Below are 129434 nucleotides of genomic sequence, written 5' to 3' on the forward strand. Positions count from 1 at the left end.
CACCATGGACATGGAACAATTTACAAAGGGATCTTAAATTGGAATCATTTATTTCAGTGGATAAATTTAAGGCAATCATAAAGAATGTGGTAAAGGAGACGTGTTTGTTTTTCTTGAGAGGCTCACTGTGTTTTTAAATAGTTGTTCTAAATCTTAATGTGTTTATTTTGTTTAATCTTTATGTATTTGTAAACTGTATTTAGCTGCTACTTTGGCCAGGTCTCTCTTGTAAAAGAGATTCTGAATCTCAGTGGGACTTCCTGGTTAAATAAAGGTCTAAAAAAAAAAAACTGTGAACAGGATTAACTTCAACTTCTGTTTTACACTAAATTTATAAATAAGAGAATTTACCAGAAGACAGCAATAAACACCCACCAGCACCTCTTCATCAGGACCGCCTTCTAGTACCGGGTCGTCCTCTTCATCAGGTCCACCTTCTAGTACCGGGTCGTCCTCTTCATCAGGACCACCTTCTAGTACCGGGTCGTCCTCTTCATCAGGACCACCTTCTAGTACCGGGTCGGACCTTTTTAATCCTGGTGTGATAGATGAAGCAGGTGGAGGAAACCTTCCTCAGAGGTTTTCTCCATATTGACATGACAGCATCACACAGTTGCTGCAGGTTTGTCGGCTGCATCCATGATGAGAATCTCCCGTTCCACCACATCCCAAAGCTGCTCTACTGGACTGAGATCTGGTGGCTGTGGAGGTCGTTGGAGTCCAGTGAACTCATCGTCATGTTCTAGAAAGCAGGTGGAGATGATCTGAGCTTTGTGACATGGTGCAATATCCTGCTGGAAGTAGCATCAGAAGATGCTCCACTGTGGTCATAAAGGGATGGACATGGTCAGCATCAATACTCAGGTAGGCTGTGCTGGTTAAACCAGGCCACGTTGGTACTAAGGGGCCCAAAGTGGACCAAGAAAATCTCCCCCCACCATTACACCAGCAGCAGCCTGAAGCGTTGATCCAAGGCAGGATGGATCCATGTTTTCATGATGTTTCCAGCAGATTCTGAGCCAAGCATCTGAATGTGGAGCTGAAATGGAGACTCATCAGACCAGCAACGTTTCTCCATCTTCTATTGTCCAGTGTTGTGAGTGTGTGTGTGTGTGTGTGTGAATTGTAGCCTCAGTTTCCTGTTCTTAGCTGGCAGGAGGCACGCGGTGTGTCTTCTGCTGCATCCTGGTCCAGACAACTGCTGCTCTGGATATTTTCTCTTCTTCAGACCATCTCTGGAAACCCTGGAGATGGTTGTAGGTGAAAATCCCAGTAAATACTCAGACCAGCAACCATGCCACGTTTATTAAAGGATTTAAAGTCTCTTAAATCTCCTTTCTTCTTCATTCTGATGATCAGTTAGGACTTCAGCAGGTCGTCTTCACCACGTCTACATGACTCCATGCTGCCATGTGATTGGCTGGTGAGATATCTGTGTTACCAGGGAGTTGAACAGGTAGAGCTGATAAAGTGGCCGGTGAGTGTCTACAATCTTTTTTTTTTTTTTTTTGTAGCAGCTGCATCATACAGTTAATTATTAACCACCACGAGTTAAACATCCACTTCTTAAAAATTCCCAATTTTTCCATTAAATTTCTGTTTTGTTTGGAAAGCTGCAGCTGAGACTCACATGTATTAATAACCGCACGTTTTCACTCTAGCAGAAGCTTTTCCATGAATGTTTATGTCCTTTACATTTACTTTGTCACCCATTCAGACCAGAGGCTTCGTTTTAAAAGTCCTCCTTAAAAACAGCCTGAGGACTTCTGGTCCTGAAGAAACTATTCTCACTCTCTGTGAGTTTAAACGTGAGCTTTTTACAGTAAACATGCATGTGCAGTGGGTCATTTCTACAGCGATGGCTTCCATTCGAATCTGTTTCTTATTTATGCTTTTCTGTTCTCTGACTTGGTTATTGTGTTTTCAGCTCTTCTTTTTATTTATTTTTCATTAGTCTGTTTAGAGATGAAAGCTTGTGTCATGGATGTGTGAGTGTTTGTGTTTTTTACATATTTGGATGGAGGATGCTGTTAATACTCGAGTGAGGGAAATATCACAGCTGCGGTTCGATGTGCAACATCAAGGTAAACCTCTATGTTCAGCTCAGTGTGTGAACATATCAGCCTCTCCAACATCTGTGTGCTTCCCTGATCCCTGTGTGGGCTAAAAGGCAGCTGACAGAGTCTGAATCTGCTCACTACCTGCTCGTCTGGCTTGGAGGTGAGTACAGCGATCACACATTCAGTTCATTCCTTTTAAGACCAAAATATTTAGCAGACGGATGTTTTCCAACAGATGACTCTGATGTGGATTTTGACTCTTCTCTGCTCTTTCACTGCTGCATCATTCGGTAAGAAAATGTGGAAAATCTCAGCTCTTTGTGTATGTGTGTATATATGTATGCATGGCTGTATGTATATATACGTAAATATGAATAAATAGGTGTATATGCAAACTTCTCAGTGATACATGCCCCATAGTCTACCAGCAACACTGTGTTGGTACTTTTTACTTTGCTTTTCACATACTTTTATTTTGTAAATCTTATTCTTAGCTCTTAATTACTATCGCTGTTGCAGGACAACGAAATTTTGTTGTAAGTTTATGACAAAGTTTCTTAATCTGTATTGATAATGTTATGATTTCCAGTCCAGCAGCTTTAACTTTGGCTAAAACCATCGTCCTCAACGGTCGGCAGAGGAAAGTCTTTTCCGTATGTACAAACCACATTTCCACAAAAGGCTGAGGAGTTTTTATTATTTTAATAATTTATTAATTCATTTCAATCTTTATCCGACATTGTAAGTTGTATAAAATCTAGTTGGAAATTTGGAGAGAACAAGGAAGTAGTTTTGATTTTGATATTGTTAGGGAAATAAAATTGGTCCACAGAGCAACTGGGCAAGTGTTTCATTGCACTTATGGCAGATGTTTTTTCTTTAGCAGAATCACGAAATCAAGTGGTTAGAAAATTTGAACAAGCGGAGGTTTAATACAAAAAATTCTATTCAGTAACTGACATTAAGATCTGGGGCCTTATTTATAAATCTGGCGCAGGAACAAAAACCAGCGTACGCCAATGTAGTCAACTTTTGGGATTTCTAAAAACCAAACTTTGTGGGAAAATGTTCCCACCTCCACGGCAACTCTGACCCAGGTGTATGCACTAAATCTGGGAAAACGGGAAACGGCGACACCAACGGTCCAGAATAAAATGAAGAAAATGATGAGGTGGAGAGTCTGCTGCCAACATTTACCAGCCAGTAAAAGAAAATGCGTAAAGTAAACTTCGGTCATTTATTCTGAGATCCAAAGTGATTGTGTCCCTCTGCACCGCCCACCCAGCTGGAACACCGCCCATCCAGCTGGAACACCGCCCATCCAGCTGGAACACCGCCCATCCAGCTGGAACACCGATTCACAAGTCCGGGTATCGAACTTCGGTCTCCTGCATGGCAGACGGATATCCAGCTGTGTATTCTGACTCCTCTGGCTTGTCTTCCCTTCTGACACTGTGATGACAGCATCTCCACCTGCTGCCTCTATTCTGCCTTTCTAAACACCAGTAATGTCCACGCCGTGTCAACCAGTTAAACATTTTAACGTTTCCAGCGTGGTCCATCAGGATCTCTGTCTCACACCCTGAAAAATTCCACTTCTTAACTCCTTTTCCCTCCCGAGCCATCATGCAAATGATGTGATGAATATGTATTACAGGCGTCCACCTGACCATTTATAGCCACCATGTAGGCGTAGGAAGGCGTTCCCTCACGTGCGCCTGCTTTAGAGTTGATTCTGATTTATGGGGCAGCGTGGATCAGAGGGTAGAGCAGTCGTCTTGTAGCCTGAGGGTTGCCGGTTCGATCCTCGGCCTCGAGTTCATATTGAGGTGTCCCTGAGGACCAAATTGCTCCTGATGGGTCGTGGTTGAGCGCCTTGCATGGCAGCTTCCGCCATCAGTGTGTGAATGAGTGTGTGTGTGTGAATGTGATGTATAATGTTAAGCGCTGTGGGTATCATTTCAGGTACAGAAAAGTGCTGTATAAATACAGACCATTTACCATTTATAAACAGGTGTAGGACATGCGTTTGCGCGCTTTTATAAATCTGAAAGTTGAAGTGCGAAGACGCTGCCTGTAGTTTGCTTTGCTATGCACAGTTTAATAAATAAGGCCTCTGGACTTTTTGCAAAACTGAATACAGGTCTATTTTACCTAATAAGAGATCTGTTGGCAGATTTACTTTACATCAATATTGTCCACGCTACAGGGCAAACTACGTTTATGAACAGATATGTTCTTTAATCACACAGTACAATAAGTTCACTACTAATATTAATCAACTTAATGAAACCTTAAAGGAAAATGTGAAGATTAACAGCCAGAATTATAAACCAGTGTTACACAGCACTTCATCATCCTTAGAGCTCTAATCATTTGGAATAAGAAAATCTTATGTGATCACTTTAACTTAGTTGCAGCTGCATAAAATTTGTGATGTTAGAGGAAATGTTCATCATTATTTTGAATTATTCTAATTTTAATTGCAACCCATGTTAAAATTATTATGGTCCCTTTTTTTCAGGGATCCACATCAAACGAAAACTTTATTTTTGTCTGTACAATAATATGTGAAAGTCAGATAAACACTTCAGTATGTGGTATTATGACTTTATTAAATTTAATAATTTATGTAGATCAAATCCCATCTCTAAAGTTCACCTTCCTCTTCACCCTCTTCTTCATCTCCTCTCTCTGAACTATCGCTTTAACTCGCCACCTGACTAAATAACACATTGATTAATGACAAGAAACAAGTTTTTGGTTTGGTGGCTGCTATTATCATCATTATTCATGACACGGTGGCAGCTGGAAAATAATCTCTTTGTGACTTAAACTTTTAACATTGACTCACTGTAAAATACCTCCTGGTGTCCTCTTTTCTTTTCGTTGTGGTACTCAATGATCAAAAGTAGAATCAGTTGATATATTTGCTTTTTTGCAAAACCTGGATAGGCTGATGTTTGGCTGCTTCAGCAAAGCCTCACAAAATGTTTTGCAGCCTACAAGTTATTACACTTAGATAAATATGAAGCACAATTGTAGGTTATGTCAACGTTGCACATGGGCAATAATCCTCTTTATAATCTACATTTTTTTATTCAGTTTTTTTTATTCAATACAAGTACTTATTGGTGTGTATCCTACCTTCACATTTATGCTCCCCCCTCATATTATCCACAGCCTCCCAAACCCTTAATAAAAAAAAAAAAAAATAATAATAATAAAACAACAATAATAATAATAATAATAATAACAAAAATAATAACAATAATAATAATAATAATAGTATTAAAGTCACTGTTAAATTTTTAGTATGTCCCGTCTCTGTCTGCTGCAGATGTTTCCTGATGTTTTACAGAGTTGAAGCTGAAGTTCTAGGCTCTAGTTGCCTTTATCTAAGACCAACTCATGTAAACTTGTGCAGGTTAGTAGCTTACTGACTGTTCCACCACGGTTCCTCTCTGACTGGGATGTGGAAGCTTGTCGAACGGTCTGAGTCTGATGGAAACATCTGTGTTGTGCTGAACGTTTATGTTGTTTGTGTACAATCTGATACATGGATCCAAACGTCTCTCACATAATGTTGCTACATAATGTTTGATTAACTGATATCTGACCTCTGAATCATCTGATTCTAAAGTCTGATTATTGGTTGAAATGAGGTGGGTGAGCTGATGAATAAAGGTGATAGAGTCAGTAGGTGATGTTACAGATGTTCCAGATGTGCCAGAGATAGGTAATATGGAGAGTTTGTTGTAGTCAGCATGCTGAAGATCTTTATGATGCAGAGTATGAGACTGAATCTGATACTTCTTTTCTGAATAATCCGATGCATAAAACAGATCTGTACACAGTGGGAGAAATTTTTGGCTTCTTGGATGAGACCTTTGGTACATGAGTGAAAGTTAAAGATTACTTTCCTGATACTGAAAAGTTTTGTTAGGACTGTTAAGTGCTTGCCAGGTTGCACGTGAAGTGACTTTTTTCTCAACCAATCAACAGATTGCAGTGTGTCAGGCTCCCCTTTTGTGGGTCGGGTCAGTTAGATTGGTACCCCAACGGAAGGGTCCCAACAAAGTAGGATGAGTCGAGTCGGATATTAGGGTACCCTTCCCAATTTTCACGTGTGGAAACACGAAAAATGCATCCTACCCCGCCCCAACCTGCACCCATGAGAAGAAACGTTTCTGGCTCAAAAAGCATGTTACAAATGTCAGAAAAAGGGTTAAAAGTAAAGAATCAAGGAAACCTAAGTTAGTGGAAGAAACACTATGATCATGCATCACAAGGTGCTCTCTTTGTTGCAGGTCTTTCTGGTGTCACTCTTCTTTCTGTCTTCCGCTGTTTTGATGCAGGGACTTCAGGTGGGCTCTCTCAACATAAATGGTGGAAAGGAGAAGAATAAGAGAGCTATGATACACCAAGTGGTGAAGCACAACAAGCATTGTGCTGCTTCGGGAGACTCACACTGATGGAAGTATCGAGTTAGACTGGTGTTCTAAGTCATGGATCTAACTGTAGTAAAGGGGGGGTTCATATTTCAGACAGAGCAAATGCAACTTTTCTATCTCATAGGGAGGTGGTGGCAGGATGACTGCTGGTTGTACTGGTGGAAATGAATGAGGTGACTTGTGTTGCCAGTGTATATGCACTTATTAGGCCCGAGCACCGAAGGCGGTGCGAAGGCCTATTGTAATTGCTCCGTTTCTTCCTTATTCTTCTTCTTCTTGTCAAAAGTAAATTGCATTTTAGGGGACCTGAACATGCGCGAAAACGCGCCTAATTTTGCGTACCCCCCCAAGGGAATGTGTAAATTTACGTATTTTGTGGTGCTCGGGACTGTTCGGGCAAAATTGAATGAGAGCGCCACCTATTTATGATGCCCTGCCACTGCACCTCATCAATCTTTATGAAAATCGCTACATGTATTCCAAATGTTTGGGCGAACAAAAAATCCTCTTGGAGTAACAGCCTAAAACCAACAGGAAGTCGGCCATTTTGGGTCAAAGTCGCCATTTTGGCGTTTTACTGACATTTTCAAAATCTATCTCCTCCCAGAGATTTCTTCGTACCGCTACCAAAATAGCTCAGGATGTCCAGAAGACATGTCTCTTTAAAAGTTATTGAAAGTTTTCTAATAGGAGAAAGGGCATGGAGGGGGTGGGGCCTCAAAGTTTGACTTCTCGCCGTGAAGAACGAAAGTGATATAACTTCCACATAAAACAATGTATCTGAACCAAAATGGCCATGTATGATGCCAGTCCGATCCTGAACACATCTACACGTCAATATTTGGGTTATGAATTGGCCACGCCCCCTGGTGACAGAAAGTCATGGTTTTTACTTGGAGACCGATTTATCTGAAGTTTTGGACACAACCAGGTCCAAACTGGGTCAGACAGCAGAAAACAAGTTGGTGATGATATCCAGTGAAAACTGTTGCTCTACGCTGCAGGGCGAGACCGTTGCGCCATGGCGAACTTCGATAAGACGCCATGACATCATAAATCACTATAAATCCCTCAATTCTGATCCAATCCCCATCAGACTTGCAGGGATTAATCAGGGTCCGGCCCTGAACAGATTCATATCACCAATTCTGGTCTAGCCCTAAGCCCCGCCCACTTTCAACAGGAAGTGCTTTTTTTCAGACGCCGGGGTCCATCCCCTCAGGAATGAAACTTACACCCTTGAAACTGCTTCACAACAGGTCAAACCCTTTCATGATACCACAATAAAAATCTCAAGTTCCTTCGCCAAACGTAACCATGGCGAATAGTGGTCCGACGCCATCAAACAGGAAGTACTTGTGACTGAACCATTGTAACGTTGATCTCCACCAAACTTGGCAGGAAGGAACGCGGTCAGGCCTTGAACATAGCCACATTGACATATGCTGGAAAAATTGCAATATGGCTCTATAGCGCCCCCTACAAATATTTAATTGATCATAACTGCCCACTACATTGACCGATATGGCTGAAATCCAGTATATTGATAGAACTTGGGAGGATGTACAAAAAAGCCTCTTGGACCTATATGATAACTTCAACAGGAAGTCGGCCATTTTGAAAAAAGTGTCATTTTTGGGGTCATTTTTGCATGTTTCTTTGCCTTGCATTTGAACGAACTCCTCCTACAGATTTCATCGTATTTACCTCAAACTCAGTCTGAACACTCCAGAGGCATGTGTGGTTAAAAGTTATTGAAAATTTTCTAATAGGAGGTGGTGTTCAGCGGCGGCGCCTCATCAAGTTTTGATGTTTCGCCATCATGCACAGAATCGATTATTTCTGACATACAACACTCAGTCTCCACCAAACTGCCCATGTTTCACTTCAGTTCCATGCCGACCACATCTACATGTCCAGATGTTGTCATCTGGACATTGCTCAACGCTGCACGGCGACACCGTGGCGCCATTACAAGCTTGGATAAGACGCCATGACATCATTAATCAGTATAAATCCCTCAATTTTCATCCAATCAATATGACACTTACAGTGATTCATCAGGGTCAGCTACTGAACAGATACATGCTACTACTTTTGGTCTTGGCCTAAGCCCCGCCCATTTGAAACAGGAAGTGCCTTTTTCAGACACCGGGGTCCCTCTTTTTAGGAATGAATCTCACACACTCTACAGTGCTTCAGATCAGGTCAAACCCTTTCATGATACTACAGAAAAAAACCTCAAGTTCCCTCGCCAAGCAAAACCATGGCGAATGGCATTCACCGCCATTAAACAGGAAGTACTTCTAACTGACCCAATGTACTCCTGATCTCCACCAAACTTGGCAGGGAGGACACTGGTCAGGCCTGGAACTGATTCAAATAGATATATGCTGGTAATATGGCTCTATAGCGCCCCCTATAAATATTTAATCTATCAGCTCCAACCACTGCTTTGAACGACATGATAAAATGTGGCATATTTATGTAACATGACAGGACAAACAAAAATGCCTCTTCATTTCCTTATGTTCTCAACACCATAGCCCCGCCCCCTGGGAAAAGGAAGTCCCACCATTTTAACCTTTATCATCTGTATAACTAGTTCTAACTCATTAATATCATCCTTCATGAACTTATGGTTGAAAATGTGACTGACTTCTTACAGCATCATGATTAAAATGGCTTTCTGTGATGGTTTAAATCATTCGCCATTATACAGGAAGTGGCACTAACCCTGCTGTCAGTTGACCAATTGAGCTAATATTTTCCTGTTCTCAATAGAGTTCCAACCTGAACATGGTCCTACATTAAAACAAATTTACCACCACCTAGTGGCCACGTGGAATTTTCCTCTTGATAAAATCATGCTCCAGTTTGTGGGAATTCAACACAGTTTGTAAGAAACAAGGTCATGAATGCTTCAGATGTCATCACTGGAAAGGCTGAGGTGCAAGCTGATCCTCTCATGAGGAAAATCACCTCTTGATGGAGATAAACTCTGGAAGAATGGGTATATGGCTGTGGGCGATAGCGGCTGTGCTGCTGGAGGGAGGTTGCGGGGTGATGGGGCGGTGCAATAGGCCGAAGCGGCGCCAGAGGTGCGAGGGCCTCCAACGCTGCTTGCAGCTTTAATTGTGTTTGTTATTTGTATTTGTAGAATTTTTTTTATTTTTACAAAAACACTGTTCACAGATGCGAAGCACGAATGTGCGTAAAAGACTCTGAAGTTGCGGTTACGAATTTTGTGCATATCTTTACACTTCTACCTGATTGGATGGTGACAAATTAAATGATCCAAACAGAGAGCAGACCTGTCCTTCCCACTGCTGCAGACTTATAGGGAGGGGAAATTTTCAGACACTTGCCTCCTCCTCAATGGTCCTCCCTCTTTCATCTTTACATCGCCACCACGAATCACCACCACCTCAGCTGTTCCGTCTCTGCATGCTTTGCTCGTGTTGATCATTTAAAAAAAAAAAAAAAAACATTCAGGTATGCCGACGTAATACACCGTTTTATTTATTTATTTATTTATTTTTGACAAACAGGCCAGTTTTGGATCCCATTAACCCCATGGGCCAGTCCGAGCCTGAAGAGGAGAGTCAGACGTTGCAAACGTTGCGCAGCAAGGGCTGCAAGTGGTTCCAAACGGAAGTACATGCCACTCGTAAACGGCAGGGGGGTTTTCTCACTTCATGTCCCCCCACACGAACCGTAGCAGGTGTCGATCTGCAGGTAGGAGCCCCACCTGGTGGAACATACCTCGTATATCGCTGCTGAAAGCCACAGCATGTTCCCTGAAGCGTAGCAGTACAGCTAGCAGCGGAGGGCCGAGAGTGGGACCTGGTAAAAGGAGCTGGTTGAGGTTATGGCCTTGGTATTGGAATGAGCAGTTGTACACTACCCGATTCTTCTCATTGTGTTGGACCATATGGTGGGGTATATACCAAGCTTCAGGGCTGCTCTCCACTTGGTAGTCCTACAACTTCTTTACATAACCAGCCTTTACAAGCTTCTCAAGCTGCAGAACAGCAGCTTGCTCTGCGGATTTGCTCAAGCGCTTCTCTGTCCCTTGCAGGAGTGGCAACACTGCTTCCGGAGTGGCTTTAAGTACAGGCATGTTCTTGACCCGAAGGAGGGGTGTGGCGTAACGCTCAGTGCCATCGACATTAACTCTTACTGTCTGTTCTTGAAGGAGTTTAACAGCTTCCTGGTCCTGTCGTGACCTGACCGCTAACTTTTCACTGCGGTAAGGGAGTACATCCATCTGCCATAACTTCTCTACACATGAAAGCAGCTCTGTGTGTGACGGTGCAGACTTGAAGAGACAGTAACTTGCGTTAGGACTGGACGTAATGGCTTGGGCTGGTCCCTGTAAGGTCCAGCCGAGGAGTGTCTTTACAGCTGCTGGCCCGCCGGGTGGTCCTAGTCTGACTGGCTCTATAGGTGTAATGAGGTGGGTGTAGTCGGCGCCAATCAGTAACATGGGACGGACTTTTTTTAGAGGTGGGAGGGGCAAACCTGACAGGTGTTTATACTTCTGCTGGAGAGAGACAACTGGATGGGAATGCTCTGCTAGACTCAGTTGCTCGGCGGTGAAGGCATGTTGGATACTGTACACCTTGTCAGGATTAGCGGCTGGAGATATGGTGAAAGACACAGTCGCCCCTTGGAGCTTCTCCACTTCCTGTCTGACTGTACGGAGAGCTAACACCTCTTTAGTTCCCTTGAGACCCAGCTGTTTGGCAGCAGACTGAAGCAGTATTGTCCGCTCAGATCCATCATCTAAAATAGCATACGTCTCTAGAGATTTGTCACCGTTTCTCAGAAACACCTTAATGATCTTCAGTAGCACTTTACAGTCATAGACTGGGCGGTCCACATACATGATTTTGTTGGCAGTGTTTACCAGGCAGTTCTCTGGTTGCGGTGGAACCGGTGCCTGTTCCCCCTCTTCCCTCTCATTCACCTCGTGCAGCACTAGCAGGTGTTTTCGACCACAGGTCTTACATGGAGCTTTAAGAGTGCACTTTGCAGCATGATGATTACGTCCGCAACGCCAGCACTTATTATTCACTTTGATCCATGTCCCCTTTTGTTCTTTAGTCAAGTCTTTGAAGTTGGAACAGTTGTTCAGAAAATGCTTATCATTGTCGCAATAGGGACAGTAGGCTGTGAACTTCTCCCCTTTCTTAGACTTGTTGGCGGGATATTCGGGTGCAGATGGTGCTGGTGCAGTGCTTGATCCTGCAGCCTTCTCGGTGCTCAGGAGGATAGTAGCAGACTTACTTGGGTGGTTAGGAGTGCGTCTGGTATCACACTTCTTGTTACATGACTCCTCTTTCTTGGGGGACTTAATGGTGTCTTCCTGAACTTCTAGCTCATATTCCAGCCAATCAGCAAAGTCAACGAGGGTAGGAATGGCCAGCCTCAGGGGGTGGATAAATCTCTTAAAGCTGGCGTTGAGATCGCAAGGGAGTTTACTTAGCAGCCGAGAAATGTGAGAGCCACGGGTTAACTCTACTTGGCCGCTCTGCCCCAATTGTTCTAACATGCCAACTAGGGACCGCACATTGAGGGCAAACAGTCTGAAGCTCTTAACATCACCACTGCGTATATTAGGACCGTCCATTAACTCTGCAATCCTTTGTACAGCAAGCTTATGTGGCTGTCCATACATCTTAGTTAGAGCCAGCATCGTATCTGTGTAGGGCTGCCAGGAGTTAGAATAGGAGTCTGCCACGAGAGAAGCTTCTTCACACTTAAGGTGATCTGTGAGGATCTGATATTTGTATCTCTCAGTAGCATCCTCTGGTAACAGATTCTCCAAAGCGATTTTCATACGTGTAAACTCTCTGGGGTTTGGTGATGTAAGGCTGGGGATGGTGGGCTTTGGCCCCCTGTATATGCTCTCTCTTCATGGCTCGTCAGAGTAGGGAGTTCGGGGAAATGAAGAGTCTCTGCCTGCATAGAACGGAGCACCCTGCTGAGGTGTGGCTGCATAATATGGATCATAGGTACGACCTCCGGAAGCCTGGGGAACTCTAGGTCGAGCTAAATCTTGTGCCGGGTTTCCTGGGGGGCTGAATGTCGGACACTGTGGCTTTTGGTAGAATAAGGAATTGGTTGGTGGTTGGGAGTGTCCATAACTGCCACCGTATACTACCTGGGGTAAAGGAGGTGGGGGCAAAGGCTGATGGGCTGCTGACTGGGTCTGTAAAGCAACCATCAGGCTCTGAAACTGTTTACGGAGCTCAGCATTCTCCTGACGCATCTCTGTAAGAGCACCATGAAACTCAGAAACTTGGCTGTTCTGCTGCCCCTTGGTGGCTTGCGTCCTAGATTGGTGAAACACCTGTTCTTGCTCCCCCACGTCCTCCAAGTTCACTGTATCGAAGCTCTGGCTGACTGGTGGTGATGGTGATCCAGTGGTTGGACGCTCTGACATTGCGGGCTCCACTGATGGTGGAAATTTACCCGGCATTCCCGGTCCACTCAGGTTGTAATCCAACAAATAGGAAGGCACTGACACGTTTCGTTTGGGTCGGGGGTACGTTGTAGCTGACTCAGGGTTCTGCATCTTCAAACAGTGAATTGACAATCCGGCTCGAAGGACCATTGAAAGATAGTAACAGTGCTGTGCTGGTTGGAGTGTTCAAATCCCTGTTGTAAGTCCGGTTAGAACTCCAAAGAATGAGTCGGCTGTACTTATGCAGGGTTTATTAAACCAACTGAGTTTTACAGTCTGTCCCTTATACACACTGGAGGTCTTGGTTGTGTGGTTCTAAAACAGAAATAACATAATATCAGCACCTAACTAATACAAACACAGGTGCAGTTGCAACATAAAGGCACAAAGTATGCAGTTTCTACATGAACACAGCTGCTTGGTAGCAAACATGGCCTGCTCATGTGAACAGCACATGGCATCAATTAAATGAGTTGAACAGGTATATTTACCAAATAAACGGCATTACTGACTTTAACATCACTTAAACAGCACTTACTTGACTTTACGCACAAACATCCAGGTGGGATTACAATAAACTGCAAACTATGACTTAAACTGTTACACCAAATGTAAGACGGCTAGAAACTTCTCTCGTCGTCTCCTCTTTCTCTCCCGTCTAGCCTGACAGGCTGCTCATGAGTAGTCTAAGTCCTGCCCCTTAAAGGGCCAGAATGTCAGTCCTTTAGGCAGCCTTTTCCACACAGACTGTTCAGTAGCTGAGATCTGGGATTTAAGAAGTGAACTCAGATTCCTCTGAAAACTAAAACAATCAGGGTCCTCCTCAGTTCATTAAGGGTGGTTGATTTGTTTTCTTCATCCTCATCCACAGCGGCGGAGGTCTGTTATGAGGAGCTGGGCTGCTTCAGTGACCTTCCTCCTTGGGGGGGCACCACACAGAGACCTGCTTCGGCTGTGCCCTGGACCCCTGAAAGGATAGGCACACTCTTCCTCCTCTTCACTCAGAAGAACAACTACTACCAGGTGAGGTGGAGTTGGAAACCACGGACATGTTTCTCGCTGGTGATGTTTGGAAATCATTGATCATACGAGTCAATCAGATCACGTCCAGACACCATTGATTATAGAAGTGATATTTTTAGAAGGTGCTGAGTGGGATGCAGGCATGAAAAAGGCCTAACACAGGAAAAAACTGGATGGAAATGTTAATTCTCTTACTTCTAATTTATCAGAGTTGTGTAGCTGGTTTAGTGGCATCAGTGTCTGACCCAATGTTGTCGGCTGCTGTTTTATTTCTAACGCAGTTTGAGTAGGAAAAAGTAGAAATATCCAACTTTTCAGGTTCCTCTCTAATCTTTGATGAGGACAAAGAAGAAAACAACTCTCAACATTTTCACCGCGGAAGCCGAAAGCGACGACTATTATTCTGATTTTATTCATTATCTCGAGATAACAAGTTAATTTTCTCATTGTTTCAAGATTACAAGGACTGTTTTCGTGATGACGAGATGATGAAGGTGAGCTCCAAAGTAAACCTGATTTCATTGACAGCGGGGAAACCAGTGCTGCTCCCAGTAGACCACAAAACACACTCAGTAAAAGCCAATATAATTAATAAATGTACATACCAAACTTTTATTTTAAGATATTTATTTTAAGATGAGATGAGATGAGATAAGAGACTTTTATTTGTCCCCAGCAGGGGAAATTCTAGAACAGGGATCACCATCATGTCGCAACACATCTGACTCACATAATGCGTCGTTGGGAGGCTGGCTCTGACCTTGACAGCAAGCTGTTGGAGAACCATTTCATTTGAACCAGGTGTGTTGTAGTAGGGACACAGTGAAAACCTGCAGGACACTGGCTCAAACGATCCAGAGTTGCTGTTCTAGAGCATCAGAAGCAAGACAGAAGGACCAGCAGTAAAAACCACAAAAGAAATTATAAATAAAACAAAATTGTTGTTGAGATATATACATAAAAGAGAAGAATTGAGAAATAAAATAAAACATTTGTTCATTATTTACAATATGTACAATAATAATTTCTTTGTCTTTTCTTGTGCATTTTGTGTTTTTTGGTCTGCTGGGAGCGGTGCTGGTTTCCAGTCTGGTGCAGGAAGAAAGGATCTGCACTAGCACTCCTTCACACATTTGGGGTGAAGAAGTCTGTCTCTGAAGTAGCTCTGCAGTGCTGTTCTGGAAGGAGTGGGAGCTGGTCTCCAACATGGATTACAGCTTATGCATCATCCACTTTTCTACCACCACCTCTACTGGGTCCAAGGGGCATCCAGTACAGAGCTGGCCTTCTTGATCAGTTTAGTTTCTTCGTCTCCACAGCTGACATGCTCTAGCAGGCGGCTCCATAAAAAATGGGTGATGCCACCACAGTATCAATATAGGTCTTCAGGAGCGCTCCCTGCACTCCAAAGACCTCAGTCTCCCCAATAGGTAAAGTTGACTCTGTCCTCTTCTGTGAAGTGCAGCAGTGTTCAGTGACAAGTCCGGTTTATTGTTCAGGTGGACACCCAGGTACTTGTAAGACCATCTCTATGTCCATTCTCTGAATGTTCACTGGTGTTTAAGGGGTGTTGGTCTGCCTGCGGAAATTCACCACCAGTTCTTTGGCTTTGATGTGTTGATGTGAACTTGGTTCCCCAGTCTACAAAATCCTGCACAAGCTCTCTGTACCCCATTTGTGATGAGGCCAGTGATAGCATAACAGCAACAAGTAGCTTTCAGGGGGAACCTGTGTGGAGTTTGCATGTTCTCCAGCTATGGATGGGTTCTCTCCCGGCTTCCTCCACAGACATGATGTTAGGCTGATCTGAGTCTCTTAATTCTCTCTAGGAGTGGCCCCACCTTTGAACGGTAAATAGTAAACAGTCTGTACTTAAATAGTGCTTTTCTGTACCTGGGATGATACCCAAAGCTCTTTACATCATACATCACATTCACACACACGGAAGCTGGCGGAAGCTGCCACACAAGGCGCTAACCACGACCCATCAGGAGCAATTTGTGGGTTTGGTGTCTGGCTCAGGGACTCCTCGACATGAGATTGACAGGCTGAGGATCGAACCGGCAACCCTCAGGCTACAAGACAGCCACTCTGAACCCACTGAGCCACACCTCTCAAAATCCCTTTTCTCGAGAAAACAACGTTTGAACACTGATGGAAGTATCGAGTTAGACTGGTGTTCTAAGTCATGGATCTAACTGTAGTAAAGGGGGGGTTCATATTTCAGACAGAGCAAATGCAACTTTTCTATCTCATAGGGAGGTGGTGGCAGGATGACTGCTGGTTGTACTGGTGGTAAAGTTTGTTTACCCGAGATAACAAGATAAAGGATCCAGTCATCACGAGAAAGCCGTGTTAAAAAACCACATATGAGCATGACCGCTTTCAGCTTCCGTATTTCACAGGTCTACAGGTGTGGAATTTTATTTTATTTTATTCTATTTATTTATTTTTTTAGCTTAAGTTTAACAACAAAAAATGAATGTTTGCAAATATTAAATTAACTCCAGATAAATGTTTTGAAGATACATCAGACAGACGGTTGTATTTATCGTTAATTCTCAGTTGATTCAGACCCCGTCTGACCAAACATGTCATAGTTTTTCACGTTTTTACTTACCTGTCATTTATGATTAGTTGTTTTTAGGTAAAAAAAATACACAACTTTCAGTTTAGGCATAGAAGTACATGTAAGGATCAGGAATGCAGTTACCCATCACACCACAGGAATGCTGCATAATAACATAAAAGGTTACCAACTCACAGTTTTTCAGTTCCTGAAGTCACACCTTTGTGAAGAGGATATCTGTGTTTTTCACTTTTTGTTTGGAGAGGAGGTTGGATGGCAGCTCTGCGCTACACTTCCAATCAGTCATGTAAAGATTCTTCATCGTCTTATAGACAATAACATCACTTGGTTAGGCCAGCAAACAGTGGAGCTTAGGGCTGAAATAAATTACTCTGGTCACATTGATAGAAAATATATTAATCTGTGGGCATGAATTACTAACATGATTTACTCATGGCCACACATTAGTTATAGAATTTATAGCTATAGTGAACATGTAAAGTAGATCATTTAGATTTAATTTTATATTACTGTTGGGATGAATTACAATGATGTAACTGCAAGAATGTCCTGACAGAAAATTTGACCCTTAACTGTACAGACATTAGAGATGAGATGTTCATGAACGAATCAGTTCTGTTGAACGGCTCTTTTAAATGAACCATTAGACCTGAGTTGCAGCTGTGAGCTGTTCATTTGCAAGACATTCTTTTTTATCTTCAAATTCTCCATGCTGCTTTTACACACGTGTGCCATCATGGGAGTATGAGATTCAACATGCTTCATTCGCATGATGCATGTGGGCAGAAAGTAAAAAATGCTGTAAGTTCTATCCAAAACATTTACTAACATTTGCACTGATGTCTTTCAGGTTTATTCTGTTTTTATTTATATTTTTCTTGTATTTCTGTATTTTTTTCAATCTTGTATAGTAGATTTTTTAGCGGTACAGTACATATTTTTATTATTCTTTAAACTCATATATTGTGAGTTTTTGCTTTAGTAAAATGTTCTTGTGTGGAAAATTTAGGAGTAAAATTATTTTGCATGAAATTTAATTGTAGCTTGCTTAGCTTTTGTTGTGCAGCAATGTCTTTTGGTAAGATAAAATCTAAAATAGTGATCTCACTGTCAAAGCATGGGAATGTGGAGCCTCCTTAGGGAATGATTACAATAAAAATGAAATTATGACCAATATTTCAGATTAATTACCACCAGGATATATTGCTGGGATCTAAAGCCATGTCAAACTGTTGAGCTTTGAGAGAAAAAAACTGATCTCAGTTAAATGTTTATGTTTGAGAAGAGATCTTGTTCTCAACATGCAATATGTAAATCTGTAAATATACAGGTTAAACTACTGTGAAAATTCTTTCCCATTTCTATTGTACATTTGACCCTGTTTTAACTGACTTTTCATAGCGTGTGATCGTACTGGCTTCACCAGCGGAACAGTTTGTTTTAAAGCAAACAGAGACCAGGTACAGCTTTTAATGGTTTTTAGTCCCCAAAAACTACAGATCCCACAAAAACAGGCAGCAGTCTGTCTACTAATCCTGGAGGGACATACGTCCTACTTAAAGTCCCAAAATGTTGAAGAACCACATGGTCTGTTCCAACGACGTCCTGAGATCTGTTGGGATCAATCAGTCAGAACTGGTCTGAGACACTTATTTCACATGTTGGAGGAGCATGGTTTGAAATGAAACACGTGGCCGTGACTTAAATATCTCATTCCCATAAGTAATCTGTTCCCATGCAATGAAATATGCTTTCTTCTGATGTTACAGGACGGACTCACAGTTGCTTTCATGACCACTAGAGGTTGCGTATTGCAGTCATGATGTATTTGCCCTGCATGGGGTCATATTTACAAAGTGGAAAATCTCATGTTAGACCTACAGAGGAAGCTTTGAAATATAAACCAAATCAATAATTAGAGCAAAACTCAATGTGAATATTCTACTTTGAACTGTATTAAAGCACAACCCTTTGATTACCTGGTGTTCTGTATCTCTGAAACCATCAGGAGATCAAACCCGACTCATCCATCGATATATCCAACTACGGCGGGAATAGAAAGACTCGGTTCGTCATTCCTGGTTATTTGGTTGAAGGAGACGAGGACTGGCCACAGAGAATGTGCAAGGTAAGAGGTGTACAATGACAACTTTCTGCAAAAAAATTCAGTGTGGAAAGTCAATGAAGTCTTTCCATTGTTCTTATACGAAGACAAACCTTAGAAATCAGTCTGAAAGGTTTGTTTTCTGCTTAGTTCTGTCTGGATTTGGGCTAACAACCAAATTCTTGTGAGTGATAAAGATGGAATCACAGCTGTGACAACAGCCGTTAAATCATGTTGATGACAGCTGCAGTTGTATTAAAATGATCAGCACTAAATCTGACAACAGTCTTGCAAAACCATCCATTTTATTTCCTTTTAACCTTGATTTGCAGATGCAATGGCCACTGATGTGTGGACACTAAAAAGTGTGTTGTGCATAAAATATATTCTGTCACACTTGCTGACTGCTTCACATTTCACAGAAATTTACAAACAGCACTAAAAAGGTGTTTAATGTTAATATGAGTCATGATGAAAGTACAAATCTAGTTCCAAAAAAGTTGGAATTCTGTGTAACACGCAGATAAAATCAGACTGATTTCCAGATCTAACCAGGCCAGTAGAAGATAAAAACAAATCAGAGGATGAAACGGAGACGTTTCACCATGTGATGAAAATATGAGCTGATAGTGAATCTGATGGAAAAAGTTGGAACAGGAGCAACAAAAGGCTGGAAAAGTACCTGGTACAAACCAGAAACACCTGGAGGAGCATTGGACAACTAACCAGGTTACCTGGCAGATTCACAATCAACTCATATTTTCCATGAAACAGAAAAATCTCAGTTTCATCTGATATGTTGTTTATGTCCCAACTTTTGTGGGAATTAGATTTTAGGTGTTTTTTCTCTCCATTTCCTCGTTGTTTGATACTGTATGTACATGTAGGAACTGAAATGTGTAGATTTGCTTTGGTTTCCCATTTTGTCCGAACTCATTCCTGAAACAGTTTTATAAATAAGAGTTTTAAACTTATTTTATTTGCTCAGACTGAATTAGGACTCATATCTAAAAAAATCTTTTTTCCAAAACTTTTTTAATGTACTTAAATTATGAAATGATCACTGAATAGGGACCAAGTATTACCTGACCATTATAAATAGTTTACACCTCATTATTAGAGTTTAAGCATGACTACACGTTTGAGCGCTTGTATGTGCGTAATGACAGTAAAAACTGAATCTGATTACATAATTAGTTCCTAACCCCTTATCAAGCGGGGTCATTTTGGCAAAAACGCCTGTAATATGACCTCCAAATTAGAATTACTGCTATTATTGAATCCTCTGGATTGTAAGTACAGGCTTGGGCTCTTTGTAAAGGTAACACTCTCTAGTTTCACCCACAGCAATCAGAATCACTGTAAGTATTACTGATAAAAAGTTATACACTTTAGAACACACAGAAAAAAATATTTTTTTGTCCTCGCCTAACCTGTACGGACAGAATGAGACCAATCTTGATGGGAAATATTGATGTTTGACCTACAGAGAGCCCTCAAAGGTAAAGAAAGTCAACATTTAAACTTTCTGCTTTTCTGTAAAAAAGGCTTTAGTGTTAGCGCTGTGGTTGTTGCATTCAAAATGGTTTATATCATCGGAAAGACGAGACTTTGAGCTTTCATTTGATGTGTATATTGTGGGCATTCATGACGGAGTTGCTTGCACACATGGCTGCAATGTTGATTAGTAGTCATGTACCTGGACCGGTATGTCTGCATCGTAAGGGGTTAACTCATTAACTTTTCTTTTAATTCTCAGTTTTTTTTCTTTTTCTAATCCTGCAGGTCTAATATATCATATTTAGCATCCTGAAAACAGAAGTGTGACACACACCACTGCTGGAAGTCAATACAAAACAACCGTGTCTGAATTTTCTGTTTACTTTGTATTGATGAACTTATTGTTTAGGCTGTGGTGAAGAAGGAGAATGTGAACTGCATTGCAGTTGAGTGGAAGGCGGGAGCAAGGGCTCGGTATGTTCAGGCTGCCAACAACGCCCGGGTGGTGGCTGCTCAGGTGGCCCACATGATCACCTTCCTCATGGTAAATGTTGCAACTCATCACCTGTTAAACAGCCCTCTGACTCCAAAAGAAGCATCTTTGTATGTGCTGTAGGTGACCAAAGAAAGGTTGCTGTAACTTGACAAAACCCATGAATCTGTTCTATATGTTCTCCAGTTTGCCCCATTAACCAAAAGAAAAACAGCTGCTAACTGGATAAAAACAGGCGAGAAAAGCCAGTTATTGAACCTTATGTGATGCAGTGATCATCTACAGAATCTAAGCTAAACCAAAACTAAAGACCCTCCAACACATTACCCCCACCTGGAAGGAGGGTTTTGATACATCTGTGATGGAGTCAGGAGGTGAAGCGACGAGAAATGACATCCTGGTTTTCATCTCAGACACCTTCCTGGTGAAATTTTATCAAACAGCAGGAGAATCACAAGGAAACATGAAAGAGAGTCGGGTTGAATTTTTATGTCCGAGGCACCGTCACACAGTCTGACACTCTGATTTTAACACAGATCAGCTGCTTCCTTCTCTTTCCCTGGAGTTTGGGTCATTTCAGAAGACAACTAGAATTCATGTTTAATTACACGAGAAATGTTTAATATTACTGCTGATCCTCATGTAAACTGGACACCGTCATTAGTGTCATTAACCAACATGTTACACGCTGCAGGACCACTTCCAGCAGACTGCTGATAAGTTCCACATTATCGGACACAGCGTGGGAGCTCACGCTGCTGGAGAGGCTGCAAGCAGAATTCCTGGTCTGGCCCGGATCTCAGGTAGACCTGCTGCAGGATTATTAGCTGCCTCACGTTCTAATCTTATTTCTATCATCTAGTTTAGGGGGGGGCAAAAACTGCTTCGTGGTTTCAAAACAAACTTCTTAAATATTCATCAGCAATCCTGAACAACATTAATTACTAGCAGCTGGTTGACGGAGTAACACTGACTCAGTAGTAGCCAAACTTTCTACCATTCTCATTAAAGTTACCGTTCAGACTTTAGATGATTTCACCCCACAGGCTGGGATGGAATCTGAATCCTGAAGAGCTTCTTGCTTGAAAGTGATCTTTTTCTGTTCAGGACTGGATCCAGCTGAGCCGTACTTCCAAGGCACTGACGCTTCTGTGCGTCTGGACACCAGCGACGCTGCCTTGGTGGATGTCATTCATACAGACAGCCGTCCCTTCGAGTCCAAACTCGGTGCGTATCACTGAGGAAGTCTTCTTACTGAGACATCATGTGACTGAACCTGTTGGATTTCTGCTTCTTCTGCTTGTCAGGTTTGGGGATGACAGAGTATGTGGGTCACATTGACTTTTACCCCAACGGAGGGGAACTGATGCCTGGTTGCTCCGCTAACACAGGCCTTTCCAATGACCTGGACTCCATTTGGGACGGTGAGATCATTTAATCAAATCACATTTTATTTTGCACTCCATTGCTTCACATCCAGTGCTGCAGAATCTTACTTTAACTAGTAAAGCGTATATAGTACTTAGAATGACAGTAATCTATAGATGATGAAGCCATGAAGACGTTTATTGAGGTCTGATAGAGGAAAACCAGCTTTTGGTTGGTAATTTGCTGAAATTGATCAGCATTGGACTGGACTCCTGTGGTCACGTCTTTCTCTAGTTTAAAGAATGGTCTAGATTTCTGACATTCTGAGAACAGAGAGAAGAAAGAGGAGCAAGCAGTCTTTGACATCTTTAAGTTAAACAGGCTGCAGCGGGACGTCTGATTAGAAAGGGAAATAAATTTGATGTCATCAGACAAACTGTGAAAGGAAATAGTTTACTTACTGAAAACTGATCCCAAAGCTGGCGTATAATGAAAACAGGGTCAAGAGTAAAAATGAAAACTCTTTAAGACCAACAACATGTTCATGTCTCCAGAAAAGATGGTTTCAAAAGCAGCAGTTGAATCCAACAATTTGAAAACAGCGGAGAAACCCGAGTTAAAGAAAACCATTTCTTACTCTGAAAAGGTAGGATTCAACCAGAATGAAACCCTTCACAAACTAACATGATGATGTCCTTGCTGTGTCTCCTGGTGAGGTGGGGGAGGAAGAGGGTGACCTCCTCACTGGAGAATCTGTAGGAAAACAGGAAGGGTGGAAGATGTCTTGGGGTTTTGAAGCTGAAGGTACCTGGATGGAAAGATACTTGAAGAAGTGAAGAAAGACAGTAAAGATAATAAATGAATGAAACACACAAACCAACCAAATTAATGAAGATGGATTTTTCTCGGAGAAATACAACAAAAAGAAAATGCAACACAGAATAACAATAATAGTAGAAAATGTTTAAAAGAGGATATAAAAATACAAATAGAGCAGTTAAATGTAACCTGAGTCTCTCTGCAGACTGTGCAAGTATAAAAGCTGCTAAGTAGCAATAATTAATGGTAATAGTAAAAAAAATAAAATAATAAAAAACAAATTATTTAGCTTACATAGTGGCTGATGTGATGGCGGGGCTATTTCAGATTGTGGAGCATGGTTGAGGGTCTATGTTTTGGTTCTCAGGCTGCAGAACCATCTGCCTGAGTTCAGCAGCCGGAACAGTTTCTGGGCTGGTAGAGTCCTGGAAGATCCAGCAGGTCTGGTGTAAAAGTCCTGCAGAGAGGGCAGGTCAGCACTCTGCTGCCTCCATGACTCTCTGTATATATAAATATTAATAAACTGAGGGATATGTGGAGTAATTTAGTGTGATGAATTTAGATGAAACTGTGGAGCAGATCTCTAAACTGGCATGTTTTCATCTTTTCGTGTGATTTATCAACTAACCCCAGTTGTTCTTGGACATTCAGATTAGGTAATGATCTGACATCTTTACATCACTTCCTCTTCCATCTTTATATTAAAAACTGTGTTGAAACAAAATTTAAAACATCATTCACACTGAAATTTTAAGTCCAACTCATCATGATCCAGAGTCAGGGGGAAATGAAATGAACTAAACATTAACATTGATGTAAGCGGATGATGTGACCTCTGATTTCCACACGGCATATCAAGTGATCTCAAGCTGACATCAGGCTTCATTGCAGTCATTACGAATACAATGACTCATATTTCCTCAACCACACGACTGAACAATGCAGAGTGAGCGCCCTGTGGAACATTGGAGTTGTCCCAATGGAAAAATCTTAAAGAAACCCCGGCCAGTTATTCCAGCTGGACCTGAGATCTTCTAAAAAGGATGACGACGGCCTTCCTCTGAAATGTGCCGCTGAGCAGCCAGGATCAAGTGGCAGCATTGGTGCCATGCCGGGGGTCTGGAGTTAAGGGGGTGGGTGGGACTGGGGTGGTCGGGTGTGAATGGGAGCCCACGCTGCATAGCTGGAGGTGTTGGAGTTCCTGGTGAATTCCCTGAACTGAAAGAGAAAACAAATGCAGCCATGAGCCTTTTTTTATGTCTTTCTTTCTCTGACTCCATCGTCACCATCAGTGTTCTTCAATGTCTTCCTGACACAAAAAGCTGATTTTCTAAAACAGTCTCCTCCCAGATATTTGGCCAAATTTTGGCCCACGTCTACAGCTTTGTTAGGTCCATTTGACCTTGACTTATGGTGCTGACTCCATGTGAGTGATGAGGCCAAAACTCAGTGACTTGACCACCACACAAAGAAAGTGCTGTAATCAGTGTTTAGGCCGGCTCCTCATATCTGGACCACATCTGGCCCACTTGCCAGGCCCGTAACTGAACCATAAGTCCCAAAAGTAGCCAGGATTAGGCCAAAATGTGCCTGCTATCTGGGCCCAACACGTCCATGCATACGCAGGACATCAAATTGATGGTACAGTGAAACATTAACATTTTAAGGCCCTCAAAGTAAATTCTGCAAAAAAGAGAATGTGTTGGAGGATGCAATCAAACATCTGATGAAATATGTTATTCTAAACAAATTACACAGTTTATGCTCATCAGCAAAAATACAAAGATTCAAATAACTAATTCAAATCTAGCTGTGAGATCTTTGTAGCTCTGCAGACCCTGAATATGACCAGAATATAAAATAACCTCTCATTACATCATCGGCTCGTCTTTATTTAAATGTGAGAATTTATTCTTTATTCAGATCTTTTGCCCTTCGTTCACACATCCTTCTCACTCCTTTTTTTATCTGTTTTCAGGTACCTCGAGGTTTGACGTCTGCAACCATGCTCGAGCCTATGAGTACTACATAGAAAGTATTAGTAAATCCGGAGGCTTTGTTGGATTCCCCTGCTCAGATAAGAAAAGCTTCGCTGATGTAAGTCTTTCTTTACTTTCCTGAACCTGCTCAGAGTGGAACCAGAAATGGTAACGGAAGGGAGGAAATCTTATTTATACAGCACCTTTCACAGAAAAAAATCACAAAGTGCTTTACAATAAGAAAAAATCCACATGCCACATACACAGTCAGAAAACCCTCGTTTAACTAAAAAACCTGTTTGAATAAAACTGTTTTCCACTGCTTTTTAAATAAACCAACAGAATGTAGACATCTCAAAGAAAGAGGCAGCCCATTCAGCAATCCGGGCGTCACTGCCTGAAAGGAACTGTAACCTCCGATCTGAAGACCACACAGCCAGACCACATGGAGCTCTAAAAGTCAGGACCAGTATTTTTAGGGTAACCAGTGGAGAGATGCCAGAAACAGAGTGATATGTGCTCTTTTCTGGGAGCAAGTTAAAATCCATGCTGCAGACTTCTGTACAGCCCGAAGATGGTCCACTGATGTGTTTCAGTTATAGGTTGTGTTCAAACTCAGTGAGAGAAAATGATCAGAAATGATTAAGAATAAAACCACTATTTCAGTGTCCTGTCTGTTTAAGTTAAAGTACATAGACAACTGAATAACTAGTATTTAAAAAAAAAGTCAGAAACTTGTTTTTGTTTTTAGAATAGATGGATTTTTGGTGGTGTGGTGGCCCTGACTACACACAGCTTCCAAAACAAGCTGGAACTGTAACACATATGGCACTTTTTATGCAGCCATTTACACGTTGTACTGAGGACACAGAGAAATAAAGAGTTTCATTCACTTTGTTCTTTCTGCAAACATGTTTTATGTGGGCGCCAGTACAGGGTTGTCATAGTCCAGTTCCGATCCGACCCTGTACCATCACAGAACCCCGATCCGACCCCGTACCATCACAGAACCCCGATTCGACCCCGTACCATCACAGAACCCCGATCCGACCCCGTACCATCACAGAACCCCGATCCGACCCCGTACCATCACAGAACCCCGATCCGACCCCGTACCATCACAGAACCCCGATTCGACCCCGTACCATCACAGAACCCCGATCCGACCCCGTACCATCACAGAACCCCGATCCGACCCCGTACCATCACAGAACCCCGATCCGACCCCGTACCATCACAGAACCCCGATCCGACCCCGTACCATCACAGAACCCCGATCCCACCCCGTACCATCACAGAACCCCGATTCGACCCCGTACCATCACAGAACCCCGATCCGACCCCGTACCATCACAGAACCCCGATTCGACCCCGTACCATCACAGAACCCCGATCCGACCCCGTACCATCACAGAACCCCGATTCGACCCCGTACCATCACAGAACCCCGATCCGACCCTGTACCATCACAGAACCCCGATCCGACCCCGTACCATCACAGAACCCCGATCCGACCCCGTACCATCACAGAACCCCGATCCGACCCCGTACCATCACAGAACCCCGATCCCACCCCGTACCATCACAGAACCCCGATCCCACCCCGTACCATCACAGAACCCCGATTCGACGCTGTACCATCACAGAACTCCAATCCGACCCCGTACCATCACAGAACCCCGATCCGACCCCGTACCATCACAGAACCCCGATCCGACCCCGTACCATCACAGAACCCCGATCCGACCCCGTACCATCACAGAACCCCGATCCCACCCCGTACCATCACAGAACCCCGATTCGACGCTGTACCATCACAGAACTCCAATCCGACCCCGTACCATCACAGAACCCCGATTCGACCCCGTACCATCACAGAACCCCGATCCGACCCCGTACCATCACAGAACCCTGATCCGACCCCGTACCATCACAAAACCGACCCCTTACATCACAGAACCCTGATCTGACCCCGTACCATCACAAAATCGACCCTGTACCATCACAGAACCCCGATCCGACCCCGTACCATTACAAAACTGACCCCTTACATCACAGAACCCTGATCCGACCCCGAATCAGTGCCATCTGATGATCACAGGCTGGCATCGTCAGCCTTTAGTCCCTGACATTCAGAATGAAACTGCTTCAGTCCAAACTTGCTTCTAGAAAGTGTTGCAGGTCTGACGAGCACCAACAAATTAAATGATGAGATAAAACACAACAGCTTTCTGTAATGCAGAAACAGTCGCTATACGAATCACAGTTTGTTCTGTTTTATCTATTTCTGTGTTTATATTTCTGTTGATTAATTTAAAAAAAATAAAGAGAAGAAAACATTAATAAATTGAAAAATAGGGGATAAAGTTAAAAAAAAAAAAAAAAAAAAAAGTAAAATTACAGTTGTATTGAAATTGTTTCTCACTAACATCATACCAAAATTTTCTAATACATTTGTTTTGGTTGTCGAGAATAGGGCTGAATTTGGACATAAAACGTTACCCAGTAAAGGTTTCTGGTGGATGGGGTTTTTAAAGTCAGCCTGGCCCCTCAGATCGGCTCAGGAAAGGCCCAGAGGGGCTCGGATGAGAAGGGGCCCACTCCTCCACCATGATGTCTCATGCCGCCACCTGTCGCTGCTGCATGACATTGATATGGCTGCAAACCATTTCTTTGCTTTTAGAAGTTGATTCAGCAAGACTGGACTTTTTGTTGTGGCACATGGAGCGCTGTGGATGGGCTTCCCTCACATCTTCCATGGAGAGCACTTGTATCTGCAGCTGTCGGCGTTAATGACAGTTTATCCCCTCTTTGGACACATGTCCCGATCAAAGGAGGCCCGGGGAGTGCCAAGAATGACCTCATGTGACTGTCCCTGCAGAAGATGACTGCGCCTCCTTGTCGCTCACCGGATAAACGCCCTCTGGTGTTATTCCTACAGCTTTTCCTGTAGCTGACAGTCAGCCTGTTCCCTCTGAGTAACTGACTTTTACACTCAGGGACATTCACCACCTTCATATTTACGTTTCAGAAGCCGTAGGTTGAAAAGTCTTCGGATATCATTTTCTAATTTATCTAAGTGACTGTTCATTGACAGGAGGAGATTTGCATTCAGTACCAGGGTGAAATCATTCCTCACATCTCATTGTGTTCTCGCCTTCACAGGGAAAGTGTTTCCCATGTGCAGACAGCCAGTGTCCCCTGATGGGCCACAATGCTGACAAGTTCCCTTTGACTGATGGCATTTCAAAGACAAAGTACTTCCTCAACACCGGTAGATCAAAGCCTTTCAGCCGTGAGTCCCCCCTTCTCCTTGTCCTGGTAAAAATATAAGTGTGACTGCTTAGATTTCACTGTGAAGGGCAACAAAAATGTCCACATTGTTCAGAAGGAACGCCCTTATTTCCAGCTGAGATGTCTTTCAGGATTTTAACTTTGGTCAAAATCAGAATTCCAAGTAATATTTTCAGTCCAGAGAAAAATTAAAATAATTTTCTGCTGAAACTTTATTAATACCACATTTTTATAGATAAAACTTTCACAATTTTCAAGTTTTAATCTAAAAATTTTAGACAGCAAGAGACTATAAAAAACATGGAAATCAAAACATATGCATGATGACTACAGACTCAGTGTTTACAAGCTGCATGTACATAAAAACAGGTTGGTTTCCAGATCTCATCAGCTCATAATTTATTCCCGGTAAAACATAAAGAACATGTCAGATGCTGAGACGCAGACATTTTACCATTTCATGACAAATGAGCTGATTTCAGTTTAATTCAATTCAGATTTAGTTCAACATCACCAATTCACAACAAGTCATCTCAAAACAAACAAACAAACAAAAAAACCACGTCAGTCCAGTTTATAATAGCTGTGTTCATAGAAACCAGTCCATAATAATCTGGCTAAGGATGGGACCAGATCTTTTTGAATCAGTCCTCCCTCGGGACCAGAACCAGGAAGGAAAACCTCCATCAGACACAGAACCAAGAAGGAAAACCTCCATCAGGACCAAAACCAGGAAGGAAAACCTCCATCAGAACCAGAACCAGGAAGGAAAACCTCCATCAGGACCAAAACTGGGAAGGAAAACCTCCTTCAGGACCAAAACCGGGAAGGAAAACCTCCATCAGAACCAGAACCAGGAAGGAAAACCTCCATCAGGACCAGAACCAGGAAGGAAAACCTCCATCACAACCAGAACCAGGAAGGAAAACCTCCATCAGAACCAGAACCAGGAAGGAAAACCTCCTTTCGGACCACAACCAGGAAGGAAAACCTCCACCAGGACCAAAACCAGGAAGGAAAACCTCCTTCAGGACCAGAACCAGGAAGGAAAACCTCCATCAGGACCAGAACCAGGAAGGAAAACCTCCATCACAACCAGAACCAGGAAGGCAAATCTTCATCAGGACTAGAACCAGGAAGGAAAATTCCATCAGAATCAGAACCAGGAAGGAAAACCTGCATCACAACCAGAACCAGGAAGGAAAACCTCCATCAGAACCAGAACCAGGAAGTAAAACCTCCATCACAACCAGAACCAGGAAGGAGGATCTTCATCAGAACCAGAACCAGGAAGGAAAACCTCCATCACAACCAGAACCAGGAAGGAAAATCTGCATCAGGAGTAGAACCAGGAAGGAAAACCTCCATCAGAACCAGAACCAGGAAGGAAAACCTCCATCAGGACCAGAATCAGGAAGGAAAACCTCCATCAGAACCAGAACTAGGAAGGAAAATCTTCATCAGGACTAGAACCAGGAAGGAAAACCTCCATCAGAACCAGAACCAGGAAGGAAAACCTCCACCAGGACCAGAACCAGGAAGAAAAACCTCCATCAGAACCTGAACCAGGAAGGAAAATCTTCATCAGGACCAGAACCAGGAAGGAAAACCTCCATCAGAACCAGAACCAGGAAGGAAAACCTCCATCAGAACCAGAACCAGGAAGGAAAACCTCCATCAGGACCAAAACCAGGAAGGAAAATCTCCTTCAGGACCAGAACCAGGAGGGAACATCTCCATCACGACCAGAACCAGGAAGGTTAAATCTTCATCAGGACTACAACCAGGAAGGAAAACCTCCATCAGGACCAAAACCAGGAAGGAAAACCTCCTTCAGGACCAGAACCAGGAAGGAACATCTCCATCAGGACCAGAACCAGGAAGGTTAAATCTTCATCAGGACTAGAACCAGGAAGGAAAACCTCCACCAGGACCAGAACCAGGAAGGAAAACCTCCTTCAGGACCAGAACCAGGAAGGAAAACCTCCATCAGGACCAGAACCAGGAAGGAAAACCTCCATCACAACCAGAACCAGGAAGGAAAATCTTCATCAGGACTAGAACCAGGAAGGAAAACTCCATCAGAATCAGAACCAGGAAGGAAAACCTCCTTCAGGACCAGAACCAGGAAGGAAAACCTCCATCAGGACCAGAACCAGGAAGGAAAACCTCCATCACAACCAGAACCAGGAAGGAAAATCTTCATCAGGACTAGAACCAGGAAGGAAAACTCCATCAGAATCAGAACCAGGAAGGAAAACCTGCATCACAACCAGAACCAGGAAGGAAAACCTCCATCATAACCAGAACCAGGAAGGAAAACCTCCATCACAACCAGAACCAGGAAGGAATACCTCCATCGGGACTAGAAACAGGAAGGAAAATCTTCATCAGGACTAGAACCAAGAAGGAAAACCTCCATCACAACCAGAACCAGGAAGGAATACCTCCATCGGGACTAGAAACAGGAAGGAAAATCTTCATCAGGACTAGAACCAGGAAGGAAAACCTCCATCAGAACCAGAACCAGGAAGGAAAACCTCCATCAGGACTAGAACCAGGAAGGAAAACCTCTATCAGAACCAGAACCAGGAAGGAAAACCTCCATCACAACCAGAACCAGGAAGGAAAATCTGCATCAGGAGTAGAACCAGGAAGGAAAACCTCCATCAGAACCAGAACCAGGAAGGAAAATCTCCATCAGCACCAGAATCAGGAAGGAAAACCTCCATCAGAACCAGAACCAGAACCATGAAGGAACACCTCCACCAGGACCAGAACCAGGAAGGAAAACCTCCATCAGGACCAGAACCAGGAAGGTAAATCTTCATCAGGACTAGAACCAGGAAGGAAAACCTCCATCAGAACCAGAACCAGGAAGGAATACTCCATGAGGACCAGAATCAGGAAGGAAAACCTTCATCAGAACCAGAACCAGAACCAGGAAGGAACAACTCCACCAGGACCAGAACCAGGAAGGAAAACCTCCATCAGAACCTGAACCAGGAAGGAAAATCTTCATCAGGACTAGAACCAGGAAGGAAAACCTCCATCAGAATCTGGACCAGGAAGGAAAATCTTCATCAGGACCAGAACCAGGAAGGAAAAACTCAATCAGAACCAGAACCAGGAAAGAAAACCTCCATCAGGACCAAAACCAGGAAGGAACCCTCCATCAGAACCAGAACCAGGAAGGAAAACCTTCATCACAACCAGAACCAGGAAGGATACCCTCCATCACAACCAGAACCAGGAAGGAAAATCTTCATCAGGACTAGAATCAGGAAGGAAAACCTCCATCAGGACCAGAACCAGAACCAGGAAGGAAAACCTCCAGCAGGACCAGAACCAGGAAGGAAAACCTCCATCAGAACCAGAACCAGAACCAGGAAGGAAAACCTCCACCAGAACCAGGAAGGAAAACCTCCATCAGAACCTGAACCAGGAAGGAAAATCTTCATCAGGACCAGAACCAGGAAGGAAAACCTCCATCAGGACTAGAACCAGGAAGGAAAACCTCCATCGGGACTAGAACCAGGAAGGAAAATCTTCATCAGGACCAGAACCAGGAAGGAAAACCTCCATCAGAACCAGAACCAGGAAGGAAAACCTCCATCACAACCCGAACCAGGAAGGAAAATCTTCATCAGGACTAGAACCAGGAAGGAATACCTCCATCAGGACTAGAAACAGGAAGGAAAATCTTCATCAGGACTAGAACCAGGAAGGAAAACCTCCATCAGAACCAGAACCAGGAAGGAAAACCTCCATCAGGACTAGAACCAGGAAGGAAAACCTCTATCAGAACCAGAACCAGGAAGGAATTCTCCATCAGCACCAGAATCAGGAAGGAAAACCTCCATCAGAACCAGAACCAGAACCATGAAGGAACACCTCCACCAGGACCAGAACCAGGAAGGAAAACCTCCATCAGGACCAGAACCAGGAAGGTAAATCTTCATCAGGACTAGAACCAGGAAGGAAAACCTCCATCACAACCAGAACCAGGAAGGAAAATCTGCATCAGGAGTAGAACCAGGAAGGAAAACCTCCATCAGAACCAGAACCAGGAAGGAATTCTCCATCAGCACCAGAATCAGGAAGGAAAACCTCCATCAGAACCAGAACCAGAACCATGAAGGAACACCTCCACCAGGACCAGAACCAGGAAGGAAAACCTCCATCAGGACCAGAACCAGGAAGGTAAATCTTCATCAGGACTAGAACCAGGAAGGAAAACCTCCATCAGAACCAGAACCAGGAAGGAATACTCCATGAGGACCAGAATCAGGAAGGAAAACCTTCATCAGAACCAGAACCAGAACCAGGAAGGAACAACTCCACCAGGACCAGAACCAGGAAGGAAAACCTCCATCAGAACCTGAACCAGGAAGGAAAATCTTCATCAGGACTAGAACCAGGAAGGAAAACCTCCATCAGAACCTGAACCAGGAAGGAAAATCTTCATCAGGACCAGAACCAGGAAGGAAAAACTCAATCAGAACCAGAACCAGGAAAGAAAACCTCCATCAGGACCAAAACCAGGAAGGAACCCTCCATCAGAACCAGAACCAGGAAGGAAAACCTTCATCACAACCAGAACCAGGAAGGATACCCTCCATCACAACCAGAACCAGGAAGGAAAATCTTCATCAGGACAAGAATCAGGAAGGAAAACCTCCATCAGGACCAGAACCAGAACCAGGAAGGAAAACCTCCAGCAGGACCAGAACCAGGAAGGAAAACCTCCATCAGAACCAGAACCAGAACCAGGGAGGAAAACCTCCACCAGAACCAGGAAGGAAAACCTCCATCAGAACCTGAACCAGGAAGGAAAATCTTCATCAGGACTAGAACCAGGAAGGAAAACCTCCATCAGGACTAGAACCAGGAAGGAAAACCTCCATCAGAACCAAAACCAGAAAGGAAAACCTCCATCAGGACCAAAACCAGGAAGGAAAACCTCCTTCAGGACCAGAACCAGGAAGGAAAACCTCCATCAGAACCAGAACCAGGAAGGAAAATCTTCATCAGGACTAGAACCAGGAAGGAAAACCTCCATCAGAACCAGAACCAGGAAGGAATACTCCATGAGGACCAGAATCAGGAAGGAAAACCTTCATCAGAACCAGAACCAGAACCAGGAAGGAACACCCCCCACCAGGACCAGAACCAGGAAGGAAAACCTCCATCAGAACCTGAACCAGGAAGGAAAATCTTCATCAGGACTAGAACCAGGAAGGAAAACCTCCATCAGAACCTGAACCAGGAAGGAAAATCTTCATCAGGACCAGAACCAGGAAGGAAAAACTCAATCAGAACCAGAACCAGGAAAGAAAACCTCCATCAGGACCAGAACCAGGAAGGAACCCTCCATCAGAACCAGAACCAGGAAGGAAAACCTTCATCACAACCAGAACCAGGAAGGATACCCTCCATCACAACCAGAACCAGGAAGGAAAATCTTCATCAGGACTAGAATCAGGAAGGATACCCTCCATCACAACCAGAACCAGGAAGGAAAACCTCCAGCAGGACCAGAACCAGGAAGGAAAACCTCCATCAGAACCAGAACCAGAACCAGGAAGGAAAACCTCCACCAGAACCAGGAAGGAAAACCTCCATCAGAACCTGAACCAGGAAGGAAAATCTTCATCAGGACCAGAACCAGGAAGGAAAACCTCCATCAGGACTAGAACCAGGAAGGAAAACCTCCATCGGGACTAGAACCAGGAAGGAAAATCTTCATCAGGACCAGAACCAGGAAGGAAAACCTCCATCAGAACCAGAACCAGGAAGGAAAACCTCCATCACAACCCGAACCAGGAAGGAAAATCTTCATCAGGACTAGAACCAGGAAGGAAAACCTCCATCAGAACCAGAACCAGGAAGGAATCCTCCATCAGGACCAGAACCAGGAAGGAAAACCTCCATCAGGACCAGAACCAGAACCAGGAAGGAAAACCTCCATCAGAACCAGAACCAGGAAGGAAAATCTTCATCAGGACTAGAACCAGGAAGGAAAACCTCCATCAGAACCAGAACCAGGAAGGAAAACCTCCATCAGGACCAGAATCAGGAAGGAAAACCTCCATCAGGACCAGAATCAGGAAGGAAAATCTCCATCGCAACCAGAACCAGGAAGGAAAATCTTCATCAGGACTAGAACCAGGAAGGAAAACCTCCATCAGAACCAGAACCAGGAAGGAAAATCTTCATCAGGACTAGAACCAGGAAGGGAAACTTCTATCAGAACCAGGAAGGAAAATCTCTGCCATGCATACAGAGATTCCTCTTAATTCTCTGAATCTGTAGATGATATTATACACTGTAGATGGTGGATCTTAAAAGTCGTCACAATTTTATGCTGAGGAACATTTTTCTGAAATTGTTCTGTTTTAGATCCAGTTTGTCTCAGATTGGTGAACTACTGTCCATCTTTCCATCTGAGAGACTCTGCCTCTCTGAAATGCTCCTTTTGTACCAGTCATGTTACTGACCTGTTGCCAAGTAACCGGATTAGTTGTCAAATGCTCCTCCAGGTGTTTCTGGTTTGTACCAGGTACTTTTCCAGCCTGTTGTTGCTCCTGTTCCAACTTTTTCCATCAGATTCACTATCAGCTCATATTTTCATCACATGGTGAAACGTCTGCGTTTCATCCTCTGATGTGTTGTTTATCTTCTACTGGGAATAAAATGTGGATTTATCAGAATTGCAGTGTAACTGAAACAAGCTGAACCATATCTATATCTGAAGTAAATCCCCATTAACATTAAGGTGTGGAAGATTTAACTACTTGTTAGATGAAACTCAGATGCTGTTAGTCTTACTACCACTTCACATTTTCTAGAAAATTCCTATTATGTTTTTGTCATAAACACAAATAGACATTTTTCTTGCTTTCAATGGAAGAGAACAAGATGCTGCAGGAACAAACTTTAAATACACTTCTTCCATAAAAACATCAACAACATGTGAATTTTTCACTCTGGCTTTGTATTGGATGATGATGCTAGATTTAATTTTCAGCTCACAGGTTTTTCCCGTTTCAGGCTACAGCTACAAAGTGTGGGTTACCTTGGATGGTCCCAGCTGGCCAAACCTCGGCTTCATGTTTGTAGCACTTGCTGGAAAAAAGGAAAGCACCAAGGAGTTCCAGCTTCATCTGTAAGAAGACTTTCTTCTGTGTGTTTGTGCGTTGTATAGAAACTCCAGCCTACGGAGGAGTTATAACAACAAACGTCCACAGAAATTCTGCATGGAAAGTTTTTCAAAAATAGATAAAAGGGAATCCCGCCTCCGGAGTTACTGCAGCGTGTTGAAACGATGTCATGATGGAGCCAATCATCCTCATGCCTTTTCTGCAGGGGAGCTCTGACTCCTGGACGGGTATACGATGTGCTGTTTGACGCTGAGGTGGATGTTGGTGAAGTGACAGAGGTGAAGTTTCGGTGGAACAACCACATCATCAACCCCCTGAAGCCTAAATATGGAGCGTCGAAGGTGGAGCTGCACAGAGGAAGAGACAACAAGATGTAAGTCTGTTTATTGTTTTCTCTGATGTAATTTGTAGAATAAAGGAGAAGGTATGGCAGTATGTCATATTCATGGATGCTATGTGAGAGAAAGAGAAAGAAAATGCAGATAAACAGTTTATCTGTAAGATTTTCTTCAAGAAGAAACGGCTGTGCTAGTTTCAGAGATTTTTATTTAAGTGGGTGAGACTTTGTTCATGTAAGAAACGAATTCTACATAAAGATGCTTCAGATGGGATCATCACAAACACGGCAGACCAGGTCTGTAGTCAGAAGCCTCCCAATCCTCTCCAGTTCACAACAATGTTATCTCAGTGCATCATGGGACGTCCCCCAGCAGAGAGGAGCCCAGTGCATCATGGGACGTCCCCCAGCAGAGAGGAGCCCAGTGCATCATGGGACGTCCCCCAGCAGAGAGGAGCCCAGTGCATCATGCGACGTCCCCCAGCAGAGAGGAGCCCAGTGCATCATGGGACGTCCCCCAGCAGAGAGGAGCTCAGTGCACCATGGGACGTCCCCCAGCAGAGAGGAGCTCAGTGCATCATGAGACGTCCCCCAGCAGAGAGGAGCCCAGTGCATCATGGGACGTCCCCCAGCAGAGAGGAGTCCAGTGCACCATGGGACGTCCCCCAGCAGAGAGGAGCCCAGTGCATCATGGGACGTCCCCCAGCAGAGAGGAGCCCAGTGCATCATGAGACGTCCCCCAGCAGCCTCGTCCTATAGCAGCAGGACTAAAGGATGGATCAGGGTCACCAAGCCAGACTTGCTATAAGATTTATCAGGGTGGTAGAGAGGGTCTGATACCTGAAGCCAGACTGGGAGCCGGTTCCACAGAGAGGGCCTGATACCTGAAGCCAGTCTGGGAACTGGTTCCACAGAGAGGGTCTGATACCTGAAGCCAGTCTGGGAGCCGGTTCCACAGAGAGGGTCTGATACCTGAAGCCAGACTGGGAACTGGTTTCACAGAGAGGGTCTGCAGTCCGAGAGTGAAGCTCTGATGGGAAAATTGGGAACTCTGAGATGTTTAAGATCCAGTGGATCTTGGTCACTAAGAACTTTATATGTGAGGAGAAGAATTTAAGTTTAATTCTGGATTTAACAGGAAACCGGGTTTTTCTGCAGCACTCTGGGACAGGATGGTCTAGGAGTTCTTATGAATTCGGACCTCGGTTCTAGTCACTGACACACAACCTGCTGTCAAGGCCTGTACAAAAGTCAGCGTTATGTTTATGGGATATTTATGAAAATCCTAATTACACCTGTAGCAGGAAAATTCTTGGTTTAAAATCTGCCGTGGGGTCTTTCTGAGAGGAGTCCTGATGTGTGCCCGCAGGGGTTTTCTAACGAGGTCCTGTTTCCTTTCAGTGACATGTATGTACTATAAATGTTATTTTATGAATTACCCTCAACATGAGTGTGAGCATGAACGGTTGTCTGCCTGCCTCTCTGCTCACTAGTCTTCTTGTTAAAGTCATGTGAAGTCATCTGTATCTTTATTGTAGAGCTGATGTTACAAATACGCCTCCTGCTGGTTCCATGGAAAATTGCAGGGGGGAGAGGGGCCTGTGTTTCTGTAAAACCCTTTTTGTTAAAAAAAAAAGCTCTGTGTACCAACCTAAAACCTGGTAAGAATAGTATCTGTTCATAACCATATCCCCTAACTATTCTTCTAAATAAGATTTAAAGAAGCTTCAGCTGATGATTCGTTGTTTGGGGGCTCGTGGTCTTCAAGCATAGCTGAGCTGTTCAGCTTCATGCTGTTGCAGAATTACAGGAGCCAGCTTTGGCCACTAGAGGGCAGCATAGTCCTGTCTGCCCTCTAGTGGTGAGAAAACAGCTGTTGTTTTTTTTTTATTTATTTATGGGTTTTTTTTACATTTTTTTAACAGTATTTATTAATGTAAATACTAGCATAGTGACACAAGTGTGCTCACACGGATTAGAAATAAAGATGTTTTTATTTAAAACATGACTTATTGTAAGCACACAGACAGTTTAATTGATCACATCCTCAACACTTTTCTCATGATTAAACCTGAGGAAAGCACTGCTGTTCAGGAACATTCACCAAAACAAAAAGAAAAAGAAAAGAAAATTGATGTTTAGATAAAAATGCATTTTCAGTGATAAGGTCTCATCATCTTTCCGCCTCCTTTCATGTCTTTTTCTTCATTTTCAGAACCATCTTCTGTGGAACAGGAAGGGTGACTGAGAATAAGATCCAGTCTGTGCTTCCATGCCAAGCCTAAGCAAAAACAGCGCTCTGGAGTTTTAATTAAAGTTTGCATTTAAATTTCTCTGGCGTCCTGTTTTAACCTGAGCGCTGTTGTGCTGGTTGCAGCTCCAACCACAATGCTCCAAAGCAAAGCAAGTTACAAGATAGAAATGAGATGAAGATACATACAGCTGATGAAATACCTCCCCTACAATATGTTTTTCCTCCGAGTTCAGGCTCATTTTTATCTGTAAAGCAGCAAATCTACAACAAATATCCAACAAACAACACAATAATGGTAGTTAAACAGTGAGGCTTATTCTGATTTCAGGCATCATTTATCCATCTGCTGTTTTTACTAAGAATTCACATAAAATCACACAAAGATAAATAAAATCCTGACAACTTACTGACCCATTACTGCAGCGCAATAACTGCTGGAAGCACCATGAAGGTTGTTTCATGCTCCAAGCTTAACTCTTACAGGTCATTTTAATTTACATCCCCCTTTCAGTCGTTCGTAGGACAAAATGTCCTCTAACAAAACCTGCTATAAAAAAATTTCAGATAGATTTTTTTACACTTTTTTTTTTTAATTTGGTGAAAAGTACTTAATAAACTTCTGTCATGATGAAAACAAGAAAGCATACTATTATTCAACTTATTTTAACCCTTAAAAAGCCAGTTTTATTACATGATTTCAGTTTTTAGGAAGAAAAAATACATTTTTTTTCCATATAACAGATTTTGGGTGACTGATGATTTCATTAACAGATGAGTCCTAAAATACTAATAATTAGTAGTTTAACTGATTTTGATGTACTGCAGTTTTTTTTTATTATTATTATTTTTGCATTGTCAATCCTCATACAATACAAACTGCAATAAATAAATTTATAGATTAATATTTTTACTTTATTTTACATTTTCCAATCAACTTTATTCCAACACAAAACTACTTAATATTAAACTATTCAAACTATTTAAACCTATTAAATACCGGTTTGATGACGTCTAATCTCAAACAGTGACAACATGTCATCAAACTGACATTTTAAAGGTTAAAGTAATGTAAACAATGACACATTCAGCCATACTGATCAGGACTGAAACTAATTTGGGGAAAAAAAATCAGTCTGTGACGTTTTGATGTGGTTTTTGGGAGGTGACTTTTTGTCCACTAATGACATTAAATGGTGCTAAATTTGTCTCCTGGACCTTTAAGTAAAACTGAAATAGGAAGTTCAAAGTTCTTCAAGAAAAACATTTTATTACCAAAAAGTCCTCACAAATGGGGAAACACAACCAGAAAGGTGGATGGAAAAATGACCTGAAAGGACGAAAACCTCCATAATTATCCACCAGGTTTAACATCCTGTTGTCTTTCTCTCACTTTACAGAGCTAACGCTTCCTCTCTGCCAAGTCCTGACAGGACAAAGAGAGGGGAAATATTATTACCCTTATTACTGCTGAAAGACATCAAATTCCATTTGTGCGTACACAAATCAACAGTAAATTACATGTTGTGATCTCTGCTTTCAACTAATCATTTGGATTTAAGTAAAAAGAGGGGAAAATGCATCTGGACCAAATCTTGTGTAATGTGTCACATATATCTGTAATTCCCAAAGTCTTTTGCATGTTTATGTGTGTATCTTGAAGGCACTTATTAATCTGTCCGTGGCCTTTCGCTGGCTTATGAAGTGCTGATTGTGTGTCATTGTTTTGGCTTCATTCATGTGAACACACACCCCATAATCACGCTCGCAAATATACGGCTTTAAAAAGGCGAGCTGCCATTTTCATCATGCCACTAACAAAGTGCATTTGGAATCAGTCTGACTTCCCTGAGCTGAGCCATCAGCACTCACACAATACCAATCAGGAGAAAAACTCTCGCTTCAAAGCTTCAAGCTTGCCTACATTAATAATATTAATAAAACAGCAAATTAAATGTGTGGGCTAAGAGTGGAGGGGGGAGGGGGTGTCTTGAAATCCTCTAAAGACATCTGTCTTTGTCAACGACTCTTGTTTCTCTTTTCATTATTGACTCGTTGAAAGTGAAGGCTAATGACAAAATAGCGTCTAATTCCTGTAATTATCTGTGTTTGTCAGAGGAAATGTGCAAATGACAGCACTGCTTCTTCTGATCTTTAAGCCAGTAGCTTTGGGGGTGGCATTGTTTCTAACAAAGCATTCAGAGACAGGTCACGAATCAGTGAGGTGCAGATGCATGTGGCAAAAGAAAAATGGCTCCCCTGAGGAATGCTTACACAACAAATGTGACCTCGAGCAGTTCGTCTGTTTCTATCAAGAACAATTCACCATCAGCACTGACGTGAGGAATTCTCAAGTATGCAGTCAGGAAAATTAAGTTATGAATGTTCAACAAAAACAGCCAAACATTTTATTACGCGCTGCCTGAATGTCCGGAAAGCGGCGAAGCTGAATGGAGACAAATTAAACTGCCAAAGGGTCTGAGGCGCCTCCACTGTTCTACGCTATTTTAAAAAAGTCACACATTTTAAGTCTATTTGACCTCCATTATGAAACAGCTTTTGAATACTACAATGCCGTCAGGATAAACGGATTCCACAGTTTATGTGAGTACACAAAGGAATCTATTATGGAGCAGGAAGGACCCTGAGAGGAGGCGGCTGCTCCACGTGGGGGTCAGATCCACGTTTTCAAAGCACACTGTTCAGCTGAACGCAGCGAAATGTTTAATTCATTTCAGCCGTTTGCTTTGTGCTGAAGAAACTCTGTTCGCATGGCATCCCATGGTCGTAGCAAAGATGCTAGACTGTTTAAGAAGGGTCAAATCAAAGCATGACGAAGAGCTGGGCGGGTCAGTCCAAATATCAATATTATCAATACCAAGGCTCTTATCGGTATCGATCGGTGCCGGCCTGATCTTCTTACACAGGGCTCTGGGGGAAAAAGCCAAGAATGTGAATGAGAGCCAACCAGCATCAGGTTTTTTTTAGCTCTTGACTTTATCTCAAACAATTGTGTAATAAAAGAAAAAAAGTTTTGTTTATTTTTTGGTACATTTTTTATGTTATTTTATATCGTTTACAAATGAAAAAAGCTTAAATTTAAAATGTTTAGTTCTGTTGTTCAGTGAAAGTTTTTATTTGACATTAATATTTATTCTGTGTTTGATTTTGATGATAAAGATCAGCAATTAAAGGCAAAGCTATAACATGATAGTGAAATTTCAAGCTTAAAGGATCGTATTGGTATTGGCGATACTTGTGTAGTGACCCTCTTTCTGGCTCGTGATGCCGTTGTGTTGCTAATTTTGTGGAAGCAGGTGAGGTTAGAAAAAAACTTTCAGGTAAAGAAGAGCTCCGGACATCAGCGTGAAGTATAAAAATTGATGGTTTATTACAAAAAATGACGTCTAAACAGATATGCATCTCTGTGAGGTCTCCGGCCATTTTTGAGATTCCCCCTGAAAACATGAGTGAGGCATCCAGCCGAAGACGTTCCTTAGTCCTAAACTCATCAATCCTGTGAAAACACATGTTTACACACATGGTGTCGTGTGCTGAGTCCGGTCTCTAAGGCGCCCAAGAGCGTTATATGGTAAAACCTCTGTGTGCCTTACGTCAGCTTGTCCATACAAGGAGTCTACAGCCCAAACCTGGTTATGATTGTTAAAGTAGATGCTCCCTTTTTTTTATTTTTTTTTTAAAAAACGCTTGCTAACCCTCTTTAGTTAAAATCTCAGCATGATGTTGATTTCTGTTATTGTCTGATTTTCTCAGAGACCAGTTTGTTCTCGAGCTGTTATCATCAGAGAAGAATAATTATCATCACTTCTGTCAGCTACAGAGACTGAGACAGGACAGAGACATCTGCTGAGGATTTAACACGAAAGCTGACCCTAAAAATTTGGAGTTCTATTAATCAAATAATATAAAAAGCTAAAATGATGTTAGGCTGCCCATCAGAGAGGACCCGGAGATCCAGGGACCGAGACGAGCAGCAGATGTTTGGAGTAAGAGACCAAACAGATCCAGAGACAGAAGAAGCAACTCCCTCCAGCGGCTCTGAACCAGAACAGCTGCCCACAAGAGTCCTGGTTGAATTGGTCCACAGAGCGGAGACCCGCGACGGGCCGCTCGGTGGTTAGATTCCTGGTTGAACCGGTCTGCAGAGCGGATACATGGGGTGTATCAAAACTTTTTTCTACCACTGAATTCAAACATTTAGCGTTTATATCCAGGAGAAGTCGGCAGGAGCATGAGGTCACAGTATGTCTAAAGTAAGTTAACAGCAACTGGAGATCATTAAAATAACTGCTCTTCATCGTTGCTTTTAACTAATTATCATGGTTTCACTACTGGCTGATAGGGGGGAACTTCAAACGTCATCTCTTGAGGGCTAAGTCCCCCCTTTCTTTATATCCTAGAGACGTCCCTGCTGACCACTACTGTAAAGACTACAAAAGTTGAGCCAGTTAAAATGAAAGCACGTCTGTCAGATTTTATATTCTGGAAACGGGTACATGTGGGACAGGTTCTCGGTCCGGAACCAGACCCCGGTCCACTTGTTAGTGACCTCTGTATTAGTGTGTGACCTTTTTTTGGATGGGCAGTGTAGCTTGGCTCATAGAAACCAGTTCATAAGATAACGACCTAGCTAAGGAAACCAACCGATTGGATCAACCCTTCTTTTTGATTCAGGCCTCTATCCTGAGCTGCACCAGGAGACAGTGCAGAGGAAAACTTCCATCAGAACCACAACCAGGAAGCAAAACCACCTGCCTGGACTGGTTTGGGGTGCTTTAAGGTTAAGTTTCTGAAACATTAAGAACTGAACATGGGTTGGTATGAAAAAAGTGGACTTTGTTCCAGATAAGGATACCAAGATGAGGATGTGTTCGTCAGATGTGACTTTAACATCACTCAGCTGTCTACAATTCCAGAAATAATGAAGCCTCCTTGTCTGAGCACCTGACATCCAGAACAGGAGAATCCGTCAGCTTCGGTCACCACTCTGGATTAGCTGTTGGTGTCGCTGACATCACACAAGAATGCTGTGTAACTTAGAGCTTGAAGACTGACAGAAACCAGGCGTGTAAGAGCAGGAGGACTGCAGCAGTTTGCATCAACACATTAATCTTCAGAGAAATCCTTTTTCAGGTCCCATAAATTATAAAGTAAATATGAAATGCTGTTATTATTATTTCTGTGCTTGCTTATAGTTTGAGGAGCTTGGTGGTCCTGCCACCACCAACAGTCATTCCCAGTCCTGAGTAACAAACATGAGCAGAATCAAACACACCCAACACCGGCTTGTCTGTATGTGTGTGTGTGGCAATGTGTGTGTGTTAAGTGGTGAGGCGTACCTTTACACCTGAACACTTGAGAAAATTTTACTAACACTGAATTCAAACAAACAAATCCTAATGATCTTACATTCCCTTTGTTTTCAACCAAGAGAAGCTTCAACAAGCACAAAGTGTGTCAAGCTCCTTGTTTCCATCCCATGATTTCATTGGTTCGTCACGTAGCTCTGAACCCCCGCCATTAGCTGGAAGAGAGCGCGCATGTGGGAGGGCAGCCGAGCTGGCAACTCCAGGGCCACTTGGAGAGTTTGGGTCCCTCCGGATTACCGTAGCAACGACTCTCCTTCATCGCAATTTGAGAGAAAACGGCCACACCTATTAAAGCCTCTCATCCTGTCTTCACAGTGCTGTTCCCCTGACCCCGACACACACAAACACACACACAAACACACATCACGTCCCAGCTAAAAACAAGCCTGCTCTGTGAGGGGTTGAGTGGCTCTCCAGCTCCACTTCTGCAAGAATAATACACTCAATGCCTAAATGTATTCTGGTTACTGAATAAGTGCCTGTGTTTAGTTTCATACTCGGGCGGTGATTCACTTGTGGGGGTGTTTGAAGGGAACGAAAAAAAAAAAGAGAGAAAAAAGGTTTAATGGAAAATTATTCCTATATGAGAGTTTTTGTGACCTAAAAAAAGACAGTTTGTTTATTTCTTTATTTTTTTCTATTCTAGAGGTTTTGAAAGTAGGTCACAAATTCAGCTGCAGCCTCGTCTGACACCAGTAAACAAACCCAAACCATGAATCTGCCCCTGACGTCCACCAAGAGCTTTTATTTGGCTCAGGTCAAAAACTGGTCCAAAGATGGAGGTCAACATTTACCCTGCACAACCTTTGTAAGTAATGAAAGAATAATTTTAGAAATAAATATTTCTGCTCTGCTCCTGAAAGCATGGGACACACTTTTTCTTTGAGTGGCTTCAAACTGTCCTATTACCTGAAATGCTCAACTTACTGCTTTAAAAAATAAATAAAAACAATAAAAAATGTTGTCCACAGACAACTAATACCAACAGAGCTGTCAGTGGACATCCAAAGATTTAATTTTCATTCAGTTTATGGTTTTCTAACCCACTGAGATTTAGTCTAATTCCATGCAAGTACAGCCTTTCCCAAATAGAGGGTCCCAGGACAATTTCAGGGGGTCCCCAGATGATTGTAAAAAAGAAAAAAAAGAAGCCTACATTTACTATGTAAAGTTGGGATTTTTATCAGGGCTGTCAAAGTGAACGAGTTAATGGACAGAGATTAATCTGTGAAATTAATGCATTCATTTCATCAACGTATTAACACAGAAACGACATTATTAATTGTGCCATATTAAAAATCTGAACTTGGGATCATCGTGGTGAGAGAATGGATGGTGAATGTTTTGTATTTATACAGCACTTTTCTGTACCTGAAACGATACTCAAAGTGCTTTACATTACACATCACATTCACCCATCACACACTGATGGAAGCTGCCATGCAAGGCGCTCACCACGACCCATCCTGAGCAATCTGGGGTTCGGTGTCTTGCTCAGGGAGACCTCGACATGAGCTCGACAGGCCGAGGATCAAACCGGCAACCCTCAACCCTACAAGAAGACCACTCTACCCACTGAGCCACGCTTCATCACAGCTGTTAACATAATCCCCCAAAAAACACTTTAACATCCTTATTATGACGATTCTGATCGTTTCCAAGCCTTCCATTTTCCATTGGCTGGTGGACGACAGTGGGGAGAAGAAACCAGATTCAGGAAAGGTGGCCATTTTCCTTAACCGGATTTGGAAACTTTGAACTCTGAGATCTTGAAGATCCAATGGAGCTCAATCCCCAGGAGCTTTACTCTGGATTTAACAGAGAGCCGATGAGGAGGAAAACTGGAGAAATGTGATCTCTGCTGCTCAGCACTTGTTTACGACATTAATGTCTGATGTGTAAACCTTTATATCAGAAATTGATTTAAATCTGCATGTTTGCATGTTCTCCCCGTGTATGCGTGGGTTCTCTTCAGGTTCTCTGGCATCCTCCCACCGTCCAAAGACATGCATGTTAGGTTAATTGGTTATTTTAAATTCTCCCTAGGAGAGAGTGTGTGTGTGGATGGTTGTTTGTCCATGTCTGCGTTGGCCCTGCGACAGACTGGTGACCTGTCCAGGGTGTACCTGCCTCTCACCTGCTAAAATGCTGGGATAGGCTCCAGCTCACCCAAAAATGGACTAAGCGGTCAAGATAATGGAAGATAATGAATTTAAAACTGCCAAATTAGCACATTTCCAGATAGAAATGTCTTCTCCTCTAACATGGTTTCATATTTCTAAGATGAAAGTTTGCATGCTCAATTTCCAAAATTGTGCATTAGGATGGCGTGCTGTCATCTTTTTTCTCTTCAATCTGTAACATGTATTCTGCTCACTGTCAATGCCAGTATGATATCCATTAATCTGAACCATCAGCAGCCATTCCTGATTGAAGCCATTTGGTGGCAGTGTTGCCTCAGAAACGATCCCTCTTCCATCCAGACTTGAGCCACTAGGTAACAGATCTTCAGTATCAGACATGGTGGTTTGTTTCTGCATGTGAATAGTGGTTTAATTGTTTGTTTGTTTTTTAAAAGACTACATGGAGCCGACATGGACCCTAGTCTATGTGGTGGACCTTGTAACAGAGTCCAAGACTTAACTGTCCTTCCACACTTCTTCAGATCATGGTGCTCTGGTTTTACTGCATCAGTGATCAGTGTGAAAAGGTTTGTAGTTGCTCCTGGATGCAGTGATGTCAGTGCCTCTTGGTGTAGTTCTGCCTCCCCGGACAAACCCATTCACCAGGCTCTGTGCCCACCATTGGTCCAGTTACATGAAGGTTATATTCCATCCAGCTAAACTTGGTACCAGCAAAAGAGATTTTTGAGTTTCTGGACTCAAACTATGACAAAAAGCCATTGTGAATTTGTCACATGGCAGCTTCTAGTCATGCAGACATGGTGAAGTTGATTTGCTGAAGCTCAAAGTGAGCACGAGTATGAGAAAGAAAGGAGATTTAAGAGACTTTGAATGTGGCATGGTTGTGTTTACTGGGATTTCCACCCACAACCATCTCTCAGGTTTCCAGAGATGGTCTGAAGAAGAGAAAATATCCAGAGCAGCAGTTGTCTGGACCAGGATGCAGCAGAAGACACACCGGGTGCCTCCTGCCAGCTAAGAACAAGAAGCTGAGGCTACAATTCACACACACTCACCAACACTGGACAATAGAAGATGGAGAAACGTTGCTGGTCTGATGAGTCTCCATTTCAGCTCCACATTCAGATGCTAGGCTTGGATTTTGGTAGAAAGATCATGTTCTCTGAAGGCTGCATGGTAGTGGGTGTATGAGTGGTGGACTGGAAAGGGAGTTTAGGCAAGTGGGGACAATAATTTTGTAGTGAGATGATGAAAATCCCCTGATGCTAAACATGGACAAGACCAGGGAGTTGGTGAATGATTTCAAGAGAAAAAGGGACAGGCCCACAGCCTCTTTGCATTCTGGGGAAGAACATTGACAAGGTGGAGAGCTACAAATAAGAATCAGATGTATTTTAATGATCCCAGACCAGGGAAACTTGGAGCATCAGTAACGGACTGGACTGGTAGGCCAACAACTTGGCTGTGTGATGACTTTATTTCCGGAGGAAGCTGGCTTTCAGTGAGTGCAGGAAGATGTTTGTTCTACCAATCTGTTCTTTACAATGGCTTTATGGGGGAGCAGCACTGGAGTCAGTAAAAAGAACAAACTTAATTAAATGATCAGGATTGCAGACACGCATGCTACACTGGACAAACAGCCAAACTCCATCTCCAGGAAAGCCATCCAACTCTGCTGTCACATTACTGAGGATCTTTTCTGCCACTGGTTTCCATCACTGCACCTTATTATTATAATACACCTTCATTCTAATTGCACATTCTTCAATCTTTATCTGGACATTTGTATGGTAGGCTTTGCATCGTATTTAATACTAAGCTTGTTTCTATATTCTTATTTTCTATTTTAATTTTAAAAAGCTGCTGTAACACCAAGTTTCCCTGGTCTGGGATCATTAAAATACATCGGATTCTGATCCAAGGGCCTCCACAGTCACATGATCTTTACCCAGTACAGCAGTGTTTCCCAAACTATTTGATCACGACCCCCAAGATATGTTGGTGTGTGTTTTTTAACCAATAACACCACCAGGCACTCATCAGCTTCTTGAAGCTGTATCAGTCTTGGATTTCATCCAACTTAACAAAAGCTGAGAAATTTTCTTTTACCTGGTTAAATAAAGGTTAAATAAAATAAAATAAATAAAAAAATGAAAACATTTAAGACATGATAAAACACTCTTTAGACCACTGTCAGATTGGTTAAGATGGGCAATTAAATATCTGGACAAACACAGATGACCCAAAGAGAAAAAAGAAACCAGATGAATTTAAAATACATGTATATTTTATTGGTGACAGTCTGACAGTTAATACATGGCATTGCTCCAAATACATCAGATACAGTGAAAACTGCAAGAAAACAGAGAAGTCAAGTTAAAACCAAAACAAAGAGAACTTGCTTGTATCAGCGATAAAAGACTGAAAGAACATGAACATAGTGCTGCTGTCCAGAGTGGCTGAGTGATCCTGATGAACAGCTCAGCCACCTTCCTTGTAGAATCTGCTGAATTATTGACTAGTTTAGCTCATGAGAAGCAGGTACTTGTACATGATGTGAGCTGGACTGCTACCTCAGTTCACCTCCACTGAACCACACATCACAGCGACTAAAAACGGGAACAGAGAACTGATGCCAGCTAAACGTGACTTCTCATCATTTAATCATAGCGCTGCTACAGAAGACTTCCCTGTGGAAGATTATACTCCACAACATACCGAGTGATCATCCAACAAGGTGTTATTAGACATCCTGGAAATCAGGGTTTATCTGTGGTCAGTACAGACATGTGAAAGGAAAAGTCATCGGGTTAGTTAGCAGTAAAACGTGAAGTCCTGATGGTCAGCAGCTGTGCCAGTCTCCACCATACTGAGGAAGACACCACCAATGCTTCATCATCATCATCACCAGTGGCTAACCTTGACTTTGTGAAGTAGTAATAAAGTTGTTTTAGCCATTCCTATGTGACACATGCAAAACGTGCATCGTAGAAAGAAGCGACAGAGACATCCGAGGGCACCGCAGCTGCTGCTGAAAGCCAGACGAGATTTGATTCACAGCTCAAATAAAGGAGATAAAAAGTAGCTTCGACGTGAGCTTCAGGACACAGAAACGTATCTGATGTGGTTCGCCAAACCAACGTTTCCCTCCTTCCATCTGGAACATTTTTCAACATGAAATGTTCCCTCCTCACTGAGAGTAAAACACATCTGCCTCCCTCGAGTTCGGCTATCATGTGTCTGTAAGAATCCACGGGTCCACATCGATTCAGTAATATATCATCCAAACCGTAAATCTGGATCAATCATGGATCCAGTGATCATCTTTCAGACATTCTTCAGAAACAATATGTGGATAAAATATCTGATTGTAATCTGATGAGGAAAATGTGGATGTCCAAAGGTGTGATGAGGTCAGACTGTACTAACCTGGTTATTATAACATTACAGACACTGCCTTCAAATACCAGCAACCTAAACAATCCTGTGTTTGCTTTACTGTAACTAGTTTATTGGAAATATATTATTTCATTATGGCATTGTATTGTTTATGGTTTTTAAAAGAGACAAAAAACATCCAACAATACAGCATATAAATAAGAGTTCATAGTAGGTTAGATAAGAAAACAAGAAAAAGCATATTAGCTTTTGTTTTTAGTGGTTTTTATTAGCAGGTAACCTGTTTTATATCTTTATGTGAACTCTAATTTACGTCCTGTATTGTTAGAACTGGATTTAACTGTAACTTAATGCTTTTTATTTGTCTGTCCAAAGCAGGGGTCTCTGTCATTCAAATGAGACTGGGCGTCTAAATAGGACCACCTGTACAAATAAAGCTTAAATAAATAAAAAATAATGCCCTGTTATTTTTTTGTGCTGCTGAAATTAGCATATTTTTGCATCAACATATGGAATGTTTGTTAATACGCACGGTCCCATCCAATTAAAAGATTTAAGCTAAACTAAGTATTAAAAATAAAGGCTGTGAAAATCAATGCAAAGAGATTAATCTGTAGAATTAATGCATTCATTTTTAACACATTATCAACAAGATTATCACTCATGCCATATTAACGGTTCGAGTTTGGCATTATCTCGGTGAGGGAAGCACAGTGGGCATGTAGGAGCTCCGTCACAGCTACCAGTTGGTGGCGGAAATGCGCCAAATCGCTGCATGCCCACCATCACAAAAACAAGACGAAGTTGAATCCACATTTTTGTCTCACTGTGGCCAGAGTGTGATGGAAGAATCCAAAAAACCTGCAGACGGTGCAGGAAGGAGTTTTAGGCCTTGTCCACACGTAGCAGGTATCTCACTAAACAAAGATATTTTCTATCAGTCATCCACACAACAACGCAGATTTACGGCATCAAAAACAAGTCTTTCAAAAACCTCCGACCCTAGTGAAGACCTGCAAATACTTTATGTGTCTGCATGGGGACATAAACAGCCAGAGTTTCCAGGTCCCAAATGTCACTGATGCTCTGACGTCACATGTGTGACCTGTGTTCACACTCAGAAAGCATGGATGCCCTCTGAACTGTGTTGGCGATGTTGATAGTCCAGACTTTTTGCTTCCTTGTATTTACAAGCTCAGGTACCGCTTCATGAAGACCACAGGTGAGGACGACATTAAAGACGGTTATTTTCTGTCACCTGGCTCTTCCACGTCTGAGGCATGTTCTTCATCATGTTTTGTGTTTTATGGAAATGACGCCAAGAGACAGAAGGTTCTTCTGATTGGAAAGGATTGGGGGATCGCGCCACCGGCTAAAGGTTTGGATGCTTATAAATGTGCTCAACGACACACTTATGCGGTTAGTTGTGGATGGATTTTTTTTTCTGAAAATGAAGTGGTGTAGACTGTAGATTTTTTTCTAGACGGAGGGGGGAGGACATGTGGTTTTGTAAAAACCCGGCTATGTGTGTACATGGCCTTAGTTTCATCGAAGCACCTCTACCTAAACGTCAAGCACGCATTTGTTGAGGTTTAACACCTAGCTGTCTGCAGACCCCAAGCTAGGTGTTAATATCCACAGCTTTCCTGGGATTAATTAGACTAAAATTTTTATGAAGTTTGCCAGCTCTGGTAAAAGCGGGAAAGTATATCCTAATTTAAAGTCTACAAATTTATTCTTTCCATTTTCTTTTCCATGATGTGAACATTAAAACATCCTGAGACCTGAGCTTTAGTTTGACTTGCGTTAGAGATTTCTTCTACCTTTTTGGGGTTAGGAGGAACCAATAAATAGAAATGCATGATTTGTGATTGTGATTTTTCTATATTTATTATATATGATGTAGATATAAATATAACATTAAATTGAAAAACAAGGTCTCTTCTGACACCACCAGACGGCAGCGTAAGTGTTCAACAGGTTCTAGTTCCACAGAGTTCAGTTTTACGGTGAAGTCCTCATACGAGGCCGCTACGACTCCAGAATGTGGATCAGTCTGATTTTGATCAGGAAGAAAATAAGAATTTTCTGACTTAATATGAATGGAAGTGATTGGAAGGAAGGAAATAATAATAATAATAAACATGAGTAAATGGAGCAAAGAATAGTAGGCAGGAAAAATTAGATGTCCTTTGTGTGGGACAAATCCAGGATTTACACACAAAGAGCTCTGGGGCACCTGTCCTCAGCTGTGTTATATCGATCCCTGGATCCTGGATCAGATCCGAACTGGATGTTGCACAGTTTGTGACGTATGCACTGAATCGATATTGTGTTGTGAATTACATCCCCATCAGCTTTGTGAGCGCTTTCAGTTTAACCCGTGTGACACATTTTACCCTTTTGTTTTGGATTTTTGTCAGGACCACACTTGTGAACATCAGGCGAGAGATTTGACTTAAATCAGACGTCGGACTCATCTGACGTCTTTTTATCCTGATCTTTTCTCACTGAGATAAACCAATAAATTTAGGGACGGAGAGAAAAAAGCTGCATGTTTTATAAAAGCACATCTCTGCTCTGAAATCTAATAAATTCAATGCAATCAGTCACGAAGACAAAGTACAGTGCACAGTGCTTCTTTTTAAATTGGACATGGATGAACTCTGCATACTCGTCTAAGAGCTATATTTACATTCACATTTCTGCAGCAAGTGCAGCAACGCAACAACTTGCAAGAACAAAGGAGTTCCTGGAGAGGGTTCAGGCAGGCGGGAACCTAACACACCGAGATATCCACACACGGAGGAAGCTGTGATATCACCGTCCTGTCTGACGTGACCTTATCCTGTTAGCAGCAAGATAAAAGCGTTTTATGGTGGACAGAAGAATCCACCGCCGCCTGCTGCATGATGAGCTCTTCATCATCATCATCAACTCAGCGTGATGTTCAGAGAAAATGTGACAAATAACTGGTGTGTGCAGTTTATCTTGACATCACTTTTTACTCATACGAGGCACTCTGATTATAAGTATGATCACTGCCTCAGCCCGTAAGACAGAAACAACATTTATAACCCACCACATTCAGTCATGATGGCGCCTGGACGCCTTCCTCTAACCAACAGCCGACCCCTTCTCTGAAATGCTTTTTAAGGACGGAGGTATTCAAGTTTCCTTAGTGATCGCAAAAGAAAAAAAAAGAACAAGGCCACACATCCCATCTGAAAACACACAAACCGCGGCCTCTCACTCATGGCTGGTGAGGAAAGAAAGAAAAAACATGAAATGCTGATGTGAAAACACACACACACACACACACACACATTCACGCCTACATTCATTCTTCTTTCTAAAGCTGCTGCAATGATGCTACAAATCTGTACAATATTTAGATACTGTATTTACAGAAATAAACATAACTCTTCATCTCATCCAGCCTGCAGCTCTACCTGCAATCACACCTGAAGTGGGCGGAGTCGGCCCTCGGTCCACAGACAGAAGCAGAAACAATTAAAGGCAACAGCTGAACATATTTGATGGCTCTTCTTGCTTTTCAGATTGAGCTCGCAGCACATTTCACATTCTTGGATTCAGACTTCACCATGGACGATGGAGAAGGACCTCACTGGTAGTTCTGCATGATTAGACAACTGGTTAAAACTCACAGGTGATCTCCTGGATGTCAGCTAAGTAAAGAAACCCGAGACCTGAAGCTTCTCCACACATCCCCTCCACACAAGTTTATCTCTAGGTGTTAGCCTACTATTATTTATTATATGTACATTGAAACTAAGAAACGGAGCTGTTTTGGGTTTCTGGTCTGGTTCAGTCTCACTGTTCTCGTCATGTTGGTTTCAACTAGCAGCAAACAGCTGGATCCAGTCAAAAGAAACCCACTCAGCTAACGAAATCAGAACATTTTGAAGCTAAATGGCCAGAAAACAGAAAAAAAAATTAATCACAGCTAAGTGATAAACAATCAACTTTATGAGTATTATCTATGATTTGGCTAAAAAATGCAGCATAGTAACCAGCTGGTCCATTTTTCTCTATCAGGACGTCTTTCACAGTACAGTATTAGTCCCTGACAGTCACTTACAACAACATTAAAAGTATGAAAATATGAAGACTAACTGCTTATGATTCTCTGGGTTAAATACTTTTAGCTAGGCAATAATTTTTTGTGGATTGTATTGTGTGACCGAAGTGATCATAAACTGGACTAATGTGTTTTTAATTGGATCTAAATGAATTGGCTTGAACTGTTTATGTCTGTAAAGTGCCTTCACTTTGACTTTTTTTGTGCACTGGCACTATACAAATAAAGCTGAACTGAATTAAAAAGGTTGAATCATGCAAAACTAATGATGTGGTCCTTAGAAGAGTAGAGAAATGGTACTGATGGTATTCCTAAAGAACATAGACAGTAACTGGATGTATTAGTGCGTCATCAGAGCTTCATTATGGCCTTAAATGTTTTCATGTGCTGCACTTTGAGCCTCAATCAGAATCAGTACCAAAATACACAGCCTGTCCAAAAACACAAACTCCCCAGTTCCCCAACCGTAACCGATGCAGTAAGCAGCTTATTGTTTCTTAAACAACCATGGCGTGGAAAAGATATGAATCTGTTTCAGACGTTTCAGATTACTGGCATCAAGCAGAGAAAACATCCAAAGAGATGCTGGAGCCACTAAAACTGGGTTAAGAACTGTCTAAAGCATTACTAAAACCTGGAAGGATAGTGGAGAACCATCGTGTTCCAGAAACATCCTGAATGATGGTGATCCGTGATCACTTAAACGTTTGGTGGAACCAGATGGAAGAAAAACAGCAGTAGAACTCAGGACCATGTTTAATAGTGAAAGTTAGAAAGTTTCCACATGAACAATGTGAAGGAACTCAAGGGACTGAACAGCTGTGGAGCCAGAAGAAAACCACTAATCATTGAGGCTAACCGGAGAAATTTGCTAAGGAGTATAAAGACTGGACTCTGCAGCCATGGAAAGAGGTCATGTGGTCTAATGAGTCCAGATTTACCCTGTTCCAGAGTGAAGGCAGCATCAGGGTAAAGGCCCATTCATGCTCAAGGGTGAACCGGATGGACAGTTTTGTCTGTCTTCTACGTCGGTTACATGCGTAATTTGGTCCATTTTCAGGGAGTTTAGCTATCCGTTGCTTGATGCAGAAGACAGAACAATACCTCCGGAAATCTTAGGGGCGGTGCTGAGCAGAATAGTTGACATGACCAGGGAAAGAAACAACCAGAGAAGGAGAAAAAGATCAGGAAGGGAACAAAAAAAGAAGAAGAATGAATTTCGTGGGTTTTTGAAGAAAGGATACGCAAATGTTTAGGCTATATTGGGCAGTTGGAAACAACTTTATGGTGATGCATTACCGCTGCTAAACAGTGTCTGTAACTGACGTCGGCTTGTGGGAGTGAACTCTGAATTCAGCACTGCCCACTAGTGGAGAAAGTGACTTAACAACCAGAGCAGTGCAAAGCACACATGGAAGTATGAGGACGGTAACATATGACAACATCTGAAAAGGACGCTGCTATTTCCATACGTAAGGGAGCATAAATGGGCCTTAAGAAGAGAGGCAGATGAAGTTATGCAGCCATGCCTAGAGCCTACTGTACAAGCCTGTGGGGGCAGTCTATGATCTGGGGTTGTTCTAGTTGTTCAGGTTATTCCATCTTCCCTGATGGCACAGCCATATTCCAAGATGACAATACCAGGATTGATGGGGATCAGATTGTGAAAGAGTGGTTCAGGGAACAGGAGATATCATTTTCACTCATGGACTGGCCACCACAGAGTCCAGACCTGAACTCTACTGAGAATCTTTGGGATGTGCTGGAGGTTGGACTCTGCCATTATCAGAGGTTGGAGAAAAATGATTGCAGCACTGGATGGAAATAAATGTGACATTGCAGAAGCTTATCAAAACAATAACACACTGAAAGCTGCCATAATCAAAGCTAAAGGAGGCACAATGAAATATTAGTGTAGGACTTTCCTTTTTTGGACAGGCTGTGTATAAAATATGTGTAATGGATGAGGAGAAACCAAAGCTTCAAACTCAACAATGCTGCAGCTTCAGGAAGGGGAAGATGGTTTTGTCTCGACATTTTGGAGTAAAAATAAACTCTGACCTAAAGCAGACTGAACTCTTCCAGCTTCCTCCTCCTGCTCCTTGCAGTAATGTGGCTTCCTAAGTCTGATGTCTAGATTTACGCTGAAGATGAAGCTGTTGATTGTGTTTACCACTACTCTTCATTAAGCCTTAAGATTTATTAACATTCACCTCTTTCCATTAAATATCCCTTACTCGTGTGTGTGTGTGTGTGTGTGTGTGTGTAAGCTGCATGTTTTCATGTGAGGTGAACTCTGTTACAGGCTACTTAATGGCTCAGGAAGTCAATGCTAGCTTTGACAGTGCGTCCAGTGGACACATCCACCGCCATGGCTCGGATCTCGGTGTCACCGAACTGCATGAGTGTCTGGATCTCGCGGCGTGGTGCCGTGCTTTCCGTCCCACTCACGTCCAAGCGAAGTGTCCCACACTTCTTCACGCCGGGCTCGCTGATGAAGGCCACGCTCTCTTTCTCTGAGCAGTAGACATGGATGACGATGACCTGTTGGGATGGCTTGGCGGGCGTGTAGCTCCGCTTTACCATCTCGCCCAGCGCCACAGACTGGTCGGCGGCTATGAAAGTGTCGAAGACGTCGGTGCACCAGCGCGTGCCGTCCTTCACCAGCAGTTTCTCTGGCGGGTGTTTACCCTCCACAAAGCGGTTGAGGACGCCTACCCCGTATGTGAGCGGAGAGCGGCGGACTTTGATGACGCTGGGGTCCAGGCCGAAGAGCACAGCGCCTTTCAGGATGGTTAGACCAACGTCATGGGGGATGATAATCCGGCTGCGGCCCTGGAGCATGTTCTGGACCGCTTGCTGAAGAAGCGCTGACTCAGCAAAACCTCCAACCAGGAACAGGAACTTGATGTCGCTGACCTCCGGCTTGTCAAAGAGCTCAGCTGGAGAAGACAAACACAAAATTATTAACAGAAACTTAAATACCCATATTTAAAAATCTCTGTTCCACCTGCAAAAACCTGAACATGATGACTGTTTACTTTGGAAATACTCTTTCATAACAGCTCCGACCCGGTGGTCCGGTCCCTTGCTTTTCGGTAAACTTTCCCATAGAAACCTGCATGTTAGTGTGTCAGAACATTCCTACACAAAGTCCAACTTGTTCTACTCCTCAGAAATGTGTGTAAATATAATCTGAGACTGACAGGTGAGAAGGTCCAGAACCAGGTCTGGACCCTTTTCTTTCAGCCCTGCTGAAGACCAACATCTCTGCCATCTCTCCGTTCATCCTAAGATCATAAACCACTCCCTCCTGGCTGGCCACATCCCATCTGCATTAAAAACTGCTGTCATCAGACAACTACTGAAAGAACCCACCCTGAGTCCAGAAGTCCTTTCCAACTACATTTGCAGCACAACTTCAGCACTACCTCAAGCACAATAACTTTTTGAGAAGTTTCAGTTTGGTTTCCGCCCTGGCCACAGCACAGAAACAGCCTTAGTCAGGGTTTCCACTGACCTGATGGCTGCAGATACAGGTTCAGCATCTCCACCTGCTGCCTCTATTCTGTCTTCCTGACACCAGTAATGTCCACACCGTGTCAACCAATTAAACAGTTTTACGTTTATCAACGTGGTCCATCAGGATCTCTGTTTCACACCCCGAAAAATTCCGCTTCTTCCCTCTCTTTCCCTCCCGAGCCATCATGGAAACGATGTGATGAATATGTATCTATCAACCTGACCATTTATAGCCACCATGTGGGCGGGGCAAGGCGTTCTCTCACCTGCACCCGCTTTAGAGTTGATTCTGCTTTATAAACGGAAACAGGTGTAGGACGTGCGTACACACGCTTTGATAAATCTGGAAGTTAAAGTGCGCCGCATTTCCTTTTTGGCCACCTGGACTGGTGCTGGGAACGTATTTCCAGAGATGGAAGTTCTGCTGGGTAATGTTCTCCTTCAGTTGCAGGTAATGATTTTTAGTGTTGAATTTGATATCAGATTTTTCTTCTCCTTATTTCTGCCAGGGATCTCTCCTCTGATCCTGAATCATTAATTTACGATTTTTGTGTAGAGTCATACTGAAAATGTATTTTTTTACACAGATCAGTGTAAAATCTTAATATTTATTTTATGTATGTTTTCATCTTGACGCCTCTCCTGACCACACGTCACTGTTGTCAGTTGTTCACCGTCCTGGTTAATTTCTGGTTCCTCTTGTTATAAATCTGTTTACATAAAGCAGCTGGTTGTCTCTGTATGTCCTGGCCCTGTTCAGTTTATTAATAATGCAATAATCAATATGCGTCATCTTTGTGATTATCGTGTGTGTGTATGTGTGTGTGTGTGACCTACATTAACTTTGCACTGTTCAATCAACAGCAGCATCTTACCAGCAAAGCGAACCTGCAGCAGGTAGAAATAAAGAACCACAACATGTCTCAGAGTGGGAGGCATCTTTAAAGAAACGTTTGTTCTAAACGTGTTGAACTGTAAACATGTTGCTCTGTAGATACCAAGACAACGTCAGAGACCACTGCTACTGGTGGTCCTCCCCCTGAAAACCGTGGGTCTGGTGGTCTGAATGAACTTTGGATGAAGCGTGCGCCCTCTGCAGGGTCACTAATAAAAGGCCAAGCCATGGTAACCAAAAAGGAACTCTGTCTCTATCTATCTGTATCTTTCTCCGTCCATCTCTTTAGACCAGCTTTCTCTCTCTCTCTTTAAACACCCTCGGCCTGTATGGACGGGGCTCAGCTGATCCCAGTTTTACTGTTAGCCAGCCAGAGGCAGTGGAGGTCGGGTTCCTAAACCTGGGGAGGGTTAATAAGGCGATAACTAGTTTTAATGAATACCATGTTCTTTTTATTTAATTTCATGTTCAGTGCATGTATAGTCGTGTTTCTTTAGTTACATGGCGCTGACAGATTTATTTATTATTCCAGACAAAGTAATGATGTGATAAGTGTTGGGTTTTGTTCTTTTTATTTATACCAGAATGAAGCGGGAGCAGCGTTGTACCAGGTGGAACTTTCTTTTGGGATTTTGTATCGGGCCTTTGAGACACAGCTAAGCTAAGCTAAATGTTAGCCTGTCCCCGAGCAGGCTAGTTCTGGTGCATCAGTTACCATGGTTACTCGGCGGGCATTCAAACAAGCCACGTTGATGGAACAGAACTCTGGCTTAAATGAGCCAGACTTATCAAGATAAGCCAGGATTTCCCTTCATCCAGCTTTGTGGAACACCCCCCATGACAAGCTGATCTGAGACAGACTGGCGAGAACTCAGTAGACTGAAAACTGGTTCTCACAACAAAACAAATAATATAAATATGACATCATCGAAACAGGAAAAAGATCATTGTTTTGTCAAATGATAAAAATTTAAAGCACTGACGTTTTACTTCATGTCTAACCCTCAGACGTTAAAGCAATCAGACAAGTGGGCATTTCCTGATGGAGCTGCTGGGAACATCGTCCAGTCTTTACTGGTCCAACACTGGTACCATCAAGTCTCTTCTCTCTGCTTGTGGATCATTTGTCAGATATTTCTTAATTAACTTCTCAGTCTAGAATCTCATCTCAATACTGCTGTAATTCATAATTAATAGGAAAATAAGAGTCTTCTGCAGGCTGTCATTAGTTCATCGTGAACTTCTGTCAGCAGATGGGACACTCTGATGGGCTGTTTTTTTTTTTTTTTTTTTTATGAGAACCAAACAAGCCCAAAACACATTTCACAATGTGAGAGAACCAGTAAAAATTCATGAGCACCAATCCATGCCGAAGTAATGTGACCTACTTTTTCCTGGTTGAGGAAGTCATGAATTATGCAGGCGGGCGGTTTTATGGGGACCAGCCCTCTGAGAGAAATAAACTCTTCCCATGCTGCAGCTGTTTTACCTTTGTTGTCTAAACCAGCTTCCACCATGTAAGAGGTGGGATCCACCATGGACAGATCACCAGTCCACCACAGGACTGGGGCAGAGGCAGGCCACAGACATTCAGAGCTACAGTTTGTTTAACCGAAACATGAAGGTTTGATCTGTCGTATGAAGTCTGAGAATCAGAGAGAAACCAGAAACCTTTGCGATGGGAGGAGACAGCACTGACCACCACACCCCCATGCAGCCCCCCCCCCCTTGACACACTGACAGCAGGTCATTATCAAAGTCAACATTACATACACACATATTCATACACACACACACACACACACACACACACATTTATATCAACAAGAAGCATCCAACACTCACCTTTTCACCACAAGCATGACCATACTAAGATTTATCACGTGGAATGTGCACGGAGCTGGGACCAGAGAGAAGAGACTAAGAAACTTTAATAGATTAAATGATCTGCAGGCAGACATTGTGTTCTTACAGGAGATTCATATGACAGAAACAGCAGTGAATGCCCTCTCTACAACAGTTTCCTCATGTTTACTCAGCCTGTTATAACTCCAGACAGAGAGGGGTAGCCATTCTGATAAATAGAAAAGTAACATTCACAGAAATCAGCGTTATCACAGATCCAGAAGGGAGATTCATCATAGTAAAATTATCTATTCAAAATATGAAGTTATGCTTAGCTAACTTATATGACCCAAATGTTGACGATCCCTCCTTCTTTCACTCTTTCTTCACATCACTTTCTGAACATGCAGATAGCACACTGATCACAGGAGGGGATTTTAACATGGTTCTTGGCTCAGCTGATAGATCTAGTAACACTGTAAATCATCGAAACTGGCAATCCACAAACACTGTAAAACAATATATGGAAGATTTTGGACTTTGCAATATATGGCGGTCTTATCAGAGAGTACACCTTCTTTTCCTCAGTTCACCATTCATACTCTAGGCTAGATTATTTTCTGGTTAGCAGCTCTTTGGTGAGTGAGATTTCAGAGACCCAGATTCACCCCATCACTATCAGCGACCATGCACCAGTTTCCTTTACTTTGAGGAACACGAGAATCACACAACCGACTAAAAGCTGGAGATTTAATACAGCGTTGCTTAAAGATCCCGACTTTATCAGCTGTTTCACAAAAGAATGGGCTATATACTTAGAAAACAACGACAAACCAGGAGTCCCAGCATGTGTTCTGTGGGAAACAGGAAAGGTGGTGATGCGAGGCAAAATCATCTCTTTTGCATCACATAAAAAAAAGAAAGAAAACTCAAAAATATTAGAATAAGAACTAAGAATTAAATCATTAGAGAACGCCTACAGTGCTTCACCAGATGAACCAACGATGAACCAAATAAGGAAGGCTAGGCTGGAATTAAATTAAATAATTAACAAGAGAACAGAGTTTCTGGTGCAAAGATTATGCTTGGAGACATTTGAACATAGTAATAAATCTGGAAGATTTTTAGCTAATCAGTTAAAAATAAATAAAGAAAAATCTACCAAATCAGCTGTTAAAGATTCAATAGGTAATATTACGCATGAGCCAGATGCAATAAACAGACATCAGACAACAATATCCATACTTGTCTTAACAATATAGATCTTCCAGGTTTACAGCAGGAACAAGTCACGGCCTTAGATTCCCCCCTCACAGTGGAGGAGCTACACGAAGCCCTTAAACATATGCCCTGTAAAAAAGCCCCAGGTCCGGATGGCTTCCCAGCAGAGTTCTATAAAGAATTCTGGTCAACACTGGCCCCTACATTCTTCAAAATGGTGTCACAAATAAAGGAAAATGGTTACTTATCCCCAAACATAAACTCTGCCACCTTTACTGTACTATTAAAACCAGGTAAAGGGCAGACATTCCTCTGTTAAAATGCGGAGACTAATTAATATAATAGATTATTCTACCATCAATAACCTGGAAACAATAATAGTTTCTTTAGTTGCAGAGAAAGCTTTTGATCGTGTTAACTGGAAATATTTACTAGCTACTTTAAACAGATTCGGCTTTGGACCATCTTTCATTAACTGGATTAAAATCTTATACAGTTCTCCTAATGCGAGTGTTAGAACAAATGACCAAACCTCTCCAAGTTTTAATCTACAAAGGGGCACCAGACAAGGTTGTCCACTATCTCCCTCACTTTTTGCTGTATTTATTGAACCGCTAGCTGCTGCAATTTGACAAAATAAAGCTATTAAAGGCATTCAGTCCAAAAATATATTTCATAAAATAAGCCTTTTTGCTGATGACGTTTTACTATTCCTCCAGAACTCACAAACCTCTCTATCTGAAACAATCTCACTAATTAATAAATTCTCATCACTGTCAGATTACTCCATTAACTGGTCTAAGAGTACAGTTCTACCCATCAACTGTAGCTTTCAAAATCTACCCAGCATCACCTTAAAATCAGGTAACATTAGATACCCGGGTGTAAATATTCCCTCTAGGCTCTCAGAACTAACAAAACTTCATCACTTTCACCTTCTTAATACTATAGAAGATGATCTTGCCTGCTGGAAATCTCTACCCATTTCACTCATGGGGAGAGTTGCCACTATAAAAATGATAGTTCTACCCAAAATCAAAATCAACTATTTGTTTTCTATGATTCCTATGAAACCCCCCTCCACCTAGTTTAAATCCCTAGAATCACACATCCCGATTCCTCTGGAAAAATAAACCTCCCCGGATCAGTTTAAAAACTTTACAGAAGCCAAAAGACAGGGGAGGATTAGACATTATGTGACAATTTGGAAATTTCTAATCTTCCTTTTTTCAGCTCAAGTATAAAAGAGCTAAAGTGCTTCAAAAATGTCAACATCAGCACTTCTCTGACAGCCTGGTGGGAATTTCTCAAAAAACCAACTCCTCAATAATACCATGTAAACTCACAGCCATCTGGAACAAACACCAAACAGACCTGGAACTTCCTCCAATGGTAGCAGATTTTATGGCCCTCTGTGCCCCAAAACTACTTTTAAAAATATACAGATTAATGTTAGAAATAGATGACTCAAATTCCCTACCTACTTCAAAATGGGAGATAGATTTATCCATCAATCCTAGTCAACCATTTTGGCTACAAATATGTCTTAATGCCTTCAATATGACAGACAGCCCAAATTTACAACTCATGGGGGCAGTAAATGGGTGAGGGTTGGTGTAAAGAGGGTTTTTTTTGGGGAGCGTAAAGGGGATATGGGGGGGGGCTGCGGACATGTTCTTGTCTCTGGGGTACCTAGCCTTGGGTTGGCGTGGCCGGTGGTGGTTTTGCCTGGGGCGGTCTGGACCTGTCGTGTTCCTGGGCGGGGCTCTGCTGGAGGGAATGGGTGGCCCTTGGGCCTGTGGGGTGCCTGCCCTCCGTGCGGCCTGCACCGCAGCGCCCAACGCCCGCAGGGCCTGCTCACTGTTGCCTGGGCTGCCCGGTGCCCCTGCCCTCTGCTCTGGTCTGAGTGGGCCGCTGCTCTGTCTGCGTTGGCCGTCCTGGGCTTGGTGCTCCGTGGACCTGCTGGGCCTTTGGGGCCTCGGGCTCCCCCGTCCCCCACTGATGCTTTGGGGTACGGCGTGATCACGGCCCCCTTGCAAGCACACATTTCTTCCTTGTTGCATGGCCACACACGCACATTCACACGTGCACGCTCACAAACGTGCTTGTCTCTCCATCTGCTTCTGACTAGATGTTTGTGTGTTGGTACGTTTCTCTGCAGGTACGTTTGATGACTGCTGTACTTTTTCATATCATCATTATCCTATTTTCTTTATGTATCATGTAGTACTGTGGTAGTTTATTTTGTTTTTTTGTGGTGTGTTTTAGGAAGCCTAGACAACTGTTATCTCCACATTTTAATCCTGTCCTTTTCTCCCTTTTTTTCCCACTTCCTCTATCTCCCTGTCAAGTTCGGCACTGACATATAAAGACTAAAGAAATTAAGATTACAATAAAAATAATAAAAATATCAAGGGCAGCCATGTATATAACATGTCTCCCTTGGTAGAGCAAATCTGTCAAGCAAAATATGGCACACAGACCACCGTTCTGTATGTTAGGATGCTGGACAGGACAGGGTAAAAAAAAAAAAAAGTCAACATTACAGACTTCATTAATAGTCACATAGAGCTTACTGAGATGTTGGATGATGTGCTGTATGGTTGGTTTAAACAGGGAATTCATGGCATCCGGACTCATCCTCAGCATCCCCTGAGATGACCATTTGACAAAGTCCACACTGTGAGAAGAAGAGAGAAGAGAAGCATGTTAATATCTTCACAACAGTGATGAAATTAATCTGTGACCGAAGCTTCAGAGAGACGAACGAATCTGAAACCAGATATTTTATTAGCAGCTGAAAAAACAGATTTCTGTTGAGTTTATTTAGGACCTGGAGTTCAGGATTTGTTCAGGATCTCACACCCTGATGGAATGATCCTACTTCATACACCACCCATCTAGAAAAAGCCCCACTCTAATATTTCATTGCATCTTTATTATCTTTGAGTCCAGCAGCTTCTCTGTGGCATGATCTCAAAAAGCTTCTAGGGAGTCACATTATTTATTTCCATCCAGAGTTGCATTCATTTTTCTCCAATATCTTGTATTGATGATTGGAAAGTTGGACCTCCAACACATCCCAAAGATTCTCAGTGGGGTTCAGGTCTGAAAATGATGTCTCCTGCTCCTCGAACCGCTCTTTCACAATCTGAGCCCCATCAATCCTGGTATTGTCATCTTGGAATATGGCCATGCCATCAGGGAAGACGGAAAAACCTGCTCATTCAATTAGTTCAGGTATCAGCTGAGCTAATTCTTTGGACACATCTCTGAACCTAGACTTGACTATTGCGGCAACCCCAGATCACAGACATCCCCCACAGGCTTGTACAGTAGCACTAGGCATGATGGCTGCATCCCTTCATCCTCCTCTCTTCTTACCCTGATGCTCCATCACTCTGGACCAGGGTAGATCTGGACGCATCAGACCATATGACCACAAGGCTCCAGAGTCCAGTCTTTATGCTCCCTAGCAACCTGAAGCCTTTTTCTTCGATTAGCCTCACTGGTTAGTGGTTTTCTTTTATTTCTGTTGATGTTTCTGAGCTGGTAAAAAGCTTCTTAGTGACAGCTTTGATGTGGCTGCTGAAAGTCAGGTCTGAGTCTATTAACATTTTAAGAGCCCGAGTCTCCAGGTGTTTACCAATGCTGACCCTCTTCTCTTTGCTACCAAACAGAATAATTTCAGTTTTGTCTTCATTTAATTGGAGAAAATTCTCCCTCATCCAGGTGTTTATTTGCTCCAGACACTGACACAATAAGTCTATTGGACTGCAGTCATCTGGTGACAGAGACACATAAAGTTGTGTATCATCTGCATAACTTTGATAATTGATGCTATAGTTCTGTAATATTTGACCCAAAAGGAGCATATACAAGTTGAACAGAAGAGGTCCAAGGACTGACCCCTGGGGGACTCCACAAGTCATGGCCACTCGCTCAGATTCATGCCGATCTTAACAAAAGAACTCCGGCTTTCTAAACAGGACCTGAACCAGTTAAGAACCGCTCCAGAAGTCCAACCCAGTTTTCCAGCCTGTGCAACAGGATTCTGTGATCTACAGTATCAAACGCAGCACTGAGATCCAACAGAACCAGGACTGATACTAGACCAGAACCAGGACTAGTACTAGACCAGAACCAGGACTGATACTTGACCAGAACCAGGACTAGTACTAGACCAGAACCAGGACTGATACTTGACCAGAATCAGTATTTAACCTAATGTCATTTAACACTTTGACCAGAGCTGTTTCAGGGCTGTGATGAGGTCGGAAGCCGGACTGAAATTTATCAAGATTTCCACTTTCATTTAAAAAGTCATTAAGCTGGTGAAATACAACTTTCTCAATAATCTTGGAAATAAAAGAGGTTAGAGACGGTCTATAGTTGTTCATTATAGAGGCGTCTAGAGTCCTTTTCTTTAGGAGGCTTAATAGCAGCTATCTTTAGTGACTTGGGAAAAATGCCTGATGCCAGCGAACTGTTAACTATCAGTAGGAGATCACTTTCTACTGAGGTGAAAACTGGTTTTAAAAAGTCGGATGATGAACAATGAACAATGAACTGTGTTGACCTAACACAACCACCCCTCTCCATAATCATCATTCAAACTACCTTCAAACTAGATTTTTTTTGGACACCATCACATCTGCCAAACGTTTATTCAGCAGTGACTAGAAGCAGATCTGATTTCCACCCTTGTCTGCGAGTGTACCTGCAGAAGAGACTCCAACTGAGGTCAAAACATGTACCTTTCTCATCTAGACGTATCTAATATGACAGATTTCCTCATGTTGAACTTAACCCTTTAACTGCCTGATCTACTGTCTCTCAGAGCAAATATTTCAGACAGTAAATATAATGAATTTTATTTAAAATCTGTGTAAATAAACCTGCCAGAGCCATCTGTTTTACTTGTTTTTTTTTTCCTTAGTGTGAACTTTAAAGGGGTAAAACTGACTCTTAAAATCAATATGAAGGTAAATAAGCTCATATTTCAGTGGCTTCCATGAACGAGATCGGAAAGTTTGCATGTTGCTTGATGAGACTCTGTTCCAGGTTTACACAGCCAGCCTTTTGTGCTTCTGGATTTTGGCCACCAGTAGCAGAGAAAAAAACTCCGTACTAAGAAGATCAATAGATGTTTTAAAAGGCTCAGTCCTGTCTCTGGAGACCAATATCTCTCATACCTGATACCATCTGTTGAATAATAGATCCTGAAATAATCCATAATATCCATCTGCTGTGATCCCACATGTGTGATGGTGTTGTCTCTTCACCAGATTTTCCGGTAAAAAGAAACATTTCCAGTCAGGAGCCCAGGAGGACTCCAGAGTCCCTCATATAAATAACATTTAATGACCTGCACTGTGAGCATCCATGCAGACATGGACTCACAGGGCTCCAGGGCTCTGATTTGTTGTCTGCTCAGGTTCTTCTGATAAATGATAGGGGCACTGATTTTCATAATTAAATTTCATCTGCTTTCCATCCCCGTCAGACAACAAGAAGCTAAGAAGCGAAGGACTCTGCCATGGATCTGCATGGCTGGCTGCACATGAGGCAGGAAAGCTAAAGGAGCCTCCATTAGCGGATGAACCACGTCTGCTCTTCCTCATCCTTCTTCATCATTATTCATTCTTCATAGTTTTTTATTGTTCTTCATCGTACTTCCTAGTTCTTGATAGTTTTTTATTGTTTTTTTTTTATCATTCTTCCTACTTCTTCATCGTTCTTCATCGTACTTCCTGTTTTCTACATTATGTGCGTACGCTATGGTCAGAGTTGCCGTGGAGATAGGAACATTTTCCCGTCAAGTTCTTTTCATAAATCCTAAAAGTTGACTATATTTGGCGTACGTTTTTGTTCCTACGCCAGCTTATTAAATGAGGCCCGTCTGTGGTTATCCACGAATGAATTAATCTTTTTCTTCTTTTACTGGTTGTTCATTATTTTTCATTTAACATTTGTAATTATGAAATAATTTTTTCCATCAAAGCCTTGTAAATAAACTCAGAAGGATGTCTCTGCTTCCTGTTTATCAGAAAACCGTTTTCCAGGTCAGGATCATCCCAACATGTCGGATCTGGTTTGGTTCCTGCTTTTCTCTTTGTACTCACTTGCTCTTGCGCAGGGCGTGCTCCACGCTGTGGCCCCTGAACTTCTTGTAGTAGTCAATGAAAGAGAAGGGCAGGTTAATATTGAGAGGGTTGGTTCTGTCGGGGGCGGCTGCTCTCTTCCGAGACTCAAACGCAATCATCAAGTCCACCCAGGCGGCTGGTCTCTTTATCTTAAACTGATCAATGAAATCCTGGCCAAAGATCTTACACAGTAACTTCTCAAATTCATAATCGATCCCGATGGAGCCGTAGGGTCCACCTGAGGAAAGAGGTGGATATGAATCAAATTAAAGCAAGCTGAAACTGGATCTGCAGGAAGAACAACGCCACACAGAGTATTTATTACCTGAGGCCTTGTAGAGCTCTTTGAGATGTCCTTCTGGAAGCCGGATCTGGTGGACCGTCAGGTCCACAGTTCCTCCACCACAGTCCACCACCACGTAACGGTCACCTGTACAGAGAAGACATGAAAGTAGAAGACGCTGTAGATGCATGGGCAGGGCATTTAAAACATGCAATCATCCAGCAGCAGCCACCTCCTCCTCCACCTCTCTGCTGCAGGAAAGGAGGATGGATGTGGCCTTTTAAACGTTCCTGGTGTTCTTCGTCTTCCCTGGCTCAACCCAGCGGTGAAGACACAAACAAGGAAGAGATGTGTGTAATGTAAAGCTGGTTGACAACCAGTCTGTCTCAAAGCAGATTTTTATACATGTTGTTCATATTTGTTGGAAGAAACAAGTGAAATTGCCTGTGTGTGTCTGACTGCAGCACCAGCAGGGTGTGTCACAGAGAAGCTGAGACAGAGGAAATGAAGCTGAGATGGTATCTGCAGCTGGTTAGAACAGGCACAAGCACAACACCATGCAGAGGTCTGATGACTCAGTCACAGGTTGTGTTTACGCTGCTGAAGGCTGTAGAGCAGATTTACTGACCCTTTATCTGATGTGCAAACTGGATCAGACGGGAAGCCATCTACACTCAACGGCCACTTTATCAGAGCTGAAGTGATCCAAGGCAGGATGGATCCATGTTTTCATGATGTTTCCAGCAGATTCTGAGCCGAGCATCTGAATGTGGAGCTGAAATGGAGACTCATCAGACCAGCAACGTTTCTCCATCTTCTATTGTCCAGTGTTGGTGAGTGTGTGTGAATTGTAGCCTCAGTTTCCTGTTCTTAGCTGGCAGGAGGCACCCGGTGTGTCTTCTGCTGCTGGAGCCCAACTGTTTGGACGTCTTGTGTGTTCAGAGGTGCTGCTCTGCAGACCTTGGCTGGAACCAGAGCGGATTTGACTTCCTGTTGTCATCTCCAACCAGTCTGTCCATTCTCCTCTGACCTCTGACATCAACCAGACATCCTGGTCCAGACAACTGCTGCTCTGGATATTTTCTCTTCTTCAGACCCATTCTCTGGAAACCCTGGAGATGGTTGTGGGTGGAAATCCCAGTAAATATCCAGTCAAGTCCCTTAAATTCCCTTTCTTTATAATTCTGATGCTTAGTTTAAGCTTCAGCAAGTCGTCTTCACCATCTCTACGTGACTAGATGCTGACATGTGATTGGCTGGTTGGATATTTGTGTTAACAGGAAGTAGAACAGGTGGATGAAGTGGCCGGTGAGTGTAGTCACACAATGAGCCTGTTCCTAAAGACTCTTCATCACTGGGCCTATCTTTATTATTAACTACTACTACTACTACTACTACTACTACCACTCATAATAATAATAATAATAATAATATTATAATTAATAATAATAATAATAATATTATAATTAATAATAATAATAATATTATAATTAATAATAGTAATGATAATAATAATACCAATAATAATAATAATATAATTAATAGTAATAATAATAATAATAATAATAAAATAATAATATTATAATTAATAATAATAATAATAATAATAATAATAATAATAATAAAAAAATAATAATAATAATACACAAAAGTCTTACACAAAAACCTCATGAGAAATACGTGTGGAAATATGTGCTTTTGGAACATTTTCATATGATTCACATGTGATTCATATGTAAGTATGATAAAAAAAAACGTGTGATAAAAATGTTTCACAACCATGTTTCCACATGTGCTCTGCATGTGGTTTTCCTGGAAGGGTGAGGTGAATAAATCGTGAAAAATTTGCAGAATAAAACCACAAGACAAGTAAAAATGACAACCTGTGACTTTCTGTGATTGTTAGTCTCTAGAAAGAGAAACATGCTGTTTTTTTCTAAAGTAAACAAACAGGGAGAAGAAGAGCAGAACAGATGAGGACAAGAAGAGAAAGACTCTACCTTCTTCCAGCTCCGACCAAAGCTCCCCTATGACATTTTCCACCAAAAAGGTGCGGCTCTGCCGGTTGCGCCGAACATGCTCCTTAGCTGCTTGTTAACAGAGAGAAAATGTTGCGTGAGTGTGGTGATGGCGTGAAGCTGTGTGGCTTACATGGAAATACAGCTGTGTGTGTGTGTGTGTGTGAGGCAAGCAGCAGGCTGAGGTGGACATGGATCCACATGGTCAGCACGTCTCGTTCCTACAAGGTTATTCAGTGTTGGAGACATGTGCAGGTTTGGACACACTTGTAAATAAGCTATGCACATAAATAAAATGAATTAGTTGTAACGGAAAATATTTTTTTCTCCATAAATTTCACATTGTTTTCTAAAAGTAAAATTCATTAAAGCTAAACATCTTGATGATGTACTTGTTCTAAAACACGGGTTAAAATGTGAAGTTTTCATTGTTTATAGGTTACTATGCTGTTATTTTACTGGTCCCCCCCCAGATTACCCTAGATGAGGCCCCTGAACTGAAATGAGTTTGACACCATAAGCCCCTCCCCCTGTTTCCTTTCTTAGTGTCTGCACATGGCCACGGTTACATTATGTTTTTTAATTTGGAATAATTATTCAGAATTAAATAATCTGGAGTTAAAGTATTCGCCTTCAAGTTTACATGGAAGTGGTAATTCCGAATTAAGGTTTACATGGAAAACACGCCTTCATTCCATTCTGCTTTAGACCTGGGGGAGGGGAAGGACTGTGACTGGACGGGGGTGGACGTGATGTATTTATGTCTACTGGAAGAAAACAAACTCCAGTTCCTGCTTCTTTTCGTTGTGTCTACAACATGGAAGAGCAAGAGTAATAAGAACTATTTACTCGCTGATTGTGATTCTAGTTTTGAAGCAGACTGCTTCACTTTGGTCAGGAGGAGGAGGAGGAGGGAGGAAGAGGACCGTATCGTCATGGTGACAGGACAAGGGAAGGAGCATGCTCAGAACATCCAGAATTAATTTAAAGCAGAATGGTGGCTGGACAGCTCAGTTGGCAGAGCATGCGATCGACTGGGGTTCGATTCCCCCAGAGGACGAGTATTATGCTTAACACTGAACACTACTGTCTGTCGCTGTAAGTCGCTTTGGATCAAAGTGTCTGTTATGGGATGAACAAATACATGATTGATTATTTAATTCACATTTAAAATCAGAATAAACCAGCTACTGGATTTAAGTTTAATTCAGAATTTTTCATTCAGAATTAGGTGTTTACAAGGTCATTTAAAGAGGATTTAATTTTTATTCTGAATTAAAGGGGAATAAAAACTCTCATGTAAACGTGGCCATTGTCACTTCCCATGCGGTTACCCTCACTCCTGTTTCTGTCCCAAGAGTCTCTCTTCTCAAAGATCTTCTGTCACACTCCTTTAATCCAGCTCCTCCATGACATCCATCACAGAAAGCCAACATCTGGCCTCTCAGATTTCCAGCTGCTGTTCAGTCAAACTCTGCTGGTTGTCCTGCACACCTGCTCCACACCCAATTCAAAAACAGCCCCTGGGTCACAGAACATGAAAGCGCCAGTTCTACTTTTCCCTTGGAGGACTAAACTCCCTCTCATGACTCTTCTCACCACAGAGCCACCGGAGCAGATCACGGCTGCTTCTTCTGCTAAACACCAGCATCGGGCCAAGCAGATGAATCTCAGTCACAGCGACACACATCTCATCCGGCAGCTCAACATCAGGTCAGAAGATTCTCACCGTGGACGTTGAGCTTCATCAGTTAGCAACAGAAACTCTCATGATGATGGAGGTGATGATGATTGATTCAGTGATTATCTGCCATTCGAATGTTACCTTTCATATGCAGCGTGGTAGTGATGTGTGATACCACTGATTTTCTTTCTGATACCTATCTGATGAAGATCTGATACCAAGTAAAATTCAAGCCAGTGTCAGCGATACCGATTGCAGGGTCTCACATAGACCAATGTGTGCCACAGATTACGCCCAGAACGGGATTTTGAAATAAAAAAATAATGCGTTGACGCGCTAACTAATCGATAAGCCCAATACAGCCGTTATTTCTCTGTCGTGTCGGCGGGACGTGGAGGTGGAACAAAATCAGCTGGCTGGATGTGGACGGATTTGAGTATAAAAAGAACGTCGACTGAACAGTCCATGGGCATCACACCCATGGAGAATTGGGTTTTAAAAAAGCAGGTATCTGCTGGTATCTCAGCCCCTCCCTGTCCTGTTGTTCCCTGACTCTCCGTGATCAGCTGGTTGGTTTTTCTGACGCTAGTTCTGTTTATTGTTCAGCAGATAAGGAAGAAGCTAGCGGTTCATTTTTCATACCGACACACATTTACCTCAAAGTATTGTTTTTGTCAGAACTCTTCTCTAACACAGTAGCAGGCTGGTGGTAGACAGGATTTATGCTTCAGATGTGCAGGGGCGGGTCTAGAGAGTGCAGATGGGGAGCCAGGCAGGACCACTGACCAGGGAAGACCTTTTTAAGGTCTCAGTTTTATAAAATATTGACCTGGTCATAACAACTAAAGTGATCATCTAATGTTAAAAAAAAGTGAAGAAAAACTAGTAAAAAAGCACCACACACTTGGACCTGGTCTGTGATCCGATAATTTGTACAAAAACCATTAAAAAATCACTTTCCAAGCAGCCTTCCTCCATCCCGCTCTGGTCACAGTCAGACGTGAAATAGATGCAACAACCTGTTCTTGTGTTCGTGTCAGAGAGCACCACCACTCACTGGTCAGGAGGGTGGACCAGAATGAACCCCTGACTGGTTCATTGTGTGATATGTCAAATGGGTCATCCTGCAGCATCCTCTAAACGTGAGGCAGGAAAACTTTCAGAATCTTCATAAATAAGAAGGATAAAGTGGTTTTTGGTTGATTCTGTTAACCCTGTGAAAAAAACCTATTTACCCAAAATCAGCTTCTCTCCCCGAGAAAATACAATATAATGACACAAGAATTTTGTTCCTGAACACTTGATGACAAATATTCTAAATGTAAGGCTTAAAAACTGCCAGAAGCTTCATAAAGTGGAGAATAAAGTTGTTTGCGGTGGGTTTACAGCTGTGAATTCTTCTGCTGAGATGCATAACAACAGTGTTGTTTATGGGTTAAAAATATGACGTAACTGTATTCCAGTTAGTGATAAACTACACATTTAACCCAAATGATTAAAATATTGATCTTTTAACATTAAAAATTCTATTCTAGAATAGAAATAAATGGTCTTGGAGATTTTAACATTTTAGTTTTGATTCGCACATCACACAACCTGGATGGCTGTGATCAGACAGCAAAGGTTGTACATGAACATTTTCCAATTTCCAGCCCAAGACTCAGCTCCCCATCCTCAGTTGCCATGGTTACCAGTCTCTTAGCTGCACACCTTTGTGGCTGGATTTGGTTTCAGAAGCCGAACGAGACAGAACGAGATAAAACAGCATGTGTAAAAGCTGCAGACTGAGTCCTGAGACACGGCTCTCAACCACTTTTCGATTTGTCTGACTGATTTGGGCTTTTCTCTGTCTTTGTGCTACAAACTCAGTGTAAGTTGATTAAAATTATTAACACCATTGAAAAATGATTCAATGACACAACTTGACAATTTCTGTCATCTGCATCCTTTCAAAAGCACCAGCATGTAAACACCAGGCCACAGCCGGGGGCCCACATACGTGGTGGTGGGTCCAGCAAACTCCTCCCTGCTAACAATGACTAAAAACGTCTTATTTTACTTCAACTTTAAGTTTATAACAGCAGTAAGCAGGTCTGTGAATCCAAGCTTTTTAGAAAAAAAAACATCATGTTTTGACTTATTTAATAACAACACTCAGGCTATTAAACATGGAGGGCAGTGGAGCCTTGTAACTGGTTAAAGCAGGAAGCGCTGACAGAAGTAAATGTCAGAGGCACATTTCCTACACAGAGGAAAGAAGACAGAAAGGAAGGACACCTCTTCTGATTCTCATTATTTGTGCAAAGGCCACGAAAAATGTCTACTGTTAACATGACATCAGCCTACATTCCTGCAACAACATCATTACAGCAGCAACACTAACCTCCTGAGACGAAGGCTCAGAGAATGCGTGTCAGTGGAAATGTTGTTCAGGTCTTAGTTTGTCCTGCAGGAGACAATAAAACGCCGACAGGAAGCCGCAATCCCTGACCAGTTCTCTTTAACTAATGTACTGTTTAAGGCTACGGATAACGGGCCTCCTTCACCAACCGCTCCTACAAACAAATTTGTTCTTAAATCCCACTTACAAACATTTTATAAAAATCATGGCATTCAGCAAAATCTTCGAATCTTTGAATTTGTTCTTAGCTGAGAACAAATCCTCCGAACACTCAGGAGAACTCTAAGGAACATCTGAAAGCTGACACTGAGCAAAATCAGCATTTATGTTGTTTTCTGTTGTTCTGTTCAGAAAAATACAATAATAAACCTACATTCATGATTATGTCACTTTTTTAAATAACGTTAGGTGAAGTACAAACATATAGATCCAAACACTCCTCAAGGGAAAATTAAACTAAATTTCATTCATTCAGGATCAAGTTGCAGTAAAGACGGATCTGATTGTATCGCTGGTCTTCGTCTAACACCAGCGGTCCAAAAGACTTCAGACATGCCAGATCCGTTCGCTCGACCACAACATCACTCCATGTCCAGGTCCCTGAGACTTCCAGATCCACCTGCTGAACGTGGTCTTTAATAATTCAAATGTAATACAACATAGGACCTCATTCACCAACATCTTCTTACAGATCTTCTTAAATTTGTTCTTAATTTGTACTTGAGACGTTTTTACCAAAACCCTCCATGAGATTCATGAACATGTTCATAGACCATCGAATTGTTCATATCTTTCCTCTTAGATTGGTGAATACCAATGAAAGGAAAAGTCGAAAGGACAGACCAGCCAGCCCTACTTTGCACAGGTAACCACCCAAAAAATGTCCATAAAAGGTCTTATAAATAAAGTTGGCTTGGTTAAACACTGAATTCTTTATGTCTACTTTTATTATTCTGGTTAGTATGAAACAGAAGAACTGGTCTGTTCAGATGTGAAAAAGAATAACAGGGACTCCAGCTGAAGGTGAAAAACTTAGAGTCATTAAACCAGAAGCCATCTGGAGGTAAACAAGACCCGCTCTGGTGTGTCTGGGATTAAAAACTTCCCATCCCTGTCACAAGGATCTGTGTGCAGGTGCACAGAAATATTCCAGCTTGTTCCACACAAGATAATAATCTGATAATAGTTTTTATATCTGCATACGGGATATTCCACTCTCTTTGGAACGATTCAGCCGAGAGGGAAGCGGCCGCGATGAGAATCAGCACCTCCATGGTTCTCAGCCGGAAACGGCTGAAGTGTTCTCACCGGGTCGGGAATGAGATCTTGAGGAGGAGTTCGAGTAGTTCAAGGTCTTGTTCAGGAGTGAGGGAAGGAAGGAGCGGCGGATCGGTGCAACGTCTGCAGTGGTGTGGACTCTGCATCGATCTGATCGATCTACATTCCTACCCTCACCGATGGTCACCAGCTGTGGGTAGTGGACTAATAAAAAATAATAATAATGACGTTCTTACTAATTCTATAAAATGAGTTATTTTTGCGCTTGAAAATAATTTCCTGTTATCTGTGTTGTTACTAGAACTTCTGCCATGTGTTCCAGCTAGACCTGAAGTTCTGCTTCAAGCCTCGGGTCGTCCATCTGTCCCTCATCTCAAATGGGTCATTACCAACTCTGTGAGTACATGAGCTTTAAAAACCATCCACAGCCATAAAACAGGAAGTATTTGCTTCCGACCAGCGACATCAGACTGTAACATCTTTTCCTCCATTTCAACATGGCCGCTCCAACCGCTATGACTGTTGACACGATGCTCACAGAACAGCTGTCATTTTCAAGCTTTGGTTTGTTATAAAGTGGCAGAAATTCTGCTGAAATAGCGAATGAACTGATGGTTGCAGCTCGTTTCTCTTTCACACACCCTTACATGACATACACACCCTGATGAACCAATAGGAGGTGATTTGATGAATTTAATAAGGAATAACCGGCTGAAGCTGAACTTATTTACTTTACATGCAAGAAAACACAAACTGTGTGGAGGAAAGATGAGGTTGCGCTGTAAAAGCACCAGACAATTCATTATTTTTGTGGTTGTGAACAAACATTTTAAACCCAAAGAGTGAAAATTTGTGGGGAATAAAAGGTGAATAAGTGCTGTTGCTGCTTCACGTGTAGTTCTGTGTAACACACTGAAATAAATCTGGAGTTTCTGCACATCATAACAGTTTATAATGAGTAATTTGTGGCTGTTAAAAACCAGATTATTTCTGTCTTCTATCCAGTCTACATGTGCATACATATCAGTGTCCTCAGTACTGTCATAACCCATCAGTGGTTTTACAGGATGCAGAGAAAAGAAGCAAAAGCAAGTTGAAATGTGAGGTTTAAAAGAAATAAAAGTCTATGTGCATCTGAACCCTCATGCAATCTGTGTGTGACTGCAAACAGTTGTTTACCTGGAGACACTGATGACACAAACAACAAACAAGAAGAAAATAAGATGGAGAAATGTTACAAGTCAAACTGACAATGACTGATGCATTCGGTAAGCTGAGTTCCAAGCAGTCGTACCTTGGCTCATCCCACTTCCCACGTTGTCAGTAGGGCTGAAACCGTTCTGGGTGGTCTGTGTGCCCAGATCCATCATCTGGTGGAGGCGGAGCTTGCGGCAATAGATGGACGCTGCCTCCGGCTCTAAGGCGATGATGAGTTGCTCTGGGTTGTCCCGGGAAACCAGACCTGACTGCAGAGACAAAATACAGCCAGGACAATGTGAGCCCTTTTCAAGTCACATCCAGTCCAGTAGAGCAGCTTTGGGATGTGGTGGAACGGGAGATTCTCATCATGGATGCAGCCGACAAACCTGCAGCAACTGTGTGATGCTGTCATGTTAATATGGAGAAAACCTCTGAGGAAGGTTTCCACCACCTGCTTCATCTATCACACCAGGATTAAAAAGGTCCGACCCGGTACTAGAAGGTGGTCCTGATGAAGAGGACGACCCGGTACTAGAAGGTGGTCCTGATGAAGAGGACGACCCGGTACTAGAAGGTGATCCTGATGAAGAGGACGACCCGGTACTAGAAAGTGGACCTGATGAAGAGGACGACCCGGTACTAGAAGGTGGACCTGATGAAGAGGACGACCCGGTACTAGAAGGCTGTCCTCATGAAGAGGACGACCCGGTACTAGAAGGCGGACCTGATGAAGAGGACGACCCGGTACTAGAAGGCTGTCCTCATGAAGAGGACGACCCGGTACTAGAAGGCGGACCTGATGAAGAGGACGACCCGGTACTAGAAGGCTGTCCTCATGAAGAGGACGACCCGGTACTAGAAGGCGGTCCTGATGAAGAGGACGACCCGGTACTAGAAGGCGGACCTGATGAAGAGGACGACCCGGTACTAGAAGGCGGTCCTGATGAAGAGGACGACCCGGTACTAGAAAGCGGACCTGATGAAGAGGACGACCCGGTACTAGAAGGCGGTCCTCATGAAGAGGATGACCCGGTACTAGAAAGCGGACCTGATGAAGAGGACGACCCTGTACTAGAAGGCGGTCCTGATGAAGAGGACGACCCGGTACTAGAAGGTGGACCTGATGAAGAGGACGACCCTGTACTAGAAGGCGGTCCTGATGAAGAGGACGACCCGGTACTAGAAGGTGGACCTGATGAAGAGGACGACCCGGTACTAGAAGGCTGTCCTCATGAAGAGGACGACCCGGTACTAGAAGGCGGACCTGATGAAGAGGACGACCCGGTACTAGAAGGCTGTCCTCATGAAGAGGACGACCCGGTACTAGAAGGCGGACCTGATGAAGAGGACGACCCGGTACTAGAAGGCTGTCCTCATGAAGAGGACGACCCGGTACTAGAAGGCGGACCTGATGAAGAGGACGACCCGGTTCTAGAAGGCGGTCCTGATGAAGAGGACTACCCGATACTAGAAAGCGGACCTGATGAAGAGGACGACCCGGTACTAGAAGGCTGTCCTCATGAAGAGGACGACCCGGTACTAGAAAGCGGACCTGATGAAGAGGACGACCCGGTACTAGAAAGCGGACCTGATGAAGAGGACGACCCGGTACTAGAAGGCGGACCTGATGAAGAGGACGACCCGGTACTAGAAGGCGGACCTGATGAAGAGGACGATCCGGTACTAGAAGGCGGTCCTGATGAAGAGGACGACCCGGTACTAGAAGGCGGACCTGATGAAGAGGACGATCCGGTACTAGAAGGCGGTCCTGATGAAGAGGACGACCCGGTACTAGAAGGCGGACCTGATGAAGAGGACGACCCGGTACTAGAAGGCGGACCTGATGAAGAGGACGACCCGGTACTAGAAGGCGGTCCTCATGAAGAGGACGACCCGGTACTAGAAGGCGGACCTGATGAAGAGGACGACCCGGTACTAGAAGGCGGTCCTCATGAAGAGGACGACCCGGTACTAGAAGGCGGACCTGATGAAGAGGACGACCCGGTACTAGAAGGCGGTCCTCATGAAGAGGACGACCCGGTACTAGAAGGCGGACCTGATGAAGAGGACGATCCGGTACTAGAAGGCGGTCCTCATGAAGAGGACGACCCGGTACTAGAAGGCGGTCCTGATGAAGAGGACGACCCGGTACTAGAAGGCGGTCCTCATGAAGAGGACGACCCGGTACTAGAAGGCGGTCCTGATGAAGAGGACGACCCGGTACTAGAAGGCTGTCCTCATGAACAGGACGACCCGGTACTAGAAGGTGGACCTGATGAAGAGGACGATCCGGTACTAGAAGGCGGTCCTGATGAAGAGGACGACCCGGTACTAGAAAGTGGACCTGATGAAGAGGACGATCCGGTACTAGAAAGTGGACCTGATGAAGAGGACGATCCGGTACTAGAAAGTGGACCTGATGAAGAGGACGATCCGGTACTAGCAAGGAGCTGCACAATTTCTACTGTATCAAGATCTGAATACCAGAAGAAATCCTCATTCCTGCTGCAGTACATGCATAACACAGGGGTGTCAAAAGTACGTCCCAGGGGCCAAAATTGGCCCAACAGAAGGTCCAATCTGGCCCGCAGGATAAGACTTGTGACCTGTCCAGGTGTACCTGCCTCTCACCTGCTAACTGCTGGGATAGGCTCCAGTTTCCCTGTGACCCTGAACTGGATTAAGCCGTACAGACTATGGATAGATGGATATTAAATAAATTAATAATAATTAAATGAAAATTAATAATATAGAATAAAAAAGCCAGAAGTAGTCTGTTGCGACTTTGCAGGAACAGGTGTACGAGGGTGTTAATGCAGAGTTTTAGGATGAGAGGAACAGAGTCTTTATCTCAGGCCCCTCTCTGGTGGAATCAGCTCCCAGCTTGAACTCAGATTACTGAGATTACTTTTAAAATTAAGCTTAAAGCTTTTATTTTTGTTAAACCTTCTAGTTAGTGCTGATTCTGAGTCTAATTATAGTACTGCTGGTCCAGACTGATTCCCCGAGCCATCTCTCTGCAGCTTTCTGCAGGTCTCTGTCATCATGGCTGACTGATGTACTGACTTCCACACTAATAGCAGTAAAACCGCCTGTTCTGTCCACAGGGAAGCTAATAAGTATCGTGTGCAAGATTTTCATAGTGTCTGCAGCTGTAAGAGCTGACCCTGCAGGATGTCAGCTGATAAACAGCTGGTTGGCTAGAATTTTTTATTCTGGTTCTGAGAACAAAAACAGTAGTTGTATGGTTTTACAGAGATTCAGTGCAATTTAGCAAACATTAGCCATGATGCTGCACAGCTAATAGCTGCAGATGAGGAATGAAGTTTGTTCTAGAACCACGACTCTAACTGGGAATATTAGCAGTTTTAATAATCTTCCCTAACTGGAATCCTGTATCAGATCAAAGCAATGACTCATTTAGTTTTTTTTTTTTCTTCCTAACTTCAGTGTTTGGCTCCTTTATGAGCAGATTTAAAGCTGATCTTTGCTGTGAAGACGTCCAGAGAAGCTGCACTGATGTCAGGGACGAAGACTGGAAGCTGCATCAGAGCACTGAAGGAAATGAGGAATGAATAAATCAGAGGAGGACAAGTGATAACAGTGCAGTTCACTCGTTTTCTCCCTCCCTTTCTCTGTGTGAACAGCCAATCAGATGATCAGTAACCGATGCTGAGTCACTCTGCTATCCTTCGCCCATCTCTGAGTTTAATCACATCCTCTCTCCATCAGCTCATCCCTTCATCCTGCCTCCAGCCCCACTGCATGTAACCGCTAAAATCTCTCCTCCCATTTTCCACCCTCCCCTCATCTCCTCACCAACACATGAGGGCTGCGACCAGGACAAAAAGGTGGCATCGTTGGAGAGAAGCTCCTATCAGTATTCAGGCTTTCTATCCTTCCTGTGACTGTGGTGTTTTAATAGAATCGGAGGTGGTGATACACAGTTTCACAAAGAAAAGTGAAATGGATCCAGCTGTTGGTTAACAGCTGTGTCAGAGTGTGAGTTGGTTGTTTACAACGACAGCTTTTTATAACAAACTGAACGTCTGAGGTTCTGATAGCCTCAAACAAAAACCCTTTAATAACTTGCAGAGGACATGTCTTCAAGTCACTCATACAGACAAATAAATGTCATAATTAGCTGAAAGCTAATTAACATTCAGAGCTATTCATCACTTGTTCTGTGACGTTAGCTTCCTGTTAGCGTGCTGCCCTTAAGGCTGACCTCTCCACTGTGGGTCTGATATTTCTGACTGTACCTGGGAGTCCAGCTCTGCAACCACAACACGTGAAGATGACACCTTCTACTGTAAAGTCCCTCAGCTCCACTTCTAATCTAAGATTTTCAGGAATCATGTCAAAACAGGAATTATTCAGCTGGCCTTGGGCCAGACCTGTTTAGCTGCAAACCAGCTATCCTGTCTGCAGGATTTCCTGCAACACGTTTCCAGTAGCAGGCCGTCGCTGCACGGCTTTCTGGAACTAATCTACAAAACAATGGTGATACGTCAGTGATACATTGCTGTTAGACAGCATTCAGGTGTTGGTCCTGTCCCTGCTACCGATGACACTGTGTGTGTGTGTTCTCACATGAAAATTATTTTACAAAATGACCACATGTGGTCACATCTCCCTCGTCACCATGTTTTACAGTAAATCATTTACAGACTGGCTGAGTGTAAAGCAGAGTTTACCTTATAGGCAGCTTCCCTCATGAACTGCTTTGCAGGCATTTTCCAGATGGCGGGAACTGTGATCACCCATCTCACATCATTGTTGTCAAATTCACCGCCTGTCTGGTCACTGAGCTCCTGCAAAATAAACATGTAAACATTGTGTCTCATCTTAACCTGGCTTGTCTTGACAATAGCCTGATTCTGTGCTTGTGATTTGGTGAACGGATGCTACCTTCAGTGCCTGCTCCTTAAAGAAGGCCAGGGCATATGCAAAGATGTCCAGAGCTTTCACCCTTTTCCCATTGGCTGCGTGGAGATCAGTGTCGATGGACAGATTCTGTGGACAGACGGAGACACATCGAGGTCAGAAACGTTTGACAGAATAAAGTGAACAGACCTGTCAGCATGATAATGGCTGTATTAGTTTTCATTGGCTCCACCTGTTCAACGTCCTGTTAACGCAGACATGTAACCAGCCAATCACACGGCAGCATGTAGTCATGTAGACATGGCGACTTGCTGACGTTCAAACTGAGCATCAGAGTGAGGAAGAAAAGGGGATTTGAGTCACTTTGAACGTGGCATGGTTGTCCTTCTTCCTTTTTTCTCCATCTTTTCTTTACTCTGCTTAATTAGATCATTTTTAGCCCAACAAAACAAAACCAGAGGCGGTAATAAGACGGCATTCTTTACAAGATGATGTTCCATCCCAGCAAGTAACTGTGATGGCACTCATAACAGATGGTTTAGGAAAGGTTTTATGAACAGATGAAAAGGAGTGACTGTTGGAGCAGCTGGAGGGGCCCAAGGATGCATCACTAATGCATACGGTCATCACTCTGAGCCAGGCTTCAGCAGGTGGAGGAGGGTGGTGGTTGCCATTATTAAGGAGACAGTCTGACCTTTTCAAGCGGAGAAAGGGCCAAAAACCTTCTCCCGGTCTCACTGCGAGTTTCTGAAAGACACTGTTCAAGCAGTGATAGAGGAAGAAGTCCACGTCATGATCCAACATTAAAACATTTTAGTTTAGTTTAGTTTTAGTTTCTATTATACTTGAATGTGTTAAATTTTCTAATGTGATCATCAGTGTTATGATAGTCTGATCTCTGACTGGATGTAATTTGAATTTAACTGATGGCATCACCATTTTTTCTATTTCTTCTACCAGGTCGTCCTCTTCATCAGGTCCACCTTCTAGTACCGGGTCGTCCTCTTCATCAGGTCCGCCTTCTAGTACCGGGTCGTCCTCTTCATCAGCACCACCTTCTAGTACCGGGTCGTCCTCTTCATCAGGTCCGCCTTCTAGTACCGGGTCGTCCTCTTCATCAGGTCTATCTTCTAGTACCGGGTCGTCCTCTTCATCAGGACCGCCTTCTAGTACCGGGTCGTCCTCTTCATCAGGTCCGCCTTCTAGTACCGGGTCGTCCTCTTCATCAGGACCGCCTTCTAGTACCGGGTCGTCCTCTTCATCAGGTCCGCCTTCTAGTACCGGGTCGTCCTCTTCATCAGGACCGCCTTCTAGTACCGGGTCGTCCTCTTCATCAGGACCGCCTTCTAGTACCGGGTCGTCCTCTTCATCAGGACCGCCTTCTAGTACATCAGGACCGCCTTCTAGTACCGGGTAGTCCTCTTCATGAGGACCACCTTCTAGTACCGGGTCATCCTTTCATCAGGTCCACCTTCTAGTACCGGGTCGGACCTTTTTAATCCTGGTGTGATAGATGAAGCAGGTGGTGGAAACCTTCCTCAGAGGTTTTCTCCATATTGACATGACAGCATCACACAGTTGCTGCAGGTTTGTCGGCTGCATCCATGATGAGAATCTCCCGTTCCACCACATCCCAAAGCTGCTCTACTGGACTGAGATCTGGTGGCTGTGGAGGCCGTTGGAGTCCAGTGAACTCATCGTCATGTTCTAGAAAGCAGGTGGAGATGATCTGAGCTTTGTGACATGGTCAGCAACAATACTCAGGTAGGCTGTGCTGGTTAAACCAGGCCACGTTGGTACTAAGGGGTCCAAAGTGGACCAAGAAAATCTCCCCCCACCATTACACCAGCAGCAGCCTGAAGCGTTGATCCAAGGCAGGATGGATCCATGTTTCCATGATGTTTCCAGCAGATTCTGAGCCGAGCATCTGAATGTGGAGTTGAAATGGAGACTCATCAGACCAGCAACGTTTCTCCATCTTCTATTGTCCAGTGTTGGTGAGTGTGTGTGAATTGTAGCCTCAGTTTCCTGTTCTTGGGTGTTGTGTGTTCAGAGATGCTGTTCTGCAGACCGTTCTGAGGTATTCTAAATTGCTGTCATGTGTTTGGCTGATTAGATATTTGTGTTAACAAGCAGTTGGCCACTGAGTGTAAGCCACCATCCAAATCCATTAAAGATGAGCACTGACTTGTGCCATCTGTGTACGGCGTCCAATAAAAGACATTGGCAGAAAAGCCTCGGCTGCAGCTTCAGCTCCTCACACCAGCCGAGGTGTGGCAGTCGCTGAGTGAAGATAAAGTTTGTCTAAACTGATGCTGCTTGCAAAATGAGTGACCCGGAGAGCTGATATGTATTTATTGATTATATATAAGGTGTTTGCATCCTTACTGCAGTGGTGTGGAGTTTCATTTTGAATTTTTCCAGGTAGAGCCATTGCTTGGACTCGCTAGGGTCCAGGTCATGGTAAAAATCCCGAGCTGCATAGCCGAAGCTGTGGAACTTCCTGTCGGGAGTCAGTAGGATGGTTGTTGGAGTCTTCTGATTGGACACACCAGGATCTCCTCCCTCCCAACGCCTGGAAAGACACAAGTCAGTCAGAGACATATGGACAGGTAATCCGAAGTTCTACTTTTTATTAAATTACATTTTACTGGTTGTATCTTTGTGTTTTTGTAGTCAACTTGTAAAAAACTTCTGACAGACTGAAACGACATGAACTCAGCTCCTCAGAGGATTGAGCTGCCACAGTATTTCTGGACAAATTGAGGTCAGCTATTCTGAGTATTATCTCTCTAGCTTGGGAAAGACTGATGGGATTATAGAGGCTGCATTTCCAATAAAACCCATCGCGAGGAGCATCTTGTTTAAAATGTGAGAAAAAGGGAAATGAACAGCTTTCAGCTCGGTGGGATCTTATACGTTATTATGTTTTTGTTGTCACTGCTTGTTTTTTTACTTATTCAATGTGCAGGTATCAGTAGTGAATTATTAAAAGTGATTCTTCCTTCAGTCTCATGTTGGTGTGGCACAAACATGACATGGAGGTCCGCCGCTGCAGGGTCTGAGTGCACAAGTGCAAGATGACGTCATCGTTGCCAAAAGATTCCACTTCCTTTGTTCGCTGACGCCTTGCCTTGCGAGACAGTTTCATCCTGGAGGCATTTGTCAAATCTTGGTGATTTCATCTACCCAAGACTCTGTTACCATGGAAACAAGAGGCCAGAAGGCAACAAAACTTTTGTGATTCACTGTCTCAGCATTGTGGTGTAAACAGGGCCTAAGACTGATTCGTTTGGATCTTTAAATACCATTTATTGACAAAAGTAATGATACAGATTAAGATAATTATAAGAAAATAACCTGATATAACCCTGAACGGTGTTGTGTGCTCTGGATCATGCTGGCCTATTAATAATGAATGTCACTCTGAGAGGAGGTCAACTGAGGTAGAAACTCTTTTCACTGTTTTCGTTGGGGGAGGATTTCACTTTGATTTCCAAAAAGCTGTTCACACCTTAGACTGCTCTGCCAGCAGTTGATGCCTGCTCCAACTGTTTCCTCCGAACATGTGAGTTCAGTTGACCTAACACCAAGACGCTGCTACGTTCAAGGACTCTGTGCTGTAAATGTTCCTTCCCTCAGCAGCTTCTGTCCATCTAAATCCAACGCAGTGGTGAAATGTAGGACCCCAGCCACTCAGAATATGAGTTGATAGTCAACCTGATGGCAGCAAACGGTGGAACAGGAGCAACAAAAGGCTGGAAAAGTAACTGGTTCAAATCAAAAACAACTGGAGGAGCATTTGACAACTAATCAGGGTAATTAGCAACAAAAATGTCACAATTAAAGATTTTCCTGGTATAATTATTGCTAGAGAAATAATCACTATTATCTGCATTAATAAATTTCCAAACACCATAAAACCACATGAAGCGTATATAAATTCTATTCATTTTTATCTTTGATGCCAACATAACAAAATAATATAACAACAAAGTAAAGTAAATTTCATCTACCAAACACTGACCAGTACAAGACACCGATCTCACATCGTGTCCTGCAGACTAAAGAGGAGAGGGAGCATCCAGCTTGTTATCAGTGGACAGGTGAAAAGCTGCATCTCTGATGGGATGGGGCTGCATTAGTGCCTATGGTGTGGGCAGCTTCCACATCTGTGAAGCTCCATCAATGCTGAAAAGTACATGGAGGTTTTAGAGCAACATCTGCTCCCATCCAGACAACGTCTCTTTCAGGGAAGGCCTTGCAGATTTCAGCAAGACGATGCTGAACCACATCCTGCATCCATCACAGCAGCATGGCTCCACAGGAGAAGAGTCCGGCTGCTGAACTGGCCTGCCTGCAGTCCAGACCTTTCACCAGTACACAACATCTGGAGCATCATGGAAGCAGAAATCCAGCAACCGAGGTCCAGGACTGTAGAACAGCTAGAATCCTGGATCAGACCAGAATGGGACAACATTCCTCTCCTAAAACTCCAGCAACTGGTCTTCTCACTTCCCAGACGTTTCCAGACATGTTAGCAAAAGAAGAGATGCTACACCATGCTGAACACCACCCTGGAACTACTTTTTACACCGTGCTGAACATCACCCTGGAACTACTTTTTACACCATGCTGAACATCACCCAGGAACTACTTTTTACACTGTGGCGAACATCACCCTGGAACTACTTTTTACACCATGCCGAACACCACCCTGGAACTACTTTTTACACCATGCCAAACATCACCCTGGAACTACTTTTTACACCGTGCTGAACATCACCCTGGAACTACTTTTTACACCGTGCTGAACACCACCCTGGAACTACTTTTTACACAGTGCCGAACACCACCCTGGAACTACTTTTTACACCGTGCCAAACATCACCCTGGAACTACTTTTTACACCGTGCCGAACATCACCCTGGAACTACTTTTTACACCGTGCCAAACATCACCCTGGAACTACTTTTTACACCGTGTCGAACATCACCCTGGAACTACTTTTTACACCATGCTGAACACCACCCTGGAACTACTTTTTACACCGTGCTGAACATCACCCTGGAACTACTTTTTACACCATGCTGAACATCACCCAGGAACTACTTTTTACACTGTGGCGAACATCACCCTGGAACTACTTTTTACACCATGCCGAACACCACCCTGGAACTACTTTTTACACCGTGCCAAACATCACCCTGGAACTACTTTTTACACCGTGCTGAACATCACCCTGGAACTACTTTTTACACCGTGCTGAACACCACCCTGGAACTACTTTTTACACAGTGCCGAACACCACCCTGGAACTACTTTTTACACCATGCCAAACATCACCCTGGAACTACTTTTTACACCGTGCCGAACATCACCCTGGAACTACTTTTTACACCGTGCCAAACATCACCCTGGAACTACTTTTTACACCGTGTCGAACATCACCCTGGAACTACTTTTTACACCGTGCCGAACATCACCCTGGAACTACGTTTTACACCGTGCCAAACATCACCCTGGAACTACTTTTTACACTGTGCCGAACATCACCCTGGAACTACTTTTTCCACCATGCCGAACATCACCCTGGAACTACTTTTTCCACCATGCCGAACATCACCCTGGAACTACTTTTTCCACCGTGCCGAACATCACCCTGGAACTACTTTTTCCACCGTGCCGAACATCACCCTGGAACTACTTTTTACACCGTGCCGAACATCACCCTGGAACTACTTTTTACACCGTGCCGAACATCACCCTGGAACTACTTTTTAGACCGTGCCGAACATCACCCTGGAACTAATTTTTCCAGACGTGTTGCTGCCATCAGATTTACTATTAGCTTATATTTCCATCACATGGTAAATGTCTCAGTTTCATCATCTGATGTGTTGTTTCTCTTCTACGTGGAAGAAAATATGGGTTGGTGAGGTTTGGAAATCATTGAATTCTAGTTTTATTTACATTTCACACAGAATACCAGTCATCAGTGCTGTCAAATAAATTATTCAAAAGTTGTTGTTATGTAAATCACATTGTGTTGTTTTTGTATGAAAACTGTTTTATAAATAAAGTTTGATTTGAATTGTAATCTTAATTTAATGTTAAAGTTTATAAAAAAGACTTGTACAACGGAGCTGTATTTCAGGACTTCTATCCAAGCTCCATATCATCTTTATGTGGTGTCGGTAACCGGGACAGCTACCGCTAATTTATTGCTTGACGTTGAGAAGTGCACCATCAGCACAGTTCTTAATGAAGAAGGATTCAACTTTTCCAAGTAAGAAAAACCCTTACGTACTAAGGCAGGAATGATTTACGTTTAATCCCTGTGTTTAATTAATCATTAAACCCGATTGTTTCATTTTTCCTTTGTGTCCACCAGTTAGTTGGTATTTATTCTCCAGATGTGGTTCAGCTGTTTGACAGTTTTCAAAGGCTGCAGAAGAACAACTACTTTTCCCCTGAAAGTCTGCATTGCAGCACTAACGTACCTCATGGTGTGAATGCACTCTGGCTCCTTAGTGAAGGCGTAAGCATAACCACTGGATGTGGTGCCAAAATCAATGGCAACCACCACCACGAAGGACGGCTGTGACTGCACCTGGTCCGTGTCGCTCTGGTGTGCACATGTGAAAACATGCAAATAAACAGCTCAGTTACAGTCTTCCGACGCTGGTATAGAAGATACGTGAGATAGAAAAAGGAAAGAGTGGATAGACAGGAAGGAGTGGAGAGCAGCTTTGTGCTTTTTCATTAGTGCAGAACATGAGGAAAGTTTCTGCTGCACAAATTATGTCAAAAGCCAAATGCTGGAGTCCGAGAACATTCGGTGAAAATAACATGAAGAGAGTTAGAGATGAGCTCGTATCTAAAGCAAACTATGAAAAGAGAAGCCTGTTAAAAGAAACGACGAAGCTCTCAGCTGGTACGGAGTAATAGCAGGTAAACAGACAAGATGCAGGCATGAGTCACCTGATTATGTGAAGGAGAAAGAGGAGTGATTCCAGGATCACCCATGCTCTTAGCTGGAGAGGGGTTCGCCATCGCATCTGCAGGGAAAACAAACAAAAATATTTATGTCAACGTCACATTTTTATGGTTTCTGACTTGTTCTTATGCACAATTACACACAACCAGACTAAATTACCAACTTCAAGCTAGTGCTTGATAGTTTACCTGATTACCTGTTTTACCAGTTCATACTGGTTCATTCCTCAAAACCAGTTTATGTTTTTGTACTGATCTGAATTTATGAGTTTAAACAGCCTGTGTGTGTGTGGGGGGGGGGGGGGGGGGGAGTGATCAGGAGAAGATCAGAGGGAATCTTTAGTCTACATGAAGACATAGGCAGGAACTCCTGGCTCCTTATGTCGGGATTTGTTTTTATCGCTGACATAAAGTTAAGAGCTGGAAGGAGGAAATTATTTCATCTGCTGTTTGATCTTTTGGGCAGCCAGACGGGTTTTTCATGCATGAGATGAACTCGGATGAGCTACTGTAAAGTGCTGCTTGGTGCTGCTCACACAAAATAACCCAGAACCAGGAACTGAACACCAAATGACTCCAGAGGCTCCATCCTGCTGCTGACCCCAAACACTGCGAACCTACAGGCTGCAAATGGCTGAGAAGTGAAAAGAATGTAAACTAACAACATCCACCCCATTCAAAGAGCAGAACATGTCTGTTGCACCTGTCTTTAAAAACAGAGTGACATTTCCAGTGAATTGGAGATTGTCTCCCCATTTACCACCATCATTTTCATTAGTCTGCTTTAATAGCCTTTACTCAAAGTGTTCTTTGAACACGTACAATAATAATAATACTCCCCTGATGTATTGTGAGTGCCTGGCAGAATTGTCTCACGGCGGGACATCATGTTATCCATCCTATTTTTCCACCTCACTCACCCTTTTCTCTAGTCCACCCCTACAGAGTGGATGAGTGGTCTGAAGACCCGTAATACACTTTGCCAGGCAATTACAGCACCGAATTACGGACCACCTGTGGCTAGACTCCATCTAACCACCATGCAGCTTGTCTCTCTTCGGCCCTACTCCCAAAATCACCTTAACAACATGGACTTTTTATTCTCAACAAAAGCTGGAAAAATCAAATCCTGGGCAGAGAAGTAAAGAAAACGTAATCTAGCAATAAATGTCTCAAGTGCTGAAGACTGAGGATGATGAGTTACATCTCCATCCTGCAGCCGCACGCTCAGGCGGTAAATTCCTGAACGTTAGCAAATACATCAGAATGAAATACGTCTTTTATTTGTACGACCACAAACATTTGATTGGATGTTATTTGTCCCAACAGGTAACAGCTGAGTGTCTGTGGAAGCGTCCCAGTTCCAGTTTAACTGGGACATGAATTTCCTCCTTTCAGGAACATCAACTTGATCCCAGACGGTGGCGTCGTTACACCTTCCCAACAAACCATTTTCATTTTTCTAAGATTCTGTTAAAAGCAAAAACTGTAAAAATACACATGACATCATTTTTTTCTCATTTGTAAAAACAGTTTAGTGAAGTGAGTGAAAGTTCATCCAGAGCTCAGCCAGTTTCCTTTTTATTTGTACCTTTATACTAATTTCACATATGAAGTATTAGATGGTACTTTTAAATCTTGTCATACTTGTTACAATGACAATAAAGACATTCTATTCTATTCTTTTCCGCTCTTTTCTGTTCTATTCTATTCTATTCTATTCTTTAGTTGAGCCAATTAATCCTCATAAAGGCTGAAAAATTTACATGTACAACGAATTTTACTAAAACAGGACCGTGATGTTTATTTTCAACTGTTGGTTCAAGTTCAGACCCTAATGTTCATCAAACCAGACTGAAAGTCTACTTTAGGTCAAATATTAATGTTTAGAAACAATTTAGCTGATCGATGGCGTCTGTGTTCATCAGCCATCGTCAGCATGCCGCCATCCAGCCAGACAGGAACAGAGAATTTACTCAGCACAGTAACAGACACAACATCTCTGACACTGGGAGTCTCTAAGGTCCCTACTTGTCCATCGATGTCCTTACATGTCTCTAAGTACATAGTTGTACTTTTACGAGTAATTTTAATATGACATACTTTTTACTTTTACTCGAGTATATTTATAAGAAACACTACTTCTGCTCCGTTATAATTCTGCTCTTTACTTTTATTTTTTCATGTTTTAACACACAAACCATTTGTTTTGTTTTGTTCTGCATCACTGTTTCACAAATAAAGTATAGCTAGTGGCTACGTCAAATGTTACTAACTACATTTGACTCCGTACCACCAATCAGATGTAACCAGGCAGTCACATGGCAGTCTGGAGCAGAAATGCAGGGGTGGATGACAAAAATGGCCGAAACCATAGCGTGTGACTCGGGAGATAAGAATGGCCGCACATTCAAGCTGTGTTTGCCTTACAGACTTTAAAAAAGAACAGCTATGTCATGCACTGTCATGTGTTTTTCCCAAAATATGAGAAAACACGTCACAGTAAGTTGTAGTAAGCGTAGTTTTGGCTGTGGACGGCCTGCTCCTGTGTTCTTTACTCTGCTGTCAAACCTTTCGTTATGAAAGACCACAACAGCCAGCCAGAAGAAAATGTTTCGAAAAAAAGACTATTTTATTTAAAGTGGTGGATGCCTTCATTTATGTTTTCATTTATTAACATTTCATTTAATAATATTTAATTTAAAAGAACAATAAAACTGATGTTTCTCAGGAGGTAGGAAGTAAAATGAGTTTGAGGAATTTGATGGTGATGATATTAGTGACATAAGGCTGACAATATACCTTACACATTTATCATGGCTGCCACACACATTATGTCTTTGTTAGTGTGTTATTATTAATGATACACATTCAAAAGCTGCAATATGTATGTTACCAGTAGGGGCAGTGAAGGGACCAGTTTGACCAAATGTAAGGTCACACAGTCGACACAACATGCTTGGTTAAGTGTCCTTAAATACCATCTACAATACATGGTACACATGTTGTTTATCATTTTCTTTGCATCCTACAAATTCAGCGACTCGATCTGTCTGAATTCTCTAATGTGCCCCCTAGTGGAATCCTCTGGTAACAACATGGAAGGATGACAATAACTGGACTCACAAAGGAGCCTGTTGACAACATAAATGTGAGGTTGACTGGAAACTAACTGAAGAAAAGGAAATTTAATGGTTGTGAGTTTGTACATTTCTAAACCAGTTGCGATGATTTGAAATCATATTACATTAATTTGACCGTAATGCTGCAGACTAAACACAACTTCTGACTCTCTCAACTGCTACTAAGCAGGGCCCTCATTTATCAGCTGTTCTTAATCATAGATGTGTGCATATTTTGTAAGTGGAATTTACCATCTTCTTGAAATGTTCTTCAATACTAGAACAGCTCTGACCTGCGTACACAGAATCTAGTGGTAAAACAGAGGAACAGATTTTTACAGGTGTCACAGAGATCCCAGCATCTGAATAAACTGAAGAACAGAGAGAAGATCTTCATGGATAGATTTTCCACAGCCAAGCAGCTGCATCTAAGCCATACATTATCAGAAGCAATACAAAGCGTCAGATGCAGTGGTGTAGAGAACGCAGCCTCTGGAGGGACGAATGGCGCGTCACCATCTGGTGATCTGATGGAAGAGTCTGGGTACAGTGGTTCCAGGAGAACAGTACTGGTCTTGCATTGTGTCAAACGTAGGTTTAGTGTAGGGAGAATTATGGTTTGGGGTTATTTTGGACAATTCCATGCTCCCAACGATGTTGTAAAAGTTTGGGAATGGCCCTTTCCTTTTCTAACATGACTGTGCACCAGCGCACAAAGCAGGTCCACGAAGACATGGAGCAAGTTTGGTGTGGGTGAACTTGATTGGCCTGCAGAGTTTGAACCTTAACCCGACAGAAGACCTTTGGGATGAGTTAGAGTGAAGGCTGAGAGCCAGGCCATCTCGTCCAACATCAGTGTCTGACCTCACAAATGTGTTTCTGGAGGAAAAATCCTATAAACACACTTGTAAACCTTGTGGAAAGCCTTCCCAGTGGAGTTGAAGCTGTTATAGCTCCAAAGGGAGTGCCACCTTCATACTGAACTCATCTGGTTAAGAATGAGATGTCTATTACATTTATGTCTATTACATCTTTACACTGGCTGCCGGTCCGTCAGAGGATAGATTTTAAAGTTCTGCTGCTGGTCTAGAAAGCTCTGAATGGTTTAGGACCAACATACATCAGAGACCTCTTGACCCAGTATGAACCTACCAGAACCCTCAGGTCATCTGGTTCCAGTTTCTTATCAGTTCCAGAGTCAGAACCAGACATGGAGAAGCTGCATTCAGCTTCTATGCTCCACATGTCTGGAACAAACTCCCAGAAAGCCTCAGATCAGCTGAAACACTCAGTTTATTTAGATCCAGGTTAAAGACCCACCTGTTCTCTGCTGCATGGACTAGTTTTTATTTAGAGTCCAGATCTGCATCTGGTTCTTTAAGCTGAAATCTTTAAACTTGATCATGTTTTAATGTTGTCTTTCCCCACACGGGAACTTTATTTCTTGCTTTTTATCTATTTTATTTTAGCTTTTTCTTTCTGTTTCTATTTCATTCATTTTATTTCTTTTAATCTTTATTTTTTAATGCACTTGTATTGCTTTCTGCACCTGCCGTAATGTTTATGTAAAGCACTTTGAACTGTCTTGTACATGAAATGTTCTATACAAATAAATTAACTTTGCCTATTAAGTTCATATGAGAGTCAAGGCAGGTGAGCCAATACTTTTCCAATGGTATTCATTCATTTGGCACGTTGTAGTTTGATCTTTAAAAAAAATATATAAAAGAAAATGAAAGAAAAATCTTTAATTTTTAAAAATTTTTTATTTGTTGTTTTTGTTCATTTTAATTAAGCAAAATTCAGCTCGTTATATTTTATCCTGTAATCATATCACTGGGTAAAGTCATTACTGGTGAAATCAGCTATTTTTCATTTCTTTTATCTGAAGTCAGAACACAAATGAAGTTTAATGCAGACAGTTTATTGCTTTACATAAATATGTATCTGTTACTGACTTTTCTACAATTACTGCTCTGTTGTATTTCAGTCACAAAATCTTTGAAGGGAAAAGCTTGTCTGATGAAACAATCAATTACAGTGGCAGATTTACCGATTTTTAAAATAAATGATAGCTGCAGCCTCTTTACTTGGTTCCTGGTACCTGGACACTACTTCACTCTTACGCTCAGGAAAATCTTTCTTTCTATATGAACTGAGGTTTAATTCTGAATTAATCAAGTTTTGGATCTCATGTAAAAGTAATTGTGTGAGTCATGATTTAGTGAAAAGGTAATAAGTAAGCGTAGCTGAACAGAAGGCTGGTGTAAAGCTCCAACCAGGAGACCTGGAAGACCCTCCATCCGTGTTGGAGGAGTAAAAATAAACAGGAAATTTTGTTTTCTTTTGAAAACTCTGCACATCTCATGTTGACATTTCAACATTTTTCTTCTCTCAGCAGGGGCAGTGCCTTCCTGTTGGCCTTTTATTCCATCTCTTCCTCCAATGGCTGTTACTTACAGACTGAGCCATGACAGCACACACCGATAGCATTAAAAACTGCCTTCCTCTGCTTTAAACAAGCAGAAGTCTCAATTTTCCCCTGACAGTGGTGCTGAGCTAAGGCCCCTTTAACATAGACTGAATCAGTAAGTCCAGTACATGCTTTTAACCTAAAAAACAATATTAAACTTAAAGCTTTTGCTTGCAAAATGTCTTTATTTATTTAAATGAATGAATGACACAAAAAACAAATACCTTTTCCACCATATAAACTGCTTCATATATGGTATGTATGCTGCATCCGTGGTCTTTTTCCATCCAGATCCTTATCATTTGGGATCCACTGTGGAAATAGTGGATGTAGGTCGTCTCCTAACGACCTACATTAAGGGTTTGTGGGCCGAAGCTGTCTTGTGCATCTCGTAGAAAACAGCATTTTTCACTGCAGTTATATGCAAAGCTAAATTGCAGGCGTGAGTGACGGCTCACTTCACAGTATTTCTGTTAGTGCTTTCAGACAAACGCCGTCCTGGTGCGGAGGGAGGGCTGAGCCCGCTGCTAACCATGGAAGCCCACATAGAGCGTTTGTGGTCCTGATAAAAGAGAAAAAATCCAGATTTTCATAAAGATAAATCATCATTAGAAGAAAATCCGATTAATCGATTTTACCAATTAATTGCCCAGCTCTAAGTAAAAATACTAATTATATCTTTATTTTTACATGGCATAGTTTGCTTGATGTTACTGCTTATAATAATTACATTTCCAATAAATACAGTAAAAACTGCAAAAATACAAAAAGTCTAAAAATACAGAAGATTGTTAAAAATTCATTTCATAATAAAATCTTTTTTGAAGATTGTTTTATTTAATCAGTATGTAATGTTATAAACTCAAATATCACCAATAAAACATTTTATTTAAAATACACTATATTGATCCCAGAAGGGAAAAACAGTACATCGTCTGCTTTTAACCACCTTTTGTTATCACTGGGAGCAATGGGATGCCTGGTATTCTGGTTCCTGGAGATCTTTAAGCTCTATATGTGTATATACACCTAATTTAGGATAACATACAGTAACAGTATTTATCAATAACAACAAATTCATGGTAAAATAACAGAGCATAAACAGTATTAAACTTTATTTTAGTTTTCTTTTGAAATTACAGTTAATTCAAAATATGGTAAATTTGAAAATATATATTAAAAGATGTTTTATGTGAAATGAAATTATCTTTTCCTTAAAAAAATTTAAAAATGCTATGTATAATCACAGTTACATGTTTTTCATGTTATTTTACATTAGGCATGTAAAGTTGCAGTCTAGCCAGAATCTTATTGGTATTTCTCCAAGGACAGAGGTCTTTCTCCTTCAACATTAAATGTAGAAAGATGAGGAGATGAGCCTGTAATTCTTCAAACCAATAACCTTTCTGCTGCTGTCAAAGTGCATTAATGCTGTTATTTATTCTTCAATTAACCTAGTATAAAAACCTGATGATGCCTGAAAACCTGATGATGAAAGTCCACAGAAAGTCACAGTCTGGTAAAGTGTCAGACATGGTGAAGAAGACACACAGCTAAACTCCTACTGCCGCTTACGATCGCAAAGAGGAGCCTCATTAAATTTACTTCAACAAATGCCACACACACACACACACACACACACACACACACACACACACACACAAATCAGCTATCAAAGAGCCACATTCATTAGAACCGGCTGCAAAATGAGTTTGAGGGGAGAATGTGCTCTGTCTTTATCCCTTCATCTGAGCTTCCATTCATTTGTGCCAAGCAAAGAAAGACACACACACACACACACACACAAGTTTTCTGCAGCTCGCTGCATCCAGTTGGCTGTCAGCCCAGACACACAGTTCAGAGAAACAGCCTGACAACAGCTGCAGCCTCTACACACACACATCTACAGCGTACAGCGAATGACAGCGAAATCATCGAATATTAAAACGATTAGGTGACTAACTGGATTACGTATCTTACGCGTATCAACTATTTTTATTGTGGACGTCGACTAATCGTTGAAGCTCTAGTGCACATTCCTGTGAAATGCACCTCGGCATCGGGTGATCTGGCTTTTCAGGGATCATCTACATCCCACTAGTGTCAAGTCAAACATCTGCTGATCAACTTTCTGCAACATTACTGAACAAATATCAACATAAACAACCAGCCAGTCAGCAGTTAGTAAAATCAGCTGAAAATGTTCAAATGTTGGTTGGTTGGCGAGGCCTCTGTAAAGTTTCCCTGCTCAGACACCAGATGATGTCTGACAGCTCGTTTCTCTTAAGACAAACCGACTAACCAGGCGGAAGCATTGATTTTGTCCTACATTTGATATAAGTAATCCAGTAATTTACATAATAATCAGAACAGAAATGTGAGGCTGTAATCCAGAGCTGCTGTTCCCACCACACACTGCGCGTAGGGCACCACCAGTCGGGGGGATAGATTAATGATCAATCATAATCGTCTTCACGCCATATCTAAAGTTAAAAATGTCATCGTCCACTTTGATTGACAGGTTTGTGATTTCTGATCTGACATGTTCATCTAAACGTTTCTGGTGGTGAATTTGATTCATTTAATGTTGGTTAGCATTGTTAATCAATCATTGGGTTTGTTATTTTACTACGTTTTTACCTTCTTTGTGATTTTCTGCTGATATTGATCTGTACCTGGAACTCTACTTTCAGAAGATTCAGAGAGCATTAAACCTTGTCCATCATTATTAGTCCATTGGGCAAATTTTAAATAAAGTTACTAGACCTTCTTGAGAGGGTGGGGGAGGATGGGGTGCATTGGTTGGTTCATTTAGCAGTTCATTGCACATAAAAACACCGCCTGCCCCGTCGCAGATGAAGCTTCTCGTGGAGCATGAATTGACCGGACATACAAACTTTTCCTTTTTCTTGCGGCCTCGTGGAGTATGTATCAAGCTTAACACTCCAGACTTTATTTTTTGGTACATACTTCTCCATAACTTTTGCCACAGGCTAGCAGCTAGCTAAGTGTCGTCTTCTGCCTACTGCAGGGGTGTCCAGCTCCTGTCTTCAAGGGCCACAATCCTGCAGGTTTTTGATGTGTCCCTGCTCAAAAACCACCTGACTCAAATTGATGAGTCATTGTGCAAAACTTAATAGGCTGTTGAATCTATTTCACTGGAAAATCTGCAGGACAGCAGCCCTTGAGGACCGACTTTGGGCACCCCTGGCCTACTGGAATTTGTTAAACAACTGACTGACACATTACTGCCACCAACCGGTGGGAGGCTGTATTACAAGGAGTTAACATGGATAACAGGAATATCTCTTAGGTCTTCAACTGATAACTTAAGAGGCCCTCACAGTCCACAGGCACAAACCCAAACCCATTTAGGCCTAAACATGTAGTTATTGACCTGTCCTACTAAAATTCAAATTTTCTGACACATGGAAATTCCCAGTTACTTAAAATAATATGTGTTTAATATGTTTCTGAACTATAGAGGTCACAATTATTTTTCTGTCACAATGCATTCTGTAACATTACGTATAAGGGCTGCACTCTAGAATACATTGAGGCGAAGGCAAATTCGACTTGTTTGTGGCAGATTTTTCTTCTTTAACTGTGGATCCACATAAAAAATGCTGCACCAAGCTGCTCTTTGTTTCAGTTTCCAGTCAAAAGGAAAAAAAAAACAAACAACCTGAGTCTTTGCAGTTTTCTGAGCGTTAATAATAGTATAATAATATATAGTAGCTAATAATAATAATCTCTCCTCCTTTGAGTTCATTTATTGACCACAGAGCTAACAGGTGGCAGGTAAAAATGAAGACTGAAACCAAGAACAGAACAACAACAACGCAGTTCATACTGGCGGCTAAAAACCCAGAAGAAACGTCAGAGACGCTGGACGTCCTGCTGTCAGCCTCAAACCATAAACCTGACGCTGAACCATCAGACCGACCCTGGACACGGAGGAACCACTGCTCCGTTTAGCCCTCCAATCTGGAAGTTTCCAGTTTTTCTTCAACTATGACCGATGCTGCAACTCAAACAGATGACAGCCCATCAGATGAGGCGGAACAGCCGCAGCAGATGTCTGTTACCCAAAAACTACAGATCATAGCTGTGGCCCAACTCAGGGTCTGCACACTTCGAAGTGCGGATTCGTCGGCTACACACGTCATCATGGTGCGCCAAGCGCTGTCCCAATTCAGAGAATTCGAAGGAGCCTCCAAATCCACCCGACAAATTCATTTGACTTTAAACTAAAGAGAAGAGAAGCTGAAGCCAATGTTTTTCAAATGAGGTCTGTTGTCGTGAGCAGTCAGAGTTCCTTTTAATAAGTTAAAGTAGTACAGCGAACCCTAGAAACATAATATAATACAGATATGTTGCCTTGTGTATTGTTTAATGTTCATGATAAATAAGTTTTATGTTACTCTGCAACCTCCAGCCGCTTTGAATGAGTTGCTTCTCGCTTCGCTTTTTGGGCTGCGCCATGTTTGACGCGCTCAGTTTGGAGCTAAAATAAACGACACGCAGTTGTGTTGATGACATGATAAATTGCCTTTTCATTTGTTTCTCACAATTTCCACAGTAGTTTCATTTGTGACTGCCAGGCAGACATGCTGTTTTTGATTTGACCCACATTTCCAAACGCACAGCTGGTGAGAGCATAACCCTGAACGAGACAGGTGTTGAAAGACTTTAAATGAAATACTTTGACAGAGAGACTGAGTGAGGAAGGTTCCTGCAGAGGTCACAATCTGAGGAAATGCCTTAAACCTTTCTGTTGAACAATGACTTTCCTTCCTGCCTGTATGTAATGGAAAACAACATCTGATAACGGCTGAAGCTGCGCTCAGATACGGCCTGGTTGCTGGAGACCATTTCCTGAACCCGTGCTGGACAAAAATAGACCACTACTGAGGTGACGTTCACCTTAACATGACTGACTGATAATGATTTTGATCTAATTCTACAGCTTTGTTTTAAATGAGGGTGCGCATAATTTAACAACCTAGAAACAGTTTGGGGGGGGGTTACATCAGTGCTGAGTCCTATTTTAAGGAATCAGTGTGCAAGCAGGAAACATCCAACTCATCAGGAGGCTGTTCTTTAAGCAGAACATCAATCTGCTGCAGATGTAGAGCTTCTAATGCTACGTCATCTTTGTTCCAGCCCATTGTGCTCTGACAAGCAAAGCGCTTTCATTTCCCAGACATTTTGTCTTTTAATATGAGTATTTTGGGATGTCTGTGGCTCAGCTGGTGGAGTGTGGAAGGTGTGTCGGGGTGACTTAGACTAGACACTGAACTCCATGCTGCCCACAACATGCTCATCAAATGCAGGGAACAAACATACTGCAAACTGTGGTCTGACCGGTCACTTTATCAGGTCCGCCTGCTCTGTATGGAGGACCGAAACTGACAAAATTACAAATAAACAGAAATATAAAAATAGCTCAATAAACAAATTGATGTGCCAATAAATAATACTTTTGTTTTTTTTATTTTCCATTAGGAAACCTAGAAGACAAGACAAAAATGTATATATAGTTTTGGTAAGTTTCAACTGTTTTAATTTAATTTTGTGTTAATGTTGTTATTTATTTACTTCCCCATGTTATTTTCAGTTCAGTTTATTTATACGGTGATTTTTTTCCTTCTTTATTTTAATGACTGTATTTATTTCTGTATTATTTTCCTTTTACATATGCATTTTTGCCTCATTATGTAAATCAGGGGGGGGGGGCGGCCTTTCAAGACATGGGCAGATCCTTGTCTATTGGTCAGTCCACACTGAGAAGGTCACAGGCTGTTAGCACAGGGAGAGCTGTACAGCCAAGCTGTGCTGACTGAGGTTGTGGGAGGGAAAAGTTTTAAGCTGGCAGAAATGGCTGACTTTCAACAGGAGACTGTACAGAATCTTCAGCACGTTGCTCTGTTAGCTGAAAAACCCTGATGACTGTTTTCTGCTTAGTGTGGATCAGTAAGTGAGAGGCTGTTCCAGCTGCAGACCTGCACAACTAACAGGTGGAAGGTTCTGGTAAAGCTGGCCGTGATGCTTAGAGAACGTTGCCTGGGTTGTTGAGATGAAAACTCGATGTTCTGTTAACGTCCGCTGAAGGTTGCAGCTAAAACAGAAAGAACCTTCCTTGAACCACCGTTCTTCCTTCTTCCTGTCCCGGTCCACCACAGCCGCTGCTCCCAGAGAAAGACACGGTCCTCTCGGATTGTAGAGCATATCCAGCCTTCCTTTAATTCTGTCATCATACAGGTTTCCCTCACTTGTAAGGACAAATGTACAGGAAAAATAAATAAATTCAACCACTTGGTGGTTATTTTACTTGATTATTCAATACTGCTCTCATTGTCAGGTACCAGCAGGTCAGGACGGGACCGACTGCCCGAATGAAGTGACTCTTTTCCGGCTGCATCTCTCAGCTCTTTACTGGTCAGTTTGGAGCATCGTCTTCCCAGTTTTGTCCCGTTTATTTCAGCTCTACATCACTCAGCAGCGTTATCCATCCATCCATCCATCCATCCATCCATCCATCATCCATCTATCACCCGTCCGTCCGTCCGTCCATCCATCCATCCATCCATCCATCCATCCATCCATCCATCCATCATCCATCTATCATCCGTCCGTCCGTCCGTCCATCCATCCATCCATCTATCGTCCGTTCATCCATCCGTCCATCAATCCATCATCCATCCATCCATCATCCATCCATCCACCATCCATCCGTCCGTCCATCCATCCATCCATCCATCCATCCATCCATCATCCATCCATCCACCATCCGTCCGTCCATCCATCAATCATCCGTCCGTCCGTCCGTCCATCCATCCATCCATCTATCGTCCGTCCATCCATCCGTCCATACATCCATCCATCTACCATCCATCCATCCATCATCCATCCATCCACCATCCATCCGTCCGTCCGTCCATCCATCCATCCATCCATCCATCCATCATCCATCTATCATCCGTCCGCCCGTCCGTCCATCCATCCATCCATCTATCGTCCGTCCATCCACCATCCATCCGTCCGTCCGTCCATCCATCCATCCATCCATCCATCATCCATCTATCATCCGTCCGTCCGTTCGTCCATCCATCCATCCATCTATCGTCCGTCCATCCATCCATCCATCCATCCATCATCCATCTATCATCCGTCCGTCCGTCCGTCCATCCATCCATCCATCCATCTATCGTCCGTCCGTCCGTCCATCCATCCATCCATCCATCCATCCATCCATCCATCCATCCATCATCCATCCATCATCCGTCCGTCCGTCCATCCATCCATCCATCCATCATCCATCCATCCATCCATCCATCCATCCGTCTGTCAGTGACATAACTCTAAAAATTATGGACGGATTTTGATGTAATTTTCAGGAAATCTCCAATATGGAATAAGGATATGGAATTATATTTTGGGGGTGATCCGGATTACCACCTGGATCCAGAATTAGAACCGCCAAGGGGTCATTTTGACACCTGCGACGCAGAATTGAAATGATAAGGGTGGCGTTTACAGACACTTGTTTTTTTTTCCTTTTTAAATCTTTTTTTTTCTAGCATTTGGACATAGGCAAACCTTCAATAAATAATTAATTGATTAGCATGTGGGATTACTTCTGGCTTGATTTTTCAAATAGAAAATGTCAAATACTTACTAGCTTACAACATTCATTTATCAGCCAACATATAAGAAAACTAAATAATTTTTTGAATGAATTTATACTTTAGCAATTATTTGATCATTTCATAATTAATTAATCCGACATTGTTTGGCCTGGATCATGTTGATAATTTGGATCTGGTGATTCAGAAGGTTAAAAAGGTTACTGGGTGGGCTGTTGGGCCTTTAGGGGTTTTCTCAGGTGGAGGTCTGTCCTCTCTGAGTGCTTCTAGTTCATCTATGGTTTATTGTTGTCTGATGTTGTTTTTATTGTCTGTCCTGTACAGAACTTTGGCCAACAAGGTTGTTTTAAATGTGCTATAGAAATAAATTTGACTTGACTTGATGTGTCTGTGATTACATACGTTATTGAATCAGACTCGTGCTCTGGACTCTGCAATGCAAAATCAGTTTGGCTAAAGAACTTAACGTTGTATATTAGATACAGTTTGTTTATTCATGTGCTTTATTATTATTTTGTCAGCAATTTTCAAGTGTTGACTCAATGTGCAGGACACAATTACTCAGTTGAGTGTCACACACACACACAGTCTGTTCTTTATATTGCTTTTAAATAGCAGCAAATGGTAAAGTACAACCTGATCATTTTATTAACCAAACTATCAAATCACTTTATGTCTCACAAGGCAGACACAGTCTACATTTCTTCTTCATTTATGTAATTGCGTCATGTCGTTTTTGATTTACCAGGAAGAAATCAGTCTGCTCTGCAACAAGGGTCCCTGATAAGCTGAAAGCTTCTTATCGTCTTCTTGACAAGGTCTAGCTTTCTGAAAAGACCAACCCAAAATAAACTAGGTCACAACTACAACTATAATATTGGTCTCTTAAGAAGGCTGAAGCATACAAGATTATTACAGAAGTGTCACCAGAGGTGTTACTGTGTAAATTCACCTGGAACACGGTGCAGATATGACTCCTTGTTTGTGTGGTTTGCTTGAGAAGGTGAAATTAGCAGAAACTATAATGTGGACAAAGCTGTTCTCATGTTTTTCTTTCATTCTCATGTCATTGCTTGGGGTTTAAACTGTGTTTGGTTTAGATGCCAGTGCTTGGTAGAGTCTTTTAACTGAGCTTCACCCTGTCAGGTTGCTATGCTACATGTTAGCATTGCTGCTTCTGGCCTCTGCAAACATCTTCTGGACTGTAGCATCTCAAGCTGCCTCCTGTACAGGTGGATCTAGTCAAGAAGATCATTTTATCTCCAGTAACTCTCGTAAGATAATCAGCTGACAAGTCTAATAACCTCTAGAAAGCTTATTAGACACTGAAAAGTTGACATTTAAATGTTTCTGCACAAAACCATCACAAAACTCTTGGAGAAATCAGTAGTCAGGATTTTAAATAAATCCAACTTCCTAACAGCGACTACCAACCTTAACCCGGCCTGACAAGCCTCAACCCCACTCCCACGCTGTTCAAAGACGACGTCAAAAACAAGAACTCACTTCATTCATGAAGCGTCGTCATTTAGATGAACTACCTTTTATACTCCTCATTAGCTGGGAGGCTGCTGCAGCAGCAGATACAACTGGAACAAGGATCCCATGTCACAGTCCACAGAAGGGACACAAAAAGCGTCACTGAAGTAAAAATCGCTGCATCTACTTCTGGGACAAAGAGTATAAATGTACAGTTCAAAAAAATGACTAAATCTTCTTAATGTCTCATCAGTTCTTCCATTCTTCTAAAAAAATCTAAGGCAGCTTCCCTTTTTGTTTATGAGTTCTGTCCTGTATGTTTCCATGTGGACAGACATCGAACCTTTTCCCGTGTTCATGTCTCCCCTCTCCATCAGGTTTCATGTTAACTCTGCAGAACCTGTCAACAGCATCATTACAACGCTACTAGACAGGTTCAAATCAGCTTCACGCCACTTCTTCTCCATATTCACATCACTGAGGGTTCTTATCTGATGTGACTGATTAGGTAGTGGAAAGGATCTGGTGTTTCCTCTGATATCTTTTTATCACATCCCAATGTCAGACTTCTCGGACAAATCAGGTCACAAAACAGCTGAAGTTAAACATCTTGTTTCAGGGTCTGTGGATTCAAACCAAACTGAGCCGATAGCTGCGTTTCCATTACCCCTAGAATTGACAAAACCTAAATAGCGCAATAAAAACTGGTAATGGAAACACCTACATTTTAAAAAACTCTCAAAAACAGCTAAAAAAGTTTTTCTCATGAGGTGGTTTTTCAGATATGTTGATATGGAAGTAAATCGCAAGTTTAACGAAAAACTTTTTTCACATTTACATGTGGCCGGATAGGGGGGCTCACATGGCCAGTTCATTTCACGTAAAGATGGTGCGGTATGTGTGGACGGAGGAGGAGAGGGACATCTTTTTACAAATTATTGAGAAAAATATAACCACCAGCCTTGACAGCAAACAACAGCGAAATGCAGAGTTTTACAAGGAATTAGAAATTTCCTTCCTCCTCAAAGTGGAGTCTTGCAGGACGAGAGTTCACGAGAATTATGTCTAATGTGCTAAACAGCAGTCAATGGAAACACCTGCAAATTGCAATTGTTCTTTGTCGACCATTTTAGACAAAAGTTTTCCTTTTATTTAGCAGAAACTGTAATGGAAACGCAGCTAAAGATGTCCATAGACTTTCCAGAAAGGGGTCTATTCCTTTCTGAAGCAGCAATGGACACCAGGTCAAAAAAATCTCTAGTGCCTTTTTAATCTGGTTTAGGCACTCTGTGTAACAGGGATGAGTTAGGGTTAGGTAATCGGTCATTAACAGGTTTGTGCAGAACTCTAAATGGACTCCCTGCTAAATACAGTGTGTTTTTCTCTACAGTCATACACACTGGTGAGCATATAGAAAGGTACTTACTAACATTACCCCCTAACATTGCAATCACTGACAAGATTGCCATGACTAAATGACAACCATCATCTTAATTTTGCAGGGATGTACTGTAAAACTGGGAGGGGTACGAGAATATCCAAACCGAGCTGTCCTACTTTTTTGGGACCCTAACATTGGGGATCCAATCTTGCCTACACTAAACGGTGGAGCTTGTCACACTGCAACCTACTGATTGGTGGAAAGAATCATCGCTTCCTGTGTGACTCAGCACTGATAACAGCAGGAACAGCTCCATGTCAAAATAGTAGAAGTAAAACAACCTGCTGAATGTTTGTTTCTGTGACACATTCTTCATTGTAATTCAAGGAAGACGTTGCATAGCTAAGACATCTCGCTTTTACATAGCTGACGCATCTATTTCTGTCTAGCTGATACCCCACCTACCGTGTAAGGATAAGGTTGCTGTGGAGATCCAACAGAAAGCAGGTTTATCGAACCAAACAATCCCAAGTCGGGGTGGAAAAGGAGCTGAAGGGTTCTTACTGACAAAACTGACATGAAGAGGCAATAACGATGAGAGAATGTGTTGATATCCAGTTGCTAGTGTGTGATGTGGCGCCAAAAAGCAAAATACTGCTGTGACGTGACACAGCATCCTGGAAACAAAGTATTGAAGGGCTTACTCAGCCTCGGGACAGCGGCTCCAAGAATGTACATAATGAATGTTTTTGTACCATCAAAACTACTCAGAAGGACAGAGTTTTAGGGTCAGAAAATTACAAAGTGCTACTTTAAATGGACTTCCTGCTAAATAGAGTGAGTGGCCCTTTTTATTTTCTCTACAGTCGCACATTGATGGACATACAGGATAGCAGGTAATATAGAGTTCAGCATCTTTCCCAAAGACTCTTCAAAATACTAGAGATCAAACCAGGGTTGGACGAAAACCACTCTGCCAACTGAACCACAGTTCGGCTTCATTTGGCCCTTTCCCACTAGCACCCTCTTAGCCCAGCCCGACACCACCCCACCCGATTTGTAGGTGTTCCCATCAGGATTTTCCCGGTGCGAGTAGATACATTTTAACCGGTCTGAAAATCGTGACGGGTCTAGATAACAGGCCACTATTGGCCAGAATTTGACGTCATGGGATGAGTCAGAGAGCGACTTCCAACCCTGCAATCCTTAAAAAGCCCAAAGCCGCGACTGTGGATAACACTGGCAGCAGCCGCAGAGAAGATGCTAAAAAGCCATCATCATGGTCCAACACAGAGGTGACTAAGTGGGTACTAGTGGAAAAGGCCCAACTGTGGTATCAAGTGTAATTTTGTTGCACTTTAGCTGCAATGACAATAAAGTTCGATTCTATTTATGCATAAAAAGAGAGAGGGTGGGGTCTATCAGACGCTTTTCCATCCATTCATCTAGAAATCCGGAAACACATAATCACAAACTGACCAATCATACGGGAGTACTTCCACTTGCTGCGTAGCTGGCGTACACGTCAAGCGGACCTACAAGGAGCATACGGTGGTGATGCTGTAACCAGCTTTTCACAGCTGCTATCCAATGAGAGGACATCTGGACAGGTCACCAGTCCATCACAGGTCCAACTCAGACACAAATGAGACCAAAAATCATGCATGGACAGTTTTCATCAATAACTGATGCATAAGGAGAAAAGCTAGGATGAAACTCACTGACACTTTGGTCAGGGAATAAAAAGTAGATGAAAACATTCAGCAGAAAAGCGATCCAACCCTGTGTGGTAACAAGGAAAACAAATATTCGATCTCCCCCTGGGAAGATAAGACAAAATGTGAAAAACCGGAGAGCAGAAAGAGACGAGCAGACATGTGGACACATTTCAGCCCAGATGTGGTAAAACAAGACAGTTTGTAAAACTGAAGCTAAAACTGGTGAAAACACAACAAATCTGAAGGAATATTTACAGAAATCCATTTAAAGCTAAGCATGCTAAAGCTAACGTTGCATTGTGGGTGTTTTTACAGGAGATCACAGCTGTCGTGTCAATGTTGTTATCAGAGCAGTTAATGAACCATTAATCTGAGCTGGAAATCAGATTTACTTTTACTGCATAACAAGCCATTTCAGTCCATAACAGGTTAACAGAAATACCGTGTCACCGAGGTGTGAGTAATGATTTCATTCAGGGAAACTTTTAACTCTTTAAATTCCTGTCCATTATTTTAGAAAACATAAAAGAACACCCAGAGGGAACTGAATCAGCATCTTAAACTGAATCAGATTAAATTGTGACTAAAACTAAGAGACATTTTTCTGGCCAAGTTTTTTTCTCAGACAGATTCATGGTTGATGACACAGAGGAAGGCTGCATGAGGCCTGAAGGTTATCTTGCTGCCCCCTGACCGTTGTGGAGGTTTGTTTCACGTAGAAACAGACAAGACCTGCCCTATGACATAAGCACTTATATTTAACATCATGCATGTTTCCCCTTCACTCTGACCTGTGTGAACCAACACAGTTTCATCTACATCGACATGGACAAAGGGCCCGTTATCGTCTGAGAGCTGCTGTGATGTGATGTGTGACCTACGATAAATCCACATTAGCTTTAATGACTGCAAACAAGTAAATGAGATTAGACCGAGACTCAGCGATGTTAGGTCCAGAGTAAGAAACGGTTTTAATGAATCTAAAATGTAAAGACCTATCAGACCTCCGGGTGTGACAAACAGCCTGAGTGTTTTTTTTTATTATTGAACCTGCAGGAGGAAGGAGCAGGAACGCTGAAGAGCACGATCAGCAGTGATGCTGCATTCATGTAGCAAAGGAGTCACCACAATAAGAACAGAAAAAACAGAAAGACCATTTAATGAATTCAGTATACGTCATGGTCAACATCAGAGTCCTGCAGATCCATTATCTGAGAGGTAAAAGGTTCCTTCTCCAATCTTTTCTCCAGTCAGACTCTCCTGTTGGAGTCTTTATTTTGTAGAGCAGCTCAAGCTGAATTCTGAAAACTTTTAAGTGGAACATCAGGAAGGTAGCAATGGAAACTGAGCTGGTTCCTCACGTACTTCTATGGACAATGTTGAGTCTTATGAGACCTATGTTTGTTCTTTTTTGTTGTTTTTGTCTTTTGTTGTTGCTTTTTTGTTGTTGTTTTTTTGTGATGTTTTTGTAACGGATAAACTGCTAGAAAAACCAAGATGTGAAAAAGAGTTGGCTGAACAAGGGCAAGAAAAAAAAACTCTTCATGTAAAAGGTCAGAAAGTAAGTGGTGGAGTATGTGGAGCGCGATCATTTCTCAGCCTCTGGCATGCAGCAGGGCTTCCTGGTTGCATATAGACGCTTTCAGGGCTGGTGTCTGTAACTGCTCCAGCATGGGAGTGAAACCCTGCCTTCAAACACTAAAAGCTAAGTTTGTTTTTTTTAGCTTTAGGAATTTATGCCATACGTTTTAACCATTATTCTTCCAGTACGTTATCAGGGTGAACTTCTGAGGCAGTCAGTGAGCTGGATTACATAACTCTGGACTGAAGCCAAGCCTCCAGAGAGGTTTCTCAGCATCTGAGAGAAAACTTTAAATCGCCCAAACTTCTTATTTTTTGGTCTTATTTCACACTTTACATGACTGTTGCACACCTCGTATTCTTGCAGAATGTGCAACTTTAAAGCACTGCTGCAAATGATTGTTTACGTGGAAGTAAATCATTTAGAACGAAAGCAGCAATCAAACCACATCATCTCTACAACAGAATACCTCACTGGAAAAGGCCGGCTCTCTTTTTCAGATCCTAAACTCATGAAGCGTTTGTTTTCTAGCAGTGGGGAGGACGGAGAGCCTCTGAAGGCTGGCACGAGCAGCTCCATGTGGGCGGGTGGTGGTGAGCACTGCGTTACCTGAAGACGTGCTGCAGACTTTGCTGCATTGAGTCACAACTCCGGTGGGACGGGCCACGTGACCAAACTCTGCACCGTTATGGAGGACAGGGCTGGGATGGACCTGCACCCCTAACAACAGAGGGAGCATTTTGATGCCAGAGTTCGGTCTCTTTCACTGAAAACACGAGTACTAAGCACAAAAAATAGCTAAGCCTGTGTTTGGTGGTGCAGAGTGGCGCTCGTGCAGGCCAGACAGCGGCGTCCCGCACGCTGCGGCTGTCCTTGGAGCTCATTCCGCCGCTCTGCACTGCAGCAGGACCAGCTGGAGGCTTTCCAGGCTGGATCCAGCTCCAACACCGATCCCGTCTGCATGCAGCCTTTACTTGGAGCTAAAACCTACAAATCTTAGCGGAGTGCACGTGAACGCGACTCACAGTCGACCACAACGAATAGAAACTGCGTACGTGCGCGCGCATTAATTAGTCCCAGAAATGAGCGCTGCTGGTGAAAAAGGAGCAGATTTATCGCGTTAGAGAAGCAGCAGGCTGACCTGAGATGAGCTTGTCCGTCGCCGTGTCCTTCCCACTCATCGTGTCCCGCAGTTTGACCTCCTCCCGAGCCTTCTCTCCGATGCAGCTACACCAAGCAATTTTCCTGCTTGTCTGGAACTCCGGGCCAGAGAGGGAAAAAACACGCAGAAACACGCTCCACGGTGGCGAGGCAGGGTCCCCTTCGACTTCTGGCCGCTTTCCGCTTTCTTCTGCTCAGAAAAACGTCCTAAAACACACGCAGGGTCGGTTTCAGAGTGTGGGTGTGGGTAGGAGGGGGGCAGTGAGCTTCAGCAGAGAGGATGTTGGCCCCCAGACTTGCTGCTGTCCGCCCCTCCCATCGCATTCACGCCTGTCCGGGCCAGGAATGCTGCCGCTGCCCGGTCTGCTGCGGCTCTGTTCCGGCACCCCGCTGGCCTCTCACACAAACCCGGTTTCACGAGGAATCAGTCTGAAACTACCTGATCCTGAACCAGAGCTGGGAAACATCTTAGACGATACTGATTTATTTAAAACTGGGATGGACTCACACGCACTCTCTGACAAACAGTAAATTGTACCTCAGGGATCTTGGTACAGTTCCCTCACAGTGGGAACTTTTTCATACCCCTGTAGTTTGTACCTCTGCTGTGTGTCTTGTAGAGAAGTAGAGAACGTCTTTCTCCCACCAGGACAGAAGAAGGATAAGCATTTCTATCACATATTTACTTGCCAGTAAACACATCATAGGTTTAATGTCTATCCAAGGACACCTCAAAAACCATGGACTCAAACCACCGACCTTCAGACAGGCAGACAACTACTCTTCCTCCTAAACTACAGATAATGTCAAACTCAGCTGTTTGTGTGTTAGAAACTAGATAATAAAACTACACAAATCCACTTATTTTAGTTCCCCGTGAATTCACAAATGTGGAGATATTTATTAAAAGCTGCTTTAAATGTAGAAGAGAAATGTTTTCTTTCTTTCTTTCTTTCTAGCCTACAGAACCAGAACCAGAGTAATCCCTGTACAGAACCAGAACCAGAGTAATCCATGTACAGAACCAGAGTAATCCCCGAACAGAACCAGAACCAGAGTAATCCTCGTACAGAACCAGAACCAGAGTAATCCCTGTACAGAACCAGAACCAGAGTAATCCCTGTACAGAACCAGAGTAATCCCCATACAGAACCAGAACCAGAGTAATCCCTGTACAGAACCAGAGTAATCCCCGAACAGAACCAGAACCAGAGTAATCCTCGTACAGAACCAGAACCAGAGTAATCCCTGTACAGAACCAGAACCAGAGTAATCCCTGTACAAAACCAGAACCAGAGTAATCCCTGTACAGAACCAGAGTAATCCCCGAACAGAACCAGAACCAGAGTAATCCTCGTACAGAACCAGAACCAGAGTAATCCCTGTACAGAACCCGAACCAGAGTAATCCCTGTACAGAACCAGAGTAATCCCCGAACAGAACCAGAACCAGAGTAATCCCTGTACAGAACCAGAACCAGAGTAATCCCTGTACAGAACCAGAACCAGAGTAATCCCTGTACAGAACCAGAGTAATCCCCGAACAGAACCAGAACCAGAGTAATCCTCGTACAGAACCAGAGTAATCCCTGAACAGAACCAGAACCAGAGTAATCCCCTTACAGAACCAGAGTAATCCCCGTACAGAACCAGAACCAGAGTAATCCTCGTACAGAACCAGAACCAGAGTAATCCCTGTACAGAACCAAAACCAGAGTAATCCCTGTACAGAACCAGAGTAATCCCCGAACAGAACCAGAACCAGAGTAATCCTCGTACAGAACCAGAACCAGAGTAATCCCTGTACAGAACCAGAACCAGAGTAATCCCTGTACAGAACCAGAGTAATCCCCGAACAGAACCAGAACCAGAGTAATCCTCGTACAGAACCAGAACCAGAGTAATCCCTGTACAGAACCAGAACCAGAGTAATCCTCGTACAGAACCAGAGTAATCCCCGAACAGAACCAGAACCAGAGTAATCCCTGTACAGAACCAGAACCAGAGTAATCCCTGTACAGAACCAGAACCAGAGTAATCCTCGTACAGAACCAGAGTAATCCCCGAACAGAACCAGAACCAGAGTAATCCTCGTACAGAACCAGAGTAATCCCCGTACAGAACCAGAACCAGAGTAATCCCCTTACAGAACCAGAGTAATCCCCGTACAGAACCAGAACCAGAGTAATCCTCGTACAGAACCAGAGTAATCCCCGAACAGAACCAGAACCAGAGTAATCCTCGTACAGAACCAGAGTAATCCCCGTACAGAACCAGAACCAGAGTAATCCCTGTACAGAACCAGAACCAGAGTAATCCCCGTACAGAACCAGAACCAGAGTAATCCTCGTACAGAACCAGAGTAATCCCCGTACAGAACCAGAACCAGAGTAATCCTCGTACAGAACCAGAGTAATCCCCGTACAAAACCAGAACCAGAGTAATCCCCGTACAGAACCAGAACCAGAGTAATCCTCATACAGAACCAGAGTAATCCCCGTACAGAACCAGAACCAGAGTAATCCTCATACAGAACCAGAGTAATCCCCGTACAGAACCAGAACCAGAGTAATCCCCATACAGAACCAAAACCAGAGTAATCCTCATACAGAACCAGAGTAATCCCCGTACAAAACCAGAACCAGAGTAATCCCCGTACAGAACCAGAACCAGAGTAATCCCTGTACAGAACCAGAACCAGAGTAATCCCTGTACAGAACCAGAGTAATCCCCAATACAGAACGAGAACCAGGAAGGAAAACTTCCATCTGAACTTTTTTCCCCTTCCTCTTTATTTTATTAATTACAGTAATTCAGTTAAAAACAATAACTTTCAAATAGCTTACAGACAAAGTCAAATACAACAGACGAATAAGGGATATGAAAAATATAAAAGAGACAAATAAAAAACAGAAGAGAGACAATTGTACTCTCTTTTATATAATTTGTTTTAACTTTCCAAATGAAGTAAAAGTTTGCTGATTTATCGCTTTAATTGCTTCCTTGCGTGCTGATAGTGACTGTGATGGTAGATGAAGCGAGAAATGGTTTAAGTTTTTAGTGTTCGACCAATAATAGATAGTTCTCTCTGAGACCAAGAAGTGAGAAGAGCTTCGCATTTTTCCAGGTTTCCTCTGATATTAAGTTTGGTTACTAGATTAATATCTTTAGTAATTTGTATGTCTAGATATTTAACTGTTGTTTTCATAGGGATGGAATGAATGGTTGACAAATTGCAATCATGAATAGGTAGAAGTTCACATTTACACAAAGAGAGTCAACCAGCAGCAGAACTCTAATCCAGGGAGAAAGAAGAAGAGAAACACATGGATGACAACGACGTCAGTTGTTTCTACATGGAGAGTAAAGAGAGAGAGAGGAGCCCAGTGCATCATGGGCCGTCCCCCAGCAGAGAGGAGCCCAGTGCATCATGGGCCGTCCCCCAGCAGAGAGGAGCCCAGTGCATCATGGGACGTCCTCCAGCAGCCTCCGTCTATAGCAGCAGGAATAAAAGAATGGATCAGGGTCACCAAGCCAGACCTGCTATAAGATTTATCAGGGTGGTAGAGAGGGTCTGATACTTGAAGCCAGACTGGGAGCCGGTTCCACAGAGAGGGTCTGATACTTGAAGCCAGACTGGGAGCCGGTTCCACAGAGAGGGTCTGATACCTGAAGCCAGACTGGGAACTGGTTCCACAGAGAGGGTCTGATACCTGAAGCCAGACTGGGAACCGGTTCTACAGAGAGGGTCTGATACCTGAAGCCAGACTGGGAGCCGGTTCCACAGAGAGGGTCTGATACCTGAAGCCAGACTGGGAGCCGGTTCCACAGAGAGGGTCTGATACCTGAAGCCAGACTGGGAGCCGGTTCCACAGAGAGGGTCTGATACCTGAAGCCAGACTGGGAACTGGTTCCACAGAGAGGGTCTGATACCTGAAGCCAGACTGGGAGCTGGTTCCACAGAGAGGGTCTGATACCTGAAGCCAGACTGGGAGCTGGTTCCACAGAGAGGGTCTGATACCTGAAGCCAGACTGGGAACCGGCTCCACAGAGAGGGTCTGATACCTGAAGCCAGACTGGGAGCCGGTTCCACAGAGAGGGTCTGATACCTGAAGCCAGACTGGGAACTGGTTCCACAGAGAGGGTCTGATACCTGAAGCCAGACTGGGAGCTGGTTCCACAGAGAGGGTCTGATACCTGAAGCCAGACTGGGAGCTGGTTCCACAGAGAGGGTCTGATACCTGAAGCCAGACTGGGAACCGGCTCCACAGAGAGGGTCTGATACCTGAAGCCAGACTGGGAGCCGGTTCCACAGAGAGGATCTGATTGGATCTTTAAGCTTTAATGGATCTTGGTCACTAAGAGTTTTACATGTGGTGTCTCAAACCAACGCGTTGACTCACCGGCCAAGTTGGCCAGTAGATGAAGATATTTTTTACCGGCAAAATATTAAATTATTTTACACACATATACTTTTAGGCACATGTTATTTCTATAATGCTGCATTATGTTGGATGCAAATTAAGAGATGAAGTCATAGCAACATTAAGCAACAGCAACAAGAAAAAATGCTTTTATTTGATTGATTGGTAATGTCAGAATTTATTAATTGAAACCTAATCAGACTCCTCCCTCTCTACTGTTGGCACCTTCACACTGTCATGAAGTCTGGCCTCCTGCTTCTAACACAGTCCTTTCACCACAGCATTACAGCCTGAGTGGGATCATACTTCCTGCTTTCTGGAGAACACAGCTGGAGCATAAGGAGATCTGACAGTGTCTCAGGGCCTAGATTGGACCACCAGTCAGTTTTGACTTGTTTCATTGTCTGAAACCTCTTTCACATTCAGCAGTGGAGGGGGGGAGGGACAGGACCAAGTCAAATAATGACAGCAAATCAGAATGCTGATAGCTCCTGTTAACACTGATCCAGGGCATCTTCAGCAGGGACTTGGGTTCTTGGTACATCAGTGCCTTGAGGACAGTCCACTGGTCAGGGATCCTTTCAACATGGATACTAGAGGTCTCCAGGACAGGCTTGAAGTGGTCCTCAAGCGTTTCCAGTTGTGCGTCACCAAAAACTAAAATAATTGTATAAATACATCATATTCCCATAAGCATGCAATTTTGATTGACAGCCTGACTGGACTGCTCTAATAAACCAGCCTGCTGCTTCATGTACTGACTCTGGTCAGCTGATGAAGCTGACTAGCTTGGTGGCATGCAGAGTCCCCCTACACTGGCATCCTGGAACCTGGAAGTCATTAGTTATGGTACATGTTATTAATCTGTTGTTATTTATTGGACATTACACATTATTGATTCCTGAGTGCTACTTATCATAGCAATCCAGAGCCACAACCTGCACAAGGTGTAGGACAAGCCCCTGGTAACCTTGCACGAAGTGGTCCAGGGCAGGCAGAGGGTGTCCTAATGGCGTGTGCCCGAGAGCCTGGAAGCTGTTTATCAGATTGGCCCTGTTAAGTGGACTTCAGCTTGCTGACGATACCATTTTTGGCTCCATCAGTTCCCAGAGCGACCAACTTACTCCCCCAGTCATCACACCATCCATGATGGCTCTGATGGCTTTGCATACGACTTGATGCCAACGATCTTGGATTCAGTTTTGCCCTGGTGACTAAATCTAACTGAAACTAACACCTTCTCTTTTACAGAATTTCTTTGTGTGCTAACAGAAATAAATTTAGTGTTTTTTAGATTCTCTCTGAAGGTATTTCTCTCCACCTCTGCTTTAAACTCCATGGCCTGCTTTTCATTCCTGTACGTTGATCCCACAGCAATTCCTTTTTGTTCATCCAAACTGGAAAAGCAAACAACAACATTCTAATTAAATAAAAATGAATATACAATCATGTTATCCAGCAGCTTGGCATTTTTTTTTTTTTTTTTATCGTCCTGTCCAGTGTGCTAACATACATAACGGCGGTCTGTGTGAAACATTTTGCCGGACAGATTTGCTCTACCAAGGGAGACAAGGGAGGGCCCCCACACCGAAGCCCCCCGGCGCGATAGGGCAGGGGCACCGAGCAGCCCAGGGCGACGGTGAGCAGGCCCAGTGGGCACCGTGAGCTGCTGCGCAGGCTGCACGGAGAGCAGCCACCCCACAGATCCAAAGGCTAACCAGCCAAGGATGGGTAGCCTTCCCGGGAAAGGGGGAATTTTGTGTGTATTATGGTTCTGAGTTGCTGATATTCTAAGAATCTGTTGCTGTTAATCCCATATTGTGATGAGAGTGTATTAAAAGATAAAATGTTTCTGTTATCGATAATACGTTGAAAGTATTTAATTCCTTTGTTAATCCATTGGTTAAAATTGAGCATATTATTGTTTAGTAGAATATCAGGATTGTTCCAGATGGGTGTGAGTTTACATTCCCACCAGGCTGTCAGAGAAGTGCTGATGTTGACATTTTTGAAGCACTTTAACTTTTTAATACTTGAGCTGAAAAAAGGAAGATTAGAAATTTCCAAATTATCACATAATGTTTGTTCCATGTCTATCCACAGGTCATCTAGTGGACTAGGTTTGAGCCATTTTAGGACATATTGCAACCTATTAGCTAGGAAGTAATGTTGAAAGTTAGGCAGGTCTAATCCTCCCCTGTCTTTTGGCTTCTGTAAAGTTTTTAAACTGATCCGGGGTGGTTTATTTTTCCAGAGGAATCGGGATGTGTGATTCTAGGGATTTAAACTAGGTGGAGGGGGGTTTCATAGGAATCATAGAAAACAAATAGTTGATTTTGGGTAGAACTATCATTTTTATAGTGGCAACTCTCCCCATGAGTGAAATGGGTAGAGATTTCCAGCAGGCAAGATCATCTTCTATAGTCTTAAGAAATGAGTGTGATGAAGTTTTGTTAGTTCTGAGAGCCTGGAGGGAATATTTACACCCAGGTATCTAATGTTACCTGATTTTAAAGTGATGTTGGGTAGATTTGAAAGCTACAGTTGATGGGTAGAACTGTACTCTTAGACCAGTTAACGGAGTAATCCGACAGTGATGAGAATTTATTAATTAGTGAGATTGTTTCAGATAGAGAGGTTTGTGAGTTCTGGAGGAATAGTAAAACGTCTAAGTATTTTCTAGTGTTTTCTAAGTATATAGCCCATTCTTTTGTGAAACAGCTGATAAAGTCGGGATCTTTAAGCAACGCTGTATTAAATCTCCAGCTTTTAGTCGGTTGTGTGATTCTCGTGTTCCTCAAAGTAAAGGAAACTGGGGCATGGTCGCTGATAGTGATGGGGTGAATCTGGGTCTCTGAAATCTCACTCACCAAAGAGCTGCTAACCAGAAAATAATCTAGCCTAGAGTATGAATGGTGAACTGAGGAAAAGAAGGCGTACTCTCTGATATTAGGGTGATAAAACCGCCATATTGCACAAAGTCCAAAATCTTCCATATATTGTTTTACAGTGTTTGTGGATTGCCAATTTCGATGGTTTACAGTGTTACTAAATCTACCAGCTGAGCCCAGAACCATGTTAAAATCCCCTCCTGCGATTAGTGTGATCTACGTGTTCAGAAAGTGATGTGAAGAAAAAGTGAAAGAAGGAGGGATCATCAACATTTGGGCCATATAAGTTAGCTAAGCATAACTTCATACTTTGAATAGATCATTTTACTATGATTAATCTCCCTTCTGGATCTGTGATTACGTTGATTTCTGTGAATGTTAAAAGCAACTACGATATCTATCTATCTATCTATCTATCTATCTATCTATCTATCTATCTATCTATCTATCTATCTATCTATCTATCTATCTATCTATATATATATATATATATATATATATATATATATATATATATATATATATGATATTGTATTATTAAATTGATATTTAATTAAATTGAACTTAAATAAAAATTTTAAATTGGCTCCTATTAAATCCAAACAAAGACTCATTGGCTTCTAAAAAAGAACCTGAATGGGGAAAAAATTAGGGGGTGCAATCTTAGGTACCTCACAACTTGATTTAATTATGATTCAGGGTGCTTCGATTCAATTATTAAACGTTTATTAGGATTTTAAATGCATCTTTTTTTCCCATTCAGTTTTTTATTTTTTATTTATTTATTTTTTTTAACTCACTCCAACACTACTATATACTTTTAAATCCATCAACGAGGGGGTGCTGACATGCGTTGTCAGAATAGCTACCCTTAATGCACATGTGTAGCACATAAAACTCCAAATTGACAATTCAGCACCACCGACTGCTCAGGAATGCGTCGGCATACAGTCAACTGTGATGCCACAACTTAGTTTGGTGTATTAACTGCAAATTGCTTAAGTGCATCTCTTGTATGACTACAGTTGAGGGGAAATACATCTAAAAACTCACTTTTGCAAGTGAAGTCGTAAATGTCGTTTAAAGGCCCATTTATGCTCCACGCAGAAGACGGATACGCAGACGGATGGACAGTTTCGTCCGTCTCGTGGTTCGGTTACGTGCGTAATTTAGTCTGTTTTTAGAGAGCTTAGCTATATGTTGCTTGATGCAGAAGACGGAGCAATACCACTGTAAACTGAGGGGGCGGTGCTGAGCAGAATGGCTGACACGCGACCAGCAAAAGAAACAAACCAGAGAAGAAGAAAAAGAAGGGAACAAAAAAGCAGAAGAAGAATGAAGATGAGGACAAAAACTGTAGAAATTGTGCAAGTTTCTGAAGAAAAAAATACAGGCAAATGTTTAGGGTGTGTTGGGTGGTTGGAAACAACGTCATAGCGATGCATTACCGCAGCTAAAAGGTGTCTGAAACTGACATCAGCTCGCGGGAGTAAACTCTGAACTCAGCACTACTGGAGGAAGTGCCTTAATAACTATGGCAACGTAAAAGACGCATGGACGTTTGAAGACATATGACTATGTTTGAAACAGATGTCGCCTTTTACGTATGTCAAAGAACATAAATGGGCCTTAAGGGGTCTGGCCAACCCGCCTGTTTAAAAATGCAGAAGGTGGCACTGTTGTAGATGCATTATGGGTCTGGACGAGTGGGTCCAGAACTGTGGCTCTAAGTCTGAGGCTTAGGGCTCTCAGTGTCTGCAGAGACCTGCAGGATAACCAGCAGCTTTGTACCACAAAGTAAAGGTAAATGTTCAGTAACTGGTTAAATGATGTTAATGTTTAAATAAAATATTATTGTGTTATTTGCAATTTTGTAATTACTGTGGAATTCATTTACATTATACGAATGAAAAAAGAAAAGTAAAAGTCCCAAACTTTGCTGATGGATAGTTTCACCGTTCAAACATAACTAGTGTGAGGCTGAGGTCTTTCACTGGTCAGTGTTTGATGGTCTGTAGCAGAAAGCAGGTTTAATTCCAGCAACAGCAGCTATTCTGCTAAAGGAAGCTGGAAATCAAAGGTAGTTAGATGTTTCTCCTGCTTTCTAAATAAATGTTCAAAAGCATTTTTTTAACATAGTGTCCAGAAAGAATTTAGAATATTTAATTTAGAAAAGAATATTTAAATACACATTCTTTACACAGCAGCGGGATTTAGTTGGAATGAGGTACTAGATACTACACAGTCTCTAGGGCTGTCAAAATGAGCACATTAATACAAAGAGATTAATTAACAAGTTTTATCATCAGGTAGCCATGAAAAAAGTTATAACTGGTGCTATTTTAGCTGTGAACAGAATCCACCAAAAGTCACTTTGTCCACGTTATTTCTAACGATTCTGATAGTTTTCAGAATCGGAATCAGACATGCTTCATTAATCCCAGACTGGGAAATTTCAGGGTTAACAGCAGCATAATGTCAGAGAGAAAAATATTTCAGTAAAATTAAACTGAAAGATCCAAAAATACTATAGAAAAGATAAGAGATGTGAAAGCAAAAAGATATATACATATATAAATGTACAAAAATATAGATACACACTTATGTATATATACATATGTAAAATATATAAACATAAAAATGTAGATAAAATACTATTCGCAATATACAATTCAGAAATAAGTATCCAGGTAAAAATAAAAATATGAAGTAATGGGACAATATAAGGTGCAAGATTAAAACAGAAGTATGGTGGGTCATGAAGAAATAGAGTAAGAAGCAGAGTAAACCAGCTGTGAGTCGGAGCTTCTGTCTGACGGAGAGGAGGTGGTATCCAGAGCCAGGATCTCAGCTAGCGTTCTTTGTGACAGCGAAGCTGGACGAGCGCCTGGAGAAGGAGGTCTGCAGCTTGACCACTGTGTGGTGGAGAGGGAGGTTTTCCATGACAGATAGCAGTTTGTCTGCAGTCCCCCTCTCCATCACAGCCTCAGTGGTTCCTGCTGGAAGCCAATCACAGAGCAGCTTTCCTGATCAGTTTGTTGAATCTGATCTTGTCTCTGGCTCTGATGCTGCTCTTCCAGTAGACCACAGCGAAGAAGAAGACGCTGACATCAACAGGCTGGTAGAACATCTCCAACATCCTGCTGCAACATCTCCAGCTTCCTCAGGAAAAAGACTCGGCTCATCTAGTGCACAGCCAGGCTGGTTGTCTTCCAGTCCAGTCTTCACATCCAGGTACTTGTAGTTCTCCACCATGTCCATGTTCCTCCCCAGGTTGCAAAGGCCTGTGTTGTCCTCCTTCTCCTGAAGTCAGTCACCGTCTCTCTGGTCTTATCCACGTTCAGCATCAGGTGATTTTCACCAGCCCACTCTACAAAATTGCCACCATTTTTACACTGGGGAACTGCACCGCTGGGGTAAAGCATGTACTGCAGGAGGCACATACTGGTGTTGCACTGGAAGTCAGAACAGCAGGAAGTCCGCTGGGGAGCTCCCACATCACTCACCCTGTCAGACGGAGCACTGCCCAGCCGGACAAAGTGTGGTCTACCTGTCAGGTAGTCAGAGACCCTGGAGATGGTGGACAAGCTGACAGCCATCCCCCGCAGCTGGTCACCAAGCTGCATCCTGGTCCACCCTCCTTACCAGTGAACTGTAATGGTATCTATCAGTACTCATATGGGTTCATAGTATCAGTAAGTCAAATGTAAAGACTTGTACTCGGTTTGAAAAGAATGTGGAATCAGTGCATTCCTACTTTGTTGTCATGTTATTTTGTTATGTTGGCATCAAAATATAGAAACAAATAAAACATTAACACCTATATGGAGTGTTAATGTGATTTTATACATTTCTAGTGTAAATTTATTAACTCAGATTAATTCTGATTATTTCTCTGACAATAATCGTACCAGGAAGGTCTGTCATGGTGACATCCCTGGTCAGGACATCTTTGGCTCAACAAGGGAGTTTTTCCTGTTTGGGACTCGATGACTCTCCTCTGTCCTCTTTGTCTCATAACAGAATATACAGCTCAGTGACTTCACCTCTCTTTATGCTGTTGTTCAGGATTTGATGTGTAATTCTGGCCATTTGTGACAAACGACCCACAAACAATGAAAAGTAAAAAGAAAAAAAGTATTTTTTAAGGTGAAATTTTCTTTTGTTTTTTTTTTTCCTCCACCACCATCAAAAGTAACCTTCTACTTTTTTATTTATTTCAAATCACCTCTAATCAACGGATAAAAGATGAAATGTCAGATCTGTGAGAGGGTTCTGTTTGAGTCTTCTCCTGGTTGATTTTATTTTCACCATTAAAGTCAAGTGTGGTCTAATTAATCCGAGTCTGTAGTTTCATTCATTACATAGCTGAAAGGGATGATGACATGAGCTATGCTAGGTTCAAAACTAGAACATAGACAGAAATAAAAGTGAACAAAAAGAAGCCTGATCTGATGTTTTATTCCAAGAATAGATTGGAAATATAAAAGTCTACTCAGGCTGCTAAAGAACATTTTTTCCAAAAAGTACTTTGGCAAACAGAAAGTACAAACGAAAGAAAATGTGGTTGGAAAAACTGAAGCTTTACATAAAACTGGATTTTAAATAAGCAACAGAAGCTTCAAAAGACCCCAGTTCTCCACTTTCAATTCAACTTTATTTTTACAGCACCAGTTCATAACAGTCATCTCAACATTATACCTCAAGGTATAATCCAGTTAAAATGAATCCTGTGAAGCCATGCTGCTGTGATGGATGCAGGATGTGGATCAGCATTGTCTTGCTGAAATCTGCAAGGCCTTCCCTGAAAGAGACGTAAGGTGGATTCATGGTCGCGCAGAGTCTGCCTCACCGCCGTAGGCTCAGCGTAGCTCTGAAGGCTCGACCGCACCTCTTCCAGACCTGACGTGGACCCCTGCTTTGCAGACGGTTACTTGGAGGTACCCCCTTGTGATTGGTCAGTCTGGGATCACGTGTTGCCGGATATCTGGATCTTCTTGCTGAATTTGTGTGGTAACACCGTTTTTAAAAACAATAACCAGTGGATCAAGTTGATGAGAGGCTGATTGAATTATTCCTTCATTTTATTCTACAAGCTAATAAAGACACTGAACCGTACTGGACGCCATTGTTGTTTTAAACCAGAAGATACCTACTGAACTGAAGAGAACCATCAAAAGAACTCCGACCTGCTGCCACCTTCAGGTTAGGAGGAGAAACTGCAACACAACACCAAAACAACGCTTTCCTCCTACACTCGAGTGCGAGAGCAAACTCACCAGCGTCAGCTACTCCGTAAACGACCGACAGACGTCGCGCGAATATAAATCCGGCTTTAGTCTGCAGGACACGTCCATGCTTTCCAGAAACTAGTTCATATTTTCCTCCAGGTCTCCACTTTGCCTCAGACCATTTTAAACTAACTTTGGTCCAGAGAAGACCGGTGCTGGTTCTGGATCCTGTTCACATCTGGCTTCTTCTCTGCATGATGGAGCTTTAACCTGCATTAGTGGGTTTCAGGATGAACTGTGTTCACAGACAGTGGTTTCTGGAATTCTTGCTGAGTCCATGCAGTGGTTTACAGTAGAGAATCATGTCTGCTTTTAATGCAGCCTTGTCCCAGCACACAGAGATTCCTCCTGATTCTCTGAATATATTAATGCTATTATACACTGTAGATGGTGGATCTTCAAAGTCTGGCGAACATTTTTTCTGAAATTGTTCCACAATTTTTAGACACAGCTTGACTCAGATTGGTGAACCCTGTCTTGAAAGAATCTGGAAATTCTCAGCTCCATTTCCTTCAATATTTTTTACGCTTCATGTTCCAAAATGAGAAAAACTGCATGTGTTTCAGAGAGAGTATGAAGATAAAGGCCCACCAGCTCTTATCCCCTGATTATTCCTGGCATGTTCTTTTCATCTGAAGTCTGATTTCTCTCAGAGGTAAAGATTTATTGTGGATGTGTCAGAGCATTGCTCCATCTAGTGGTCATCCAGGATGAGGTCCACCTACTGAAAACTGTAGCAGCTGTAGCTCTGAGTGGGATGTGGCTGGATGAGCAGCTCTGGTTAATCTGAGTCAGTGAAGCTGAGCTTGGTTTGCTCCTTTCATCAAATAGTGTCAGTTGAAAATGTCCATGTGGTCAGAGCGATGGAGTCTCTCAAAACAAAGATCTGAGGTATCAGCCAGAAAAGAAACCCGCCTCCAGGACTGAGTAATGAGTGAGTTGGTTTATTTAGCTCACGTTTGGGTTGACTGTTACAACAATCGCTAACAGTTACACAAGATCAGGATTTTTCTGTTTTTCTTTTTCTTCTTCTTGAAGCTTGAATATGTAGAATATATTTGGTAGAAACTAATTGTTTAGCTGTATTTTTGGATAATTTCATTCTGGTTCTAATGTTTTTGAACATGACCTCCGCCTTGGGAAGGAAAAACTCCATCAGGACCAAGACCAGAACCAAGACGAAAAACCTCCATCAGGACCAGAACCAGGAAGGAAAACCTCCATCAGGACCAAGACCAGAACGAAAAACCTCCATCAGGACCAAGACTAGAACCAAGACGAAAAAACTCCATCAGGACCAAAACCAGGACGAAAAACCTCCATCAGGACCAAGACCAGGACCAAGACGAAAAACCTCCATCAGGACCAGAACCAGGAAGGAAAAACTCCATCAGGACCAAGACCAGAACGAAAAACCTCCATCAGGACCAAGACTAGAACCAAGACAAAAAACCTCCATCAGGACCAGAACCAGGAAGGAAAAACTCCATCAGGACCAAGACCAGAACCAAGACGAAAAACCTCCATCAGGACCAGAACCAGGAAGGAAAACCTCCATCAGGACCAGAACCAGGAAGGAAAAACTCCATCAGGACCAAGACCAGAACCAAGACGAAAAACCTCCATCAGGACCAGAACCAGGAAGGAAAACCTCCATCAGGACCAGAACCAGAACGAAAAACCTCCATCAGGACCAAGACTAGAACCAAGACGAAAAACCTCCATCAGGACCAGAACCAGGAAGGAAAAACTCCATCAGGACCAAGACCAGAACCAAGACGAAAAACCTCCACCAGGACCAGAACCAGGAAGGAAAACCTCCATCAGGACCAAGACAAGAACGAAAAACCTCCATCAGGACCAAGACTAGAACCAAGACGAAAAACCTCCAGGACCAGAACCAGGAAGGAAAAACTCCATCAGGACCAAGACCAGAACCAAGACGAAAAACCTCCATCAGGACCAGAACCAAGACGAAAAACCTCCATCAGGACCAAGACCAGAACCAAGATGAAAAACCTCCATCAGGACCAGAACCAGGAAGGAAAACCTCCATCAGGACCAAGACCAGAACCAGGACGAAAAACCTCCATCAGGACTAGAACCAGGACGAAAAACCTCCATCAGGACCAAGACTAGAACCAAGACGAAAAACCTCCATCAGGACCAGAACCAGAAAGAAAAACCTCCATCAGGACCAAGACCAGAACCAGGACGAAAAACCTCCATCAGGACCAGAACCAGGAAGGAAAGCCTCCATCAGGACCAAGACTAGAACCAAGACGAAAAACCTCCATCAGGACCAGAACCAGGAAGGAAAGCCTCCATCAGGACCAAGACCAGAACCAGGACAAAAAACCTCCATCAGGACCAAGACCAGAACCAAGACAAAAAACCTCCATCAGGACCAAGACCAGAACCAAGACGAAAAACCTCCATCAGGACCAGAACCAGGAAGGAAAACCTCCATCAGGACCAAGACCAGAACAAGGACGAAAAACCTCCATCAGGACCAAGACCAGAACCAAGATGAAAAACCTCCATCAGGACCAGAACCAGGAAGGAAAACCTCCATCTTTCATTTACTGACATATTATTAAGCAGCATGGAGAAGAAATTAATTTCTATTTTTATCTTGTGTATTTTTATTGTGGATCTGGAAATAGAAATGGATGGAAAATGTCCCATTATATAAATTTCACTAGTTAGTCCATAAAAGTAAACATATCTGTGTGACAGGTGTAAACTATGAATCCAGATAAATTTAATGTATAAATAAACTTGATGGTCAAAGGTGTATTTTCTAGGAATGGCACCAGATTCTCAAGATGAATTATTTTGGGAAAAATCTACACACTTTTTCGTATTTTTTCATTTTATATATTTTTATATTTATTTTATATAAAAGGACGAAGCAAATTAAAAAGCATTTCAGATAATATTTAAAATGTTAATCTGTTAGCAGTAGTAAATGAGCTCATTTTATCTGTTGTCCCGTCACAAGTCAACAACATAGAGTACACACTACACCAGAGAAAACTAAATGTAATGAGTACTTGGTCATATAAAAGCAGTATAAAAAGGTATAGTAAAATAAAATATGCAACAGAAGGCTTGTTATTCATAAGCTTGATTACTTTTAATACATCTCTTACGTTAGGTTAAGAGTGTGTATAACTTGCAATAATAGAAATCAGCCAAAACCAGGATGAGAGCAGCTGCTGCAAAAAGCAAAAAAAGTATAGATAAATATATCACTTAGTCTTTATTTAAATAGCACTTTTCATACATAGAGAAGCTCATTGTTTTACAATAAATAAATAAATAAAATAAATAAAGCCAACGAGTCAGCCACGCACACACAGAGGGAGGACCATTGTGAGGAAAAACCAGGGGGCCTAAAAACATTGTCAGACAAATAAAAACATCAGAACCAAACAATCAAAGTTAAATAAAGTAAAGAAATGCAATCAGAGTAAAATAATAAAACATCGCAGGTTAAAAAGTTAAACAAAGGTAAAAAAAAATAGCATAAAACAATTTAGAGAGAAAATAAATGAATGAGAGGAAATTAAATAAAATCCAGGCTGAAAATGTGTTTGGATTTAAAAACAGTAAGATTAAAAAAAAGAAAAAAGTATTCTGGATTTTCCCTGCACAACATAGAAACATCCAGCCGTACAAACTCAGATCAAATCTCTGATCACAGAATCACAAGGACTTTATTGATCCCAGCCTGGGAAGCTGCAGTCTTACAGAATAAGAAAGAGAATTCAAACACTTCTACATAAAATAAACACTGGACAAATATCCACACGAGAAACAGAGGAATAGAAAAAAATACTATTTACAATATTTTAAATGGTAAATATATCCATCCACCCATCCATTATCTTGACCGCATATTCCATTTCGGGTCGCGGGTGAGCTGGAGCCTATCCCAGCATTTTAACAGGTGAGAGGCAGGGTGGTAAATATATCTAAAAAATATTATTTAAATTCACATATGTGAAGTCAGTGTTGTGGCGTGGAGACGTCCTGCTCCTGGTTTGTCAGCGTTTAGTTGGGCCTTACCATAGCAACGCCTGATGTCCACATCCGACTCCTAAACTTTAAAAACACAATGACGACTGCTCCTGATTTTCTAATACTGAGTTTGACAAACTGGTCTAATGTATAAATGTGTTTCAGATGGAACTTTATTCCTCTTTGATGTCATTTCAAACTTCTGTTGCATCCAGTAATACTCACATTTTCAACTGTAACACTGTGGAAGTTCCTCCCGGTTTCTATATAGTTTTGAGCTTCTCGTTTTTGAATGTATTATAATGATGAAGGTGCAGTACTCACGAGCGTCGCTAGAGGGCATTACAGCTGCAGAAAGCTCAGACTTTCACCATGGAAGCATGAAATTACGATCAGGACAAAGAGATTAATTTTGCCTGCATTAGCAGCTTAGTGGGGAGCTAAAGTTAAGTAGAAACAGTGAAATAACATGTAGTTTTCCTCTCTTTATATATGTGAACAGTGTTTACTGGTGTGTGTTCAGAGCAGACCCACAAGCTGCTGGGGTTCAGTCTGCGGGTTTGAGCGTCTCAAATGTTCCACATGAATGTGCTGCACATGGAAAAAACCTGGATGTAATTCAGCAGCTTTTATATGAGAAGTCATTAACATCACGAGTCTTTACATTACTCCACAAACCCAAACAAAAACGCATTAACTGCTCTCCACACCAGATATTTGAGACGCACCAACTTCTGGCCAGTGTCAACCTTAAGAGAGTTGGTAAGGGTTCAAATTTAATTTAATTTAATTTAATTTAATTTAATTTAATTTAATTTAATTTAATTTAATTTAATTTAATTTTTAGTTTAATTTTATTGTATGGTTATTTTACGTTATTTTATTTTTTTATTTTATACACACATTACAAAGCATTGCACTGATTCACATGGAACTGAAGGTTGAGTAAAAAAAGAAAAGCGACAAGAGCTGCAGGGAAGATGAGTCTTGCTGTGTTTGGGGTGTTTCTTTCTTTTTAAAAATTTTTTAAACAAATTTGACACATGAACGCAGAATTCTCCACAATTTTTTTAAGATTAAAAATAAAAAACATTAAAAATCATGAAGAAGTAATCTGAAAGCAGTCTTTCTGTTATCTCCATGCCACCTAACAGTACTAATCATTCTGTAATTTAATTTAATTTAATTTAATTTAATTTAATTTAATTTAATTTAATTTTATTTTATTTTATTTTATTTTATTTTATTTTTTATGTCCATTCAACACAAAGTATTGGACTGAATAATATGGAACTGTAGATTGAATAAAAAAAAATTAAATTAAAAAGGGATAATAGCTGCATGGACGATCAGTCTTGTTTGTCTTCATTTATCTTTCTTTTAATTTATTTTTTAAACTCCTTTTATCTATTTTGCACACAATTCTTTTTTTCTTTCTTTCTTTTTTAAGCCAAAATGGAAAAACACTAAAAGAAATAATGTTCTTTTGAAGGATTCCGGACAAGTTTCTGCAGAAAATCTGACTGGACTTAACACAAGAGGCATAAATCACATTATGTACGAGACTGAAAAACACAGAAATAAAAAGTGAACTTTTATCTGTCATTTTTATTTAGATATTTGCTGAATCAGGAAGAAAGCAAACAGAAGTTTCAGAATGATTGCGAGGCTTCATTTTTAATCCAAATTCGGTAATGAACCAGGCCACACACACACACACACACACACACACACACAAATCAGAAGTTTCTAGCAACTTGTAAGCTCCTGTATCATGATCACAAGCAACTCTGCTGCAGATATCAGTGGGAAAGCAGACTTTTAAAGCCACCAAAGCTCCCATTCAAACCACACCTGGTCAAGTTTGAAAACATGACTGGGGGATTTTTAATTAGACGCAATTAGAGGCGGCGGCCATGCAGAGACCTGGATGCACCCCCTGCTTTTTAGACAGAGAAAAGAAAGATGTGCTAATTAGGCGGTAGGCTACTTTTATTCATGTGACCTGTGGAGACCCTGAGCAAGCTGTTTAACGTCACCACTCCCACAATTAAAACTGGAATTCATTAGAATGACATAAACAGACACCACTGCATTGAGTGAGTAATGGGATGAGTTGTGTATATGCCTTGAGTGGCTTATGTGAAAGGACAAACAGCAACAGGTGGTCAGCAGAGAGGGAGGTGGAGAAAAACACCAACAGCCGTTCAGCTTTACAGAGACGTCCACACATAATCCTTTTAAAGATGAATTACAGGCCAATGAGCAGCCTGTGTGACAGAATTTCTCTTCTAAATACCCCTCAACTTAGAATTACACAGAATGTTCATTCAGTTAAAAAACATCATATCTCAGCTTAAACTGTGACTTTGGGGTAAAACATACAATCTCTGCTCCACATTTTCTGGGAAAGGAGATAACAGTGACACGGAATTTTTACCCTGTTTTTCAGGGGACTCAACAAAGCCTCTCTGAGGATCCCTGAAGCCCCTCAACGACTGCTTGTGGAGCCCCACAAATGGCACCAGCTCTTTAAAAACAGACATTCAGAGTTCTTCCTGTGACAGACGAGTTGCAGACACTTTCATTTGTGTCACTAAGACCAAACTGGTCATCACACGTGAATCATTTTCTTTGCAGCTGCTCCATTTTTTAAAAAGCCGACGGACCCCCTGCTGCTGCAGCCTGCAATCCTCTGGAAGGGAAACACAGAAAAGGAATGATGGTTGTATTATAACCTCAGATGTAAGAGGGATGTGTGCAGGGCCAGACTGGGCTTCATGTTTAGCCTCTTTTCTGACAGTTCTACCCTCCGCTAACATGCTGCATGAGGTTTTCACTGTTAATGTTGTTTATTCTGGATGAACTTCTGCTTTATTTAGACAACAGGCAGAAGATCCAGAAGACAAAAAGACTGTCCTCCCTGTGACCTGACCTCGTCCACAACGCAGGTAAAAGGATCATGGCTTTCAGACTTTTATAATAATAATAATAATAATAATAATAATAATAATAATAATAATAACATTAATAATAATAATAATAATAATAATAATAATAATTATTATTATTATTATTATTATTATTATTATTATTATTATTATTCAGATTATGTTTGTCATTAGAAGCTAAACAACTGATTTATCTAAACAAGTAAAATAAATATTCCTGTGAGCAGAGCACAGATTTGATCTTATCTCAGTTTTAAATATTTACTAGTAAACTGATTTTAAACCTGGGGGTTATATAGAGCTTATATAGGATATAGAGCTTGCTTTGTCTATTTATTTATTTATGAGCACATTTGTATAACCCTACAGACGTAGAAATGATGAGCTTTTGAGAAGACGGTGCTGACCCTCTGTAGGATGAAGATTGGCTCATCTTCATCACGTTCATTCCTCCGTGCGTCAGACACACTCTGCCCACAGCACAGGCACGCGCTGGCGGAGCGGCAGAGGCCTTCTGAACGAACCCAGTTCATTTCTTTTTGTTTGTTTGCGTGTGTGTGTGTTTTTTTCTAATGTTTATTTTATTCACATAAAAAAGAATAGGAAAAATAACATTATTATTATTATTATTTTTATGGTCGTTGTTGTTTATGAAATTATTATTATTATTAATATTATTATTATTGTCGTTGTTGTTTAAGATATTATTATTATTATTATTATTATTATTATTATTATTATTATTATTATTATTATTATTATTGTCGTTGTTGTTTATGAAATTATTATTATTATTAATAATATTATTGTCGTTGTTGTTTATGAAATTATTATATTTATTATTATTATTATTGTTATTATTGTCGTTGTTGTTGTTGCCCAGATGAAAATCGGGTGTGAAAGGAACATTGAGGCGTTTCTTTGTGCCTTTGTCCCGTCAGCGTCATTGTTTCCATATTTTCAGGGTGTTTGGAGAATGATGGTGTGAACAGCCATCTGGAACATCCTGACAGAAACGACGGAGTGTTGGATCAGGCCGGAATATCTGTTTTCGAGGCCAAAATGATTGCATTGATTGGTTATCTGATCATTTTATTACATTTTTAATCCCAGAGAGATAGATAGATAGATAGATAGATAGATAGATAGATAGATAGATAGATAGATAGATAGATAGATAGATAGATAGATAGATAGATAGATAGATAGATAGATATGTAAAAACTGGAGAGGAAATATTGGAATATGCTTGTGCGTGACAATGCTGAAATGTTCATTGTCTCCCCAACAGGATTGAAGAGTCAAAGGTTCAGTGTGTGTGTGTGTGTGTGTGTGTGTGTGTCTCGTGTGTGTTTCAGGTCATAAACAGGTCAAGGGTTCATCTCTCAAAAGGAGAGTTAAATATCTTAAACCCTTCTGTTTAGAAATAATAATAATAATAATAATAATAATAATAATAATAATAATAATAATAATAATAATAATAATAATAATAATAATAATAATTTGGTCTCATTTTAAAAATCTTTTATTGATAAAGTTGAAGCATTTTGAAGAAGGTCTGACGTTGTTCAGCGGTGAAACCTTCCGTTGTCTGATTGTCTGATGACCTCATCATGTGAAGACCCACGTGGCCTTGTACGTGTCACCGGTGAAGCTGGAGGTGTGCGGACCAGTTTTCAGCCTGCTAATAGGCTGACAATGAAACGCTCCAGGGTGAAGGTCTGTGTGGAGGATCGTTCCGTTCCAGGACAAAAGTTCTTGACTTGTCCGCTGAGGGCCACGTCTGTGTTAAACAGCAGCACTATGGAGGGAAAACAAGCAACATGAGGGCCAGTTCCATGAAGCAGGGTTAGAAAGACTCGCGTAAATCGAAAAGTCACGCTGTTTACGTCATGCAATCAGATTATTAAAACTATTAAACACAGATAACTGTATTTTCATGGTTTTAAAAATAAATAATGAC

At 42.3% G+C, this 129434-nt stretch overlaps 2 protein-coding genes and 1 long non-coding RNA gene across 5 annotated transcripts; 1 reads left to right on the top strand and 2 right to left on the bottom strand.

The window, feature by feature from the left end:
* The first annotated feature begins 2121 nt into the window (after positions 1–2121).
* On the top strand, positions 2122–37985 carry LOC121655222 (inactive pancreatic lipase-related protein 1-like). Its single transcript, XM_042009711.1, has 13 exons — positions 2122–2220; positions 2296–2350; positions 13858–14009; positions 18608–18727; positions 20613–20747; positions 21391–21499; positions 21804–21923; positions 22004–22120; positions 24862–24980; positions 28028–28157; positions 35210–35324; positions 35525–35692; positions 37872–37985. Exons 2-13 carry the CDS (start codon positions 2296–2298, stop codon positions 37939–37941), a joined length of 1410 nt encoding a protein of 469 aa, XP_041865645.1. The 5' UTR covers positions 2122–2220; the 3' UTR covers positions 37942–37985.
* LOC121655233 lies at positions 22681–23611 on the bottom strand. Its single transcript, XR_006013107.1, has 2 exons — positions 23178–23611; positions 22681–22887 (listed from the first exon to the last, which is right to left on the bottom strand). It is a non-coding gene; the product is annotated as an uncharacterized LOC121655233 (long non-coding RNA).
* A 16655-nt stretch (positions 37986–54640) lies between the features above and the next one.
* On the bottom strand, positions 54641–108187 carry hspa12a (heat shock protein 12A). Of its 3 annotated transcripts, none has more exons than XM_042010620.1 (12): positions 107867–108187; positions 87307–87383; positions 86826–86950; positions 82711–82897; positions 80347–80451; positions 80133–80249; positions 75530–75701; positions 68855–68941; positions 66897–67001; positions 66551–66809; positions 63002–63105; positions 54641–55884 (listed from the first exon to the last, which is right to left on the bottom strand). In XM_042010620.1, exons 1-12 carry the CDS (start codon positions 107904–107906, stop codon positions 55253–55255), a joined length of 2010 nt encoding a protein of 669 aa, XP_041866554.1. In that variant the 5' UTR covers positions 107907–108187; the 3' UTR covers positions 54641–55252. The 3 variants fall into 3 exon arrangements, with proteins under 3 accessions (XP_041866554.1, XP_041866553.1, XP_041866555.1); XM_042010619.1 differs by having other exon boundaries at positions 68855–68944; XM_042010621.1 differs by lacking the exon at positions 68855–68941.
* Between the last annotated feature and the right edge of the window lie 21247 nt (positions 108188–129434).

Source organism: Melanotaenia boesemani, chromosome 16, assembly GCF_017639745.1.
Source record: "Melanotaenia boesemani isolate fMelBoe1 chromosome 16, fMelBoe1.pri, whole genome shotgun sequence".
Lineage (NCBI taxonomy): Eukaryota > Metazoa > Chordata > Actinopteri > Atheriniformes > Melanotaeniidae > Melanotaenia > Melanotaenia boesemani.

Excerpts from the sequence above, each read along its gene's own strand:
- hspa12a (XM_042010619.1), bottom strand. The coding sequence starts at position 107,906 with ATGAGTGGGAAGGACACGGCGACGGACAAGCTCATCTCAG. Across the intron at positions 82,898-86,825 it reads GAGTGCATTCACACCATGAG|GCGTTGGGAGGGAGGAGATC; the intron begins GTACGTTAGTGC and ends GTGTCTTTCCAG. Across the intron at positions 75,702-80,132 it reads TGAGGGAAGCTGCCTATAAG|TCAGGTCTGGTTTCCCGGGA; the intron begins GTAAACTCTGCT and ends TTGTCTCTGCAG.
- LOC121655222 (XM_042009711.1), top strand. The coding sequence starts at position 2,296 with ATGACTCTGATGTGGATTTTGACTCTTCTCTGCTCTTTCACTGCTGCA. Across the intron at positions 24,981-28,027 it reads ATAAGAAAAGCTTCGCTGAT|GGAAAGTGTTTCCCATGTGC; the intron begins GTAAGTCTTTCT and ends TCGCCTTCACAG. Across the intron at positions 35,693-37,871 it reads AGAGGAAGAGACAACAAGAT|AACCATCTTCTGTGGAACAG; the intron begins GTAAGTCTGTTT and ends CTTCATTTTCAG.